The following is a 143,408-nucleotide window of genomic DNA, read 5'->3' on the forward strand; positions in this document are numbered from 1 at the left end:
AGTGGTTTAAGGGGAAACATTTAAATGGCTTGGAATGGCCCAGACCTCAATCCAATTGAGAATCTGTGGTATGACTTAAAGATTGCTGAACACCAGCGGAACCAATCCAACTTGAAGGAGCTGGAGCAGTTTTGCCTTGAAGAATGGGCAAACATCCCAGTGGCTAGATGTGCCAAGCTTATAGAGACATACCCCAAGATATTGACTTTGGGAGGGTGAATAGTTATGCATGCTCAAGTTTTCTGTTTTTTGTCTTATTTCTTGTTTGTTTCACAATAAAATATATTTTGTATCTTCAAAGTGGTAGGCATGTTGTGTAAATCAAATTATACAACCCCCCCTCCCAAAAAATGTTTTAATCCAGGTTGTAAGGCAACAAAATAGGAAAAATGGCAAGGGGACACACTTATCAAGTGTCATCTTTTTTTCAATATATACAATTTAGGTAATCTATGCTGGCCTATTAAGTCCCTTGGGAAACCCAACTACTGAACCATCCAATTATGTGATTTATAAATCAATTATCTGGCTCCCGAAAGGACTGATCTCTTTAATACACTGCTCAAAAAAATAAAGGGAACACTGAAACAACACAATGTAACTCCAAGTCAATCACACTTTTCTGTGAAATCAAACTGTCCACTTAGGAAACAACACTGATTGACAATAAATTTCACATGCTGTTGTGCAAATGGAATAGACAGCAGGTGGAAATTATAGGCAATTAGCAAGACACCCACAATAAAGGAGTGGTTCTGCAGGTGATAACCACAGACCACTTCTCAGTTCCTATGCTTCCTGGCTGATATTTTGGTCACTTTTGAATGCTGGCGGTGCTTTCACTCGAGTGGTAGCATGAGACGGAGTCTACAACCCACACAAGTGGCCCAGGTAGTGCAGCTCATCCAGGATGGCACATCAATGCGAGCTGTGGCAAGAAGGTTTGCTGTGTCTGTCAGCGTAGTGTCCAGAGCATGGAGACGCTACCAGGAGAGAGGCCAGTACATCAGGAGACGTGGAGGAGGCCGTAGGAGGGCAACAACCCAGCAGCAGGACCGCTACCTCTGCCTTTGTGCAAGGAGGAGCAGGAGGAGCACTGCCAGAGCCCTGCAAAATAACCTCCAGCAGGCCACAAATGTGCATGTGTCTGCTCAAACGGTCAGAAACAGACTCCATGAGGGTGGTATGAGGGCTCGACGTCCACAGGTGGGGGTTGTGCTTACAGCCCAACACCGTGCAGGACGTTTGGCATTTGCCAGAGAACACCAAGATTGGCAAATTCGCCACTAGCGCCCTGTGCTCTTCACAGATGAAAGCAGGTTCACACTGAGCACATGTGACAGACGTGACAGTGTGGAGACGCCGTGGAGAACATTCTGCTGCCTGCAACATCCTCCAGCATGACCGGTTTGGCGGTGGGTCAGTCATGGTGTGGGGTGGCATTTCTTTGGGGGGCCGCACAGCCCTCCATGTGCTCGCTAGAGGTAGCCTGACTGCCATTAGGTACCGAGATGAGATCGTCAGACCACTTGTGAGACCATATGCTGGTGCGGTTGGCCCTGGGTTCATCCTAATGCAAGACAATGCTAGACCTCATGTGGCTGGAGTGTGTCAGCAGTTCCTGCAAGAGGAAGGCATTGATGCTATGGACTGGCCCGCCCGTTCCCCAGACCTGAATCCAATTGAGCACATCTGGGACATCATGTCTCGCTCCATCCACCAACGCCACGTTGCACCACAGACTGTCCAGGAGTTGGCGGATGCTTTAGTCCAGGTCTGGGAAGAGATCCCTCAGGAGACCATCCGCCACCTCATCAGGAGCATGCCCAGGCGTTGTAGGGAGGTCACACAGGCACGTGGAGGCCACACACACTGCTGAGCCTCATTCTGACTTGTTTTAAGGACATTACATCAAAGTTGGATCAGACTGTAGTGTGGTTTTCCACTTTCATTTTGAGTGTGACTCCAAATCCAGACCTCCATGGGTTGATCAATTTGATTTCCATTGATAATTTTTGTGTGATTTTGTTGTCAGCACATTCAACTATGTAAAGAAAAAAGTATTTAATAAGAATATTTCATTAATTCAGATCTAGGATGTGTTATTTTAGTGTTCCCTTTTTTTGAGCAGTGTATATAAAAAACTTTTCGAAAGCTCATATTCTGAGTTAGCCATTAAAAAAGTATGGTCAACAGATCAAAGTATGGGCAAATATGACCTTGGCATCCCGTAATCCAAACCATCAACTTATACATTTGAAGTTTGTTCACTGACTGTATTTAACACCAAGGAAACGTTCTGCAATGAGATTGGCCCCAACTCCCAACTGTTCGCTGTCTCCCCTAGGCACATTCCCTCACATGATGCGAGAGTGCCCTGCAGTTAAATGCTTCTGGGACAAAGTTATACAATTCATTTATAATTGCATGAATATAAATATGCAATGCTTTGCATCTATTATGTTACTTAACAATGATACAGTGCTTTCAGAAAGTATTCACACCCCTTGATTTATTCCACATTTTGTTGTGTTACAACCTGAATTCATAATTGATGAACTTTTTCTCACCCATCTAAACACAATAACCCATAATGACAAAGTAAAAACATGTTTTTAGACATTTTTGCAACATTAATGAAAATTTAAAACAGAAATATCTAATTTACATAAGTTCTCACACCCCTGTGTCAATACTTTGTAGAAACACTTTTGGCAGCGATTGCCACTGTGAGTCTTTCTGTATAAGTCTCTAAGAGCTTTCCACACCTGGATTGTGCAACGTTTGCCCATTACTGTTTTCAAAACTCTTCAAGCTCTGTTAAATTGGTTATTGATCATTGCTAGACAACCATTTTCAGGTCTTGACATAGATTTTCAAGTAGATTTAATTCAAAGCTGTTGTTCGGCCACTCAGGAACATTCACTGTCTTTGTAAGCAACTCCAGTGTAAATTTGGTCTTGTGTTTTAGGTTATTGTCCTTCTGAAAGGTGAATTCATCTTCCAGTGTCTGGTGGAAAGCAGACTGAACAAGGTTTTCCTCCAGGATTGTTCCTGTGCTTAGCTCCATTCCATTTATTTTTCACACCTGAAAAACTTCCCAGTCCTTAACAATTACACGCATACCCATAACATGATGCAGCCACCACTATGCTTGAAAATATGGAGAGTGGTACACAGTAATGTGTTATATTGGATTTGCCCCAAATGTAAAACTTTGTATTCAGGACAAAAACTCAATTGCTTTACCACATTTTTTGCAGTATTAATAAAAATGCATCCTGTTTGCAACAGTGCCCTGTTGCAAACATGATGAATGTTTTGTAATATTTTTATTCTGTACAGCAGGGATCATCAACTAGATTCAGCCACGGGACGATTTTGTTCTTGGGAGGATGGTCGGGGGCCGGAACATAATTACAAATCATTTTTAGACTGAAAATGTAATTGTTTGAATAATTGATAATAATTTTAAATCCTGCTTACACTTTTATACGATCACGTGTGAGAATAATTGGGAACAGATTTTTTAAATGAAAATCACTTGAAGCTGTTTTCCTGGTGTTTTTACAGTATTTTATGTCCCAAAAAAACCAAAAATAACATACATTTGAATAAAAAACAACCACGGAATGAGACCATATATCTCCCCTGTTAAGCTTCACATATTTGACCCTAATATCCCTGACCTGTGGGTGAAATGTAACACGCATTTAGGTACCTTTTATCATTGCCTGTGGGAATGTGCTGAGATACAAACGTTTTGGAGCTCAGTACTGCGCTATATTTCCGAGATTACCTTTACCCCAATACAACTAATCCCTAAACTATGCCTCCTAAATCTTTACCCAGAGAATATCTCTTTACAAGCTAGATGTTAATTTGTTCTCCACTGGAAGTATGTCAGTTCCCCCTCACTTGGTTATTGGTTAAAATAATGAATGTCAAGCCTGGCTCTTGAAAAAGAAAGCCCCAGAGTTTCATGATATTTGGGATCAGTTTTGTGAGTTTTTGCAAACTGGTGATATTGTAGAAGCATTGGAATTGTAAATCTGTATATTCTCTATATTTTAGGTGAATATTGGCTATAGTCAAAGTGTAATCTGCATTATTATACTTTTTATGTATTTTATTATTGGAAATATGAGAACTTTATTATTGTATTTTTGTGAATGTTTGGTCTCTGTGGGTGGGGAGAGGGATGTGTGAAGCAAATTATTTCTGTAATTGTTGATTATTCTATTTGCAACTAATAAAGCTGGTTGAGAGAATGCCAAGAGTGTGCAAAGCAGTCATCAAGGCAAAGGGTGGCTACTCTGAAGAATCACAAATATAAAATATATTTTGACTGTCGTTCTCTTTGCTTATTTTAGCTGTTCTTGCCACAATATGGACTTGGTCTTTTACCAAATAGGGCTATCTTCTGTATACCACCCCTACCTTGTCACAACTTAACTGACCGGCTCAAACTCATTAAGAAGGAAAGAAATTCCACAAATGAACTTTTAACAAGTCACACCTGTTAATTGAAATGCATTCGAGGTGACTACCTTATGAAGCTGGTTGAGAGAATGCCAAGAGTGTGCAAAGCTGTCATCAAGGCAAAGGGTGGCTACTTTGAAGAATCTCAAATATAAAATATATTTTGATTTGTTGAACACTTTTTTTGGTTAATTCATGATTCCATATGTGTTATGTTGTTGTTTTCCCTATTATTCTACAATGTAGTAAATAGTAAAAATAAAGGAAAACCCCTGAAATGAATAGACTGGAACCATATGTTCTCAGAACGTTAGTCGACCTGCAGGCCGCCAGTTGGGGAACCCTGCAGTACAGGCTTCCTTCTTTTCAGTTTGTCAATTAGGTTAGTATTGTGGAGTAACTACAATGTTGTTTATCCATCCTCAGTGTTCTACTATCACAGCCATTAAACTCTGTAACTGTTTTAAAGTCCCCATAGGCCTCATGGTAAACTCCCTGAGTGTTATGCCGTGGGCATGTATGGCTGCCGATGGAACTGGTTCCCTTGTATTTATTGATGAATTCTGAAGTGTTTAGGGCTATAATGTCGTCTCAGATTCAGCCAAATGCTTCAAAACATTGTGAAGCGCATTGGACTGCGCTTCATAGTGCAAATGAACCCGGAGCATACTGCGAAAGCAACCCAATACTTTTTTTAAGGCAAAGAAGTGGAATGTTCTGCAATGGCCGAGTCAATCACCTGACCTGAATCCAATTGAGCATGCATTTCACTTGCTGAAGGCAAAACTGAAAGCAAAACGCCCCAAGAACAAGCAGGAATTGAAGACAGCTGTAAAGGCCTAGCAGTGTCATGTATTGTCATGTTGTGTCTTGTTTCTGTCCTTTCTCTTCACCCTGTCTCCCTCTACTGGTCGTTTTAGGTTACCTTTTCTCCCCCTCTTTCCCCCAGCTGTTCCTTGTCTCCTCCTAACTACCTCGTCACCCCTTTTCCCACCTGTTCCCTTTTTCCCTCTGATTAGTCCTCTATATCTCTCTCTGTTTTTGTTTCTGTCTTTGTCGGATTCTTGTTTGTGTTTTTCATGCCTGAACCAGACTATCGTCATGTTTGCTGCAACCTTGTCCTGTCCTGTCGGAATCTGCCGGTCCATCTGAGCCTACCTATGTTTTGTTATTAAAGAAGTTCTGTTTACGTTAATTCGCTTTTGGGTCCTCATTCACGCACCGTAACAGAAGAATCCGACCAAGAATGGACCCAGCGACTTCGGATCCTCTCCACTCAGCCGTCGAGATCCAGGGAGCGATGCTAGGCAGACACGAGCAGGAATTGTCTGCTGCTCGACATGCCGTTGAGACCCTGGCCACCCAAGTCTCCAACCTCACAGAACAGGTTCACCATCTCCGCCTCGATCCACCGGCCACTTCCAGGGCTTTCGAATCTCCGGAGCCCAGAATCAATAACCCGCCGTGTTACTCTGGGGAGCCCACTGAATGCCGCTCGTTCCTCACCCAGTGTGATATTGTGTTTTCTCTCCAGCCCAACACTTACTCCAGGAGCACTGCTCGTGTCGCCTACGTCATATCTCTCCTTACTGGACGGGCTCGTGAGTGGGGCACGGCAATCTGGGAGGCAAGGGCTGAGTGTACTAACCAGTATCAGGACTTTAAGGAGGAGATGATACGGGTTTTTGATCGATCTGTTTTTGGGGAGGAGGCTTCCAGGGCCCTGTCTTCCCTATGTCAAGGTAATCGATCCATAACAGACTACTCTATTGAGTTTCGCACTCTTGCTGCCTCCAGTGGCTGGAACGAGCCGGCTTTGCTCGCTCGTTTTCTGGAGGGTCTCCGCGCAGAGGTAAAGGATGAGATTCTCTCCCGGGAGGTTCCTTCCAGCGTGGATTCCTTGATTGAACTCGCTATTCGCATTGAGCGACGGGTTGATCTTCGTCACCGAGCTCGTGGAAAGGAGCTCGCGTTCTCCGTTGCCCCCCTCTCCGCATCACTACCATCTTCCTCTGCCGGCTCGGGTGCTGAGCCTATGCAGCTGGGAGGTATCCGCATCTCGACTAAGGAGAGGGAACGGAGAATCACCAACCGCCTCTGTCTCTATTGCGGTTCTGCTGGTCATTTTGTCACTTCATGTCCAGTAAAAGCCAGAGCTCATCAGTAAGCGGAGGGCTACTGGTGAGCGCTACTACTCCTGTCTCTCCTTCAAGATCCTGCACTACCTTGTCGGTCCATCTACGCTGGACCGGTTCGTCAGCTTCCTGCAGTGCCTTAATAGACTCTGGGGCGGAGGGCTGTTTTATGGACGAGACCTGGGCTCGGGAACATGACATTCCTCTCAGACAGTTAAGGGAGTCCACGGCCTTGTTCGCCCTGGATGGTAGTCCTCTCCCCAGGATTCAGCGTGAGACGCTACCTTTAACCCTCACTGTTTCTGGTAATCATAGCGAAACCATTTCTTTTTTAATTTTTCGTTCACCTTTTACACCTGTTGTTTTGGGCCATCCCTGGCTAGTTTGTCATAATCCTTCCATTAATTGGTCTAGTAATTCTATCCTCTCCTGGAACGTCTCTTGTCATGTGAAATGTTTAATGTCTGCTATCCCTCCTGTTTCCTCTGTCTCTTCTTCACAGGAGGAGCCTGGTGATTTGACAGGGGTGCCGGAGGAATATCACGATCTGCGCACGGTGTTCAGTCGGTCCAGGGCCACCTCTCTTCCCCCACACCGGTCGTATGATTGTAGTATTGATCTCCTTCCGGGAACCACTCCCCCCCGGGGTAGACTATACTCTCTGTCGGCTCCCGAACGTAAGGCTCTCAAAGATTATTTGTCTGTAGCTCTTGCCGCCGGTACCATAGTCCCCTCCTCCTCTCCCGCCGGAGCGGGGTTTTTTTTTGTTAAGAAGAAGGACGGGTCCCTGCGCCCCTGCATAGATTATCGAGGGCTGAATGACATAACAGTGAAGAATCGTTATCCGCTTCCTCTTATGTCTTCAGCCTTCGAGATCCTGCAGGGAGCCAGGTTTTTCACTAAGTTGGACCTTCGTAACGCTTACCATCTCGTGCGCATCAGGGAGGGGGACGAGTGGAAGACGGCGTTTAACACTCCGTTAGGGCACTTTGAATACCGGGTTCTTCCTTTCGGCCTCGCTAACGCTCCAGCTGTCTTTCAGGCATTAGTCAATGATGTCCTGAGAGACATGCTGAACATCTTTGTTTTCGTTTACCTTGACGATATCCTGATTTTTTCACCGTCACTCCAGATTCATGTTCAGCACGTTCGACGTGTCCTCCAGCGCCTTTTAGAGAATTGTCTTTTTGTGAAGGCTGAGAAGTGCTCTTTTCATGCCTCCTCCGTCACATTTCTCGGTTCTGTTATTTCCGCTGAAGGCATTAAGATGGATCCCGCTAAGGTCCAAGCTGTCATTGATTGGCCCGTCCCTAAGTCACGCGTCGAGCTGCAGCGCTTTCTCGGCTTCGGGAACTTCTATCGTCGTTTCATCCGTAATTTCGGTCAGGTGGCAGCTCCTCTCACAGCCCTTACTTCTGTCAAGACGTGCTTTAAGTGGTCCGTTTCCGCCCAGGGAGCTTTTGATCTCCTCAAGAATCGTTTTACATCCGCACCTATCCTTGTTACACCTGACGTCACTAGACAGTTCGTTGTCGAGGTTGACGCGTCAGAGGTGGGCGTGGGAGCCATTCTTTCTCAGCGCTCCCTCTCTGACGACAAGGTCCACCCTTGCGCGTATTTTTCTCATCGCCTGTCGCCGTCGGAACGTAACTATGATGTGGGAAACCGCGAACTGCTCGCCATCCGCTTAGCCCTAGGCGAATGGCGACAGTGGTTGGAGGGGGCGACCGTTCCTTTTGTCGTTTGGACTGACCATAGGAACCTTGAGTACATCCGTTCTGCCAAACGACTTAATGCGCGTCAGGCGCGCTGGGCGCTGTTTTTCGCTCGTTTCGAGTTCGTGATTTCTTATCGTCCGGGCTCTAAGAACACCAAGCCTGATGCTTTATCTCGTCTCTTCAGTTCTTCAGTAGCCTCCACTGACCCCGAGGGGATTCTCCCTGAGGGGCGTGTTGTCGGGTTGACTGTCTGGGGAATTGAGAGGCAGGTAAAGCAAGCACTCACTCAAACTCCGTCGCCGCGCGCTTGTCCTAGGAACCTTCTTTTCGTTCCCGTTCCTACTCGTCTGGCCGTTCTTCAGTGGGCTCACTCTGCCAAGTTAGCCGGCCATCCTGGCGTTCGGGGTACGCTTGCTTCCATTCGCCAGCGTTTTTGGTGGCCCACCCGGGAGCATGACACGCGTCGCTTCGTGGCTGCTTGTTCGGTCTGCGCGCAGACTAAGTCCGGTAACTCCCCTCCTGCCGGCCGTCTCAGGCCGCTTCCCATTCCCTCTCGACCGTGGTCTCACATCGCCTTAGATTTTGTCACCGGACTGCCTTCGTCAGCGGGGAAGACTGTTATTCTTACGGTTGTCGACAGGTTCTCTAAGGCGGCTCATTTTATTCCCCTTGCTAAGCTTCCTTCTGCTAAAGAGACGGCACAAATCATCATCGAGAATGTTTTCAGAATTCATGGCCTTCCGTCAGACGTCGTTTCGGACAGAGGTCCGCAATTCACGTCTCAATTTTGGAGGGAGTTTTGCCGTTTGATTGGGGCTTCCGTCAGTCTCTCTTCCGGCTTTCACCCCCAGTCTAACGGTCAAGCAGAACGGGCCAATCAGACTATTGGTCGCATCTTACGCAGTCTTTCTTTTCGCAACCCTGCGTCTTGGTCAGAACAGCTCCCCTGGGCAGAATACGCCCACAACTCGCTTCCTTCGTCTGCGACCGGGCTATCTCCTTTTCAGAGTAGCCTCGGGTACCAGCCTCCGCTGTTCTCATCTCAGTTCGCCGAGTCCAGCGTCCCCTCCGCTCAGGCTTTTGTCCAACGTTGCGAGCGCACCTGGAAGAGGGTCAGGTCTGCACTTTGCCGTTATAGGGCGCAGACTGTGAGAGCTGCTAATAAGCGTAGAACTAAGAGTCCTAGATATTGTCGCGGTCAGAGAGTTTGGCTCTCCACTCAGAACCTTCCCCTTAAGACCGCTTCTCGCAAGTTGACCCCGCGGTTCATTGGTCCGTTCCGTATTTCTCGGATCATTAATCCTGTCGCAGTGCGACTTCTTCTTCCGCGATATCTTCGTCGCGTCCACCCGGTCTTCCATGTCTCCTGTGTCAAGCCCGTTCTTCGCGCCCCCGCTCGTCTTCCCCCCCCCCCCATCCTTGTCGAGGGCGCACCCATCTACAGGGTCCGTAGGATTTTGGACATGCGTCCTCGGGGCCGTGGTCATCAGTACCTAGTAGATTGGGAGGGGTACGGTCCTGAGGAGAGGAGTTGGGTTCCCTCTCGGGACGTGCTGGACCGTGCGCTGATCGATGATTTCCTCCGTTGCCGCCAGGTTTCCTCCTCGAGTGCGCCAGGAGGCGCTCGGTGAGTGGGGGGGTACTGTCATGTATTGTCATGTTGTGTCTTGTTTCTGTCCTTTCTCTTCACCCTGTCTCCCTCTGCTGGTCGTTTTAGGTTACCTTTTCTCCCCCTCTTTCCCCCAGCTGTTCCTTGTCTCCTCCTAACTACCTCGTCACCCCTTTTCCCACCTGTTCCCTTTTTCCCTCTGATTAGTCCTCTATATCTCTCTCTGTTTTTGTTTCTGTCTTTGTCGGATTCTTGTTTGTGTTTTTCATGCCTGAACCAGACTATCGTCATGTTTGCTGCAACCTTGTCCTGTCCTGTCGGAATCTGCCGGTCCATCTGAGCCTACCTATGTTTTGTTATTAAAGAAGTTCTGTTTACGTTAATTCGCTTTTGGGTCCTCATTCACGCACCGTAACAAGCAGAGCATCACCAGGGAAGAAACCCAGCATCTGGTGATGTCCATATGGGTTCCGGACTTCAGGCAGTCATTGACTGCAAAGGATTTGCAACCAAGTATTAAAACTCACAAAATAATTTATGATTATGTTACTTTTGAGCCCCTAAAATTGAGGGGGCTATGTATAAAAATGTTTGTAATTCCTACACGGTTCATACAATAACTTTGACAAAACCCTTAAATTAAAGATGAAAGTCTACACATCTTGATTATTTCCTTTCCAATCCATTGTGGCGGCGTACAGAGCTAAAATGACGCAAATTGTGTCATTGTCCAAATACTTATGGACCTGACTGCATATAGACAGTGTACAAAACATTATGAACACCTGCTCTTTCCATGACAGACTGACCAGGTGAATCCAGGTGAAAGCTAGGGTCCCTTATTGATGTCACTTGTTAAATCCACTTCAATCCGTGTAGATGAAGGGGAGGAGACAGGTTAAAGGATTTTTAAGCCTTGAGACATGGATTGTGTATGTGTGCCTGACCGAAGATTTAAGTGCCTTTGAATGGGGCATGGTAGTAGGTGCCAGGTGCACCGCTTTGTGACTGAGTAGCAACCCTAGTTGCTAGTGGGGGGTGAGAAGGGGGAGAATTGAATGGAGACATGTTGACTTGGTGGGGTTGCGGTAATGCAATGGGAGGTTGGGGGTGGAGGTCCACGTCTTTGTCTTTTCCTGTTTATGCTGAATTTATTATAAAATCTGTATGTATTTCTTAGTTTTAATTATTTTGAAGAAACTACAAGTCCCAAAAAACTGATAGTCTACAGGTACAGGTTTTGAAATGGATAATGTACCTGTAACCCCCCCCAACAATAAGAAACAGGCACAGCAGTAAGGTTTATGTGAAGCTGGAGTATAAGGTTTAGAAGAGGTTGCAGTGTGGTATAACCAGAGACAGGTTATTAGGTTTAGAAGAGGTTGCAGTGTGGTATAACCGGAGACAGGTTATTAGGTTTAGAAGAGGTTGCAGTGTGGTATAACCGGAGACAGGTTATTAGGTTTAGAAGAGGTTGCAGTGTGGTATAACCGGAGACAGGTTATTAGGTTTAGAAGAGGTTGCAGTGTGGTATAACCGGAGACAGGTTATTAGGTTTAGAAGAGGTTGCAGTGTGGTATAACCGGAGACAGGTTATTAGGTTTAGAAGAGGTTGCAGTGTGGTATAACCGGAGACAGGTTATTAGGTTTAGAAGAGGTTGCAGTGTGGTATAACCGGAGACAGGTTATTAGGTTTAGAAGAGGTTGCAGTGTGGTATAACTGGAGACAGGTTATTAGGTTTAGAAGAGGTTGCAGTGTGGTATAATTGGAGACTGGTTATTAGGTTTAGAAGAGGTTGCAATGTGGTATAATCGGAGACAGGTTATTAGGTTTAGAAGAGGTTGCAGTGTGGTATAACCGGAGACAGGTTTTTAGGTTTAGAAGAGGTTGCAGTGTGGTATAACCGGAGACAGGTTATTAGGTTTAGAAGAGGTTGCAGTGTGGTATAATCGGAGACAGGTTATTAGGTTTAGAAGAGGTTGCAGTGTGGTATAACCGGAGACAGGTTATTAGGTTTAGAAGAGGTTGCAGTGTGGTATAACCGGAGACAGGTTATTAGGTTTAGAAGAGGTTGCAGTGTGGTATAATCGGAGACAGGTTATTAGGTTTAGAAGAGGTTGCAGTGTGGTATAACCGGAGACTGGTTATTAGGTTTAGAAGAGGTTGCAGTGTGAGTGAAATATATTCATCAGAGTATTGCACAAATTATCTCAACACTGTTTCAGAAAAACAATGATCAAACACATCCTAGTCTACATGATCAACATTATAAGACAGCAGATATCACATTGAAAAATATTTATTGCAAGCTTCTGATGACAATGAATGAATACAAAAACACCGAACATATATAAGCTTAAAGGCACGTATAGTGAAGAGCCTTCCATTCCCTGCCAGTGTTGTAAGTTTCACGCCAGTATCAATCTCATTGTCAGGTCCAAAATACATGCTGAGCATCCTTGGAAGACAGCAGCTGTGGTCACATCACGGTCTTGCTTGCTGGGAGGCGGAGAGTGAATGAACATGTTCAGGATCGTCATACTAATAACGCCATCCTATCTCAACCTTGATTCTGACATTTAAAGATGAAGATGGATATGAGTGCCCTCTGAAGCAGTACAGGTGAAAATTAACTTAATTATTGATTGAATCCCACCCCGGTGCTGAGGTTTTCTGCCTGAGCATTCTCCTCCCAGTGGTCCTGAGAGCTCCTTTCCTTACCTGCATCTTACTGTAGACCCAGGGCAGCAGGCGGCTGACACGACTATAGACCCCCGGTCTGTTTCTCTTGCCACAGCTATCCCCCCAGCTGGTCACCCCCGCCAGGTACCAGAGCTGGTCTGAGTCTTTACACACCAGGGGACCACCACTGTCCCCCTAGAGGAGGGAGGGAGTGGTAGGGGGAGGGGGAGAAGAAACAGCAGAGAAGGGAAGGAGGGAAGAGAGAGATACAGGGTAAGATTTGTGGATTTGTGGAAAATATGTGGAAGTAGCTACTGCCTTATTGGTCTTAGTGTCCCACTCACCTGGCAGGAGTCCTTGCCTCCTTCCATGTCTCCAGCACAGAACATGTTCTGAGAGACCTTACCATTGTACACTGTGTTACTGTTACACACGTTGGAGTCAATGATGTCAACAGACACCCCCATAAGATTCGTGGAGCCACGAGCTGAACAGCAAACAAATTACATGCAACAATTTAGAATATCACACCAGATAGCATCATGTTTTCTATCATATGTCTCTTTCCACCTGCTTGTTCATCCCAATACCAATCACCAGAGGTGTGGACTCCAGTCACAAATATGATGACTTGCAACTCGACTTTGACTTTAACACCAATGACTCGTGACTTGACTTGGACTTGAGCCTTATGACTCGACCTGACTTGATACCATCCCGAAGCCCAAATATTAAAAATTATGCTATTAAAAAAAGTGTGGAGTGCATCAACTCTTCATTTAACGGATTACAGTTTGGGGTCTTTCTCATGGTTACCCATGTATTTCCATGTTTCAACGTTTATTTGGAAAGTAATGAATATATAGATATTTTTAAAAGCATTCATGATTTGTGTAAATGTAAAATACTAACTACTACTCTTGTTAAAAATATGAAATGGTATTACATTTGGTGAATAGCACATTATGACTTGTTTAGGACTCAAAACTCAAAGTTTAGGACTTGAGACTTGACTTGAGACTTGACTTGTTTCTTGACTTGAGACTTGACTCAGACTTGCCTGTCTTGACTTGGGTCTTGACTTGGGACTTGAGTGCTACGACTTGAGACTTACTTGTGACTTGTAAAACAATGACTTGGTCCCACATCTGCCAAACAGTCCCCGAACTGTCATACCATGTGTCACTCACCTGCCCCCGCTTCTGTTGTCCCAAATCCAGAGGTCCAACATCTTGTTCCAGGAGAGAAGATCTTGTCATAGGCAGGCAGACACACAGGCTGGATGTTGTCTGAAATAACAAACATAGACATGTTATGATGGTAATAGTGGTATAAACAATCATATAATATATTGTTAGGTTAAAGGTGAACTCACTGGAGTAGTCTACATGCTGTGTGAGTTTGAGAAGGGTGATGTCATAGTTGTTGGTTTTGTCGTCATAGCTCTCATGGACAATGATCTTCTCCACCATATAAGGATGAGGCAGCACCATCTGAGAAACCATGCCCACATACACATGCCAGTTATTGGGCACCAGGTACGATGAGACCTTCCTAGAGAGAGTAGAGTTGTTAGGTCACTGTCTTCACTGATCACTGTTCAGCCTAAGCACTGTGCAGTCTTAGCTAGCTCCCTTCAGTTAGCTTTATTCAGTTCCAGCTCTGTAAAGTCCTTGTTATATCCCAGTTCCTTTTTGTCTTAGCATTGTTAGGTTTCAAGAGTTTTCTATATGTTCTGTTTCGTATTGTCATTACTGTTCTGTTGTACATTGTTTCAGTACAGTTCCTTGTCCATTGTCTGCGGTGTTGTCTGTTGTACTGACCTGGGGAAGCAGTGGGCTGCTGTCACCACAAAGTCAGGAGCGATCAGCGTGCCCCCGCAGGTGTGAGAGCGCTGAAAGTGGAGGCTGACCTGCCAAGGCCAATCGCCCAGATTCGCTGCTGATCCCCCTATGATTCTGGACAACTTCTGCCTGCCACAGTCTACCATGGGGACAGAGAGAGGGAGTAAGTCGGTCCGTAGTGCTAATACAGTATGGGGATTTGGTCCTCTGTTCATCAGGAGAGCTAGATGAATATCTTTATCGAGCTTGAAAGACCAATGGTTGCCTTTGTGCATTAACTGCGAGAATGTAAAGATCGTTACTCACTGATACACTGCAGGGAGACAGTTTCATTGTTAGGGCAGGCTGAGCTACAGAACACAGAAAGAAAGTCACAGTAAATCAGGTCACCATTGAGGTCACATGTTTTCTTTGTCTTCCCCAATTACTCCATCTAATGGTCAAATACTTGGCTCTGTTTGATACTTTTGGTATCTTATCATAACATACAGTCTATGAAAAGTGACATGGTGAAATATATTTTATATTTCAGATACTTCAAATTAGCCACCCTTTGCCTTGATGACTTCTTTGCACACTCTTGGCATCCTCTCAACCAGCTTCATGAGGTAGTCACCTGGAATGCATTTCAATTAACAGGTGTGCCTTGTTAAAAGTTCATTTGTGGAATTTCTTTCCTCCCTAATGCGTTTGAGCCAATCAGTTGTGTTGTGACAAGGTAGGGGTGGTATACAGAAGATAGCTCTATTTGGTAAAAGACCAAGTCCATATTATGCAAGAACAGCTCAAGTAAGCAACAAAAAACGACAGTGCATCATTACTTTAAGACATGAAGGTCAGTCAAGACATGAAGGTCAAAACTTTGAAAGTTTCTTCAAGTGCAGTCACAAAAACCATCATCCTGCCGAGGATATGTTCATTAGAGTTACCAGCCTCAGAAATTGCAGCCCAAATAAATGCTTCACAGAGTTCAAGTAACAGACACATTTCAACATCAACTGTTCAGAAGAGACTGTGTGAATCAGGCCTTCATGGTCGAATTGCTGCAAAGATTCCACTACTGAATGACACCAATAAGAAGAAGAGACTTGCTTGGGCCAAGAAACACGAGCAATGGACATTATACCGGTGGAAATCTGTGTCTTTGTGAGACGCAGAGTAGGTTAACAGATGATCTCCGCATGTGTGGTTCCCACTGTGAAGCATGGAGGAGGAGGTGTGATGGTGCTTTGCTGGTGACACTGTCAGTGATTTATTTAGAATTCAAGGCACACTTAACAATCATGGTTACCACACTATTCTGCAGCGTGGGACTATAATTTGTTTTTCAACAGGACAATGATCCAACACATCTCTAGGCTGTGTCGACCAAGAAGGAGAGTGATGGAGTGCTGCATCAAATGACCTGACCTCCACAATCACCTGACCTCAACCCAAATGAGATAGTTTGGGATGAGTTGGACCGCAGAGTGAAGGAAAAGCAGCCAACAAGTGCTCCGCATATGTGGGAACTCCCTCAAGACTGTTGGAAAAGCATTCCAAGTGAAGCTGGTTGAGAGAATGCCAAGAGTGTGCAAAGCTGTCATCAAGGCAAATGGTGGCTACTTTGGAGAATCAAAAATCTATTTTGATTTGTTTAACACTTTTTTGGTTACTACATGTTTCCATGTGCTATATGTCATAGTTTTGATGTTGTCCCTATTATTCTACAACATAGAATGGTGTTAAAATGCCGTGTTTTTTAACACATACATTGCTATTAATTTTAGTTTATTCAAACAGACCCAATTTTTAAGGAAACTAGCTCATTAAGATTAGGTGTGGACAGTTAGTGGGCACGGCCAACACACCTGAACACACTTAACAAGATAGAGAATAAAATTAGTTTGTTGACGCTAAGAAAGGAATGCATTTTTTTAAATAACATTCTTAGAACGTTTTTTGAACAATACTAATGTTTTCTTGTGTTAATTATGGAAATTTGTCTTAATGTTCTGAGACATGACTTCAAATAGAACCATGAGGAAACCAGCAGAAGATGTTATGCTGAAGTACTGAAACTCCCACAAAAGAACGTTGTTTCTTAATGTTCCCGGAACAATTTGAGAACATTACTTTAAATAGAACCATGAGGAAACCTGTAGGAAACATTATGCTGAAGTTCTGAAATTCCGTATGGTTCTCAGACGTGGGAATTTCAGTGCTAGCTAGGTATCCTGCACCATTCCCAGAAGATTGTATGCAAAAGAACCATAGGACAACCACGCTCTCACCAAGCTCTAAAAAACATATGGTTCTCAGAACGTTATGTGCTAGCTGGGTCTCCACTCACCCACTCTCACACCCACACACATGCACCGTCATAATTGCTGTTACAATTGAATGCTATTCAATTTAAGATGCTCAACCATGTCACAATTCACTTTAGCACGTCATAGTTTATATTGTATATATTTACAACTTCTCCATTTTTTTTTACTACTTTTTTATGACTTATTTGTGAATATTGTTTTGTGTGCTGCACTGATGAGGAGAGCTGGCAAGTAAATATATCCCTGTACCCTTTACACTCTGTATCCTGAGCACGTGACCAATAAACATTGATTTGATGGTCCAAGAAGAGGCTTACTTTTAGTGTGTGATATAATATACACTGAGTATACCAAAAATTAGGAACACCTTCCTAATATCAAGTTGCACCCCCTTTTGCCCTCAGAACAGCTACAATTCGTCAGGGCATGGACTCTACAAGGTGTCGAAAGCGTTCAAGAGGGATGCAGGGCCATGTTGACTCCAATGCTTCCCACAATTGTGTCAAGTTGGCTGGATGTCCTTTGGGTGGTGGACCATTGTTGATACACACAGGAAACTGTTGAGTGTGAAAAACAGTTGCAGTTCTTGACACAAACCGGACCGCCTGGCACCTACTACCCCGTTCAATGGCACTTCAATATTTTGCCTTGCCCATTCACCCTCTAAATGGTACACACACACAATCCTGTCTCGTTTGTCTTATGGCATAAAAATCCTTATTTTACCTGTCTCCTCCCCTTCATCTATACTGATTGAAGTAGATGTAGAAGGTGACATCAATAAGCTTTCACCTGGATTTACCTGGTAAGTCTATGTCATGGAAAGAGCAGGTGTTCTTAATGTTTAAGCCTGTTCTTGGGCAATAATTTATACGGCACTTTGCATAATATGCAAAGAGCTGTTGACGAGTTTGTCCAGAAGTACTTACTTTACTGACACCTTATCCTGGATGGTGTTGGAGGTCTTCCCTGTCACAGTGAGAGTGGTAGAGGACTCATCTTTCACACTGCTAGTGTTATGACTCCTAAATAAATAGATGTAGAGAGAAGTTTATGTGCACGTCCAGACATCACAACCTAACACACTAAACCCATTGATAGGTAAGGTTGAACAGGTTTGCACAGTTCAGCCTTTCGACCACAAGAGGGCAGCAAAAGAGGGGAAGATCTTACACTCTGAAGCCTAGTTGAGCACAGGTCTGGTCAGCCAGGTCCTTGTTCCAGCCACTGTAACACACAGGGAGGAAATTACCAGCGCTGCTTGTCTTCACCTGGAGACCCCCATTCGACCTGAACCTTACTGGATGATACACAGATACATCACTCAATTAGAACATCACTCAATTAGAACATCACTCAATTAGAACATCACTGAATCACACAAATACATGACTCAGCAGTTAGAACCTCACAGGATCACACAGATACATCACACAGATACATCACACATATACATCACACAGATACATCACACAGATACATCACACAGATACATCACACAGAACATTACAAATCCATTACACATCTAGGTTCCCACTGGACACAAACTGGTTGAATCAATGTTGTTTAAACGTAATTTGTCAACTCGTTGTGACGTGGAATCTACGTGGAAAATACATAGAATTTTTTATTTTTTAATCATCAATGTAAACTGTTGTTTTAAGGGGGAAATTTCAACTTCAGGATTATGTCATCATTGTAACCATTTTTCAAAATAGACAAACCTTGAATTTGTACATTTGAAACAACATCAGTTCTTCGATATACTTTGCCTTCAGAAAGTATTCACACCCCTTGACTTTTTCCACATTTTGTTGTTACAGCCTGAATTTAAAGTTGATTAAATTGGGATGTTGTGTCACTGGCCTAGACACAATATCCCATAATGTCAGCGGAACAATATTTTGTATAATTTTTCTGAAATTAATAAAACATTCAAAGCTGAAATGTTTTGAGTCAATAAGTATTCAACCCCTTTGTTATGGTAAGCCTAAATATGTTTGAGTAAAAATGTGCTTAACAAGGTACATAATAGTTGCATTGTGCAATAATTGTGTAACGTGATTTTTGAATTACTACCTCATCTCTGTACCCCACACATACAATTATCTATAATGCACCTCAGTCAAGCAGTGAATTCCAAACACAGATTCAAGCACAAGGACCAGGAAGGTTTTCTAATACCTCACAAAGAAGGGCACCTATTAGTATTTGTGTAAAACAAAAATATATTGAATATGGTGAAGGTATCAATACACAGAGTCACTACAAAGATACAGGCATCCTTCCTAACTCAGTTGCCAGAGGGGAAGGAAACCGCTCAGGGATTTCACCATGATGCTGATGGTGATTTTAAAACAGTTACAGAGTTTAATGGCTGTGATAGGAGAAAACTAAGGATGGATCAGTAACATTATAGTTTGGGGCAAATCCAACACAACCCATCACTGAGTACCGCTCTTCATATTTTCAAGCAATGTGGTGGCAACATCATGTTATGGGTATGCTTGTCATCGGCAAGGACCAAAAATAAATGGAATGGAGCTAAGCACAGGCAAAATCCTAGAGGTAAACCTGTTTCAGTCTGCTTTCCAACAGACACTGGGAGACAAATTCACCTATCAGCAGGACAATGACCTAAAACATAAGGCCAAATATACACTGGAGTTGCTTACCAAGATGACATTGAATGTTCCTGAGGTGCCTAGTTACAAATTTGACTTAAAAAGACTTGAAAATGGCTGTCTAGCAATAATCAACAACCAACTTGACAGAGCTCGAAGAATTAAAAAAATAATAATATGCAAGCTGTTAACGCTGCCAAAGGTGATTCTAACGTATCAAGCGGGGGTGTAAAATACTTATGTAAATTAGATATTTCTGTATTTCAGCGTACAAATACATTCCCAAAACGTATTAAAAACATGTTTTTACTTTGTCAATATGGGGTATTGTGAGTAGATAGGTGAGAACAAAATCTATTTAATCCATTTTTTATCGCCATCGATAAGAAACAATACTGTGCAGCCGTATTCATTGACCTGGCCAAGGCTTTCGACTCTGTCTATCACCACATCCTCATCGGCAGACTCGATAGCCTTGGTTTCTCAAATGACTGCCTCGCCTGGTTCACCAACTGCCTCGCCTGGTTCAGTGTGTCAAATCGGAGGGCCTGTTGTCCGGACCTCTGGCAGTCTCTATGGTGGTGCCACAGGGTTCAATTCTGGGGCCGTCTCCCTTCTCTGTATACATCAATGATGTCGCTCTTGCTGCTGGTGATTCTCTGATCCACCTCTACGCAGACGACACCATTCTATATACTTCTGGCCCTTCTTTGGACATTGTGTTAACTAACCTCCAGACGAGCTTCAATGCCATTACAACTCTCCTTCCATGGCCTCCAACTGCTCTTAAATGCAAGTAAAACTAAATGCATGCTCTTCAACCGATCACTGCCCGCACCCGCCCGCCCGTCCAGCATCACTACTCTGGACGGTTCTGAATTAGAATATGTGGACAACTACAAATACCTAGGTGTCTGGTTAGACTGTAAACTCTCCTTCCAGACTCACATCAAACATCTCCAATCCAAAGTGAAATCTAGAATTGGCTTCCTATTTTGCAACAAAGCATCCTTCACTCATGCTGCCAAACATACCCTCGTAAAACTGACCATCCTACCAATCCTCGACTTCGGCGATGTCATTTACAAAATAGCCTCCAATACCCTACTCAATAAATTGGATGCAGTCTATCACAGTGCCATCCGTTTTGTCACCAAAGCCCTATATACTACCCACCACTGTGACCTGTACACTCTCGTTGGCTGGCCCTCGCTTCATACTCGTCGCCAAACCCACTGGCTCCAGGTCATCTACAAGACCCTGCTAGGTAAAGTCCCCCCTTATCTCAGCTCGCTGGTCACCATAGCAGCACACACCTGTAGCACGCGCTCCAGCAGGTATATCTCTCTGGTCTCCCCCAAAACCAATTCTTCCTTTGGCCGCCTCTCCTTCCAGTTTTCTGCTGCCAATGACTGGAACGAACTACAAAAATCTCTGAAACTGGAAACACTTATCTCCCTCACTAGCTTTAAGCACCAGCTGTCAGAGCAGCTCACAGATTTCTAAACCTGTACATAGCCCATTTATAATTTGCTCCTTTGCACCCCATTATTTTTATTTCTACTTTGCACATTCTTCCACTGCAAATCTACCATTCCAGTGTTTTACTTGCTATATTGTATTTACTTTGCCACCATAGCCTTTTTTTTTTGCCTTTACCTCCCTTATCTCACCCCATTTGCTCACATCGTATATAGACTTATTTTTCTACTGTATTATTGACTGTATGTTTGTTTATCCCATGTGTAACTCTGTGTTGTTATATGTGTCGAACTGCTTTGCCTTATCTTGGCCAGGTCGCAATTGTAAATGAGAACTTGTTCTCAACTTGCCTACCTGGTTAAATAAAGGTGATTTAAAAAAATAAATAAATTAGAACAACAAAATGTGGAATAAGTCAAGGGATAGGAATACTATCTGAAGGCTGGGTAGCACTTCCTGGAAAGTTTACATACAGCTATTCAGTTGGTCTCCCCTCCAGGGTTTCAACCAAGCCCTGATACGCTTGGATATTTGGCACTGACTACTACATGTACCAATGTGTGATCGTGAGAAGGGTTTTTGAGAGACCTCTTACTAACTAAATATATTAAAGTCATTCCAAAGAGTAGATTTAACAGAGCAAATGAAATGTAACCATACTTTATAAGTCAAATATCATCAATGATACTATTTAGGCCTATATAGCATTTGCAAAGTCATCAACAGCTATTGTTTCAATTCAACCCAGGGTTCAACTATAAATAGACAACACATACTGTATAGGCCTAGGGCGTACAAGCTTTGGTTGATTTCAACTTTAATCTCCAAGTTAATCATTAATATGTTGTATTCACATCTCCAGCTCAACCAAAAATCCAAGTTAAAGAATAGGTAAAAATCAAATCAACATTTTTCTAAGTGCATTTAAAGTTTGATTAGACAATATTTAGTCCTATTCTTTAACTTGGATTTTTGGTTGAGATGGCGACGTGAATCCAACATATCAATTATTAATTTGTAGACAAACTGAATAGTGAATTGTATTTAGTTGTCAATGCAACAAAATATCAACATTTGAAGGAGATGTCCTGTATCTTCTGCTTGGATAGTTCCATCTGTGTCATTGACTTAGTCTGGCTTTAATTCCAGTTTGTCTACAGATTAATAATTGATATGTTGGATTCAAGTCTCCATCTCAAACAAAAATCTAAGTTAAAGAATAGTACTAAATCAAACTTTAAATGCACTTTAAAGGAAGCTTGATTTGATTTTGATTCTTAGTTGAGATGGAGACATAATTCGAACATATAAATTATTCATTTCTAGACATCTGGAATTTGTTGACAACTTAACACAATTCAATATCACTTTTGCAATATAGTAAATAGCCTATTAACTTGTTAACAAATTATTTGTTTTAAAGTAAAGAACAGGATTAAGCCAGAGGTTCAGATGAAACTATCCAAGCATTAGATATCCATTAAATGTTGATATTTGGTTGGGTTGTCAACCAAACACAATTTAATTTAAGACTATAAAGTGAAGACTATAAAGTTAAGTTTAAAGTTAAGACTATCATACAAATCAATGTAACAGCATTTATTCAGCCTTAAAATGAGCAACACATCTATGGCCACATTTTGAGGTTAGCCTACTGTAACTATAAATGTATTTTTATGTGATAATAGAACGTGTGGATGTTCAAGCTAACATGCAAAGGTTGCAGCTCTGTGGAGATCTTCACAATTGCTGTTACAATCTATGCAGAATCTTGAACAGCATTGATCAACTGCAACCCAGGTCATGTGGTTGTGCTATTAGATGAAGTACAATGATACACGTTCATCTGTTGTAATAAATACAACATATCTGACATGCATTCCCATTTTAACTTTGTTGTGCTTTTAAATTGTTGAAAGTGCAGTGATAACACATTTAGTTGACAACTTAACCAGAAATCTGACTAAACCAAACTTTTCCATTGGAATTTGGTTGTGCTTTTAGATGGTTGAAAGCATAGTCATATAACATTGGGAATTCAACAAACTTCTTCCGGTCTTTTTGAGTGGGTGAATAAAGGTTGAAATCTCATCGATCAACGCCTCAACCAAAGATGACCCACATTTCCACATAGAAGTGACGTGGTGTGCCCAGTGTTTTGCTTCTATTTTTGTTACTGACAACAAAAACTAGGTGTGGCGACAAGGGTACTGACCACAATTGGTCTCATCACTGCCCAGTTTGCAGTCCCGTCGGCCGTCACACTCCACGGTGTTGGAGGGGCAACTGTCTTTCTCCATCTCGCTCAGGGAGCCAGACACCAGGGATGGCCCATAACGCACTGGACAGAGGTCATAGGTCAAAGAGAACAAGTAAAAGGATATACAGAGCCGTGGAAGCCCCCATGGTAATGCTTAATACATACCAACACAATATCATATATATTGCATTCACACGATACCCTAAATATGGAATTTATGATTGTCATACATTTACACATATTTAATTGTTACATTATGTCCATGTTAGATTATGCTGTATTGTATTACATTATGTCCATATAGTTTAATGTTGTACTGTATGAGTTCTCTGTAAGTTACTAGTTGGGTTACCTCCCAGCCAGATAGCGATAGCGAGGAGGAGCAGCAGTAGGGTGGTCCCTCCTGATCCTCCGTAACAGCAGGAACTGTTCCCACATGATAAGCACTTTTTACGACGTTGGGCTGCAAGAGGAGACCAGGGACATTTTTCAGTTTACAGTTTGATAAAGTTGGGAGGCAAAAAAGCTTAGGATTAAGAAAGAGAAACGTTTCGGATATAGAAAGAGAGATTTGCATTACAGAGATAGAGTGATGGCACCCTCTCATATAAATAGTTAGGGGCAGGAATGTACTGTCTATCAAGGATTGAAGAAATAGAAGGGAACACCAGGAACTTACGGGCGCCCTGGGAAACATGGACAACATTTACATGTGCCATAGGCTGGGGGATGTAGTAAGGCTGAGAAGAGGGGTCAGACATCCCTCTGGCCCCCACCACCTCTCCATACTCAGGAGGGGGCTGGGTGGGCACTGCTACCGAGTAGTATGGGGGTGGGCAGTCACTGTTCTGAGGGGAGAAGGAAGAGGAGAGTCAGGTGGGTTCTCATTGGCATTAGTAGGCTATGTACCTGATCAACTTCTAAAGACAGGCAGGTATATATTATGTATATCTGAAGCTTAGCTCTAGCCTGAATCCTACACCACCCTAACACACACCGACAACAGATCGAACCTATAAAAACAGGGCATATTGTACAGTGGACAAAAAAGGAGCATCCATTACAGAACCATACTAGACTGGATGGTCCTGTGGACCTCCAGTGTCTCCTCAGTGAGGTTCCTTTGTGTTGTTTTTGTTGCTATTCACATGCCTGATGGACACTTAGGCAATCACAAACAGACAGTTATGCACCATGACCCAACATGTGATTATAGATCTGGACACATCAACAGCTAAACACCAGGAAGGATAACAGGTTCCCCAAGGATGCACTTGTTCTTATCTCTAAAAATAGATGAATGTTTCTTAGAATTGTTACTATGACACCGGTTTCATTGTATCACTAATAGTTCCAATTTCTCAAATTACTTGATGTCTTATAAATCAATCTGTTATTAATAGAAAGTGTCATTTTATAGTTTCAGTTCTAATTAACCATTGTCTGAAGCCAGTAACCAGAAATGTTTACCTAAAATCGTTCCCTCTTCTTGATAAGGAAGAAACCTACTATTTTGTTCCCCATCAGGAGACTGAAAAGATTTGGCATGGGCCCTCAGATCCTCAAAAGGTTCAACAGCTGCACCATCAAGAGCATCACTTACTGGCATGGCAACTGCTCAGCTTCATACCTCAAGGCATGACAGAGGGAAGTGCGTACGGCCCAGTACATCACTGGGGTCAAGCTTCCTGCCATCCAGGATCTCTATACCAAGCCGTGTCAGAGAATGGCCCTAAAAATGGTCAAGGACTCCAGCCACTCTAGTTATAGACTGTTCTCTCTGCTACCGCACAGCAAGTGGTACCGGAGCGCCAAGTCTAGCCCAAGAGGCTTTTCAACAGCTTCTACCCCCAAACCATAACACTCCTGAACATCTAGTCAAATGGCTACCCAGACTATTTGCTACTCTCTGTTATTATCTATGCATAGTCACTTTAATAACTCTACCTACATGTACATATTACCTCAATTACCTCGATTAACCGGTGCCACTACACACATTGACTCTGTACCGGTTCCCCCTGTTTATAGTCTCGCTATTGTTATTTTACTGCTGCTCTTTAACTACTTCTAACTTTTATTTCTTATTCTTATTTGTATTTTTTAAACTGCATTGCTGGTTAGGGGCTTGTAAGTAAGCATTTCACTGTAAGGTATTGTATTCAGCGCATGTGACTAAAAAAATTGTATTTGATTTTGATAAAATGTTTATCTGATGTTGCTGATTAAGTTCTGCTTGTTCAAACAGCACAACTGATTAACAAAGACTGTAGGCTACAGGTGTGGTATATGACAAACATTGATATGGGAGGTGTGTTTTTAAGTGCATGAGATGATCTTAACAATATTCTAACACACACACCCATCAGTGTCACGTGTTCACGAAAACATGGCTCACTCGGGATACGTTATCAGAGTCGATACAGCCACCTGGTTTCTTCACGCATTGCGCCGACAGAAACAAACATCTCTCTGGTAAAAGAAGAAGGGGGTGTATGCCTTATGATTAACTAGTCGTGGTGTGATCATAACAACAAACAGGAACTCAAGTCCTTTTGTTCACCTGACCTAGAATTCCTTACAATCAAATGCCGACCCCATTATCAACCAAAATAATTCTCTTGGATTATAATCACAGTCGTGTACATCCCCACCCAAGCAGACACCTCAACGGCCCTGAAAGAACTTCATTGGACTCTATGTAAACTGGAAACCACATATACTGAGGCTGCATTTATTGTAGCTGGGGATTTTATCAAGGCTAATCTGAAAACAAGGCTCCCTAAATTTTATCAGCATATCGAATGCGCGACCCGGGCTGGGAAAATTCTGGATCATTGTTACTCTAACTTCTGCAATGCATACAAAGCCCTCCCTCTCCCTCCTTTCGGCAAATTTGACCACGACTCCATTTTGTTTATCCCAGCATATAGACAGAAACTTAAACAGGAAACGCCCGTGCTCAGGTCTGTTCAACGCTGGTCCAACAAATCTGATTCCACGCTTCAAGATTGCTTCGATCACGTGGACCGGGATATGTTCCGGATAGCGTAGAACAACAGCATTGATGTATATGCTGATTCGGTGAGCGAGTTTATTAGCAAGTACATCGGTGATGTCTTGCTCCCAGACAAACTAAACAACTTCTTAGCTCGCTTTGAGGACAATACAGTGCCACCGACACGGCCCGCTACCAAAACTCTCCAAGACTCTCCTTCACCGCAGCCAACGTGAGTAAAACATTTAAACGTGTTATCCCTCGCAAGGCTGCCGGCCCAGACGCAAGGCTCTCCAGAGTGAGTAGTTTGGTCTGCACAACGCATCACTGGGGGCAAACTACCTGCCCTCCAAGACACATACACCACCCGATGTCACAGGAAGGCCAAAAATATCATCAAGGACAACAACCACCTGAGCCACTGCCTGTTCACCCCACAATCATCCAGAAAGCGAGCTCAGTACAGGTGCATCAAAGTTTGGACCGAGAGACTGAAAAACAGCTTCTATCTCAAGGCCATCAGACTGTTAAACAGACATCACTAACAATGAGTGGCTGCTGCGAACATACTGACTCAAATCTCTAGCCACTTTAATAATTAAAAATTGGATGTAATAAATCTATCAATAGTCACTTTAAACAATGCCACTTTATATAATGTTAACTTACCCTACATTACTCATCTTGTCACGTCCTGACCTTAGTTCCTTTGTTATGTTTCTTGTTTAGGTTGGTCAGGGCGTGAGTTGGGGTGAGCATTCTATGTGTTGTTCTAGTTTTGGTTTTCTACGTATGTGTTTGGCCTGGCATGGTTCTCAATCAGAGGCAGTTGTCAATCGGTGTCTCTGATTGAGAACCATACTTAGGTAGCCTGTTTTCTGTTAAGTGTGTCTGCACCAGACAGAACTGTTTCGGTAAAATTTTTTCATTCTCTTGTTGTTTTTTTGTCATTAAGTGTTCCGTTCTATTAAATATCATGAACACTTACCACGCTGCGTATTGGTCCGATCTCTCATACTCCTCGTCAGAGGAAGACGAAGAGGACAGCCATTACACATCTCATATGTATGTACTGTACTCTATACCATCTACTGCATCCTGCCTATGCCTTTTGGCCATCGCTCATCCATATATTTATATGTACATATTCTTATTCATCCCTTTACACTTGTGTGTATAAGGTAGTTGTTGTGAAATGGTTAGATTACTTGTTAGATATTACTGCATGGTCGGAACTAGAAGCACAAGCATTTCGCTACACTCGCATTAACATCTGCTAACCATGTGTATGTGACCAATAAAATTGGTTTTGATTTGATTTGCTCTGAGTAATGTGGGAAATGCTGAGAAGTGATTGCACCAATACATTGACCCTAGTGAGAGAAAATCTACTCAGTGGACACTAACCAGAACGGCAAATTACTGATCAATGAAACACAATTGAATTTACTAGCAACAATTGAAATACAGGATCCAATTCCATGAAATACAAATGGAAATGCCTCAATCTTCCACTAACCTCACATTTAAATAATGTCCACTACATGACACAAAGTATGTGGACACCTGCTCGTCAAACATCTTATTCCAAAATCATGGGCATTAATACGGTGTTGGTCCTCGCTTTGCTGCTTTAACAGCCTCCACTCACAGGCTTTCCACTAGATGTTGGAACATAGCTGCGTACATAGCTGCGTGGACTTGCTTCTATTCAGCCACAAGAGCATTAGTGAGATCAGGCACTGATCTCAGTCGATTAGACCTGACTCACAGTCGGCGTTCCATTTCGGCCCAAAGGTGTTCGATGGAGTTGAGGTCAGGTGCAATGGCAGCGAGCTTAACAACACACCAGCCGACGCTTGACATTGCACATGGAGATCTTAGGCTTGTGAGCCGCTGCTCAGCCATGGAAACCCATTTCATTAAGCTCCCAATGAACAGTTATTGTGCTGACGTTGCTTCCAGAGGCAGTTTGGAACTCGGTAGTGAGTGTTGCAACCGAGGACAGATGATTTTTACATGCTACACACTTCAGCACTCGGCGGTCGCGTTCTGTGAGCTTGTGTGGCCTACCACTTCGCGGCTGAGCCGTTGTTGCTCCTAGATGTTTCCACTTTACAGTAACAGCACTTGCAGTTGACTGGATTTGATGAACTGACTTGTCGGAAAGGTGGTATCCTATGACGGTGCCTTGTTGAAAGTCACTGAGCTCTTCAGTACGGGCCATTCTACTGCCAATGTTTGTGTATGGAGATTGCATGGCTGTGCACTCGATTTTATACATCTGTCACCAACGGTGTGGTTGAAATAGCCGAATCCACTAATTTGAAGGGGTGTCCACATACACTACATGGCCAAAAGTATCTCAAACATGCAGGGACATCAGGTAAAAACTAAACCGGACAATGTTTTGTATCAAACCTAAGAGTTTTTCCTATGAAGTTAGGTCACTGTTGCCAATTGGACATGTCTGAAGAGTTATAAAATAGAGTAAATCCACCTACCTGGTCATGTTCCATCTGTGTGTTTGGAAGCCTACAGTCACTGTGGCCCTCTGGGGACACGTGGCCTCACTGGGATCTGGGTCAATTCTACAGGAGAGATTCTATAGCTTGGTAAGTCTCTCTCCAGTCTCTGTCCGTTCGCTGTGCTTTAGTGTCACCGCCTGAATCTGAACTCCATTCACACTACAGGCACTGGTATCCAATCCTCTGTCCCTCCCTCCACCTTTTCTCTTCAATGCTGGCCAAACTGGTTCCATCATGGAAAGTAGGTGACATGATTTGTGATACATGCACAGCCAGCAGAAACACGCTAATTAAGCTTTTTTTTCTGTTGTCTTCTAAAGAGATCATTTCAATGACTAAAAACAATTACAATATCTTAGGTTATCTATGAAGATTAAACAAAATTCACTGTAGGATAAAAAAAAAAAAATGTTTTATTTAAAGTTTATTTGGGTAAGAACAAGTACAAATTGACACATTGAACAAACAATCATCCTAAGCACAATAGTGTTTCTAGGCTACTATAGACATACAGTATCTATTGTGGTACATAATGTTAATGTGTTCAGAAATACACAATGTCTGCCAAACTAAATAGTACAAAGTGATACAACTGAAATACTGCTACCAGAAGAAAGCTTGAAGGGATTCTCAGACTGGAGTATAAGGTTGTAATGACAGAGATCAGGCTGACTGAATAGAGCAATACGTATAGGTTTGGAAATGTTCCTACCTCCATACAGGACACACAAACCATTTTTACCTTTACCAATGACGCCACAACTAAAAATCTGTTTTGAGTACGTTGATTGAACCAGTATGTGCCCGGTGGGAAAGGTGCTATAGGAGGGTGACTTGTACACACAATGACTGAACTACATTCCTTTTGGTTACATAAATACAACCAGAAATGTCCCAACTGTGGATGTTTTTGAGAGTAGAACGATTACTATCACTTAACTACTTTACTATCACTTCTTAATCGAAAACATTAATGCAAATACACCTCTCCTGGTGAGAATAACAAACAAACTATGTTTAGCTTTCAGTGGATATATATATTTTTTAATCAAACAAATAACTCCACTGCTGTTTTCCTTATCCTTATGACAACAAAGGAGTGGCATTCTTGCTCAATGGAATTACAAGGCAGGAGCAGGTTTAGCTGGTGCCTTGCCAGAGACTATTTCTGCGGACAGAAAGAAAGAAGGAGGATATGACTGTATGACTATGAATGGGGTGTGTGTGTGTGTGTACCAGATTGTCCACTGTGTTTGGATAGCTCTGACAAATATATTGTTTTTACGTATGTACATACAAAAGCTTGTACACACCTACTCATTCAAGCATTTTTCTTTATTTTTACTATTTTCTACGTTGTAGAAATAAGTGAAGACATCGTGTAGTAACTAAAAAAGTGTTAAACAAAATATATTTTATATTCTTCAAAATAGCCACACTCATGGCATTCTCTCAACCAGTTTCATGAGGTGGAACACGTGTGCCTTGTTAAAAGTTCATTTGTGGAATTTCTTTGATGAGTTTGAGCCAATCAGTGGTGTTGTGACGAGTTAGGGGTGGTATACAGAAGACAGCCCTATTTGGAAAAAGGCCAAGTCCATATTATGGCAAGAACAGCTCAATTAAGCAAAGAGAAATGACAGTCCATCATTACTTTAAGACATGAAGGTCAGCCAAGACATGAAGGTGAGAACTTTGAAAGTTTCTTAATGTGCAGCTGCAAAAAGCATCCAGCGCTATGATGAAACTGACTCTCATGAGGACCGTCACAGAAAAGGAAGACCCAGAGTTACCTCTGCTGCAGAGGATAAGATCATTAGAATTACACAGAGTTGCTTCACATATTTCAAGTAACAGACACATCTCAACATCAACTGTTAGTGTTGAAGAGACTGTGTGAATTAGGCCTTCATGGTTGAATTGCTGCAAAGAAACCACCACTAAAGAACACCAGTAAGAAGAAGAGACTTGCTTGGGCCAAGAAACACGAGCAATGGACTTTAGACTGGTGGAAATCTGTCCGTTGGTCCAACCGCTGTGAGTTCCGCTGTGGGTGTTTGGTTCTAACCGCTTTGTCTTTTTGAGATGCAGAGTAGGTGAACAGATGATCTCTGCATGTGTGGTTCCCACCGTGAAGCATGGAGGAGGACGTGTGATGGTGCAATGCTAGTGATTTATTTAGAATTCCAGACACACTTAACCAGCATGGCTACCACAGCATTCTGCAGCGATACGCCATCCCAACTCGCTCTCTCTCGCTCTCTCTCGCTCGCTCTCTCTCGCTCTCTCTCTCTCGGTGCTGACCTGTTGCACCCTCTATAACCACTGTGACTATTATTTGACCCTGCTGATCATCTATGAACGTTTGAACATGTTAATGGCCATCTACTCTTATAATCTCCACCCGGCACAACCAGACGAGGACTGGCCACCCCTCATAGCCTGGTTCCTCTCTAGGTTTCTTCCTTGGTTCATGCCTTTCTAGGGAGTTTTTCCTAGCCACTGTGCTTCTGCATTGCTTGCTCTTTGGGGTTTTAGACTGAGCTTCTGTATAAGCACTTTGTGACATCTGCTGATGTAAAAAGGGCTTTATAGATTAATTTGAATGATTGATTGATTTCTCTCAGAGAAAGAACAGCTTATTGGAAAGGGGGGAGGAAAATGGCAGTTACAGTGCCTTCGGGAAAGTATTCAGACCACTTGACTTTTTCCACCTTTTGTTACGTTACAGCCTTATTGTAAAATAGATTCAATGAAAACATTTCCTCAGCAATCTACTCACAATAGCCCATTATGACAAAGAGAAAACAGGTTACATATATATATTTTATAACCTTAATTTAACTAGGCAAGTCCGTTAAGAACTAATTCTTATTTACAATGACGGCCTACACCGCCCAACCCAGACGACACTGGGCCAACTATGTGCCGCCCTATGGGACTCACAATCACTCCCGGTTGTGATACAGCCTGGATTTGAACCAGGGTCTGTAGTGATGCCTCAAGCACTGAGATGCAGTGCCTTAGACTGCTGCACCATAAGTATTCAGACCCTTTGCTATGAGACTCGAAATTGAGCTCAGGTGCATCCTGTTTCCATTGATCATCCTTGATATGTTTCTTCAACTTCATCGGAGTCCACCTGTGGTAAATTCGACTGATTGAACATGATTTTGAAAAGGCACACACCTGTCTATATAAGGTCCCACAGTTGACAGTGCACGTCAGAGCAAAAACCAAGCCATGAGGTTGAAGGAATTGTCCGTAGAGCTCCGAGACAGGATTGTTTCGAGCCACAGATCTGGGGAAGGGTACCAAAACATTTCTGCAGCATTGAAGGTCCCCAAGAACACAGTGGCCTCCATCATTTTTAAATGGAAGAAGTTTGGAACCATCAAGACACTTCCTAGAGCTGACCACACGGCCAAACTGAGCAATCGGGGGAGAAGGGCCTTGGTCAGGGAGGTGACTAAGAACCTGATGGTCACTCTGACAGAGCTCCAGAGTTCCTCTGTGGAGATGGGAGAACCTTTCCTGAAGGACAACCATCACTTCACCAATCAGGCCTTTATGGTAGAGTGGCCAGACGGAAGCCACTCCTCAGCAAAAGGCAAAAGGCACATGACAGCCAGCTTGGAGTTTGGTCTGATGAAACCAAGATTGAGCGTCACGTTTGGAGGAAACCTGGCACCATCCCTACGGTGAAGCATGGTGGTGGCAGCATCATGCTGTGGGGATGTTTTTCAGCAGCAGGATCTCAAATCAAATCAAATCCAATTTTATTTGTCACATACACATGGTTAGCAGATGTTAATGCGAGTGTAGCGAAATGCTTGTGCTTCTAGTTCCGACAATGCAGTAATAACCAATGAGTAATCTAGCTAACAATTCCAAAACTACTACCGAATACACACAAGTGTAAAGGAATAAAGAATATGTACATAAAGATATATGAATGAGTGATGGTACAGAGCGGCATAGGCAAGATGCAGTAGATGGTATCGAGTACAGTATATACATATGAGATGAGTATGTAAACAAAGTGGCATAGTTTAAAGTGGCTAGTGATACATGTATTACATAAAGATGCAGTAGATGATATAGAGTACAGTATACATATGAGATAAATAATGTAGGGTATGTAAACATTATATTAAGTAGCATTGTTTAAAGTGGCTAGTGATATATTTTACATCAATTCCCATCAATTCCCATTATTAAAGTGGCTGGAGTTGAGTCCGTATGTTGGCAGCAGCCACTCAATGTTAGTGGTGGCTGTTTAACAGTCTGATGACCTTGAGATAGAAGCTGTTTTTCAGTCTCTCGGTCCCAGCTTTGATGCACCTGTACTGACCTCGCCTTCTGGATGATAGCGGGGTGAACAGGCAGTGGCTCGGGTGGTTGTTGTCCTTGATGATCTTTATGGCCTTCCTGTGACATCGGGTGGTGTAGCTGTCCTGGAGGGCAGGTAGTTTGCCCCCGGTGATGCGTTGTGCAGACCTCACTACCCGCTGGAGAGCCTTACGGTTGTGGGCGGAGCAGTTGCCGTACCAGGCGGTGATACAGCCCGCCAGGATGCTCTCGATTGTGCATCTGTAGAGGTTTGTGAGTGCTTTTGGTGACAAGCCGAATTTCTTCAGCCTCCTGAGGTTGAAGAGGCGCTGCTGCGCCTTCTTCACGATGCTGTCTGTGTGGGTGGACCAATTCAGTTTGTCTGTGATGTGTACGCCGAGGAACTTAAAACTTACTACCCTCTCCACTACTGTTCCATCAATGTGGATAGGGGGGTGTTCCCTCTGCTGTTTCCTGAAGTCCACAATCATCTCCTTAGTTTTGTAGGTTATTTTCCTGACACCACACTCCGAGGGCCCTCACCTCCTCCCTGTAGGCCGTCTCGTCGTTGTTGGTAATCAAGCCTACCACTGTTGTGTCGTCCGCAACCTTGATGATTGAGTTGGAGGCGTAGTCGTGGGTGAACAGGAGAGGGCTCAGAACGCACCCTTGTGGGGCCCCAGTGCTGAGGATCAGCGGGGTGGAGATGTTGTTACCTACCCTCACCACCTGGGGGCGGCCCGTCAGGAAGTCCAGTACCCAGTTGCACAGGGCGGGGTCGAGACCCAGGGTCTCGAGCTTGATGACGAGTTTGGAGGGTACTATGGTGTTAATTGCTGAGCTGTAGTCGATGAACTGCATTCTCACATAGGTATTCCTCTTGTCCAGGTGGGTTAGGGCCGTGTGCAGTGTGGTTGAGATTGCATCGTCTGTGGACCTATTTGGGCGGTAAGCAAATTGGAGTGGGTCTAGGGTGTCAGGTAGGGTGGAGGTGATATGGTCCTTGACTAGTCTCTCAAAGCACTTCATGATGACGGAAGTGAGTGCTACGGGGCGGTAGTTGTTTAGCTCAGTTACCATAGCTTTCTTGGGAACAGGAACAATGGTGGCCCTCTTGAAGCATGTGGGAACAGCAGACTGGGATAGGGATTGATTGAATATGCCCGTAACACACCAGCCAGCTGGTCTGTGCATGCTCTGAGGGCGCGGCTGGGGATGCCGTCTGGGCCGGCAGCCTTGCGAGGGTTAACACATTTAAATGTTTTACTTACCTCGGCTGCAGTGAAGGAGAGTCCGCATGTTTTGGTTGCAGGCCGTGTCAGTGCCACTGTATTGTCCTCAAAGCGGGCAAAAAAGTTATTTAGTCTGCCTGGGAGCAAGGCATCCTGGTCCGTGACTGGGCTGATTTTCTTTTTGTAGTCCGTGATTGACTGTAGACCCTGCCACATACCTCTTGTGTCTGAGCCGTTGAATTGCGATTCTACTTTGTCTCTATACTGACGCTTAGCTTGTTTGATTGCCTTGTGGAGGGAATAGCTACACTGTTTGTATTCGGTCATGTTTCCGGTCACCTTGCCATGATTAAAAGCTGTAGTTCGTGCTTTCAGTTTCACGCGAATCCTGCCATCAATCCACGGTTTCTGATTTGGGAATGTTTTAATTGTTGCTATGGGAACGACATCTTCAACGCACGTTCTAATGAACTCGCTCACCGAATCAGCGTATTCGTCAATGTTGTTGTTTGACGCAATACGAAACATATCCCAGTCCACGTGATGGAATCAGATTGGTCGGACCAGCGTTGAACAGACCTCAGCGTGGGAGCTTCTTGTTTTAGCTTCTGTCTGTAGGCAGGGAGCAACAAAATGGAGTCGTGGTCAGCTTTTCCGAAAGGAGGGCGGGGGAGGGCCTTATATGCATCACGGAAGTTAGAATAGCAATGATCCAAGGTTTTACCAGCCCTGGTTGCGCAATCGATATGCTGATGGGAGACTAGTCAGGATCGAGGTGAAGATGAACGGAGCAAAGTACAGAGAGATACTTGATGAAAACCTGCTCCAGAAGGTTCACCTTCCAACAGGAAAATGACCCTAAGCACACAGCCAAGACAACGCAGGAGTGGCTTCGGGACAAGTCTCCTTGAACCCGATTGAACATCTCTGGAGAGACCTGAAAATACCTGTGCAGCAACGCTCCCCATCCAACCTGACAGTGCTTGAGAGGATCTGCAGAGAAGAATGGGAGAAACTCCCCAAATACAGGTGTGCCACGCTTATAGGATCATACCCAAGAAGACTCAAGGCTGTAATCACTGAAAAAGGTGCTTCAACAAAGTACTTGTCACGCCCTGACCTTAGAGACACTCATTATTCTCTATGTTGGGTTTGGTCAGGGTGTGACTCGGGTGGGAAAGTCTACGTTTTCTATTTCTTTGTTTTTGGCAGTGTGGTTCCCAATCAGAGGCAGCTGTCTATCGTTGTCTCTGATTGGGGATATATAGGTTCTCATTTTCCTTTTGGGTTTTGTGGGATCTTGTTTTCTGTTTAGTGTCAGTACTTGACAGAACTGTGCGCTTTCAGTTTCACTTTGGTTATTTTGCGGTGTTTTTTGAAAATAAAAATCATGAACACGCTGCACTTTGGTCCACTCCTTCTACCAATGAGAGCCGTTACAGTACTGAGTTTTTGCGTTGTCATTGTGCTGTATTGTGTGTAGATTGATGAGGGGGGGAAATGAGACTGTAATGTAACAAAATGTGGAAAAAGTCCAGGTGTCTGAATACGTTCCCGTCACTGTAAATACAAGAGGTGGGTCTACAGTTCTCATTCAACCCTTGAGGGGAGAAGGAGCAGAACCAGATACAGGTTCTCCTGTGTCTCTACAGGATTTATGTAACATAGCGTAGAAAGATGCTTGAGCGAAGTCACTACTTCTGTTTTCAGGGTAAACGGATGTTAGGTTGAAAATATTGCAACCCTGAAAACCAGAAACATCCACTTTTTGCCAACACCGCTAAGGGTGCTACAGGAGCTGCTACCTACACAGGCCTTCAGAGGGGTTGGGGCTACAGTGGAGCGTAGGAAGGATGTTGATGAGTAAGCTATTGTACAGTACGTTTATGAGCACATACAAGGTTATCTTTTTTTGTCATTGGGCTGCTGTCTGATATATCTATGTTGACAGGTGAATTACAGCCTTTTGACAACCCTGTCAGAGCATAAATCAAGTAAGTAAATATAAAGAGAAATACTCTAAAATGAACAAATAATTAAGACAATGATGTTATATACTGAGTAATATATAGTAAACACATTTACAGTAAGCACATGAACCAGAGAAGGCTGGTGGGAGGAGCTATAGGGGGATAGGCTCATTATAATGGCTGGAGTGGAATCAATGGAAAAATGAAGGTAGTTTATATCATTTTAAAAACATTACAATACATTTAGAGATTTCACAACACACGTTGTGCCCTCAGGCCCCTACTCCACCATCACCACATATCTACAGTACAAAATCCACGTGTGTGTATAGTGCGTATATTATCGTGTGTGTGTGTATGCATGTGTCTGTGCCTATGTTTGTGTTGCTTCACAGTCCCCTCTGTTCCATAATGTGTTTTTTAATCTGTTTTTTAAATCAAATTTTACTGCTTGCATCAGTTACTTGATGTGGAATAGAGTTCCATGTAGTTATGGCTCTATATAGTAATGTGTGCCTCCCATAGTCTGTTCTGGACTTGGGGACTGTGAAGAGACCTCTTGTGGCATGTCTTGTGGGGTATGCATGGGTGTCTGAGCTGTGCGCCAGTGCATCCAACATGTCAATACCTCTCATAAATACAAGTGGTGATGAAGTCAATCTCTCCTCCACTTTGATGTGTCAATCTCTCCGACATTATTAATGTTAGCTCTCTGTGTACATCCAAGCGCCAGTCGTGCTGCCCTGTTCGGAGCCAATTGCAATTTTCCTAAGTCTCTTTGTGGCACTTGACCACACGACTGAACGGTAGTCCAGGTGTGACAAAACTAGGGCCTGTAGGACCTGTCTTGTTGATAGTGTTGTTAAGAAGGCAGAATAACACTTTATTATGGACCGACTTCTACACCTACTGTTGTATTAATATGTTTTGACCATGACCTCAACTTGCTCAATGTCCACATTATTCATTACAATATTTAGTTAAGGTTTAGGGTTTAGTGAATGATTTATCCCAAATACAATGCTTTTAGTTTCAGGAATATTTAGGACTAACTTATTCCTTGACACCCACTCTGAAACTAACTGCAGCTCTTTGTTAAGTATCGCAGTAATTTCAGTCGCTGTAGTAGCTGATGTGTACAGTAAGTGCTGTGCTTGTTCAATGTCATTCCCTATAAGCATGCTGAAAGTTTGTGGTCAGTTTGTTTACTGTAAAATAGCATTGTATCAAACACAATTTTTTCCAAAAGTTTACTAAGGGTTGGTAACAGGCTGATTGGTCGGCTATTTGAGCCAGTAGTGGACTGACTTTTGCATATAGAGACCACATGTTCGACTCCGTTCCATTCCCGCCATTACAATGAGCCCGCCCTCCTATAGCTCCTCCCACCAGCCTCCTCTGACATACCCCTGTTCCACCACATCCCCTCATTATGTACAGTCGTGGCCAAAAGTTTTGAGAATGACACAAATATTAATTTTCACAAAGTCTGCTGCCTCAGGTTGTATGATGGCAATTTGCATATACTCCAGAATGTTATGATCAGATGAATTGCAAAGTCCCTCTTTGCCATGTAAATGAACTGAATCACCAAAAAAACGTTTCCACTGCATTTCAGCCCTGCCACAAAAGGACCAGTTGACATCATGTCAGTGATTCTCTCGTTAACACAAGTGTGAGGGTTGACGAGGACAAGGCTGGAGATCACTCTGTCATGCTGATTGAGTTCGAATAACAGACTAGAAGCTACAAAGGAGGGTGGTGCTTGGAATCATTGTTCTTCCTCTGTCAACCATGGTTACCTGCAAGGAAACACGTGCCGTCATCATTGCTTTGCACAAAAAGGGCTTCACAGGCAAGGATATTGCTGCCAGTAAGATTGCACCTAAATCAACCGTTTATCGGATCATCAAGAACTTCAAGGAGAGTGGTTACATTGTTGTAAAGAAGGCTTCAGGGCGCCCAAGAAAGACCAGCAAGCGCCAGGACCGTCTCCTAAAGTTGATTCAGCTGCGGGACCGGGGCACCACCAGTACAGAGCTTGCTCAGGAATGGCAGCAGGCAGGTGTGAGTGCATCTGCAACCACAGTGAGGCAAAGACTTTTGGAGGATGGCCTGGTGTCAAGAAGGGCAGCATAGAAGCCACTTCTCTCCAGGAAAAACATCAGGGACAGACTAATATTATGCAAAAGGTACAGGGATTGAACTGCTGAGGACTGGGGTAAAGTCATTTTCTCTGATGAATCCCCTTTCTAATTGTTTGGGGCATCCGGAAAAAAGCTTGCCCGGAGAAGACAAGGTGAGCGCTACCATCAGTCCTGTGTCATGCCAACAGTAAAGCATCCTGAGACCATTCATCTGTGGTCTTGCTTCTCAGCCAAGGGAGTGGGCTCACTCACAATTTTGCCTAAGAACACAGCCATGAATAAAGAATGGTACCAACACATCCAGGAACTTCTCCCAACCATCCAGGAACAGCTTGGTGATGAACAATGCCTTTTCCAGCATGATGGAGCACATTGCCATGAGGCAAAAGTGATAACTAAGTGGCTCGGGGAACAAAACATTGATATTTTGGGTCCATGGCCAGGAAACTCCCCAGACCTTAATCCCATTAAGAACTTGTGGTCAATCCTCATGAGAAGGTGGACAAACAAAAACGCACAAATTCTGACAAACTCCAAGCATTGATTATGCAAGAATGGGCTGCCATCAGGATCAGGATGTGACCCAGAAGTTAATTGACAGCATGCCAAGGCGGATTGCAGAGGTCTTGAAAAAGAAGGGTCAACACTGCAAATATTGACTCTTCACATCAACTTCATGTAATTGTCAATAAAATACTTTTACAGTTATGAAATGCTTGTAATTATACTTCAGTATTCCATAGTAACATCTGACAAAATTATATACTGAAGCAGAAAACTTTGGAAATTAATATTTGTGTCATTCTCAAAACTTTTGGCCACGACTGTACTGTCTGTTTGTCAGAATCCAGATAATTTCAAGCTGGTGATGCACTCACATAGATCAGTCAATAAAATGTACAGTAGCTTACTCATATGGGATATCTAGAATCATGACAGTAGAGATCAATAATGTGTTTTGACAACCATAGATGTCAAAAGTGATAGATAGACAGACAGTGCTGGGCCTGTAGTATCATCAAAGATGGTGGACAAGGGAAAAGTCTAATGCTTGGGATGTCCCACCTCTGATGTCACCCTATTCAAGTTGACATTGAAAATGGTTCATGTAAGGGTTAAGGTTAGAGCAGGGGTTAAGTTTAGAGTAGGGACTTCCCAAGGATCACAGAAAGCACTGAGCATAAATGAAGGCTGTTGACCATAGACAAAAACGGTCACAGTTCCAGTCTGCTTAATTAAGGGGTGGCTCTCCCATAGGCACCAATGATTTAGCAGCTGGGTCTGGTCTTCTTAGTAGTTCATTGACTGTATGTGAACCAGAAAAAAGGAGCGAGTGAGACATCTCTAGCTTCCTCTTCCGTCTCTGGTATTATCCCAGCCAGGGCCAAAAACTGCCTGATTCCACTAATCACATCATCTCCTCACACCAAACCAATTAGCTTAATTAGCAAAGATCCTGCCCCACCTGCTGATTGGTCATTATGGCACAGGAAGTGCTTGTGAGAATTCTGGCATTGTGGCATCTGTCTGTTTGATGGCTGTTTCTAGAGCTTGGCAGAAGCCTTACCTGACTTTTCTGGAGAGCAGCTGATAGACAGGACAGCCTGGTGGGCACACTGGTAAGATATGAGACAGTGACAAACTAACTATACCTTTCGCTCTACAAGTGTATATCATGATACATTTTGATTTGCACAAATGTTTAAGGTTCAGATGCTGTTCCTTTAGTTGATTAATATATATATATATATATATATATATATATATATCTATCCCTCCTCCCTTTAGATTCACACACACTGCTGTTTGGAGCACCAAGCACAAGCCCACACATCTAGACCTGTCTCAAGGTGAGTTAAAACGGAGTTCTGTATATCACCTAGAGAACCACATCATACGTAGCCTTTATTATTACTGCCAAAATGGGAGAGGAACATGTTTTTTAACACAACTCACATCTGCCTACCTTACCTGTTCTCACCTCTCACACCAACAGCTCTGATCATGCCTCAACGCCAGAAGAGGCAGGTTACGGTGGCCCGGAGGGACCAGGGGGCTACGAAAAAGATGACCCTGATCACTGTGTCTTGTGTACTGGTCACACTTGGGATATTGGCAGTGGGTGCTTACTTCAGTATGTCCCTCCATCTCATGTCTCAACTTCAACTACCACTTAAAGTCTGGAGTTTCTCTAAATCATATTCCTGTTGTAATGTATGTAGCCTGTATCATAGAGTTGCACCACTGTCAACCTTCGGATTGTCTTTTCCTCCTTCATCCTCTGTACCCCTCTCCATCCTATATCCTCCACTCTCGTCTTCCCCAGTCTGGTGTCTTGTCGACAGCAAGTACTTCTTCTGCTCCCAGTCATTGAAGTTCATCCCTGTGGCGATGGTGTGTGATGGGAAAGCAGACTGTGCTGGTGGAAAGGACGAGCTCACATGTGTGTCCAGCAAGCCGTCCAACGCCACTTTCCCAGGCAAGACCACCAGCACCACCCTCCATCTGTTTTCCCTTCCCTCTACCATCATCGTCTCATCTCACCATACCACTCTCTGATTCTTTCTCTTAAAGGGGAAATATGCAGTTGCTACATACATTTTTTGGGATGTAAAAATGTATGATTTGTACCCGTTGATTGTTGAAGAATATAAATGATCAATGCCTCGTGCTTAGTTTAACTGTTGAGGGGTAAGTTGGGCCATTTTATGTAGCATATTATAGTAAATACTACAGTATTATTCACAAACACTGTAGTAAATACTACAGTAATGTCTGCAAAAATACTTCTCCCATGTCTCAGTTTGTGCCACAAGTTTGTGCCATAAGTGAGAACCCTGCACGTTAAGTACAGACCATATTGTGTTCCATACAGATTATAGGAAAAAGCAGAAGCTCTGAACTATCCATTCAGTCCCTAGTTCTAACTACAGTACCTACAGGTTATGGAAAATGTGCTCTTATAGTATTCTCCAATAGGTTTCCTCATTGAGAAAGCCTTCACTTATATGTCAAAGGTGGTAAAACAAATTAACAGTAAACTTGTAAATACTACAAGTCTGCAAAAACACTAGAGGGGCGGGGAAACCACTTTTCTTTTACTGCCGCTTGCCCATTTGACTCCTCCATCCTTGTCTCTAGTGCGGTTGGTGGGTGAGAGCATGGTGCTACAGGTGTTCAGGGTGAAGGCTGGGTGGAGCACTGTGTGTGCAGACGACTGGGGATTGAGCGACACCCGCAGTGCCTGTCAGCATCTGGGATACACACTGTAAGATGACCGCTCCACTCTTCTATTCAGTTACATACATACAGTCTGATGCATCTCCTGTATATATCTGGCTACTGTTTGCCATCTACACCAGGAACCCTAAAAGCGAGAGACTGGATATCACCAGCCTACACCACTCACTGGGAGAGTCCTTCAGTGCAGTAAGAGCAAGAACTAAGGGTCCCCTTCACACTGCACTCATCAGCAGGTAGATGTTCTACTGGATGCTGTTCAGCCATCTGACTGTTTAGGTGTGAGGAACTGACAATCCTCTCTGTTTCTTAGACAAACCTGCAACTCAGGCTCTGTGATAGCTCTATCCTGCTCAGGTAAATATTTAAAATGATCACCACCCATCTACACACTTTTGCCACTACCCTATATATACTTCATGGTGCCCTGTGAAATAAATGTTTGGACTTTTGTAAGTTGGAAGTGCTTACCATATTGTGTGTCTCTCCAGACTGTGGGGATGCGGTGGGTCAAGACCGGGTGGTGGGAGGTTCTGACACCACCATAGAGGAGTGGCCGTGGCAGGCCAGCCTGCAGAAAGACAAGCAGCACGTCTGTGGAGGATCCCTGGTCTCCCTCACCTGGCTTATCACCGCTGCACACTGTTTCAGCCGGTCAGCACACACACTCAGTTGTGTTTTGCTTTATTACACTCTTTGCTGTCGTAACATTTTGTTTAATTTTGCATATGCAAAACAAATGCTGACTTTTTTTCTTCTTTCACACACACACCCAGTGATGGGAAGGATCTGAACCTCTGGCAAGTGGTGCTGGGTAGCACCCACCTGACGTCTACTGGGGGGATTTCTGTAGCAGCCATCATAATCAATAAAGATTACAATGGTTTCACTCACGACTATGACATTGCCATGCTGAAGCTCACCAGGCCTGTCACTACCGGAGGTACTGGACACCTCTCCAGCAGTTACTCAACCGTTCCAAAGTCCTTTACAGTAGCCTATAACCTTCATTGCTCAGCATGATGGATGGGAACATGTACACACACAGGGGGTCAACTTCCCATACTGTTCTCTAGTGTTATGAAGTTGAACTGCCAGGACTGTATTTCTGTCATTGAAGAATATAGAATATATTGGTGACAAATGTTTTGCCATACTTGTGATATACCACAGCTTTCAGACAATCAGCATTCAGGGCTCAAACCACCTAGTTTTATAATTAAAAAAATGTCTTGACTCTCCAGACACCCTCCGCCCAGTGTGCCTGCCTCCCCACAGCCTGCCTCTGAAGGCAGGGGACCCCTTGGTGGTGACTGGCTGGGGCTACCAGCAGGAGAAAGGTGAGACTGGACAGGGCTATCTGTACAGAGCAGAAGGCAGGTCTATAACCAAGCTTAATCATGCATCCAATCTATGTAAAGCCAATATATATTTTAAAATGTTAGTCATTTAACAGACTCTTATCCAGAGCGACTTACAGGAAGAACTAGTATTGCTCGAGGGCACATCGACAGCTTGGAGATTTTATCCAGCAACCTTTCGATTACTGGCCCAACTCTCTTAACCACTAGGCTACCTACCACCGTACTGTAGACCAAAGACAATGGCAGAGTGTATACAAGTGCACACTTCCATGTCCGGCCATTGTCTCTGTTCAGCTTTCTTGTGTTCTTAGTGTAAGAGGCTACCTGTATCTCCTGAGGCAGTTAGCCTAGCGGTTGGGACAGTAACCGAAAGGTTTCTTGTTTGAATCCCTGAGCCGGCAAGGCAGTTAACTGGTCCCCGGACCTCTGATTCAGAGGGGTTGGGTTAAATGTGGAAGAGACATTTTGGTTGAATGCATTGTTGTACAACTGACTAGGTTTTCCTCTTGCCCAGGTAAAATCTCCTCAATTCTGCAGAGTGCCACTGTGTCTCTGATTGACAGGAAGGTGTGCTCCCGCCCCTCCATCTACGGCCCCTCACTCACTCCCCGAATGCTGTGTGCAGGGAACATGGAGGGCAAAGTGGATGCGTGCCAGGTAGAGCTCCTCCACCAACACACACGCCTACAAAATGGCTGCTTTTAGTTTGTTAGACTATCACACTGCCAATGCAGTCATACTTTGCATTTGTCTTCTAATGTCATTTATTTTGCTCTCTCTTTCTCTCCCAGGGTGACAGTGGGGGTCCACTGGTGTTCCTATCCAAGTGTTGGCAGCTGGTGGGGGTGGTGAGCTGGGGGGTGGGCTGTGCCCGCCCAGGGAATCCTGGGGTCTACTGCAGCGTAGAGCAGCAACTCAACTGGATCTACTCCATCATGGAGGTGGGAGTCTGGCCACTATCACAGACCTCTGTAGGGCTCAAAAGGGGGAGGGCAGGGCCAGATAATGTGATGGAAAACTAATACCTCATTTTGATGCATTCCTACTTGTTATTAGGTGCCTTTAAAATTCCTTACCTGATGTGATTTGGTTGTCCTATTTTTCAGATGTACTCCTAAAAATCCAGTTTCTCTCCGAGAACTCAACTGACTGGCGTTCTCTCTCTCTCTCAATGAGCGCTGAGTGAGTCTGGCAAACATTCACTCAAAGGACAAACACATTCCACTGACCTGTGACTGAATACTGAGCTGTGCCTGTTCACGTTTTTATTATTTTATACTCCCTTTGAGAGATGTAAGTACTGTGTGAGATTTTTGTATGTTTTAATAAATTAGATTTTTTTAAAGGGTTGTGATTTGATAATATTGTCAAAAAAAAATTGACAGCCAAGAAATGACAACATGGTTTTATTTAAACGTTTATTGGATTCTGGTGGCTTTTATAATAAAGAATACAGCTGATCTGCATGGTGGAGAGATTACATGGGAGGGGGAAATCATTTGAGAGGGAGTAAAGAGAAATGACTGTACATTTGCGTTAGTTGGGATAGCAATGTGGGACCAAGGTGTCAGTACTGTCTGGCGACATTATAGATTCACAAACATTCTGTTGTCAAAAGTGCAATAATGGATGACAGAGGTCACTGTCAGCAACTCTGCTACTACAATGTGGTACAACAATGTTCTCAATTTCCAAACTACAAAGATTGAACATTCATATTGCTTCATCCATCCAGTTCTTTTCAGTACAGTTGTCAGCGTACAGGGAAGACGGTGGGTACTGCTACAGTACTGTGTAAGGGCATTTCAAAAGGACATGCGAGTCACTCTCATAGTTATGCTTTAAGTACGTTAGAGGTTATACATGTAAAATGCCCACTTGCAACTCGTGCCCAATGTGAATTACATGCCAGTAGTACCAACGGAATAGAAATTCACAATAAAACCTACTTATTAGAATTCTACGTGAAGCTGCAAATTAGTTTTGTACAACTTCCTGTATCACGATTGGTTCTCGTCTGTGAGGTTGACAATAGCAAAAACATTAGCAATACAAAACGCATTCACGTCCTTGCAACAATCTTTTTCGGCTTGTGATAAGCTGTACTAAGCCATTTTTAAGCGGTTGTAAGCAGTCTCCTTATAAAACCACAACGAAATGTAATTTATGGCTAAAATCTCATGTTGCTCCTTTAAATTACATACTCTATATTGCATATCTCCACAGGTTCTTCTTTTCAAGGATTTCTCACACTGCAGTCCATCCCACAGACCCTTCTGCTGAATAGAAGATGAGCCATGGAAATCCATGCACTATAAACCCGTTCCTCATCTTCCATAGATCAGCTCATCAGAACTCCATTTCCCATAACCTACTTTGATTACTGTTGCTCCTGTCATTTTTATTGCTCACATTATCATCACAGTAAAAACTCAATGGCGTATTGGAATCCTGCAGTAGCTATAGTCATGTTGCTGTAATGCCTGGGCAGTGTTGTGAAAGCAGATCCCATTGGGAGAACTGGAGCAGTCTGTCCTACAGTACATGCATGTCTTCCGCTCAGTAGTGGTGTTTGCATAGTATCACTGTTCTCTTAGGAGTGCGAGTCAGTCAGGGAGCTCAAATCCGTGTCCTACCAGAGATAGTAGTAAATGTACTATCTATGATCTAACCGTGCCATCTATCTGTTCTCATCTAAGACACTTGAGGTCATTCAACTTTACCCTCATGTTAAATGTACAGCTATTTAGGTTGATTCACTCACCGCTCCACTGGTACAAGACATCTCTGTGCTTTACATGTCTAGCACATCTTTAAGGTAAAGTTCCCAAAAGACCTTCCTGCTATTGCAACAAGCCAGTGCATGTATTTGAAGGGCTATGCTATGGGAACAGCAATACTGGGGCTTGTCCATATCAGAAACTGCTTCAGTGATTGAGGGAGGTATATTTGTTATGTTTATACAATGACAGATGCAGCAAGGTCCTAGACAATGGACATAGACATGAAGTTCTCCCCTGAACACGCATGTTTTCACACACACTGGAGGTATTTTGAAAACAAGACATTCAGCATCTTAAACGTGCCACCATTGGATATATGCCATAGCAGTTCAATAGCGATTGATTTCAATAGTAACTTAGGAAACCCGTGAAAGGAGTCCATTCCTGATCAGATGTGGGTTTCTCAGGGTTATCCCAGTTTGGCACAATAAATGGGCTGAATATGGGATATTAGTTGTGTGTCTATTCTACACTGTCCAGTAAAGATCTGTCCCCGTCTATCGCTCTACCTGCAACCGAACTGCTGCTCCGTGCATCTCTTTATGGTGTGGTTAGTGGAGGTGTCCGTAATGACTATAGATGAGAGACATCTGGTTTTCCGTACATGCTGAATTTGTGTTGAATCAGGAGCCATGAATGAACCATCATAAACTCCGCTGTGCTGCAGCACGTCAGTACTTATTGCAGTGTGTCGACACATCGGTCTGGGTAAATGTGTTCAGAACAACAAAGAGACAGCTATTTGTAAGTGGACATACAATAGGAATTTGTGGGGTGTGTTTCTGTCTGATACAAGTTCATGTTCAAGCCAGTGAACCCACTACCTAATAGTTTCCAGTGCCTTGCCAACCACAGGATGTGGTGAGGGTCGGCATGATATGAGCAGATTTGGAACCAGCTTCAAAGCAGAACTAAACACATTACACGTGGTTAAATTCCAGGAAAGAACACGAGAGGGTACATTTCTATTGTCAGGCATTGTGCCTCTACATCAGCCTTGGGGTTTCACATGCTTATAAACGCATTAAGGTTATTTGTCTTAAAAGCAGCATTATTAGAGGTTTATTCCTTTTTCCAGGGGGTTGGTTAAGGGATTGTCTATCATTTCATTCATCAGCTTGTAGTATTATTCCTTTTTCTAGGGGGTTGGTTAAGGGATTGTCTATCATTTCATTCATCAGCTTGTAGTATTATTCCTTTTTCTAGGGGGTTGGTTAAGGGATTGTCTATCATTTCATTCATCAGCTTGTAGTATTATTCCTTTGCGTTTTGCTGCGTTTGGTAAATGGTTTTGCAGTATTTAGTCTTCCTACCAGCAGAGGAAGATAGAAGCGCTAACAGGCACCAGTGTTTTATATCAAGCAAAGAAAATGTATAATGTTCTGAACTGGATCCTTTCTCACTCCTCACCGCAGCAAAACCCTTTAGAGACCCTAGTTTCTAAATATGATACAACAGGGTTAATTAATTACTTTTGGAATAGCAGAGTTAATATTGTATTCTAAACAGCACTAAACTAAACTTGATACGAATCAGTGGTATTGTGCAATAGGACTAAAGCTGGATCTGAAGTGGCATAATGTCACTGGAGATTGAATTAAACTGTGAATAATATCCCATACATTTTCTTCATTTTGAAGTTTGATTTTGTAGACAGTTTCAGTTGAACCCAGGGCAGTGGGGTTGGTTGGTGGAGAGAGGAGTAGGATCCAACACAGTTTAAACAGCATTATTACATAGCATTATTCCCCGTCTTAAGCATATATTTTATGTGTAATATAATATGAAAAACAGTCCTAGGTTCAGGTCTGAATTTTAAAAAAAATTAAATATCAACTAGAACGTATGGGAGCGGTTTCTTGGACACAGCCTAAGCTTATTGGACTAACAAACACTTTCAATGAAGTCTCTCCATCAGACGTGCTTCTCAGTCCAAAAAACCTGCCCAAGAAGCCTGCCCATGGAGTCACATGTCAATACACATGTTTATGCATAAAAATACAGTATATGCATAGATATAACTGTATGTTTATATATGGATGTACATACATGCAAGTACTCTCATTTCTTCTTTGGTGTCAGTGGTTTTGAAGTTTTGGATCCTGAGACATTGTTTGTTTCATCAGCTGAGGAAGATTGTACAAGGCACTCGATCTTTCTGTGAACGGGAGGAGCAGAGGAGAGAGGAGGGTTAGAAGAGACACCTGTTTTTCCCACGTAATTTTATCATTGTAGCCCGCCTGTATTGATGCTTTACTACAGTTTGGGGTCACTGAGATGAGCTAAAGGTGTTTCTCTGTGTGGATGGCCCGTTGGTCTCCATGGCCCTATCTGTCTTACTCACTTCCTCTCCTCGATTTTGAAGAGAACGAAAAGGATGAAGTTCTTCACCAGCATGAAAGTCATCAGCAGGGCGATGGCTCCGCCCACTGCAGAAGCAATTATGATGGTGAGAGTGTTGTCCACCACTCGTACTGCAGAGAAGGAACCAGGGAGGGGAGAAGGTAGACGCTGATCAGACAGACATTAGCCAACTACAGTGCATCGTCTACACAGCACAACACATCTAGACGTTGTTGCTTATGGTACCCGACTACCCGCCCAGCATTTCCAAGTTTAGCACCAGAACACCTGTACTGCCTGCCTGGAGTAAAGCAAAGAGAACACTAGTTAATACTCACACTCGTCCACCACGACAAGGGTAAAGATAGCGCTGTGGTTCTTGCCCTTCTCTTTGGGGTTGCGTCCGAAGCAGGTGTACTGGCCCTCGTCCTCAAAGGTGATGTTCCAAAGCAGGATGGAGATGTTGTTGTGATCACTGGTGCCGATAAACTCCACCCGCTCCCGGTAGATACTCACTGGATGAGGATCCATCCCGTCTGACGGAATCACTGACTCACAAACCTGAGAGGACCAGGCAGCCATCAATCACACGTGTGTGTGTGTGTGTGTGTGTGTGTGTGTGTGTGTGTGTGTGTGTGTGTGCATGTGTGTGTGTGAAAGTGAGTGAGAAAGTGAGTGAGGGTATGTGTGTGTGTGTGTGTGTGTGTGTGTGTGTGAAAGTGAGTGAGAAAGTGAGTGAGGGTATGTGTGTGTGTGTGTGTGTGTGTGTGTGTGAAAGTGAGTGAGAAAGTGAGTGAGGGTATGTGTGTGTGTGTGAAAGTGAGTGAGAAAGTGAGTGAGGGTATGTGTGTGCGTGTGTGTGTGTGAAAGTGAGTGAGAAAGTGAGTGAGGGTATGTGTGCTAAGGTGCGGCGAGTCCAGTTCAAGTGTTCAGCAGACTGATTTTCTTGTAGATAGAAACTGTCTCTGAGCCTGCTGGTAACAGACCTCATGCTCCGATACCGGCGGCCCGACAGTAAGGGAGTGAACAGCTCATGGCTGGAGTGTGTGGGGTCCTTGTTAATGCTGCAGGGCTTCCTCAGGCACCGTTTCAAGTAGATGTTCTGGATGGGTGGGAGCACAGTTCCAGGCTGTCTTCATCACCCGCTGGAGGGCCTTGCGGTTGCTTCCTGAAGTCAACTCCTTTGTTTTGCTGACGTTGAGGGAGAGGTTTTTGTCCTGTCACCACAATGCCAGTTCACTTACTTCCCCTCTATAGACTGACTCCTCGTTGTTTATCAGGCCTCCAATCGTGGTGTCGTTAGCAAACTTGATGATGGAGTTGCAAAGCCACACGTTCATGGGTGAAGAGGAAGTACAGCAGAGGGCTGAGGACACACCCCCTGGGAAGCCCCTGTGTTAAGAGTCAGTGTGGAGGAGGTGTGGTTTCCAGTCCTCACAGCCTGTGGTCTGCCCATCAGGAAGTCCAGGACCCAGTTGCAGAGGGTGGTGTCCAGACCCAGGGCTCTGAGCTTGGTGTCGAGCTTGGATGGAACAATAGTGTTGAATGCTAAACTCTAGCCAATGAACAGCATTTTCACAGCATTCTCACATAGGTGTTCCTCTTTTCCAGATGTGTTACGGCCATGTGAATAGCGATGGAAATGGTGTGTTCCGTGTATCTACTGGAGCGGTAAGGAAATTGGAGTGGGTCCAGTGTGCCTGGTATGCTGGCCTTGATGTGGGCCATGACCTGCCTCTGGAAGCATTTCATGATGACCGAGGTGAGTGCGACGAGGCATGTCACCTTGTTTTTCTTGGGCTCTGGGACGATGGTGGTCTCCTTGAAGCAGGTGGGGACAATGGCCTGGGAGAGCGAAAGCACCTTGTCGTCCAGAGTAGCATGAGTCTCCCTGGATGACTCTGTATTGTCTGCCTCGAAGCGAACATAGAATGTGTTAAGTTCTGTTAGGAGGGAGGCTTTGGTGGTCACCACAGAGACGGATTTGCCTTTGTAGTCTTGATGGTTTGTTGTCCTTGCCACATGCGTCATGAGTCTGAGTTGTGAAATATAATTTCAAGTTGGAGCCTGTATTGTCTTTTTTCTTTCATAATAGATTTGCAGAGCTCGTACCTGCTTGCCTTGTATGTGTCACCCGCCACCGAGTCATCGGAGTTCATTCTGCTGACATTGAATGCTGCATTACAGGCTCTCAGCATGGTACGGATATCTCCGTTCGTCCAGGGTTTTTGGTTGGTGTATGTCAGGATTGTTATTGTGGGTGGGTGTGTGTACCTGTGTAAATGTTCAGTATTTATGCTTTATAGTTTTTAATTTTTTTTTACAGTATAGCACCTGGCAGCACTCATTTTTATTGACTGTACCTGGGCTCTCTTGGGTATGTGAGACAGTTGGTAGAGAGTGTGTGCGTTTGCGTGTGCATGCGTGTGCGTGTGTAACTCAGGGGGTAGAAAGCTACTTACTCACACACACACACGCACGCGCGCACACACACACAAACACTTCCTGGGTTGGCTGCTCTGACGGAGACAGCCGCTAATGGGTTAATTTAATTCCAGCAGGCAGGGCACTCCGTCTTGTTGGGAACAATTAGCGGGGAATGGAGTGGTGAATATTTCATGAAGAGCAAGGTAGAAAAAGAAAACAGAGGATGAAAGAAAAAAAAGCTTATTCCACTTAGCAGAGCGCAATGAGGAACCAACCTCACCCACGCTGCTGTCTTCCCCTGCCTCACTCACTCTCTCCACAGCTCTCTCTGCCTTTCTATAGTCCCTTACCAAACCTGCCCCTTCCCTCTGTCGTTCAGAACAAGCAATGTACTGCATATTTTTTTATTTACTTTTACCTTTATTTAACTAGGCAAGTCAGTTAAGAACAAATTCTTATTTTCAGTAATGGCCTAGGAACAGTGGGTTAACTGCCTGTTCAGGGGCAGAACGACAGGTTTTTACCTTGTCAGCTCAGGGATTCAATCTTGCAAACTTTCGGTTACTAGTCCAACACTATAACCGCATGGCTACCTGCTGCCATATGTGTGTATGTACTCTACACCCTTGTGCCTTTGTGGTGTCTACGTACTTGTGTGTGCTATGCACATACGTTGTGTGTTAACCTTACATCCCTCACCCACTGAGACTCACTCAGAGCTCACACAGAGAGATAATATAATAGATATATAATAGATAGACTATACAGTGCTTGTTGATTGACAGGTGCTGTTGGTCAGTAGAGGCTCAGTATAGCCTGTGGCCTGAGCTGACTGACTATAATACAATACACTACACTTACTAGCTTCTATCTGTCAGTCAAGCTGTCCTCCCAGACCCCAGAGAGGAGAAAAACAAACACAACTCGTTAATTGATTTATTGATCGTTACCAGCCAATCAAATGGTTGAATTATTAATCAAATAATTAAGGATACTGTATGTAGATAACCCAAAAAAGTTATGTAGTGTAATGGCATTGATTGGGGACACCCAACACTTATATGTTGTCATGGCAATAATGGGAGCGTTAGTCATACTATGGAGGAGGATATTGATTGGCTGTCTGACAGCTTTAGTGTTCAGCCCATAATCTTCTCCTGCTGGTCTGGACTAGTCAGGGAAGGGCTTTGCAGGGGTTAACTCATGAGTGTCACTGTGTAGCAGATTGTTTTGGGGCAGTTGTTATGCTTGGTTGTCCATACACAGCAAGAAGCAATGACCTTAGTGTAGCACCTTGGATGAATTTGGTATTTGAGGTCAATGTTGTCTGAGGTAGGTAGGAAGTGTGATGTCTGTAAAATCTTTGAATCCATAACACAGGGTTAGTAATCTAGTGCTCTCTAAGAATGCTCCTTTACCCTATTCTCCTGTGTATTCTCCCTTTTGCAGACTCTATATGATCCATACATCAGCAGACCATCTCACAGCCAGGTGCATTAATGCCTTTTGTTCATATCAGCAGTTCAGAGACCATTAAGAAGAGAGAAGAGCATTGATAGAACTGTGAAGCCTGTTGGATCAGACAGTAACTGATGACAAGCTGCTCCTATAGCAGAAGTCTCTACAGAACTACAAAACATCCAATAACGTACAGATGTAATTTAAGACAGTTTGCTACAACAGGAACATAATCCTGCAGCAACTGGAAATGTGAATTATTATGTGTATTATAATTCATATACATTTTTTTGTATGGGTTGATACACTCTTTGTTGGGGCAAATCAAATTAAGATCATACATATTTATTGATTCAACAAATCCTAACAATGAAATGAGTTATTCGAATAGCGGTAAAACTCAGATTATTGTGATATGATTTCACAAGAGCAAATCTTTTGAAACAAAAAAGTGTTGAAAGTGTTATTATACTCACAGTGCAGGTTAACAATGTTATTTGATAAATATTTTAAACTGACACGCACACACACACGCGCACACGCGCACGCACACGCGCACACACACACACACACACACACACACACACACACACACAGAGTGGCTGTATGTTTACAGACAGACAGGGGAGCAGGATGAATAAGGGATAGCACTGATGTATAATGGATGCTCTTTGTTCCTTACACATTCTCACAATCAAGAGGCCATTCCACAGGCCAAGAGGCCTGGATGCTGATAAGGGTGGATTCATTGTAGACCTGCTGTGTGTCTCTCTGTCCAAACCTTTCGGAGTTGATAAAGGTATAATTGTCACAGCATGTGGGATTGAAAACCCCTGTACAATTGTCAGACAAAGGTACAGTCAAAACCAGCGCTGTTTAGCAATATGTTTAGCCTGACAGCATGGAGTCATTCACCCCAGCAATACCAGCAAGATGCAGATTATCAGTGATGTTTATGCTCCCAGACACACAGAGGGAATGCAAAATATGTCATGAATGAAAGAGGGATCCAGTGAAAGAGAGACGGGAGAGGGGAATAAAACATCCCCTTAGGGATGAAACAAGGGAGAAAGGGGGAGGGAAGGTGATGATGACTATCTCTGGTTTTATAGGTGTGCTCATATAACTCCTCCTCTCCTCTTCCTCCCGCCCCCACAGTTGACCGTCCCCACAGCCCTGGCCCTATCTGTGTGACATCTGAGCTGACATGAATGCAATTGTGTGGCTGCTGTGTTTTAATGGGCCAGGCCAGTTTTGACCCACCTTCTGCATAGTGCCGTTGTCATTGTACTGCCAGTTGAAGTAAAGGTTTTTGATGCCGATACAGCTGGCGTAGGTGCAGGGTAGCAGCACAGTACTGCCGTTCAGCGCCTCCATGAATGGGACCTTCCCTGTGGACATCTCCAGGCCCTGAGCAGACCACACACCTGGGAGGGAGGGAGGGAGGGGGGGGAGGGAGGGAGGGAGGCAGAATCAATAAGGTAGTACACAATACTCCTTCAGAAATCCAGAGAGGGAAAATACAACACACACCTGAGTTAGAAAGGAAAGTACACTGTCTACTCATATGGTTTCCACATTTTAATGGATACTGTTTCCAGAATTAAATTGTTCCCAAAATACTGTCCCTTTTACTTAACAAGTGAACAACAAGCCAGCTCCTCTATTTTACAATCATGTAAAATGTTGCTGCACTCTGTGAAAGAGGGGAGGGAGGAGAGAGAGAGATGTATCCCTGGTCCATTCCCAGGTTACTATAGCTCATCCATTGACATAGAGCTTGTCAAAAACAATTGAGTGATAATCCCCTACCCCTCTAACCTGTCCCTCCTTAACTGACCCTGCAAACTATCAGGCGCTGGAAGATTATGTCTGAACTGAACAGAGGGTCAATATAATTTCTGCTTCTGACGTTTCCCTTTAACCTAACCCCAGATCGTTACTAACAGAAAGATAGGAACAGCAAAACCCATTTTACCACTGAAACATACACTTAAGTTGAACTATTGTACAGTGCATATTGTGCATATTGCAGTAAGATATGACAAATATATACACTTCCATACATGCATTTGCATACACCCCCGCCACAAACACACACGCACGCACGCACACACACACGTACAAACACTGTCTACCCAATTCACAGGACACACACACTCTGCAGTAATGTTATGGCACAAACCCACAGACCTGACACAGTAAGATATAGGGTGAAGGAGAACAAGGGAAAGAGGGGGAATAAAATAGGAAGCGTGAGATAGATAGACTGTCTGTCTGTCTGTCTGTCTGTCTGTCTGTCTAAGTTGGTAAAAAGTATAAAATAAAGTTTCCATTACTGTTTGTATGTGCATGCTCACACTGTTTGTGATTGATTGTACAATTATGTAGGAGTTTATATTTATATCAGGCATGTTATGTACAGTTACAAGCGTGTGTGTGTGTGGTATTTTATTACAGTGTTTGGGATGTTGTGAGGCCATTTAACTTAATGCAGGCTCATTAAACTCAGTAATTATCAAATGAGTTCAGGCTCATCTCCCTCTTTAAAGGAATCAAAATAACGCAGGTCCCACCACCTCTTTAACACAATCCAGATAATGCCGACACCAACACTTCTCAAGTGGACCTAAAGATGATGGATGGTTAGTCTGGTTACATACACTCTCTGGGACTCTACAGTAATGCTGCTCCCACACTTTCTCCCTCTGCCCAGTCTGTCCTCTCCTACAATTCCCTGAACAATAGTATTACCTGTCCTGTCCCTTCTGTCACATTTTCTCTTGCTCTATTTGTCCCTCTGCAGCCCCCATTCCTCAAAATTCCTCCTCCCTCTGTTTTTACATCACCCCTCAGCTGTGTGACATCATCAATAACCGACTCAAGGTCAGGTTAGGACAAGCCCCTCCCCCTGCAGTTTGGGACAATATAAGGATGTAGTGTGGGCTGCACAGTGAGGGAGAACATGTGTATGAATGCATAATTCCTTCGAAATGACTCACACATACTCTCTCTCTCTCTCTGCCCCAATGCAGCACAGTGATTCTGCAGAAACTCACTCAGGGCAGATGCACCTCTCTTTCTCACTCTCTCTTTTGTCCATCACTCTCCATTTCTTTCACTGTCATTTTGGTTCTCTCTCCTTTTTCATATTCTTTCTCTGATACTCTGCATTGCGATTCTGCATCTCTCTGTCTGTATATATTTATCTGCTGTTTGGTGACCATTAACATACTGTATAGTGGTAACTGAAGTTCCACAGAATATGGCTCAAAGGGGCAAGTTAACATTGAGAGAGGAAAAAGAAAGTAAGACACAGATGCAGGAAGGAGGACTCAACCCCATGCCATTCTCCATTCAGAGCTAAAGCTGGACATCTTACATGGTGAGTCCCAGAAAAAGACCCTCCTAGACTCCCCTATGGATTGTGTCAGCAGCAGTCTCCATTGAGTTTCTGATCTAATGGCTTTGTTTCCAAACAGTCATTTGTGAGGTTCTCTCATACCCTCTACTTCCTAACCTACATGTGTCTCTTTCAAGAACACATCAAGCATGACACTTCATACAGGTCTATACAATCCATAGAACCATAACATTTTAGACCAACCTTTTACTTATTCAGCAAATCCTCAAAACTATCAGCCTTCATGTCCTACATGATCCAGCAATCGTGTGCATATGAAATAGTTGATTTGCAGCCAATTTGGCTAAGATAGTGAATTGGGCTTCAGGGGGGCGGAGGGAGGAGCGGGGTGTAATGCTGGACTGATCCTGCGGTCCTGTTGGCTCAGAGCGTGAGAACATCAGAGCTGAGCCTGGCAGACAGCTCCTGATCTGTTCAGCTGTCTGTTAGGAACAGGGTAATATCACCCTGATATTATTACCCTGATAATTCACATAACAGATGCTGCTACCATGACGCCCTCCCTTCATCTCAGAGCAGTTCCCATTTCCCCACTGCATTATTACTCTATTCACCTGGGTCTGGGTAACACTGACGTTGTTACCCGGAAACAACCTGACTCCTCTCATCACACTGACGTTGTTACCCGGAAACAACCTGACTCCTCTCATCACACTGACGTTGTTACCCGGAAACAACCTGACTCCTCTCATCACACTGACGTTGTTACCCGGAAACAACCTGACTCCTCTCATCACACTGACGTTGTTACCCGGAAACAACCTGACTCCTCTCATCACACTGACGTTGTTACCCGGAAACAACCTGACTCCTCTCATCACACTGACGTTGTTACCCGGAAACAACCTGACTCCTCTCATCATACTGACGACGTTGTTACCCGGAAACAACCTGACTCCTCTCATCACACTGACGTTGTTACCCGGAAACAACCTGACTCCTCTCATCACACTGACGTTGTTACCCGGAAACAACCTGACTCCTCTCATCACACTGACGTTGTTACCCGGAAACAACCTGACTCCTCTCATCACACTGACGTTGTTACCCGGAAACAACCTGACTCCTCTCATCACACTGACGTTGTTACCCGGAAACAACCTGACTCCTCTCATCACACTGACGTTGTTACCCGGAAACAACCTGACTCCTTTCATTCGATGTTCTTTACCATTCGGCCATCAGATCAGACCAATGCTCCTCATAGGACACATCACTGTACTTCGTATACCCGTCGCAAGACCCACTGGTTGATGCTTATTTATAAAACCCTCTTAGGCCTCACTCCCCCCTATCTGAGATATCTACTGCAGCCCTCATCCTCCACATACAACACCCGTTCTGCCAGTCACATTCTGTTAAAGGTCCCCAAAGCACAAACATCCCTGGGTCGCTCCTCTTTTCAGTTCGCTGCAGCTAGCGACTGGAACGAGCTGCAACAAACACTCAAACTGGACAGTTTTATCTCCATCTCTTCATTCAAAGACTCAATCATGGACACTCTTACTGACAGTTGTGGCTGCTTTGCGTGATGTATTGTTGTCTCTACCTTCTTGCCCTTTGTGCTTTTGTCTGTGCCCAATAATGTTTGTACCATGTTTTGTGCTGCTACCATGTTGTGCTGCTGCCATGTTGTGTTACTACCATGTTGTTGTCATGTGGTGTTGCTACCATGTTGTGTTGTCATGCTGTTAGGTCTCTCTTTATGTAGTGTTGTTTTTATTTTCTTGTTTTATATATTTTTATTTAATTTATTTGTAATCCCCCGTCCCTGCAGGAGGCCTTTTGCCTTTTGGTAGGCTGTCATTGTAAATAAGAATTTGTACTTAACTGACTTGCCTAGTTAAATAAAGGTTAAATAAAAATAAAAACAATAAAAAATGACTTGACTCCTTTCATCACACTGATATTGCTACCTGGAAACAACTTGACTCCGAGGTAAAAGCTAAAGAAAAATCTATGCAGTAACTCCATGTTGTACAAAGCTCTTAGTTTTGTGTTTACAGTAAAGGCAAAGTCAAATGATGTGTTAAATGTCTCACATCAATAAAGTCCTGTATTCATTTTAGCCCGTTTAATTCTTATGAATACCACTGCTATGATAGACTGCTATGAATACCACTGTTATGATAGACTGCTATGAATACCACTGCTATGATAGACTGCTATGAATACCACTGCTATGATAGACTGCTATGAATACCACTGCTATGATAGACTGCTTGTGGCCCTACATCATAATACTGTGGATGACATATCTAGTGACATACCTCTGAAGAGACACTAGGCCACTGCTGCAGCTTTCATGTTGTTATGTACAATGAGATTGTAAAATCACTATTCAATATGTTAATCTGTGGTTACGTATGCCCAGTTATCCATCAAACATACTTCAGCAAGCAAACTGACAGCGTTTTCGAGGACACCACACAAATACAAATCTGATACCAAGGTTCACCAATCAATCCACACAGTGAAAAGCCAGCTGCCAGTACTGCAAATCACTCTGCACTGAGAGCAAGGTTGAGTTCACTCTATGGAACAACAAAATGACATCACACAGCAAAGACAGTACATGTTTCATAGTACACAATAGGGCAGTTGTGCTTGCAGAATTGGGAAAATTGCTCCATACTTTACTTAAGAGAGAGAGAGGGAATGGATGAAAAATAAGCACTAGGAAGATATATGACTGAGACAGAGAGGTCTTACTGAGCAGCAGAGTGATGATCAGGCTGGAGAACAGACACCTGGACCTGGGCTGCTCAGCCCCACTCCCCTGGACTTCCATGGCAGTCTGAACCCGTCCAAAACACCCCCTGTTGTGGGATCCAGCCCGGGGTCTGTTGGGCTGGAGTTATCCCGTCAAAAACTCCTCTGGTGGTCAGGTGGATGTAACCCAGAGTCCCACTGGTCTGGTTGTGTGTTGTGCCTGGGTGTCTGATCTGATCCCAACCGAGGTACCACGTCCCACTGTGTTGTTAGCCAGTCCTGGTTGTGGTGCGTCTGCCTGCCAGCCCCACAACACTCCTGTCAGAAGGACTGTCTGTTAGACAGAGGGCATGCAGAAAGAGAGGAAGAGTGAGAATGGGGAGGGAGGGGGAGGGTGGGGTGTCAGGGAACGGGATGCAGACTTAAAAACAAACTCAAGACAAACTAAGTCAATCAGCTATGATCCTTCAGAGAGCACTCCTAAACTGAGAGAGATACAGAGAGAGAGAGAGGAGCAGAAATAGTGAGAATTTAAGAGAGAGAGAGAGAGAGACGAGAGAGATGAGAGAAAGGAGAGAGAGAGAGAGATGAGAGAAAAGAGAGAGAGAGAGAAGGAAGAGGGAGAGACAAGAGAAAAGGGAGAGAGAAGGAAGAGAGAGAGAGAGAGAGAAAGAGACGAGAGAAAAGAGAGAGAGAGAAGGAAGAGAGAGAGAGAGAGAGAAAGAGACGAGAGAAAAGAGAGAGAGAGAAGGAAGAGAGAGAGAGAGAGAGAGAGAGAGAGAGAGAAGGAAGAGAGAGAGGGGGGAGAGAGAGTAAAGTGGATGTTAAACAGTGTGTGCGCAGTGTGAGACAGTACTGCACCATACCTCTTCCTGTGGCTGTGTTCCCGAGAGGCTGGACCAGCAGGCTGACTACAGAGCACAGCTGAGTCAGTGAGGACAAACGCACGGCAGAGCAGGGGAGAATCACTGCGCACAACCAGTCAGTCAGGGTGCATTCAAGTAGATTCCACCAGCCAGCGCTTCCTCTGCAGAGAAAGGCAGGCTGCAGCCCCAGTTAGAGAGAGAGAGAAAGAGAGAGAGAGAGAGAGAAAGAGAGAGAGAGAGAGAGAGAGAGAGAGAGAGAGAGAGAGGATGGACAGGAGGAGTGCTGATGCAGTAGCCCCGGGACTTATGGCTGCTGGATCGGACGGTCCTGTCTCTTCTTCCTGGATAGCAGAGCCCCAGTTTCTTTTTCCCTTTGCCTGCTAGCCTACCCCTCTGGCTTTCTCTCAACTTGTCCCTGCTCTCTCTCTCTTGGCTCAGTGCCTTCCTGCCCTTCTCTCCCCCCCTTCCTTCTCCTCCTCTTAACCCCCCTCCCTCCTTCCCTGTCTCCCTCTGTCTCCCCCTGTCTCCCCCTCCCCTCTCTTGACTCAGGGTGTGAATGCAGACGCAGGCAATTTTGTCAGAGTGCTTATGGAGATCAGAGAGTTCTGCAGGTTGGAGGGGGTGCTGTGATACAGACCAGGGACGCACTACCTTGTATTTAGAAACACCCTGGATGTAGAAATAGACATAACAGGATCCAACATTGATATCTGGGTAACTGCCAAAATAAAGGAAACACTTGAGTAAATGAGGGCTACAAAGTATATTGAAAGCAGGTGCTTCCAAACAGGTGTGGTTTCTGAGTTAATGAAGCAATTAACATCCCATCATGCTTAGTGTGAGCAGTGATTATTTTGGCTACCATGGTTAGAAGAGATCTCAGTGACTTTGAAAGAGGGGTCTCAAATGAGCATAGGGGGTTTATAGGGTCTCAAAGGAGCATAGGGGGTTTACATGATGTGTGTATGTGTGTGTCAGTCACCAGATTTCAACCCAGTTCAACACTTATGGGAGAGTCTGGAGCTGCGTTTTCCACCACCATTAACAAAACACCAAATGATGGAATTTCTCATGGAAGAATGGTGTCTGATCCCTCCTATAGAGTTCCAGAGACTTGTAGAATCTATGCCAAGGCACATTGAAGCTGTTCTCGTGGCTCGTGGTGGCCCAACGCCCTATTAAGACACTTTACAGTGTATGCTGGTGTTTCCTTTATTTTGGCAGTTACCTGTTTGACAAAGTCCCAATCATAAAAATTATAAAAATTATTAATTCATCAATCACTCCCTTGAGTTACACTGTAACATGTGAACATATTTTACTCCTGTTATATCTGGTCTGTACCTGAATAAATGAGGGTGTGTTTACCTTTAATGTGAATGTCACTTTGGGAGCTCTCCCTCTCTCCTCCAGTGGAGGCTGCTGAGGGGAGGATGGCTCATAATAATGGCTGGAATGGTGCAGATGGAATGGCATCAACCACACAGATAATTGTATGTGTGGGGTTCAGAGATGAGGTAGTCACACAGATAATTGTATGTGTGGGGTTCAGAGATGAGGTAGTCACACAGATAATTGTATGTGTGGGGTTCAGAGATGAGGTAGTCACACAGATAATTGTATGTGTGGGGTTCAGAGATGAGGTAGTCACACAGATAATTGTACGTGTGGGGTTCAGAGATGAGGTAGTCACACAGATATTTGTATGTGTGGGGTTCAGAGATGAGGTAGTCACACAGATAATTGTACGTGTGGGGTTCAGAGATGAGGTAGTCACACAGATAATTGTACGTGTGGGGTTCAGAGATGAGGTAGTCACACAGATATTTGTATGTGTGGGGTTCAGAGATGAGATAGTCACACAGATAATTGTATGTGTGGGGTTCAGAGATGAGGTAGTCACACAGATATTTGTATGTGTGGGGTTCAGAGATGAGATAGTCACACAGATAATTGTATGTGTGGGGTTCAGAGATGAGGTAGTCACACAGATAATTGTATGTGTGGGGTTCAGAGATGAGGTAGTCACACAGATAATTGTACGTGTGGGGTTCAGAGATGAGGTAGTCACACAGATATTTGTATGTGTGGGGTTCAGAGATGAGATAGTCACACAGATAATTGTATGTGTGGGGTTCAGAGATGATGTAGTCATTCAGAAATCATGTTTAAACAATATTTCAACCAGTGAGTCAATGCAACTTATTACATGAGTAGTTATATTTCTACTCCTGAACTCAATTAGCCTTGCCATAACAAAAGGGATGAGGAAACCCTGATCCCATTCCACTGACTCCGCTCCAACCATTACCACGAGCCCATCCTCCCAAAATAAGGTGCCACCAACCTCCTGTGCGCTCCTCACTCCCTCTCTCTGTACTCATCCTCCCCCTATGATAGATTGACAGAGTTGACTGCATTTCCCTCGCCCCCTCCCCAGGTTTTCACATGATGATATTGATACGGTGGAGGTGGGGGTCTGGATTAGTGGCTGTCCCCAGCCCTGCACGGCCAGACCAGATCTAACGACAGTGTTATATTCCCCTACATCAGGATAATTAGCATCTACAGCCACCATACCCTCTGGTAAACAAGGAGCCAGGGAATGTGTGTGAGGGACGGGATGTGTGTTTGTGTGTGTGTGTGCATGTGCGTGTGAGTGAGAGTGCATGCCTGTGCAACGGTCCCTGTCCCTGTAAACACTCAGAAGGTCAAACCGGCGAACATAGCATAACGTTCTCATAACTCTGCACTGACACTAAGGTAATGTGGCTGGCAGTGCATTAAGATATGAGATGGGGATATCATCCCCTCTCTCTCTTTTACACACACCCTTACTCATTATTTTCTATCTCACTCCTTTGCCTCTCCCCCTCTCATGTTCCCATACTTTTTGGATTGCATTGTGGAGAGAATCAGTACAAGTCTGGACCTCCCAGTTCCTGTCAGGAGTGGACCTACAGGATTCTACTACAGCTGCTAGGCACAATTTGACCTTTATCAGTGTCATTATTAACTAACCGGATGGGTATCTGACTAACCTGCAGAGGACTTGTACTTTGAAAACTGTGACTGGACTTTCAGAAGTGGTCAGCTGGAGGTAACTGCCAGTAAAGCATGGTTCTGCTTCTGTCGTAAGTTAATTGCATTGTGATCTGTTATTCATAAGGAAGGTTATTTCCTGTGTTTTGGAACTATTTATTTATAGTCTTTATAAGGGGGCGTGGAGAACATTTCACGAGCCGTCTACACATTTCTCTTTCAAACTGATTTAAATCAGATACATGAAGTATGTTGTTTTGCCTTTCATCTGTCAGTTAAGTACTTCTCTCTGCTTTTGGTCTGATGTTTCTGCTAATTGTATGTTCTGAAAATCTGTTAAAACAGGGAAGTTTCTAAGAAGTATTAGAAGTATAGTTTTTCTGTAAATGGTATGTAGATGCAGTGTGTTGGGACACGGACAGGGAGAGGGAGGGCAGGTAGAGGTTGTTTATGCCAGGGTTTCTCTGACTCGGTCCTGGGGATTTCGTTTTTTTACCCTAGCATTACACAACTAATTCAAATAAACAAAGCTTGATGATGAGTTGGTTATTTGAATCAGTTATGTAATGCTAGGGCAAAAACCAAAAGGTGCACCCAGGGGGGACCCCAGGACCGAGTTTGGGAAACACTGGTCTAAGCTAACGTGACGTGGACAGAGATGAGAGAGGGCTACTGAGAGATGGTGCCAGACACTTTAACTTCACCCCAGTTAAAAATCATGATCAATCAATGCAATAGGAAGTGGAGTGTATTAAAGTGTCTGCGTCCATCCGTAGCGTCAATACGTAAATATGAGATTGTGTCTAGTCAGCACATGGCTGCAGGACATTACGGCAACAGAGCTGGCACCAGGCAAGAGGACAGCAAACACACACGACTGGTAAATTATAGAATAGGATAGAACTACAAAATAAGTGCAAGATTATCTAGAATTCTGAAAAAATAGTTTGCAGTTGTGTGTGTGTCTGTCGGTCTGTCTGTCTGTCTGTCTGTCTGTGTGTGTCTGTCTGTCTGTCTGTCTGTCTGTCTGTCTGTGTGTGTGTGTGTCTGTGTCTGTGTGTGTGTGTGTGTGTCTGTCTTTCTGTCTGTGTGTGTCTGTCTCTGTGTGTGTGTCTGTGTAACAGTACAAATTTAAACCGTCCCTCGCCCATACCCGGGCGCGAACCAGGGACCTTCTGCACACATCAACAGTCACCCTCGAAGCATCGTTACCCATCGCTCCACAAAAGCCGCGGCCCTTGCAGAGCAAGGGGAACTACTACTTCAAGGTCTCAGAGCAAGTGACGTCACTGATTGAAACGCTATTTAGCGCCCACGCTAACTAAGCTAGCCGTTTCACATCTGTTACACTCACCCCCCTTTTGACCTTCCTCCTTTTCCGCAGCAACCAGTAATCCGGGTCAACAGCATCAATGTAACAGTACAAATTTAGACCGTCCCCTCGCCCATACCCGGGCGCGAACCAGGAACCTTCTGCACACATCAACAGTCACCCTCGAAGCATCGTTACCCATCGCTCCACAAAAGCCGCGGCCCTTGCAGAGCAAGGGGAACTACTACTTCAAGGTCTCAGAGCAAGTGACGTCACTGATTGAAACGCTATTTAGCGCCCACGCTAACTAAGCTAGCCGTTTCACATCCGTTACACTCACCCCCCTTTTGACCTTCCTCCTTTTTCCGCAGCAACCAGTAATCCGGGTCAACAGCATCAATGTAACAGTACAAATTTAAACCGTCCCTCGCCCATACCCGGGCGCGAACCAGGGACCTTCTGCACACATCAACAGTCACCCTCGAAGCATCGTTACCCATCGCTCCACAAAAGCCGCGGCCCTTGCAGAGCAAGGGGAACTACTACTTCAAGGTCTCAGAGCAAGTGACGTCACTGATTGAAACGCTATTTAGCGCCCACGCTAACTAAGCTAGCCGTTTCACATCTGTTACTCTCACCCCCCTTTTGACCTTCCTCCTTTTCCGCAGCAACCAGTAATCCGGGTCACGGCACCAATGTAACAGTACAAATTTAAACCGTCCCTCGCCCATACCCGGGCGCGAACCAGGGACCTTCTGCACACATCAACAGTCACCCTCGAAGCATCGTTACCCATCGCTCCACAAAAGCCGCGGACCTTGCAGAGCAAGGGGAACTACTACTTCAAGGTCTCAGAGCAAGTGACGTCACTGATTGAAACGCTATTTAGCGCCCACGCTAACTAAGCTAGCCGTTTCACATCTGTTACATCTGTCTCTGTGTGTGTCTGTCTTTCTGTGTGTGTGTCTGTCTGTGTGTGTCTGTTTGTCTGTCTGTCTGTCTGTGGGGAAGGCCCATATGGGAGGTGCTGTGACTAGGTACATTGCTCTTCCACCTGAGAATAATTGCATCAGAGTTGGGAACGCTTCCAGAACTGAGAGAAGAAAACCAGAAAGAGAAGGGTGCTGCAGACCTGTGCAGTGGTCCCAGAATTACACTCATCAGATGTACACACACTCAGAAGCACCACCTTCATCACTCATACAATATACATTCAACGTACTAATATTCACAACCATACATCCACAAGAGACACCCTCATTCTAAAACCCTCATTTCTGCAGTCACTGCAGCACAGTGTCTGCTCCAGGAGGAGGAGATGGGCACAAACTGATTTACTGCAGCACATGAGCACACACACGTATACACACACACCCCCTCATGTATACAAACACACTATCACACACACTATTATAAGCACATTCTAGATACCTACTTACACATACTAAGTTTATCACTTTGTGCTTAGGACAGCAATCCAGGCATTCCATCTTGAGGACACACAGGTACACCGCTGCACACATGTGAACACACATAGACTCAAGCATAAGTACCACTAAAAGTACCTGCCGCGTTAACATTAAAGTAAGGAACAACCATTAACAGACAAGGCTAAACAAAACTCTCGCAAAGTGAATGCATGACCTAAATTGTTGCAACATATTGCGGATTCCCTCCTTTCCCTCTCTTTCCTGCTCTCTCTTCCTCTCTTTTCCCTTTGTTCAAGGTCAAGGTCACCGACTAAGATAAATATTCAAATAATTTTGTCTCATGTACTTTTACTCTATAAATGATCTAGTTCTCAAACACAAACACAATGACCTAACCACAAACTGTAACTCAGAATATCAGGGAAAACCTATTTCACAGTAAATCCAACAAATGATACTGTATCTTTCGAGATATCTCCATGTCTTTCTGTATGACGTGTATATAATTGTGTATACTTATGTAATATGTGTATAATTATGTAATATGTGTTTAATGTGCATACTCTTTCTGGGTGTGTACTGTATGTAAAGGTGAATCAAGGTTTTGAGTTGTGTGAATAAAGAGTATTCTGTTCCACCCCCAGTGTATCTGTCTGAACATACTATCGTCCTTAGTCAGAGTTAGTTAGATTATCAAGGAGGCAGCTTTTATTTCAGCCCAACAAAGCCCTGCAAAATACACATCCAGTGGCAGGTCCTCACATGTCACTGGGCTGGTCCAAGACTCTCTAAACCAGGGTTTTCCAAACTCCGTCCTGGGCTCGCCTCAGAGGGTGCACGTTTTGGTTTTCGCCCTAGCATCACACAGCTGGTTCAAATAACCAACTAATCATCAAGCTTTGACTATTTGAATCAGCTGTGTTGTGCTGGGGCAAAAACCAAAACGTGCACCCAGGAGGAGCTCTAGGACCGAGTTTGGGAAACTCTGCTTTAAACCACACAACACCTGCCTGCTCACACAGGCACTACCCAGCCTGGCCTGACCCCGGCCGTGTTGGTGTGGCTGTCTCTACAGCAGGAAGGCTACACACTTGAAAGCTTATATTAATGTGCACAGTAAACAGTAAAGATTATACTTCTGGTGAAGTGTTTTAAAATGGGACACAACATGGAACAAGGTGGCACCCTCTTTCACAAAACTGGTCCAATGATAGGACCCTGCCATTGTGATAGGCAGCCAATGTTAGGACCCTGCCACTGTGATTGGTAGCCAATGACAGGCAGCCACCTCTCTGTTTTCTCTTTCATGCCCCCATTTCAGTACGGTATCTATCTTGCTATAAAACCTTTCTAGTCTTATAGGTAAGGCAGATTTACAACCTATATCTTATGTCATGAAAACCATCTTTCGAGTTAAAACCATCAAAACAAGCATTCCTTTATTGAAAAACACACAATAATATAAATCTCTCAACCTTATAAAACGTGTGATAAAATATACAGTTTTGATCTTTACAAACGCATACATGAAATAAATCAATAGAATCATTCATGGAATTCTTTACCAGGAGAATACTGTTTCCAGTCCCATGGGAGGGTAATGGGGCTGGGTGGCGGCAGGTATTGATCAGGTGGGACATAACACATCAGATTGGATAACTGCACAAGCAGGTGAACAGAACCAGCACCTTGTAGAGTATCCTGCTAGAATGGACTGGCAATGTCCTCATGATTGGGTCAGTGACATCTTCATGTTTCTCCTAAACGGAAAGTCATACTCATGTACACTGTAGGAGTGAGCGGCAGACTGGGGTGTTGGCAGTGTCTTGGATAGACTCCTCTGTTCATTTGGCTCATGGGCAGCTTTGTAATACAACAGGAGAGGCAGAATATGAGAGAGGGAGAAACCTTTGAGACCACAACACCCATGATCCTCAGTGTGGACACAGATGGAGAAAGATGGAGCTGCTTCCTATAATGGACACATGGTGGCAACATCAGTTCACAAAAATGACAGAACCCATGGAAAACAGGCTTCTTCATGGTAAACAGGCTTCTTCATGGTAAACAGGCTTCTTCATGGTAAACAGGCTTCTTCATGGAATGGTGGGGTTCTTCATCTACATTCAAAGATGTATCACAGTTCCTTTTATATCCAGAAGTAATAGGCAGTCATTTAAGTTGTCATTTTTGCAGGAAGCAGGAGAGCGTTGGCCAGAAAAACTAAATGGCAGATAGTCACAGAAAACTCCTGGCCCAGGAAAGCTTCCAAAAGCCTTACTGCCCAATGCCCTTAGCCTTAACATTAGCCACTGCCAGATACAGGGCTTCCACCAGCCCTTGTCCTTACCTTAGCAACCCCCAGATACCACAGGTTTAACAAAAGTGTTTCACTGACTTAACTCACCATGGGACCTTGACCATAACCACAAAACTCACTCACAAATTTGCTGTCAAAAACATTCATTTTGGAATGATGTCCATATGAGCCATTAGCTCAACTGTAGAGGAATGTTGATTATTCAAGTGGTAAAATAATTCTGTAAACAAATTTGGATCAAATGGCTACCATCCCAAATGTGATGAAGAAGAAGATGCATACTGGAGCAAAGAGTTGCTGAACCAGTCTGCTAGTTGAGTTGGATGCCACCACATCAAGAGACTGCAGCTGGTGCCAATTCAGCCATATCTAACAAGAGTTAATGGAGAGAAGCACAGACAGACAGACATAACAGGCCAGGCCAGGCAGCTGGGCCAGCAGTCCCAGTGTGAGTTGATGTTAGTGAAAAAGTTCCAAAGAACAGCAATTTTGGTTAAAAAAAATTCCTCCAACATACTGGTATCTCTTGGACTATTACTCAGTAAAATTATTGACTCAAATAGACTACCAGTAGTCATAATACTACATAGTTAAAATACAATAACATAGCTGTTTGTTAAAAAACATGAAATGATGCCTAAAAAAGTGGTGGAATGTAAAGGGATCACTAATACTGGGTTAAGTTCAACTACAGTAGCAAGTTGAGTCTGAATGGCGACTCATGTGAGCAGACGGTAGAAGAAAGCAGGACCCCCCCCCCCCCCCCAGAAATTAATCAGTCCTCCCAAACAGAGTGGACCTGGAATGGCCAGCCCCTCTAGTCAGAGACCAGTCCATCCAAACAGGACACCTCGCCCACACCAGCAGAGGTAGGGAGGGGATTTGGCCCTGACCCCTGGACCCCCCTAGACCCCTCAACACACTGTAGGGTCCTTCCACTCCTTCTTCTCCCTGGCATTTAGCTCTCTCTCCTCTAGGACACTGGCATTTAACTCGCTCTCCTCTAGGACCCTGGCATTTAGCTCTCTCTCCTCTAGGACCCTGGCATTTAGCTCTCTCTCTTCTAGGACCCTGGCATTTAGCTCTCTCTCCTCTAGGACCCTGGCATTTAGCTCTCTTTCCTCTAGGACCCTGGCATTTAACTCTCTCTCCTGCAGTTCCCTCCCCTGCAGCTCCAGGTCTGTGTTGGCGTGGCGGTTGAGTTTGCGGTACTTGAACACCACAAAGATGCCCAGCACCACCAGGACTATGGCGATGGCTGCCCCGATGGCTACAGCCAGCATGCCTATCTCAGAGACGGAGGCTGGAGGGAGCAGCACAACACAACACAAACACACACACAGCAATACATTAGCACTGACTGGCATTCCTCAATAACCCTTTACAAGTGTCTGGTAGACTTACAGTATATAGTACATTTTAACATAGAGTAGTTATTTGTGAACTTACATTAATTGTCAGGCTGACTGACTGGCTGACTGACCTTTGTGGACGACCCTGAGGGTGACCTCTCTGTTGATGCCGTGGACGTCAGGCAGGTTGCGAACCTGGCAGGTGTAGGTACCGTTGAAGGTGAAGGGAACGTCCTGGAGGCTGATGGAGGCGTCCTGTCTCAGGATGTCCCCTGACCACACCACATGGCCCTTAAACCGCCCCTCTGTAGGGGGGTATGCCGTATCCTGGTAGTAAAACACCTGACACACACACACGTTTCAAAGAGTACATACATGAATAAACATGACACACATTCACAGTGGTTCAAGAAATATAAAGTGATGACTCACTCACTAGATTTTGATTTCACTCATTTAAGAACATGTACTACAAAGGTGTGTTCCCATCTCTAACCCCGTTTTCCCCCTAATTCAGACACATTCACTGCATGTCTAACCCGGTTTTCCCCCTAACTCAGACACATTCACTGCATGTCTAACCCCGTTTTCCCCCTAACTCAGACACATTCACTGCATGTCTAACCCCGTTTTCCCCCTAACTCAGACACATTCACTGCATGTCTAACCCCGTTTTCCCCCTAATTCAGACACATTCACTGCATGTCTAACCCCGTTTTCCCCCTAACTCAGACACATTCACTGCATGTCTAACCCCGTTTTCCCCCTAACTCAGACACATTCACTGCATGTCTAACCCCGTTTTCCCCCTAATTCAGACACATTCACTGCATGTCTAACCCCGTTTTCCCCCTAATTCAGACACATTCACTGCATGTCTAACCCCCTTTTCCCCCTAATTCAGACACATTCACTGCATGTCTAACCCCATTTTCCCCCTAACTCAGACACATTCACTGCATGTCTAACCCCCTTTTCCCCCTAATTCAGACACATTCACTGCATGTCTAACCCCATTTTCCCCCTAACTCAGACACATTCACTGCATGTCTAACCCCGTTTTCCCCCTAATCAGACACATTCACTGCATGTCTAACCCTGTTTTCCACCTAACTCAGACACATTCACTGCATGTCTAACCCCGTTTTCCCCCTAATTCAGACACATTCATTGCATGTCTAACCCCGTCTTCCCCCTAATTCAGACACATTCGCTGCATGTCTAACCCCGTCTTCCCCCTAATTCAGACACATTCACTGCGTGTATAACCCCGTTTTCGCCCTAATTCAGACACATTCACTGCATGTATAACCCCGTTTTCCCCCTAACTCAGACACATTCACTGCATGTCTAACCCCGTTTTCCCCCTAATTCAGACACATTCACTGCATGTCTAACCCCGTTTTCCCCCTAATTCAGACACATTCACTGCATGTCTAACCCCCTTTTCCCCCTAATTCAGACACATTCACTGCATGTCTAACCCCATTTTCCCCCTAACTCAGACACATTCACTGCATGTCTAACCCCGTTTTCCCCCTAATCAGACACATTCACTGCATGTCTAACCCCGTTTTCCACCTAACTCAGACACATTCACTGCATGTCTAACCCCGTTTTCCCCCTAATTCAGACACATTCACTGCATGTCTAACCCCGTTTTCCCCCTAATTCAGACACATTCACTGCATGTCTAACCCCGTTTTCCCCCTAATTCAGACACATTCACTGCATGTCTAACCCCCTTTTCCCCCTAATTCAGACACATTCACTGCATGTCTAACCCCGTTTTCCCCCTAATTCAGACACATTCATTGCATGTCTAACCCCGTCTTCCCCCTAATTCAGACACATTCGCTGCATGTCTAACCCCGTCTTCCCCCTAATTCAGACACATTCACTGCGTGTATAACCCCGTTTTCCCCCTAATTCAGACACATTCACAGCATGTCTAACCCAGTTTCCCCCTAATTCAGACACATTCACTGCATGTCTAACCCCGTTTTCCCCCTAATTCAGACACATTCACTGCATGTATAACCCCGTTTTCCCCCTAATTCAGACACATTCACTGCATGTCTAACCCAGTTTCCCCCTAATTCAGACACATTCACTGCATGTCTAACCCCGTCTTCCCCCTAATTCAGACACATTCGCTGCATGTGTAACCCAGTTTCCCCCTAATTCAGACACATTCACTGCATGTGTAACCCTGTTTTCCCCCTAATTCAGACACATTCACTGCATGTGTAACTCCGTTTTCCCCCTAATTCAGACACATTCACTGCATGTCTAACCCCGTTTTCCCCCTAATTCAGACACATTCACTGCATGTCTAACCCCGTCTTCCCCCTAATTCAGACACATTCGCTGCATGTCTAACCCCGTCTTCCCCCTAATTCAGACACATTCACTGCATGTATAACCCCGTTTTCCCCCTAATTCAGACACATTCACTGCATGTCTAACCCAGTTTCCCCCTAATTCAGACACATTCACTGCATGTATAACCCCGTTTTCCCCCTAATTCAGACACATTCACTGCATGTTTAACCCCGTTTTCCCCCTAATTCAGACACATTCACTGCATGTCTAACCCCGTTTTCCCCCTAATTCAGACACATTCACTGCATGTATAACCCCGTTTTCCCCCTAATTCAGACACATTCACTGCATGTCTAACCCAGTTTCCCCCTAATTCAGACACATTCACTGCATGTCTAACCCCGTCTTCCCCCTAATTCAGACACATTCACTGCATGTCTAACCCAGTTTCCCCCTAATTCAGACACATTCACTGCATGTCTAACCCCGTCTTCCCCCTAATTCAGACACATTCACTGCATGTCTAACCCCGTCTTCCCCCTAATTCAGACACATTCACTGCATGTCTAACCCCGTCTTCCCCCTAATTCGGACACATTCGCTGCATGTCTACTGTTAATCCGGCTTCCAGTGTGGAAAGGTCACCCACCGACTCCTCGTCTCCCGGGCCCAAGGGACGGAAGTTCCAGGAGACAGACACAGAGGAGAGGGACACGGGGTGTTTGGACTTAAAGGTGCACTTCAGTCTCACTTCTGTCCCGTTCACTGCCTCCACCTCATTGGACATAAAAACCTCCATCCCACCGACTCGCAGCACACCTGAAACAAAGAATGGACCCAATGAGACACGCAGGCACAGATATACAGTGCAGTATACACTATATAGAATAAATGCATTTAAATAACCCTGCGAACAGCATTGGCAAGCACCTTATCAAAGTCCTCACAGAACGTTCAGAGTACACTACTAAACACAGAAATCTTTATTTCACAGCTTCGAGGATGCATATGACCATGAGAAGGTTGATAGTGGTTTTTAAAACAAAATGTCTGTTTACATATCTTCCGTTTAAACGTAGCTCACTTGCTTCAGTATACACAGTACTATACCGTGTATCTTCAGTAAACATGGCCTTGACTTCCAAGAACCAATTGGTTCACTGACTACACTCCTCAAATCACTGGAGTTGTAATGTAGCTCACAAATGATGCATTTTGTACACAGTCACACTCTTCAAGCGTGTCTCCTCTCCTACAGTACTTTATGTAGTCCAGTGTGGACTAATCACGACAATAAGCTGAGCTAGAGTTCTAATTCACACTTAAATCAAACACAAAGAAAACTGAAAGAGCAAATAAACTATATATCCAGGATGTATCACATCCGGCTGTGATTGGGAGTCCCATAGGGCGGCGCACAATTGGCCCAGTGTTGTCCAAGTTTGGCTGGGGTAGGCCATCATTGTAAATAAGAATATGTTCTTAAATGACTTGCCTAGTTAAATAAAGGTTAAATAAATAAAATAATAATAATAATAAAATTAGAAAGCAGGTGGAATGGCCCTGTAATGATTCACTCAGCATTCCACTGCTGTGCCAGGCCCTCACTGTGTTATATTGTGTGTGTGTGTGTGGTTAATGATTGTAGGTGTTCAGTCCAGAGGTCCACCTGTGGGAGACTGAACCAGCCAGGGACTATTAAAGGATTCTGATAAAGCTGTTCTGGCAAACATTCAATCTTACATCTGTATCCATTGGTACGGACAAATAATTAATGGTATTCAGGGATTTTGGTGGGAATTCAGGTAGCCTATTCAATTTATTATCAAATTTAACTATTTGTTTCTTAGAATACACTGATATAGCCTATGCATATTCTAATTGTATCAGGTACAGTATTTAAAAAATATATTTTGTGTTAAAATAAAGACAATTATATGCCTCATTTGCATAAATACAACAGGTGTATTTGCATACATGAAACATTAACATAAATAGGAAGAGGGCTGCAACCACCAAAACCATTGTCTACTGAGCCACCAAAATCCTTGCTCTGTCACTCTAGGCCTACCTGTACTCACCTGCGCTGTCTAGACTGCCTCATAAATTACTGTTGTTGTTACGTTCTGTTGCATAATTCAACAAGTGTGTCAACAGCAGTATTTTTTCTCCATGATGCTGATGACTATTTTTGTCCACTTATACAGGAGTAATAAAGACCCCAAGGCTATGGTGGTGAGTAGTTGACTCAAAAAGAGAGAAAGACAATAGTTGAACAGTGTTGCACGAATTAATTTCTTCAAAAATGAAGGAGAAGCAGCAAAGAGAGACATTGTATTTTTTTCCCTCCAGTTTCAGTTTTACTTATACAAGCTAATGCAGCCTACTCAAGGACCTGACTCTAACGGACAGGAATTATATTTTTGTTAGCTAGCTGGCTAAGGCTATCCAATACGCCAACTCTTTCAATTCAAGGCAAGCTTTTGATTTTAACAATTTATCGTCACCGGGTCCAGGCGGTGTAACTGCTAGCTGTACACTACTGCGTGATTCTACACATCGATTGGATTGTGGGTTTACTAACGCTTTAGTTCTAGTAGCTACACTATGTATACAAAAGTATGTGTTCACCCCTTCAAATGAGTGGATTTGGCTATTTCAGCCACACTGACAGGCAGGGGGCGCAACTTTTGTTTTAGAAGTGGGGGGGGGCATAATATTTAATACTGTCGGATAAACACTCCAAACTGTCGGATAAACACTCCTACCCGACTGCTCGGAGGTGTCCGCATGGTCCTAAAGCACACCGTTGCTTCGTTTTGTATCACATTCCAATTATAAAACTGGGGGGGGGGGGGGGGGGGGGGGGCACATGTGAAAGTTGCACTCTGCTGACAGGTGTATAAAATTGAACACACAGCCATGCAATCCCCATAGACAAACATTGGCAGTGGAATGGCCTTACTGACTTTCGAAATTGGCACCTTAATTGGATGGCACCTTTCCAACAAGTCAGTTTGTCAAATTTCTGCCCTGCTAGAGCTGGCCCGGTCAACTGTAAGTGCTGTTATTGTGAAGTGGAAAAGTCTAGGAGCAACAACGGCTCAGCGGCGAAGTGGTAGGCCACACAAGAATGGGAACGCCAAGTGCCGAAGCCTAAGATCACCATGCGCAATGCCAAGGTTCGGCTGGAGTGGTGTAAAGCTCGCCACCATTGGACTCTGGAGCAGTTGAAACTCGTTCTCTGGAGTGATGAATCACGCTTCGCCATCTGGCAGGCGGACGGATTAATCTGGGTTTGGCAGATGCCAGGAGAACGCTACCTGCCCCAATGCATAGTGCCAACTGTAAAGTTTGGTGGAGGAGGAATAATGGTCTGGGGCTGTTTTTAATGCGTCGGGCTGGGTCCCTAGTCCCAGTGAAGGGAAATCTTAACGCTACAGCATACAATGACATTCTAGACGATTCTGTGCTTTCAACTTTGTGGCAACAGTTTGGGAAGGCCCTTTCCTGTTTCAGCTTGACAATGCCCCCGTGCACAAAGCAAGGTTCATACAGAAATGGTTTGTCAAGATCGGTGTGGAAGAACTTGACTGGCCTGCACAGAGCCCTGACCTCAACGAACACCTTTGGGGTGAATTGGAACACAGACTGCGAGCCAGGCCTAAATTGCCCAACATCAGTGCCCGACTTCACTAATGCTCTTGTGGCTGAATGGAAGTCCCCGCAACAATGTTCCATCTAGTGGAAAGCCTTCCCAGAAAAGTGTTATAGCATGCAAAGGTGGGACCAACTCCATATTAATGCCCATGATTTTGGAAAGAGATATTCGATGAGCAGGTGTCCAAATACTTTTGGTAATGTATATGATGTTAGCTAATATGGTGACACCGATGTAGGCTGTGTGTTGTAGTTATGGTATGAAGGTTTGGCTTGGAGAGGTTTTTTCGCCTGATCACAGACAGCTGTTGTGTTGCACTGAACTCCACAAGCGAAGGGAAAATGTGCGAGGGGGAGAGAGCATAGATGTGATGCTGCGGGTGATCAGGGGTGTATTCATTCCGCCAATTCTGTTGCAAAACGTTTCTTAATATTTGACTGCAGTGGGCTAAATCAGGGTCACACAGAATTTCTTGGTAGTCTTAAATAAAATAAATTCTTAAAAAGAAGACACCTGTACAATGTCAGATATAGAGTTTAAATGTATTACATTTTGAGTTTGCATCCCAATATTACACATTATATGCATCACAGAAAAATAACAGAACTGTTTGACATAGAAACACTCGATTTCCTGCTATTTAAAAGAAATAATGTTATTAATAAAATATTAATAACATTCCACCCATGAGGCCACTAGGTAATTTGACTGCAGAAAAGGGCTACAAGGAAGAACGAAACTGGGATGGACCTACCTGAATTCTTAGTTTTTATACACTGAACAAAAATCTAATCACCATATGTAAAGTGTTGGTCCCATGTTTCATGAGCTGAAATAAAAAATCCTAGACGTTTTCCATAATATTTATATTATGCACAAAAGCTTGTTTCTCTCAAATTTTGTGCACAAATGTGTTTACAGCCCTGTTAGTGAGCATTTCTCCTTTGCCAAGATAATCAATCCACCTGACAGGTGTGGCATATCAAGAAGCTGATTAAACAGAATGATAATTACACAGGTGCACCTTGTGCTGGGGACAATAACAGGCCACTCTAAAATGTGCAGTTTTGTCACGCAATACAATGCCACAGATGTCTCAAGTTGAGGGAGCGTGCAGTTGGCTTGCTGACTGCAGGAATGTCCACCACAGCTGATGAAACTGTGGGTTTGCAGTGCCGAAAAATGTCTGCATAAACTGTCAGAAACAGTCTCAGGGAAGCTCATCTGCATGCTCGTCGTCCTTACCAGGATCTTGACCTGACTGCAGTTCGGCGTCGTAACCAACTTCAGTGGGCAAATGCTCACCTTCGATGGCCACTGGCACGCTGGAGGAGTGTACTCTTCATGGATGAGTCCCGGTTTTAACTGTACCGGGCGTTGTGTGGGTGAGCGTTTTGCTGACGTCAACGTTGTCAACAGAGTACCCCATGTTGGCGGTGGGGTTATGGTATGGGCAGGCATAAGCTACAGACAATGAACACAATTGCATTTTATCAATGGCAATTTGAACGCACCGCGATACCGTGATAGATCCTAAGGCCCATTGTCGTGCTATCCATCCGTCGCCATTACCTCATGTTTCAGCATGATAATGCACGGCCCCATGTCGCAAGGATCTGTACAAAATTCCTAGAAGCTGAAAATGTCCCAGTTCTTCCATGGCCTGAATACTCACCAGACATGTCACCTATTGAGCATGTTTGGGATGCTCTGGATTGACGTGTACGACAGCGTGATCCAGTTCTTGCCAATATCCGCCAACTTCACACAGCCATTGAAGAGGAGTGCGACAACATTCCACAGGCCACAATCAACTCTATGTGAAGGAGATGTGTCACACTGCATGAGGCAAATGGTGGTCATAGACTGACTGTTTTTCTGATCAACGCCCCTAAAAATGTTTTAATGGTATCTGTGAGCAACAGATGCATATCTGTATTACCAGTCATGTGAAATCCATAAATTAGGGCATAATGAATGTATTTAAATGGACTGATTTCCTTATATGAACTGTAACTCAGGAAATTGAAATTGTGGCACTTTGCATTTATATTTTTGTTCAGTGTAGATGGGTGCGAGAGGGGGTGCTGTGGGATTATTTAAAATACTCTAATAATTATCCGAGATCTTTGGCCTGGTCTACCTGAAAAACATGTCAATGTCGAAGCTATTCTATAATGATAAAGTATACAGAATCAAGAGTTGGTTACTCATTATCATTATGATGGAAATTAGATAGGGGCTCTGTAGCCATTTGAGCCCTACAGTTGCTGGAATCAATGTTTTCACAGAATAATACTAGGCCCAAGTGTTCATGTATAACTCCAAATGGTGACTAATTGGACTGAAATCAGAAATTAAGGAAGTAACTTCGAACTCACCTGGCACTGCAAATCCACCCAGAAGCGCGAGGAACTGTAGCCATGTCCGATACATCGGATTGGCAGTTTGCTCAGGCCTTAAAGACTGACAAAATGTCAAACAGTTACTAGAAACCTCCAAAATTGAAAGTTCTAAGGGTCATGCAAGGATTACCTCAACAGGTTTTTGATAAAGTAATTTAGCGCTATGGACTCGGGAGTCTGAAAGCACAGGCGATGTGCGCACTAGGACTGTAGGCGGCGTCATAAATAGGCAGCATCACACACTTTTTGCCTTTGCCAGTCTGGAGGGCGGGTGATGTACACTCTTGTCAAACCTGTTTGACCAAAACTATGTGTAAAGTATTCCTACTGCTGCTGCAGGCCTACTTTTACCCGCAGGCAAAATCTGTTTTTCTTCCGGTAATTTCCATCTAATTGTGCATGCATGTGCAGGCAGTAGCAATGCACATACTAGTTAGGCATTTGATGTCCCTGGGATAATATAAAGGTATTATGCCCCAAGCGCCAGAACCAATATTAAGGTACGATCTCCCACGCTGGGACAACATTTACGTATAATGTTCCAAATGAGGTCTCTGGGACAACATATTGTTTATTTTCAAAACAACTAAAGTAAAGGTTTTGTTACTTTATTGGGTGCACTATGCAGCCAGCGACTGCTGCCACCCGGTGGACATTTCTGTGTATTACACTAAAACCTGAAAATCATCTTCAAGCTATAATTTACATTCCAACCCACTAAATAAAGATACTGATATAATAATGATCGGAAATCATGTCAATAGATAATGCTTTTAAATGTGATACCTACCTAGTATTAAATGAAAGCCAAGAGGCGGAACATGCTTCAATGGGAGATACGACTCATCTCAAACCCTCAGAGGTAGTAATCAAACTTGTGGGGAGAGGGGCATTCTTCTTACCAAACCACGTGACCTTTGTTTTGGAGGTGTTCAGAACAAGGTTAAGGGTAGAGAAAGCTTGTTGGACACTAAGAAAGCTTTGCTGTAGAGCATTTAACACTGACTATTGTCGCCAGGAAATGTCCCGCCATCACAGGATCCTTGTAGGGACCTGATTTAAAACAGAAAAGCAGGCTGATTTAGTATAATTAACATTTTGTTGCTGATAGTATGGATTGTTTAATTTAAATATATATATATTATTATTATTTTTAAAATGGTATCCTTATTATCCACCTGTACAGTAGGTGGTGGAATGCACATGTAATTGTTGCAAACGCCATTACACCAAAGAAGAAGACTTCTGTCGCTGGGCAATTCCAAAGCGGAAGTGGACCATTGAGACTGGAGAGAGAAAAGGAGGGAGGGTAGAGGAAACGTTGCATGCTGAAGAGCGGGAGGTTGGGTTGACTCGACCAATACATTTCACATTTATTTTGCAGATGGTTGTTAGAGTTAGAACAACATATAAGCTATATCGTAGTTTATTGACTGAAAACAAGGAGTTGATTGTGTCCGGGTGAGTTGCTAGCCAGCTAGTAGCTAACTAGCGCCCGCCCCGACCGCAGCATCCGCACCGAAGCACTACGTTAGCAAGCCATCATTGATCGCACACGCACATCGGAGCCGTGCAGCCTCCGTGCGCGAGGGAATATTCTGGTTATATTGGCAACAATTAACCATCATCAGAGACCTCCAGGTAAGTGTGTAGGGTACTGGCGGTTTCACGGATTGACTGACCCTTGTCCGATGGGCGTGCCTTGTGTGTTGCTCGGGAGAGAGAACAGCGACAGTCCGCAGTGATTACTGGTGCTTACTTGGTCGTCTGGCTTGGGCCGTGAAAATGAAGCGCATATGCCACGATTTCATAATTCAAACTCAATTTAAGCTTTCTGAATTGCTAGCACTTAGCAACAACCCATGATTGTAAAGTTAGTATCAGTAGTCGATTCATATTGTTGTGCTCAATTCCAGCCCTTTGGCTTCATATAAGGTGTTGTCATTAGATACTCGCATCCTGGCCTGCCTGTCTATGTGGGGCCTCCCTAGTGAGCAGGCGCTGTTATCTCCACCTCCATCAGCACTCGCTCTGTGCACAGCAGGGGGACTGAAAGCCAGTCGCTAGCCTCATCAACTGTCTGACAATAACCTACCAGATGACATTATTCTTCAGGGCATATTAAAGGACATGGCTATTATTTTAATTGTGTGTGTGTGATTTAACTCCTCTGTGTCTCTGATAGGATGAGTGGTGATGAGATTAACCCCGCAGCGGTGGCCCAGGCAGTAGAGGACGTACAGGGAGACGACCGATGGATGTCCCAGGTTAGTCTACCTTACTGCTAGCCTTGGATTTTGATTCTTAGTTCTATTACACATAAGAGTTATTGGACGAAGGTCTCTTCTGTACGGGGGAGTTTTTTAGAGAGCCCTACGCTTGGTCTGAACATTAACACATCGCTTGCGGTATGGTTTTGGAAAAATAAGGACCGTATCTTTCATATCCCCAAGAAATAATTTTCAAAAAACACAAGGTTAAATTGATACACACCTTTTTATAGGGTTATTGTTCCCACATGGCCATATTTCCATGTTGCTGTGCTAGATTACGGAAGACTGAGTGGACTATTGTGCTAATTTTCTATCTGCGTCTCGAACACCTGTGTGTAAACCAGAAGACGGACGCCGCAAACATAATGCTGGGGAATATGGCCATAATGCTGGGGAATATGGCCATAATGCTGGGGGATATGGCCATAATGCTGGGGAATATGGCCATAATGCTGGGGGATATGGCCATAATGCTGGGGGATATGGCCATAATGCTGGGGGATATTAAAACTTTAAAAAAAAAAAAATATATATATATATATATATACATACACACACACACACACACACACACATATGGCTGATTCATGAGATGCAGTATCTCGTTTTTTTCTAATAAACTTTGTTGCACAGTTAATTTCAAACAGTCAGGAATAATCTAATGAATTCTGTGCTTGTAAAATTATATATAGGCTAAATATAAGCCTTACACAACAATAAGACTCGCTAATGATGTAATAATTTGTTTAACCAGGCTTTCAAGTCTATACATTTTTTTTCATTTTTTTACACATTTAACCAGAGCTTAGCACATCCACTAACAATGGCCAACTTCTGGTAGCAGGCATTCTAGAACATTAACACAGGTCTCATAAATCTCTTAGCACAACCCCGCGTGAGTAGCAAGCTAATCTTATATACTTAACAAAAATATAAATGCAACAATTTCAGAGATTTTACTGAGTTACAGTTCATATAAGGAAATCAGTCAAAAACAGTCAATAAATTCATTAGGCCCTAATGTACAGATTTCACATAACTGGGAATAATGATATGCATCTGTTGGACACAGATAGAATACCTTAAAAGGTAGAGGTGTGGATCAGAACCAGTCAGTATCTGGTGTGACCACCATTAGCCTCATGCAGTGAGACACATCTCACAGAGTTGATCAGGCTGATGATTGTGGCCTGTGGAATGTTGTCCCACTCCTCTTCAATGGCTGTGCGAAGTTGCTGAATATTGGCGGGACACGCTGTCGTATACGTCCATCCCGAGAATCCCAAACATGTTCGATGTGTGGCATGTCTGGTGAGTATGCAGGCCATTGAAGAATTGCTACATTTTCAGCCTCCAGAATTTTTTTAACAGATCCTTGTGACATGGGGCCATGCATTATCATGCTGAAACATGAGGTGATGGCGGCAGATGAATGGCACGACAATGGGCCTCAGGATCTCATCACAGTATCTCTGTGCATTCAATTTGCCATTGATAAAATGCTATTGTGTTCATTGTTCATAGCTTATGCCTGCCCATACCATAACCCCACCGCCACCATGTGGCACTCAGTTCACAACGTGTACATCGGCAAACCATTTGTGATCTGCAGTTGTGAGGCTGGTTGAAGGTACTGCCATATTTTTGGGCTCTTTTTTTATTTCAGCTCATGAAACATGGGACCAACACTACATGTTGTGTTTTATATTTTTGTTCAGTGTATTTAAAGTCTAGCCAACTTGGATCTATTTGCTTGCTAACGAGGCAAAACAGTTGAATGTATGCACCTTCCTGTCCGTCTCCAACTGAACAGCATGCTAGCCTGTCCACAGATGTTGAAGTCAAATGGCCTACCCGGATAAGAAGATGCCCAGTTCTCAGAATGAGAACGAGTTGCCAATTCCTGATATAAATGAGTCTTTATGCTCATTGCACACAGTTCTAAAACACAGACTAGACAGCTAGCACTTAAGTCTAAAATTGTGCTAGTGGTACCGCAATGCCACGTGCAACAGAAACCGAGCATTCATTTTCCACAATCATGTTAATTGATACTCATTTTGGTAGGGTCTGCTGTGTTCTGTATTTTGAGTATCGTTAGAACGGTTTAGCTCTCCTTTATTACAGTAAAATAATGTCTAAGCGTTTCGGTGTCCATATGACCCATTCTGTTGGACCAATCCTCAAATGCAAATATTGAGTTTAAACTGCTTATTGTCAGAGAAGAGTAAGTTATCTTTCATTGTTGTGAGTGGGAGGGGCTTGGTGTCTGTGTGAGATGGAAGGTACACAGTGGGAGGGGCTTGGTGTCTGTGTGAGATGGAAGGTATGCAGTGGGAGGGGCTTGGTGTCTGTGTGAGATGGAAGGTATGCAGTGGGAGGGGCTTGGTGTCTGTGAGATGGAAGGTATGCAGTGGGAGGGGCTTGGTGTCTGTGTGAGATGGAAGGTATGCAGTGGGAGGGGCTTGGTGTCTGTGTGAGATAGAAGGTATGCAGTGGGAGGGGCTTGGTGTCTGTGTGAGATGGAAGGTACGCAGTGGGAGGGGCTTGGTGTCTGTGTGAGATGGAAGGTATGCAGTGGGAGGGGCTTGGTGTCTGTGATGGAAGGTATGCAGTGGGAGGGGCTTGGTGTCTGTGTGAGATGGAAGGTACGCAGTGGGAGGGGCTTGGTGTCTGTGTGAGATGGAAGGTACGCGGTGGGAGGGGTTTGGTGTCTGTGTGATGGAAGGTACACAGTGGGAGGGGCTTGGTGTCTGTGTGAGATGGAAGGTACACAGTGGGAGGGGCTTGGTGTCTGTGTGAGATGGAAGGTACACAGTGGGAGGGGCTTGGTGTCTGTGTGAGATGGAAGGTATGCAGTGGGAGGGGCTTGGTGTCTGTGTGAGATGGAAGGTATGCAGTGGGAGGGGCTTGGTGTCTGTGAGATGGAAGGTATGCAGTGGGAGGGGCTTGGTGTCTGTGTGAGATGGAAGGTATGCAGTGGGAGGGGCTTGGTGTCTGTGTGAGATAGAAGGTATGCAGTGGGAGGGGCTTGGTGTCTGTGTGAGATGGAAGGTACGCAGTGGGAGGGGCTTGGTGTCTGTGTGAGATGGAAGGTATGCAGTGGGAGGGGCTTGGTGTCTGTGATGGAAGGTATGCAGTGGGAGGGGATTGGTGTCTGTGTGAGATGGAAGGTACGCAGTGGGAGGGGCTTGGTGTCTGTGTGAGATGGAAGGTACGCGGTGGGAGGGGTTTGGTGTCTGTGTGAGATGGAAGGTACACGGTGGGAGGGGCTTGGTGTCTGTGTGAGATGGAAGGTACGCGGTGGGAGGGGTTTGGTGTCTGTGTGAGATGGAAGGTACACAGTGGGAGGGGCTTGGTGTCTGTGTGAGATGGAAGGTACACAGTGGGAGGGGCTTGGTGTCTGTGTGAGATGGAAGGTATGCAGTGGGAGGGGCTTGGTGTCTGTGTGAGATGGAAGGTATGCAGTGGGAGGGGCTTGGTGTCTGTGATGGAAGGTATGCAGTGGGAGGGGCTTGGTGTCTGTGTGAGATGGAAGGTACGCAGTGGGAGGGGCTTGGTGTCTGTGTGAGATGGAAGGTACGCGGTGGGAGGGGTTTGGTGTCTGTGTGAGATGGAAGGTACACAGTGGGAGGGGCTTGGTGTCTGTGTGAGATGGAAGGTACACAGTGGGAGGGGCTTGGTGTCTGTGTGAGATGGAAGGTACACAGTGGGAGGGGCTTGGTGTCTGTGTGAGATGGAAGGTATGCAGTGGGAGGGGCTTGGTGTCTGTGTGAGATGGAAGGTATGCAGTGGGAGGGGCTTGGTGTCTGTGAGATGGAAGGTATGCAGTGGGAGGGGCTTGGTGTCTGTGTGAGATGGAAGGTATGCAGTGGGAGGGGCTTGGTGTCTGTGTGAGATAGAAGGTATGCAGTGGGAGGGGCTTGGTGTCTGTGTGAGATGGAAGGTACGCAGTGGGAGGGGCTTGGTGTCTGTGTGAGATGGAAGGTATGCAGTGGGAGGGGCTTGGTGTCTGTGATGGAAGGTATGCAGTGGGAGGGGCTTGGTGTCTGTGTGAGATGGAAGGTACGCAGTGGGAGGGGCTTGGTGTCTGTGTGAGATGGAAGGTACGCAGTGGGAGGGGCTTGGTGTCTGTGTGAGATGGAAGGTACGCGGTGGGAGGGGTTTGGTGTCTGTGTGAGATGGAAGGTACACAGTGGGAGGGGCTTGGTGTCTGTGTGAGATGGAAGGTACGTGGTGGGAGGGGCTTGGTGTCTGTGAGATGGAAGGTACACAGTGGGAGGGGCTTGGTGTCTGTGTGAGATGGAAGGTACACAGTGGGAGGGGCTTGGTGTCTGTGTGAGATGGAAGGTATGCAGTGGGAGGGGCTTGGTGTCTGTGTGAGATGGAAGGTATGCAGTGGGAGGGGCTTGGTGTCTGTGTGAGATGGAAGGTACACGGTGGGAGGGGCTTGGTGTCTGTGTGAGATGGAAGGTACACGGTGGGAGGGGCTTGGTGTCTGTGAGATGGAAGGTATGTGGTGGGAGGGGCTTGGTGTCTCTGTGATGGAAGGTACGCGGTGGGAGTGGCTTGGTGTCTGTGTGAGATGGAAGGTACGCAGTGGGAGGGGCTTGGTGTCTGTGAGATGGAAGGTACGCAGTGGGAGGGGCTTGGTGTCTGTGAGATGGAAGGTACGCAGTGGGAGGGGCTTGGTGTCTGTGAGATGGAAGGTGCGCGGTGGGGGGGCTTGGTGTCTGTGTGAGATGGAAGGTACGCGGTGGGGGGGGCTTGGTGTCTGTGTGAGATGGAAGGTACGCAGTGGGAGGGGCTTGGTGTCTGTGTGAGATGGAAGGTACGCCGTGGGAGGGCCTTGGTGTCTGTGTGAGATGGAAGGTACGCAGTGGGAGGGGCTTGGTGTCTGTGTGAGATGGAAGGTACGCAGTGGGAGGGGCTTGGTGTCTGTGTGAGATGGAAGGTACGCAGTGGGAGGGGCTTGGTGTCTGTGTGAGATGGAAGGTACGCAGTGGGAGGGGCTTGGTGTCTGTGTGAGATGGAAGGTATGCAGTGGGAGGGGCTTGGTGTCTGTGTGAGATGGAAGGTACGCAGTGGGAGGGGCTTGGTGTCTGTGTGAGATGGAAGGTACGCAGTGGGAGGGGCTTGGTGTCTGTGTGAGATGGAAGGTACGCAGTGGGAGGGGCTTGGTGTCTGTGTGAGATGGAAGGTACGCAGTGCAGAAGGAGCGAAGGCGAGACCAAAAATACTATTTAAAAAAAAAAAAAAAAAACATTAATTTGATATATCGCCCAGGCCTACACAAACGTGTTGTCACTGAAAAATACTGTCTGCTGCAACTGTTAAGACAGTGTACAGTAAGTGTGAATTTAGTATTTGTGAAATTATTTTGATTTGATATGAAACTGTCTCCAGAATTACCGCAATTGAGAATTGTTTCACGTTTTGTTTGAGTTTTTGGCTATCAGAGAACGATTGTCAATGAGAATGAATTCCATTATCTTGGCTTTAATGGATTACGCCTTTGAATTGCCTCGCTGAAATTGTCTTACTCTTTCAAATGACTGCTCAATGTTGGCATTTTTAGCTAATATCAGCCCATTCCGATATGTTCACCAATTTATATTGTGCTTCCCTAATTTGTATTATTATTGTTGGGCATAAGACTGTAAAAATACCGGGCAAATCAACTCCAAGAGATAAACATTTTGTAAATCTGTTCCAAAGTAATATAGATACTGTATGTGATCATATACAAAAATGGAATGAATGTTTTAATTCCGATATTATATCTGTTTGGGCCTCTTGCAGTCGGTCCGGCCCCTGACCATCCCCTCAAAATAATGTTTTTCCCCACAGCTGAATCTACTTGAGGATCCCTAGCATAGAGGAAACCTAACATGGCTGAATCTACTTGATGATCCCTAGCATAGAGGAAACCTAACATGGCTGAATCTACTTGATGATCCCTAGCATAGAGGAAACCTAACATGGCTGAATCTACTTGATGATCCCTAGCATAGAGGAAACCTAACATGGCTGAATCTACTTGATGATCCCTAGCATAGAGGAAACCTAACATGGCTGAATCTACTTGATGATCCCTAGCATAGAGGAAACCTAACATGGCTGAATCTACTTGATGATCCCTAGCATAGAGGAAACCTAACATGGCTGAATCTACTTGATGATCCCTAGCATAGAGGAAACCTAACATGGCTGGGTGAATCTACTTGATGATCCCTAGCATAGAGGAAACCTAACATGGCTGGGTGAATCTACTTGATGATCCCTAGCATAGAGGAAACCTAACATGGCTGGGTGAATCTACTTGATGATCCCTAGCATAGAGGAAACCTAACATGGCTGGGTGAATCTACTTGATGATCCCTACCATAGAGGAAACCTAACATGGCTGGGTGAATCTACTTGATGATCCCTAGCATAGAGGAAACCTAACATGGCTGGGTGAATCTACTTGATGATCCCTAGCATAGAGGAAACCTAACATGGCTGGGTGAATCTACTTGATGATCCCTAGCATAGAGGAAACCTAACATGGCTGAATCTACTTGATGATCCCTAGCATAGAGGAAACCTAACATGGCTGAAACAGTCATGACCCTCCTATGTTCATCTCTATCTTCACCATTGTGTAACATTATCTTGTTGTGTAGTAGTGTCTGCCTGGTGATGATGACATGTGTTTGTGCAGCACACAAGATTTGTTCAAGAGTGTAAGGACGCGGAGCCGGAGGTGCTGTTTATAGGAGACTCCATGGTGCAGCTAATGCAGCAGTACGAGGTGAGGGAGGACAGCTGCCTCTGTATACATACTGTGTTATGTCACTTAGAATCCTGTGTGTGTTGACCTCAGTGCATGTGTTCGTTTTTCTTTGTGCTATGACCCTGGTGTTTTTCATAACAACAACTAAGTCCAAACATTGTTAAAATAAAATAAACAAAAACAGTACCAGTCAAAGTTTGGACACCTACTCATTCAAGGGTTTTTAATAGAATAATAGTGAAGACATAAAATCTATGAAATAACACATGGAATCATGTAGTAACCAAAAAAGTGTTAAACAAATCAAAATATATTTTAGATTTTTCAAATTAGCCACCCTTTGCCTTGATGAGAGCTTTGCACACTCTTGGTATTCTCTCAACCAGCTTCATTAGGTAGTCACCTGGAATGCATTTAAATTAACTGGTGTGCCTTGTTAAAAGTTAATTTGTGGAATTTCTTTCCTTAATGCATTTGAGCCAATCAGTTGTGTTGTGACAAGTTAGCCCTATTCGGTAAAAGACCAAGTCCATATTATGGCGATAATCTGGAAAATTTCAAGATTCTTCAAGTGCAGTCACAAAAGCCATCAAGCGATATAATGAAACTGGCTTTCATGAGGACCGCCACAGGAAAGGAACACCCAAAGTTACCTCTGCTGCAGAGGATAAGTTCATTAGAGTTAACTGCACCTCGGATTGCAGCCCAAATAAATGCTTCAGAGTTGAAGTAACAGACACATCTCAACATCAACTATTCAAAGGAGACTGCATGAATCAGGCCTTGATGGTCGGATTGCTGCAAAGAAATCACAACTAAAGGACACCAATAATAAGAAGATACTTTCTTGGGTCAATAAACACGAGCAATGGACATTAGACCGGTGGAAAACTGTCCTTTGGTCTGTTGAGTCCAAATTTGACCTTTTTAGTTCCAACTGCCGTGTCTTTGTGATGCAGAGTAGGTGAACGGATGATCTCCACATGTGTGGTTCCCATCGTGAAGCATGGAAGAGGAGGTCTGATGGTGCTCTACTGGTGACACTAGTGATTTATTTAGAATTCAAGACAAACTTAACCAGCATGGCTACAACCACATTCTGCAGCGATACGCCATCCCATCTGGTTTTCACTTACTGGGACTATCATTTGTTTTCCCACAGGAGAATGACCCAATACACCTCTAGGCTGTGTACGGGCTATTTGACCAAGACGGAACATGATGGAGGGCAGCATCAGATGACCTGACCATAACCCAATTGAGATGGTTTGGAATAAGTTGAAACGCAGAGTGAAGGAAAGCAGCCAACAAGTGCTGAGTATACTCCGACTGTTGGAAAAGCATTCCATGTGAAGCTGGTTGAGAGAATGCCAGGAGTGTGCAAAGCTGTCATAAAGGCAAAGGGTGGCTACTTTGAAGAATCTAAAATATATTTGTATTTGTTCAACATTTTAAAGTTGTTTTTTTTATTACAACATAATTCCATGTGTTATTTCATAGTTTTGATGTCTTCACTATTATTCTACAATGTAGAAAATAGTCAAAATAAAATAAAGAAAAACCCTTGAATCAGGCGTCAACCCCCGCCACAAAGATGTACTTTTCCATGACCCAGGATTTCTCCATGCTCCTCTGTGCATATCACAGGACTTCGCATCAGTTGAACATTCCCAAAATATTGAATTTAGCAGTATTGATTTTATGTTTTAGCAAAAAGAACACCATAGACATATCAAAACTGCAACATTTTGGGGCCTCCAGAGTGGTGCAGTGGTCGAGTCGTGCATCGCAGTGCTAGTTGTGCCACTAGAGATCCTGGTTCAAGGCCAGGCTCTGTCGCAGCCGGCCACGACCGGGAGACCCATGGGGCGGCTCACAATTGTCCCAGGGTCGTCCGGGTTAGGGGAGGGTTTGGCCGGCAGGGATGTCCTTGTCCCATCGCGCTCTAGCGACTCCTGTGACGGGCCGGGCGCATGCACGCTGACACGGTTGCCAGGTGTACAGTGTTTCCTCTGACACATTGGTGTGACTGGCTTCCGGGTTAAGCGGGCATTGTGTCAAGAAGCAGTGCGGCTTGGTTGAGTCGTGTTTCAGAGGAAGCACGGCTCTCGACTTTCACCTTTCCTGAGTCCGTTCAGGAGTTGCTGCAATGAGACAAGACTAAATACCAATTTGGATGCCATGCCATAAGGTCAAAAGTGAGCTCTATGGCAAAATGTGTAGAATTGCGAGATTCACTTTTAAAACTGCAAACATTTCTCCTACACTGCCAGGATGGGGGCTTCTAAAATGTTCTCTAAAATTCAGACTGGCTGACCAAACCTATAGCCACACCCACCACCTAAGCCCCTTTTTTGTTCCAGAAAAAAAACCTGTGTGTGTCCACAGATCTGGCGGGAGCTTTTCTCTCCACTGCACGCGCTCAACTTTGGAATCGGGGGAGACACCACCTGTAATGTGCTGTGGAGGCTGCAGAATGGAGAACTGGACAACATCAGGCCCAAGGTGAGATTCAACTGGGCCAGCACAGGCCCTGAGAGGGAAAAGGGCACAGCACAGGGGGACAGTTTTGGGCCTGCAATGCTTTTCATCCAGATCAGAACACCTAATCAATACCTCAATGGTCCCCTCCAGGTGACTGTGGTGTGGGTCGGAACCAACAATCATGAGCACTCAGCTGAGCAAGTTGCAGGGGGAATCCTTGCAATTGCACAGCTGCTCACCTCCCGTCTTCCAAAGACTAAGGTTGTTGTTCTGGTAAGTGAATTTTTTTTGTTTTTTTTGTCTACAGTGTATCTGGAGTATAACATTTCAATCTCATGCAGTGTTTGCATTCAGAAAGTTTGCATTATCACCTCAGTGTCAATACTATGAGCATGTGCAGTGGGGAGAACAAGTATTTGATAACCTGCAAAATCGGCAGTGTTTCCTACTTACAAAGCATGTAGAGGTCTGGCATTTTTATCATAGGTACACTTCAACTGTGAGAGACGGAATCTAAAACGAAAATCACATTGTAGGATTTGTAAGTAATTAATTTGCATTTTATTGCATGACATAAGTATTTGATGCATCAGAAAAGCAGAACTTAATATTTGGTACAGAAACCTTTGTTTGCAATTACAGAGATCATACGTTTCCTGTAGTTCTTGACCAGGTTTGCACAGACTGCAGCAGGGATTTTGGCCCACTCCTCCATACAGACCTTCTCCAGATCCTTCAGGTTTCGGGGCTGTCGCTGGACAATATGGACTTTCAGCTCCCTCCAAAGATTTTCTATTAGGTTCAGGTCTGGAGACTGGCTAGGCCACTCCAGGACCTTGAGATGCTTCTTACGGAGCCACTCCTTAGTTGCCCTGGCTGTGTGTTTCGGGTCGTTGTCATGCTGGACGACCCAGCCACGACCCATCTTCAATGCTCTTACTGAGGGAAGGAGGTTGTTGGCCAAGATATCGTGATACATGGCCCCATCCATCCTCCCCTCAATACGGTGCAGTCGTCCTGTCCCCTTTGCAGAAAAGCATCCCCAAAGAATGATGTTTCCACCTCCATGTTTCACGGCTGGGATGGTGTTCTTGGGGTTGTACTCATCCTTCTTCCTCCAAACACGGCAAGTGGAGTTTAGACCAAAAAGCAATATTTTTGTCTCATCAGACCACATGACCTTCTCCCATTCCTCCTCTGGATCAACCAGATGGTCATTGGCAAACTTGAGACGGGCCTGGACATGCGCTGGCTTGAGCAGGGGGACCTTGCGTGCGCTGCAGGATTTTAATCCATGACGGCGTAGTGTGTTACTAATGGTTCTCTTTGAGACTGTGGTCCCAGCTCTCTTCAAGTCATTGACCAGGTTCTGCCGTGTAGTTCTGGGCTGATCCCTCACCTTCCTCATGATCATTGATGCCCCACGAGGTGAGATCTTGCATGGAGCCCCAGACTGAGGGTGATTGACCATCATCTTGAACTTCTTCCATTTTCTAATAATTGCGCCAACAGTTGTTGCCTTCTCACCAAGCTGCTTGCCTATTGTCCTGTAGCCCATCCCAGCCTTGTGCAGGTCTACAATTTTATCCCTGATGTCCTTACACAGCGCTCTGGTCTTGGCCATTGTGGAGAGGTTGGAGTCTGTTTGATTGAGTGTGTGGACAGGTGTCTTTTATACAGGTAACGAGTTCAAACAGGTGCAGTTAATACAGGTAATGAGTGGAGAACAGGAGGGCTTCTTAAAGAAAAACTAACAGGTCTGTGAGAGACGGAATTCTTACTGGTTGGTAGGTGATCATATACTTATGTCATGCAATAAAATGCAAATGAATTACTTAAAAATCATACAATGTGATTTTATGGATTTTTGTTTTAGATTTCGTCTCTCACAGTTGAAGTTGTACCTATGATAAAAATTCCAGACCTCTACATGCTTTGTAAGTAGGAAAACCTGCAAAAATCGGCAGTGTATCAAATACTTGTTCGCCCCACTGTATATTAGAATCAGGCTTGGGCTCAATTCAGAATTGAATTGAGGATGCTTCATATATTTTAAATGTTTATTAGAGTTGAATCAAAGCAGGAAACAGGATACAGATATGCAATTGAGTTTGAATTTAAGGAAATAACATCAAACACGTTATATAAATGCATATAAAATATTGTTGAAACAGTAGATTTTCAGGACAAACTCTTAAAATGAATGATCAAGGAAAACAAAATAAATACACCACCGTTCAAAAGTTTGGTGTCACTTAGAAATGTCCTTGTTTTTGCAGGAAAAGCACAACAAAATGGACATTAAAATATCATATTGATCAGAAATACAGTGTAGACATTGTTTATGTTGTAAAGATTTGTAATGGAATATCTACATAGATGTACAGAGGCCCATTATCAGCAACCATCACTCCTGTGTTCCAATGTCAAGTTGTGTTAGCTAATCCAAGTTTATCATTTTAAAAGGCTAATTGATCATTAGAAAACCTTTTTGCAAGTATGTTAGCACAGCTGAAAACTGTTGTCCTGATTTTAAAGAAGCAATAAAATTGGCCTTCTTTAGACTAGTTGAGTATCTGGGGTATCAGCATTTGTGGGTTCGATTACAGGCTCAAAATAGCCAAAAACAAAGAACTTTCTTCTGCTACTCGTCAGTCTATTCTTCTTCTGAGAAATTAAGGCTATTCCATGCGAAAAATTGCCAAGAAACTGAAAATCTCGTACAACGCTGTTGTACTATTCCCTTCACAGAATAGTGCAAACTGATTCTGAATTGTGCCCAACCCTGATTTTAGGATTATGCATTTACAGATGTTTGTCCTTTTAGTAACTAACCTCTTCTGTCTGTAAATCTCAGGGTCTGTTGGCACGGGGTGACGGGCCCAACCCGCTGCGGGAGAAAAACGCAGCGGTGAATGGCTTCCTGCGCTCCTGGCTGCCGCGGCTGGGCCAGGCCCAGTTCCTGGACGTGGGGGCGGGCTTTGTGCACTCTGACGGGACCATCTCCACACGGGACATGTTTGATTTCCTGCACCTGACGGCGGCGGGCTACCGGGCCATCGCCAAGCCCCTCAGTGACCTACTGCTGCAGATACTGGATGAGACGCCTGAGGAGAAGAGGGCCTCGCTGGTCTGAGGCCCACACCCCAGGGGCCACACATGCTTCACTGACTCCCTCCTTCTGTTGGGGAGTAGCTGGAAGTTTCCCCAAACCACTATTCCAGGGTCTGGTCCTAGATCTGTGGTTAGGGGCGACTTCTACCTGGAGTCTCTACTGGGAACAGGGGAGGGGGGATAGTCAGGGGTGAGGCATGCTCCTGTCTGGGGAAGGGGTCAGATCAAGATATGTCACTCACATGAGGGGGCTGGGCCAAGCAGAGAGAATGGGCACTCTCATGTGAGTGGAACTGAAACTGCAGGAGGGAGAGTGCATGGGATCATGTGCATGTGTGCGGGGTGACTGTGTGGAGAGAGTCAACAACTTCCAGAGAGATATACATACATGCTGTAGCAGCAACAGTAGCACTTGCGGTCAGAGAGATCTGATAGTGGGAGGATAGAGAGAGAGATGGGACATTTCTGAAGTACACCTGCACAAGCATTATAGAGAGGCCAATGGCACACATGGCCCCCCCCCCCCAAAAAAAAACACTGTAAAATGTCAGTTTTGCCATATGTAATGTAAAGTAGCTTCCTATTCGGTCACAGTTTAGCTGCACAGTAATAAGCACTCCGATGCGTTCTCTCTCAGAAATCAGTTTGAGTTGGCTCCATTTGCCCCAACAGACTTTTTAAAAGCTCTAAATTACCATCTGAGGACCAACTGCGAAATATTCTCTCCTCCCCCTCTCTCTGCTTTGACACACACACACAGCAGTGAAGTCAAAGCTATCTTCCCGTAATGGCCTTCTGCCATACACACACTGTCAGACACTGCCTCTCTTACACACAGAAAAAACTAACTAAAATCCCTGCACTTTCTCTCTCCTGCTCACTCTCGCCGCTCTTCATTTTTGTCCTTATTTTGTCTTGTTGTGTAGTATACAGAACCCCCACCCAGCCCTGGCCACACTACCACCTGCCTCCTAACACATGACATTGTCGCAGGACGACTTAAACAGTAGCATCATGATAAAGCTATTGACACACAACATTGATTGAATTACTAGTCTACTACACTAAAAACCAACCACAGGTCACATAGAGAATGTCATGTGTTTGACCTTTCAACCCTGTTTTGTTTCCTGGTGCAGTTGAACTGAAGTGGTTAGAGGTCCTCTTGCTGAGCATCGACTGCTCTCATGTTATAACCGTCTACACGTATTCTTCTTGCGCTATGTTGATCTACATTCTGTATACGCGTGTGTGAGTAAACCTTAAACATAGCTGGAGGTGAGAAATGAGAAGTGTGTATGTCACTTATGTTTGAGTCTGTGCATTGGTTGTATGACTGTTTAGAAATGGCCCATTTGTATATAATACATATATATGTGTGTGTGTGAAGCTTGGATAGATGGCCTTGTGTTGCGAATGTGGTAGTGTTTGTAAGAGAATGACCATTAGTGAGCATCTGTATTTGGTGCAAACTGTGCACTATATCTGGCTTATTGTCACATGCTGAGAAGACGGCGCAATCCAATAAAGGACCATGGATGTATATCATTTGTGGTGTTGCTTCATTTCGGTTGTATTTAAGGTGTAAATGTGGGGGAAAGGTATTATATCATCAAGGTTTGTGATTAACAGATTAGTATCTGTGATTGTCACTGCATAATTAACTTGCAGGAGTCCCATTTAACCTCTAGAGGGAGACCTTTTATGTGGGACAGACCTCTTACTGTCAATGGGACAGACACTGATGGCAAGCAAACGCTTGCACAATTTATGGTAACTGTTACGCAGATAAATCTGGTAATTATCAGTGATATTGTGAGGGAGAGAGGATGGTTGTCTTGCTGTTTTAAGAATTCTTGAATAAACCCCCTCCTTTATCCCTGGCTGACAATTACGAGTTACCTGTTGGATATCTCTGCTGCAATGGTGTGGTGGTGGTTTGCACAATTTTATGATGGAACCTTTACTAAGGCTCACAACAGAAATGGTAAAAATGAGAGGATAAAGGTAGTCAAATTGAAGAAATAAATGAAATAGCTTGTTGCCAAAACTATTATATTGGTGACCATTAATGCACATCAGCAATAGAACGAGGATTCACTTTGACTAGAAGTTAATAGTACCATTCAGATTACTGCACCAATAGGAAGACACCATTTCTGTTTTACTGTAACGGATAAATTGCTATGGCTAACCTGGTACGTGGAAGTCAGTCTTATCACTCCTCTGTCCCCTCACCACTGAAAGAGGAGGGGAGGAAGGTTAATGAGATGCGGTTCATGGAGCATTATACAGTAGTCTGAGGTAAGACTAGGTTGTTGGTCAATTTCTTCAACATGATCAGGTCTATATTATCAAACATACATTAGTAAAGGAAAGGAAACAGGCTCTTTGTTGAAGTATTAAGATACTCCTTTTAGTAATACAATTGTAGGCTATAGAGTACAGTTTAACAGTATATGATAGTTCTCCCCAAGTTCTGCAAAATGTCTTAAGACATCCTGTAACTCATACAGCCTCCCCAATCCCCCTTACGTAGCCTCCCCAATCCCCCTTACGTAGCCTCCCCAATCCCCCTTATGTAGCCTCCCCAATCCCCCTTACGTAGCCTTCCCTGGCAACAACATTTTAATAAATCTGACCTCCCCCTGACAGCAGGAACCATCTTATCAGCAAGTAAAAACTCAGTACTGGGTTTGACCGAAACTTGACCTTTCATCACAAGTATAGAATCATAACGATGTGAACGAGTGTAAGCATCTTCTGACAAGGGACTGGTTTCATCAGGTCTGTGGCAGCTTTGTGTCCTCGGGAAACCAGATAACCACGGTGGGATCCAGACAGGAGGAGTCTGAATGTTGGACGTCTTCTGATAGTGTCTGAAGGCCACAACACTCAAAACAGGTTTTAACACACACAGAGGTCTCCTGTATTTACCCTTTAAAAGGCATAAGGACTTGGTTTAACCTTATTCAAGGCCTATGACACAGCAGTGATACCATGAAAACATATCCATGTTTCCACCTCATCACCAGGTTTCCATGTGCAGTGCAACACAACTCCGAGGGTACAGGGGGTATTGAGAGGTGGTGAGGGGAAACGAGAGGCAGGTCAAGATGAGAAGAAGACAGAGGAAGCATCCATTCACCAAGGATGAGAGTAGTGTTTCAGATCTAGTCAGTGGTCCCTGAGGAGTACCATATTACATTAATGGTCCCTATTCAGCCAACCAATACTGTGTGTCAGACAGACTATGACCGTGACAAAGCACAGTGGTGCAGACTCAGGGTTTTAAGCAAAGTTTACATCTATGTTGCATGGTACAGTACACACAGGTGGGATAGGCCAATCACACAGGACAGATTAAATAGAAAAGGATCCAGCATACCCAGTGGGGTCCAGAATGATTGGATCCCTTGATAAAGATGAGCAAAAAAGACAGTAAAATAATGAATACAAATACTGAGTGTACAAAACATTATGAACACCTGCTCTTTCCATGACATAGACTGACCAGGTAAATCCAGGTGAAAGATATGATCCCTTACTAATGTCACCTGTGAAATTCACCTCAATCAGTGTAGATGAAGGGGAGGAGACAGGTTAAAGAAGGGAGTTTTAAGCCTTGAGACAACTGAGACATGGATTGTTTGTGTGCCATTCAGAGTGTGAATGGGCAAGACAAAATATGTGTGTGCCTTTGAACGGGGTATGGTAGTAGGTGCCAGGCACACCGATTTGTGTCAAGAACTACAACGCTGCAGGGTTTTTCACACAACAGTTTCCTGTGTGTATCAAGAATGGTCCACCACCCAAAGGACATCCAGCCAACTTCATTTTGGGAAGCATTTGAGTCAACATGGGCCAGCATCCCTGTGGAACGCTTTCAACACCTTGTAGAGTCCATGCCCCACGTATTGAGGCTGTTCTGAGGGCAAAAGGGGTGGGGGGGGGGGGGGGGTACAACTCAATATTAGGAAGGTGTTCCTAATGATTAGTATGCTAAAAAAATTGAACAATGATATTCTTAATACAAATACAATTGCTCAGAGAATGAGATTTTGTTTAAGTCATTTAAAAAAAAATCTAAACAATCTATCAGTCAAAAGGATTGGAACCCCTGTTTTCAATACTCCAGCACCCTCACCTTGCGAGGATTACGACACTGAGCCTTTTTCTAAAATGCTAACCAAAATCTCTTTATCTGGGCAATTGTACTAAAATAAAATAAACATTTCCATTTATTTTATAGAATACAATATAGCTCAGTATTTGAAATATTAATTTAATACGGTCTTTTTGGTTTATCTTTATCAAGAGATTCAATAATTCCAGACCCGACTGTATGAACTTCTCAGCAGTGGCCCCTGGAAATAAATATTGTGTGCACACTGGCCAGCTATTCGATTAGGCTGTCAAGAGAGACTACCATGAACTGAAATGGCAAAGAATGAATGTGCCAACTGAATGTATGCCGGTATTCATCAACCCACCAGAAAGAAAACCCATTGACCCAAAAGGAAAGATTCTGTTTATGGGACAGGAGGGACAAGGTTTGTAACATGTTGCTATGTGTGATAAGGGATGCACTGTCCCAGAGAGGTTATGGGGATGTATAGCTAGCTGTATGTCCTGTGCCAGCGCAGCAATATCTTATCTGCTACAGTAGAACTGTATTATCACACACTCCTAGTCTATGACTTCACACACACACGCATTGTCTGAGGCATCAATGACTGGACATGTGCGCACGCACGCACGCACGCACACACACACACACACACACACACAGTCCACATGGTGTAGTGGCCAATAGGTTTATACAATTAATAGGGTTGGGTTACCCTCGGCAAGGCCGGACACATCCGGATGCTCTCATTTTTTTTGTGACACAACTTCTGCTTTTGGGCGTTAACGTATCCCTCACTGTTAACAAGGCGACAGTCCATCTCCTCCTCCACATTTACTGGATTGGTTGAACAGTGCCGAAGAGAATCTCACCCAAAAAGTTTTCTCTTGTCAGGAACAGAAAGAAGAAACGCAGCTCAGGCATTTATTTTACGCCTTAGGGTTTTAGAGGCAATGATCTAATGGCCCTATGATGGCTTTATGGGTCACACATAGTAGCCAGAAAGATTAAAAGGCCACAGTGGACAGATAGCCACAAGTGGCTACTTCTGGTCTCATTGTCAATAGGATGATGCAAATATCAAATTATATGACAAGTTTCCTATCCAGTCGGATTGCATAACCATTTACATGTACTTACTAAACATGTTGTATATGGATCTAACAAATATTATTTATGATGACTGGTGATGTTCAACATTGGGGCATATAGGGATATTGAATATATCCAGTTATATATGTAAAGTATGTCATTATTAATGTTTACAATTGATGTACTTACATTGCATGTGCCAGAAACACATTGTTGAATCTTTCCAGAAAAAGACTTTGACATTCAGATGACTGATAGTAACCCCAGTTCCTGCACCGTATGGTGGTAACATTAGGTAAACCCAGTAACCCACTCATGTACATGTAGGTGTTTGTCTGTTTGCTCATAAAAATTTACTTTGTAATAAAACATCTCCCCCTCCTCTTCCCTCTTAGTTTTCTGACCCTTGGACATGCCCCTACAGTTGTACTGAGGGGCTGAGGTCCATGTCCAAGACAGCACACACATCTGATCAGGGACCATACCCCCCAGGTAAGAGAAAACTAGCCTCGCTGGGACACTCATAGGGAGGTATGGGGCTTATGGGAAGCATGGGAGACAGACAACATAGGAGAAAAGGAATAAAATATGAGGAATTGAAGGACCAATATTAGACAGATGAAAGTTGCTGAAAGACATCAGATATTATTTTTGAATTTCGGTTCTTGGAAAGAAATGTGTTAGATTTTGAAATATGGATCAAATGCATAAAAAGCTACTTGCTTTTTGTACTCTGAGTTTGACTTTGAATGTTTGGTAGAGTTCAATTGTTTTTGGTTGTGTGAAACATTGAATGTTAAGTTGTTGCTTCTCACATGTTTTATCTGCCCCTCCCCTTCTCTCTCTCGTTCTCAGCCCTTCACCATGAAGTTCGTCGCTCTTGTTGGCAGTAGGTCAATATGAGCTCTAATGTTATATAACATAGTACAGTCTTGGGTGGAGGCCTGAGCACTATAGCTAAAGCCTGGGTCTGTCATGTGGTTGTTCGCCCACCAGACTCCCAGGCCTTGCAGAATGATGCCCCCTCCCAGATGGAGCACATCAAGGCAGCCATCATAGAGTACCTCACTCAGCTGAAGGAGACCGCCCGGAAGACCCTGGACCACCTGGATGGACTGAATACACTGAGTACAAGTAAAAGAAACACATTGCTCCACTTGGTAACTTTCACCAGATTGTTCTGCCTTAATATTCCCTTTCCAACAACCCCTCATCCTTCTTTCCATCATATCAATGTATTGCACTGGTCTCTCCCTCATTTTACACCCCCTCTCCTCATCTCCCCCCAGGATGAAGCTGTCCGAGAGCTTCGACAAGCTGCACGAGTATACCCAGACTGCTTCCACTTCCAAACAGTTGTGTGAAAAGGTGATGGCTGGTGTTGAGAACCTCTGCACCAAGCTGAAGCCCAAGAGTGAGGAGCTGCAGCAGGTCCTCCAGAAGCATGTTGAGGTGTACCGCGAGAAGCTAAAGCCCATCTTCAAGAACTGTGAGGAGCTGGTCAATTAGATGCGCGCCAAGGTTGAGGTGACCAAGTCAAAGCTGTTCCCCATGGTTGAGATAGTCCGCACCAAGTTGACCAATCGTCTGGAGGAGCGGAGAAATCTGCCCCCCCCCCTACGCTGAGGAGTACAGGGATCAGCTTGTGAAGTCTGTCGGTGAGGGAGGTGTCCCCACACACCGCTGACCTCCAGAGCAAGCTGGAGCCCTACTTCGAGGACCTGAAGAGCAGGTTCATGACCTTCTATGATACCGCCTCCACGGCCATGAAGGCATAAAAACCTCAGATCCTGGTCAGATAGGATTTCCCCTCCCCTCAACTGTGTAACACACACACTCCTCACAACAAGAAGTGCTGAGACTCGCACACACCATCTGTAGATTGTCTCCACGTAGTGGCCACCTTCAGTGTGATTCCATCCACATGAACATGGCCAGTGTCAGTGTCATGCTTGGTGAAAGAAACATGGTGTACCTGATAAAATATTGTCCTTGGATCTCTACTCCAGACATCTTGTCAATGAAATACAAAGGGTCTCCAAAATACTGGTGTAATGGTTTTATTTTATCGTTCTCTTTCATCACATATGTTAATTAAACAAGTCCAAATAGTTATTGCCATTTCCCTTCCACTGAAGTATTTCCTGCTCATTCAAACAAGTTAATTCAATGAGTCATAATTCATGTGACTTTTAGTAAGGCACTTATTAACATAACACTTTAGTGTATTTTTAGACATAGAAAAAAACATTTTACACAGAATCGTGGAAGTTAGAAACATTATAAACATAGAAAATGCTTGGTAGTTAGAAATAACGTGCATGTAACAGTTGATATAATTATGTCAGCGGGTATCAGAGGTATATTTGACAAGAAACACACTGCTTGTTCAAAAGGGCATACACAACAAACATGATATCCCTATGGGTTAAATCAGGAACGTTTTAAAAAGAGAAAATAAAGTTCTGGTCAGTGCCAGATTATCACTGCAGTTGTTTTAACAAGATGTACTAAATGATTTACATAAAGTCAAGTCTAGATATAGGGATGAATAATATGAACGACTTGTGTTTATTGTGTCACATAGGTGAATAGTAATAAGTCACCATGACTGCTCTGTGTAGGTGAGAATCATATTCCACCATCTCCCACTTCAGTTGTGTGAAGCTGACCAGAACGATATCAGTGTTCCTCTTTCCCGTCATGTCTTCTGTTGTATTCTCCGTTCGGTCTGATCGGCTACTCCTCTCACTTTGCTGGACAGAAGGGACAGGCATTGTACTTGCTCGACTGCAGCCATACACTGATGCACTGAAACACAGACAGAGGCAAATCATCAGCTTTCCATCAGCTAAAAGTGCCTCAGTAGCTTAAGAGTCAGGGTTATAGCAATGTAAAAAGGAAGCATCATCTTATTGTGCCTAGTATTGTGTAGAATATGAGGAAGTCTTAGGGTAGGCCTCACCTCATCGACACTGTAGTTTGCAGTAATATAAGTGTTTTTTTTAGTGTAGGACTTACATCCTTATGTACAGTGTGTGCGCAGCTCATGGGGTGCTGGCTGTCTGCTTCCAAGTGTTTCTGGCACATCAAGCACAGCTTACGATTACTGACAGCCACAGGCTGGCGAGAGACAAGCAGTACATCAATAGCCAAACACACAAGGGTTATGTACATCTCGTCAGCCAAGTCTAAAATTCTCTAACTATGGTTGTTAGTGCCCTCTGCAGGTTGGTAGTGGTTTGTACCTGTGGGGGCCTGGTCTGGAAGACCTGGGCCACTGCAGGTCTCTGGATGGGTCCTAGAGGGCGCTGGATTGGGTCTGGGTAGCCAGGAACGCCCCTGTCTGCAGAGGGAGGCCTGATAGGCCCTGGTGCCTTTGGAGGATAAGGGTTAGGTTTAGACCGGGGATCATCAACTGGATTCAGCCGCGGGCCAATTTTTTTCTTGTGCGGGTGGGTAGGGGGGCCGGACCATAATTGTAAATCATTTGTGACTGCAGATTGACTGCAAGAAGCCCAAATAGATTTAATATTTGAATTAAAACATTAATTTCAAACCTTGCTTACATTTGTATATGATCACATAAGCAAAATGCACCCCCCCCCAAAAAAACAGTATTGTGTGGAGGCCTGTTGGGGAACCCTGGTTTAGACTGTGTTGGTGTGTGCACGAACGTGTGTGCTCCCTAAGTGTGTATGTCTCAGTGTTAATGACTGTCCTACCGGTTTCTCATTTTGTGCCAGTCTCTGTGCCACCTGCTTTGTGACGTCATCAATAGACATGCCAGCCATGGTGCCCCGAGAATTCTTAATCTGCTGCAGAACTGACATAAGCTGGGTTCTGGAGGGAGAGAGGGAGAGAGAGGGAGGTAAACTGAAAGAATGAGACCGTGGCTGCCAATAACGAGTTTTCGCCTACTCCCGGAAAACTTTGTCAAAGGTAAGGATCACGTTCTGCGCACGTGTTATAGGAATTAGTCCTACTTAGTCCTACTAAATGTCCTACTGGTGATATATGTAATGGGGAATTGATATACACTAACAATCAAATGCAAACAATTGATACAATAAAGTTATGAAACAATGAATGTGCACAAATTGGTGGGAGAGAGTGCATTCTGGAGAGAGAAGTGCATTGTGCATGGATTAGTTCACAGAGATGGGCGCGAATAAGACAGGTGTCTCGTGTGCCATAAAATATAATATGCTACTGGTCAACTAAAAAAATCTTGGTCGACGAACAGCCTATCGATCAAACAATCGACCCGTCAAATAATTGAGGTCAGCCCTAGTCCCTACACATTGCAATGGAGCAAAAACAATCAGCGTTGTGTGATAATGTAGGAACATTTTATAGTTGCTGTCATTTCGTAGCCCCTAGCCAGAGTTCCTGAAAAAACAATGTGACTCCCCATTTGAGTTGATGATCTGCGTTGTAACCACAGTCCCTACTAACTGCTGCTTCTCAACGATCATGCCTCAAATCAAATGTATTTATAAAGCCCTTCTTACATCAGCTGATATCTCAAAGTGCTGTACAGAAACCCAGCTTAAAACCCCAAACAGCAAGCAATGCAGGTGTAGAAGCACGTACCCATCGGTTCCACCTCTGGGCCGCCGAACGTTCTAGGCAACCCAAGCATGTGTATCCGGACCTGGAAACCAGTCTGACAATGGGTTCGCTTAGCGTCGCCCAAAACACATTTATTCTTAACTACCGCTTTAGACTGCCTACGATGTCTGATGAATATCTTCATAGTTATGCTGCCTTATCGTAGCGAGAGTTGCTGAAAAAAGAACTAGCCAGTGTTTGCAATGATAATGAGAAAATAATCACTATTTTTTACTGCCTGTATGTCTTGCTTTTGTTTGATATGCTTGCCTAAATATACAACAGACAAAAAAGTTTGTACGAACATGTCGCTCATGTATTCTGCGTACAACATGATAGCTGCATGTAGCCTAACACACCTCCTGAAAAAATAACCTGAAATCGAGCAGAGGCAGAGTGTGCATCAGCTACGTAATCTCTGTATCAATAGCCACGGCAAGTCAGGTTATAGCCACGGCAAGCCAGGTTATAGCCACGGCAAGCCAGGTTATAGCCACGGCAAGTCAGGTTATAGCCACGGCAAGTCAGGTTATAGCCACGGCAAGTCAGGTTATAGCCACGGCAAGTCAGGTTATAGCCACGGCAAGTCAGGTTCCGGAAAAACTGGAACCGCAGCCACTCCGTATTGATTATAGTCTGCAAGATCTTTTACTGACCAGCACATTCAGAGTAAGTGACAGACTTTGATCTCACCTGTTGCACTGTGGAAATCTGTCTCCCAGTCTCTTCAGCAGATTGTCCAGTTTGCCAGCAGCGGGGGGGTTATTGGAGGGCAGGGACTGGGCGGAGGCCATGGTAGTGGTGGACTGGGAGACAGGTGGGGCGGCTGGGTGTTGGGCTAGAGCAGAGGCAGGGGGAGTGGAGGAGGGGGCAGGTGGGGGGGTTACTCTGGCTGGGGCTGTGAAAGCAGCACGGTGGTGCGGCTGGGATGTGAAGGTCATCCCCATGGCTTTAGGAGGGCCCATCTGGAAATGTTGAAAAGGGGGGCGGGGTGCATATCATCAGACTCATCAACAAGTCCACCTGGCATTGACTGTCTTCGTCAGAATCAATTGCACACACACCATGGGGACCTGGGGTAAGGGTGGTAATGTGATTCCAGGGAGGCTTTCCATTGGTTGGCCCTGTTGCAGCAAGTGAAGGTAATCCTTGAACTGATTCTGGGAGAGAGAAAGAGTAGATGAGAGGGGACAGTCAATAAAGTCCCCTAGTTGTCTAGGGGCAGTTCAACCCCCTAGTCGAGTTCTTAACGCAGTCTAGCCGCTCTTTTGTCCCTCACCTGTAGTCCCGCCAAACTGCTGTGAACCACAGCCACATTATTCTCCCACTCCAGCCTGTGGTGCATGTGCTGCTGTTGGGAGGAGTCTAACCTGCAGACAGAGGGAACACAACCAATCACTGAAGCACAGCCTTTATGGGAGAAGTTACAATATACAGACGATATCCAGCTTTGGTCATAAGGTCATGCTCAGTACAGTACCCAAGTGTGTTTATGTATTGGTCAGCCTCTTTCAGCCAGTCGTCCACCTCAGACATGGTCACATCTCTCTGCATTTCCAGAGCTGCAATCTGTTGAACATAAATCAGAATACAAATCAGCGTTAATCGATGATTGTCTTTAAATCCAACTCCATGGAGACAAGTGTGAATAGGTGAATGAGAGTGAACGTTCAGGGTCATAGGGTTGTGATGGTTGACTTATTGAGTTAATAAATATGTACAGACTGACCTCCTCCTGTAGAGCTCTCTGTGTGGTCTCCTCTGACTCCTCCTGTAGACGCTCCATCTCAGTGTTCAGGTCTGCTAGCTCCCGCTCCCACATCAGCCTGGAGATGATCACAGTAGGTGTATTGTATAGCGAAATAACGTGGACTAGTATGTGGTGTCTATAGTTATGTTATAAGTGTAGGGGTAGGACTGTGGCTTAGTGTCTTACTTCTCCTGGTTCTGCTCCTCTATCAGCAAAGCCAGCTTCCTGGTGGTCTCCTCCAGCTCCTGAGACAGTCTGGTAAAGGGACAAACAGAGGAACATGGCAGACAGCACATAATGTCACAGTTCTGTCTTTTTCCACCTTCTCACTTTCTCTCCTTTACCTGTTCCTCTCCTCCTCCATTTTGCTTTTCTCCATGCTGAGCTCCTGCTTCTTGACCGCAAAGTTCTTGCGGGTGGTCTTGCAGCAGTTCAGCTGAAGCTTCACATGCAGGGACTCAATTTTGTCCAGCAGCGCCTAAAAATATTAATGTTGTCACTCACAGGTTATAAACCCAAAGACGTAATGACACAATTAGGCTTATACAGTGCTTCCGGAAAGTGTTCAGACTGCTTTACTTTTTCCACATTTTCTTACGTTACAGCCTTATTCTAAAATGGATTCAATTGTTTTATCCCCTAATCAATCTACACACAATACCCCATAATGACAAAGCAAAAACAGTTTAAATGTTTGTACATTTATATAAAAAAACTGAAATATCACATTTACACAAGTATTCAGACCCTTTACTCAGTACTTTGTTGAAGCACCATTGGCAGCGATTACAGCCTCTAGTCTTCTTGGGTATGCCGCTACAAGCTTGGCATACCTGTATTTAGGGAGTTTCTCCCATTCTTCTCTGCAGATCCTCTCAAGCTCTGTCAGGTTGGATGGGGAGCATCGTTGCACAGCTATTTTCAGGTCTCTCCAGAGCTGTTCAATCGGGGTTCAAGTCTGGGCTCTGGCTGGGACACTCAAGGACATTGAGACTTGTCCCGAAGCCACTCCTGTGTTGTCTTGTTGGAGGGTGAACCTTCACCCCAGTCTGAGGTCCTGAGCGCTTTACATCAAGGATCTCCATGTACTTTGCTCCGTTCATCTTTTCCTCAATCCTAACTAGCCTCCCAGTCCCTGAAAAACATCCCCACAGCATGACGCTGCCACCACCATGCTTCACCTTAGGGATGGTGCCAGGTTTCCTCCAGACGTGACACTTGGCATTCAGGGCAAAAAGTTAAATCTTGGTTTCATCAGACCAGAGCATCTTGTCTCTTATGATCTGAGATTCTTTAGGTGCCTTTTGGCAAACTCCAAGTGGGCTGTCATGTACCTTTTACTGAGGTGGCTTTCGTCTAGCCACTCTACCGTAAAGCCCGATTGGTGGAGACCTGCAGAGATGGTTGTCCTTCTGGAAGGTTCTCCCATCTCCACAGAGAAACTCTGGAGCTCTGTAGAGTGACCATCGGGTCACGATTTCTCATTTTTTGCTGGACGGCCAGCTCTAGGAAGAGTCTTGGTAGTTCCAAACTTCTTCCATTTAAGAATGATGGAGGCCACTGTGTTCTTGGGGACCTTCAATGCTGCAGACCTTTTTTGGTACCATTCCCCAGATCTGTGCCTCGACATAATCCTGTCTCGGAGCTCAACAGATAATTCCTTCGACCTCATGGCTTGGTTTTTGCTCTGACATGCACTGTCAACTGTGGGACTTTATATAGACAGGTGTATGCCTTTCCAAATCATGTCCAATCAATTTAATTTACCACAGGTGGACTCCAATCAAGTTGTAGAAACATCTCAATGATGATCAATGGAAACAGAATGCAGCTGTGCTAAATTTTGAGTGTCATAGCAAATGGTCTGAATATTTATGTAAATAACGTATCTGTTTTGAAAAATGTTAATACATTTGCAAACATTTCTGAAAACCTGTTATCGCTTTGTCATTATGGGGTACTGTGTGTAAATCGATCATTTGTATTTATTTAATACATTTTAGAATAAGGCTGTAACACAAAATGTGGAAAAAGTCAAGGGGTCTGAATACTTTCCGAATGCACCGTATGTAGCCTACAGTACAGAGACGTGTGAACAGACCTGCTGCTGGTGGACCCCCTCATCCTTCTTCTGCACCAGACTGTCTACTTGGCTGCCATGATCAGCCTCATCCTCCTCCTGGTGCTTCATCAGCTCCTCATACTGCATGGCCAGGTGGGTGCTGTACTCATCCACTGACCGCTGCACAGAGAGAGCGCGAGAGAGAGAGAGAGTTGAGAAAAATAGGAAGGGAGAAAAGATAGGAAAAAGAGAGTGAGGGAGGGTGGAAAGAGGAGAAAGAGAGAGGAGAAATGTAAGGAGAGAGAGTAAAAATGAAAAAGGTTATCAACATCTGTGACACACATATAGAAGTTGTGTGTGTTACCACAATAATTGCCCCAGGTATGCACCCAGAGTGAATACATTACCATCAGTGACTCCCAATCCAGATCGGTGTTAACATCTTTGTCTGCTGTCCAGGCGTCTGTCTGCAAGATACCAAACACTTAGGATTACTTGCTGTCACATATGCTCACGATTCACTTTCGTAAATTACTGCTGTCCTATACCAACGTATACTACCTGAACGCCTTGCCCCTCCTGCTTCTTCTTGTGAGTGACATGCTGTCCATCTCCCGAGGCCAGCTTGTCCAGCTCCCCTACAGATTCCGAGGTGTAGCCAGGCTCGGACCAGGGGTTGGACTGGTTGGACCAGGGGTTGTATTGCTGCTCAGGGTTTCCCATGGCGGAGGTTTCGCTGGGAGACAGAGCTAGGGTAAATATTTGGTGAGGTACTCTGCTCTTGATATACCAGCATGTCATCACCCACTCCTCATAAGCAACTACCCCTACGATAACAGTCACCGCACTTACCGCGCCATGTCCTCCTCCAGCGCCAATCCCCAGTCGATGTCGTCCATCGTTTGCTAGCTAGCTAGCTAGTTAGTTAGTTTCTTCGACTACAAATGAAAATGAAACAGCGGTAAGCTTGTTAGGAAACTGAAACTTAAATGACAACGTACATCTTAGTAGTCATCAAAAACGGCCAATTCATATTTTGAATTGTCTGTTTCCTCATCCCACGTTGGAAAATTATAAACATTGCACGTTTGATGACGTGCACTTCCGGGTAAACACACGCAGATCATTGCTACGCTTGCGCAAGCGCCGTCCAAATGAGTTTATTCATAATGTTTGACATTCTTGTGATTCATGTTGTCCAGAGAGAGGTGAGTTTGTTCTGAATGTATGCAAACATGGTATGATTGGTAGACAAATAATGTAGCTTCAAATTATGTAAATTGTAATTCCTACATGACCACTACAGAAGTGTCATAGTAAAAAGTGTTAGGCCTACATGTGAAAATGTCATGGGATGCATTTACTGTATTTATTGGTAGTTGGTAGACCACTGATGGAATCCATATCCTGGGCCCTGTTTCAGAAAGCAGGTTTAACAAACTCTGAGTTGTAAACCTGAACTCTGGGTTGACTAACTCTGAGCTGTCAAACTCAAGCGTTTTCATTTTCAGAACAGGTGATAACTCAGAGTTGATTGAACTAATTGTTAAGTTAACCCTGAGTGAAGCATGTGCATGAGGAGATAAAAAGCCCTCATGAATGGAACACCGATAACATGATTCATCATAGCAACAGGAGAAAAAAGGGCTTGAACCTCCTACTTCTCCCCAGCGGAGTTAGAAATATTAATGAATGCGTATGCAGAATATGAGTTTATATTTATTTTAAAAAGCAATACAGTAGCAGCAGCAAAAGAGCGTGAGCTGGCGTGGCAGAAAATTGCTGACCGAGTCAATGCGTGAGTATTAATTGAATAAAAAAGAAACGTTTTTATCTCGGGTGTTCTACTTATTCAACATTTTATATATTTTGTGTGTGTGTATATATATGTGTGTTTTAATATTTATGCAGGTGCAACCCAACAGGCACAAAACGTACTTGGCAGCAACTGAAGATGAAATGTAAAAATATACTTCCAACTGGTAAGGTATAATTTCATTACAAGGACTTGTGATGTTGTTTAGCCTACCCTACCCAATTAAACAGCATTCAGTGGCTACATTCAACATGTGATATATTTAAGTAGTTAGTGAAATTGCCTAAGCAAAAAAAGTACATTTGTCAGCCATCCCAACATTGTCAGTATTTCATATTGTCTATTGGAAATTAACACCTAAATGCCTTTTTACATGTCTCCAAATTTGTGCTTACTGGACATGTTCAAATTTGACCTCCATTATAGCCAATAGAAAAAGTCTGAGGAATGAAATACAGGTGAGGGTTCACCACCACGGAGGCTGAGTAGATGGCCCTCAGTCAAAACAGTGGGTGACCTATTGCTGAAGGCATCTCTGAACTGGAAGTACTCGTAATACTCCACAGATTTGTCATAATGGGTTAGAGTAGAACCAAAATGGTTCATTTTCATTACAGGATAATGATGGAGACACCTTGTCAGCTGCCACAGAGAGGGAAGATACAGAGAGGTCTATTGAGGTTTACACCTTAACAATAACATCGAACAGTTGATGATAGTGTTGTACCATAATAAAACTTGGTACCTTATTTTTCTCTAACAGCAATGCTGGAATTTACAATGAGGAAGAGGGGGGGTCCATCCACTTCCACAGCACAACTTACCTCCTCCGTAAGATGTTGTTCAGCATTGGCCCATTACTTAGAATGAAACTAAGTAGACCTGGCACTGTGAAATTCAATGTCATTTTGTATTCCTGTGAAACAGCTGTACAGGGTGTACTTAGAGAAACAAATTGACAAATGTCATCTAGAAATTGTCCACAAGGCTGCAGATGCAAAAGATACAAATAGAAATACAACTGCTAGAACATCAGTTTAAGGTGGATGGTGGATGATTTTACTTGTTTGAACAACATAAAACAATACAAACTACTGTACTGCATTTGTACTTGCAGGAAATAAAGAAGACTTCATAAAAAGAAAGGCATATTGTCTTAATTTGACACTGGAGAGGTGATGGGTCAATCAGAAATGATGGTAGCATATTGTGTCTCTGACTGTCTCTCGTGTGTCAGCGGGGTGGCCTGGATCGTTATCAGGATCGTTCACTGGTTGAGTAGGACATTGTTCTCCTCTAATTGTGGTAATATTGTGGAGAATCACACATAAGGTCACATGCCCTTTCTGGGGTGACCCTGAGCCTACGAAGGCACTGGAACCGGGCCTTGAGCATCCCAATGGTCATGTCTATCCTGGCTCGTGTCTTGCAGTGAGCCAAGTTATAACGTTGCTGTGGGCCGTGCTCAGGATCAGGGTAAGGGCTCAGCAAATAGGGCTGGCAGGTGTACCCTCTGTCACCGAGCAGGTAACCATCGAACTCTCCTATGATAATACGAGGATACATTTCATTTTTAATTGCAATCGAAAGAAACAAAATATTGATACAATAGGATATAGCTATATATAACTCACCACGGGCAAATCTAACTCCGTGTACACTCATGAACAATTTGCGAGTCATGCACAGACCGAGGCCACTTTGCTTCCACGATGCTGATGATGTGGGCTGCATCACATATGATCTTCACATTGCAGAACAGTAATTAGCTGTATTGTGAAGTATCTTTCATTTGGAATGCTAAAGGCTACTATTTAGGCCTACTTGCACATTAATGCTGTGGAAAGACTTCCTATTCACATAATCTCCTTCGTTTACTGAAGGAGCTGTGATAGGAATATGAGCGCTATCTATGCAGCCAATCATACCTGGAAACCCTCAAATATATCAAATGAACTGATTAGTACTTCATGTCTCAAAGCTTCATACTAAGTAAATTAATTATTGCTTAGACTGATACCTGCAATTATGTGGAATTCTTCTTTGTTGATTCTTGTGGGTCTGTGACTTGTGAACACCACAGAAGTGTACAGGAAATGTTTCAGTGCAAGTCACATGACAGCCTGACAGATGGTTGCCTTGGAAATATGCTCAGCGTCACCGACATCATATAGAAAACTCCCGTCGTCAAAAGAAAAAAGTGCAACACAAAGAATTTGTTCAGAACTGAGAGCATGTCCACGATGTGTCAAATTAACTACATGAGGGCTGAGAATATTGTTCAGATGATTGATCGATTGTACAGAAACACTCAAACAGATAATCATCAGGGAATGATAAAACATCCAAACATGGTCTGATTACCCTCTCCCTATGGAGATTTCTGCAGAGTGCTTGTGCTTCAATATCAACTAGCTCTTCAAGAAAAGGACACACCATGTCTGACACCTCCTGCAAGCTTTAGCTAAAGAGGAGGAGAAACTCAGGGTTAGTTGAAAACCTTCCAGGGAGCAGGTTAGCTTCAGAGAGTATGTTGCCATAGTAACTGACTCAGAGTTGAGCTGAACTGGCTTTGTGAAACAGAAAACCCTGAGTTTCCTTCAACTCTGAGTCAACTCACTCTGAGTTTTCACTAAACACACTTTCTGAAACAGGGCCCTGGATGACTACAACACTAAGTCTAGTATCTAATTCCGCGTTCAAGTGCTAGTCAGAACAAGGAAACTCAGAAATGTTCGACTTGCTAACTAGTTGTCATTATAGTTGTCACGTTCAACGAGTCAGCAAGTCGGAAATTTCAGCGTCTCATAGGTTCAACCTGCACGTGAACATGGTATATCTACAGCTAACCTAACCAAATATTGTCTATTGACAAGATAGTCAAGTGACCACATTAACAATGGAAATACATGTCCTCAAAGATGGAAGGCAGGCAGGAGGAGGATAAATCAGGTGGGACCATTCTAGCCAATGAGAGGGCAGATACACGTGTGAACAACAAGCCATAGAGATACATACAACTTTGTATCTGTGCCATTATACTATAGCGTCTGTGACAGCACAGGCAGCGCCATTGAGGCCCTCTCAATTTTCAAGTAATACATTTTCTTTTTCATTGGCTGATTGCTCCCAACTCATAAGAATACCCACCAAGTAGACTACTTAATAATTGTGGAAGCTCTCAATGGCAATGTCAAATCAAATCAAATCAAAATCAAATGTATTTATATAGCCCTTCGTACATCAGCTGATATCTCAAAGTGCTGTACAGAAACCCAGCCTAAAACCCCAAACAGCAAGCAATGCAGGTGTAGAAGCACGGTGGCTAGAAAAAACTCCCTAGAGAGGCCAAAACCTAGGAAGAAACCTAGAGAGGAACCAGGCTATGTGGGGTGGCCAGTCCTCTTCTGGCTGTGCCGGATGGAGATTATAACAGAACATGGCCAAGATGTTCAAATGTTCATAAATGACCAGCATGGTCAAATAATAATAATCACAGGCAGAACAGTTGAAACTGGAGCAGCAGCACGGCCAGGTGGACTGGGGACAGCAAGGAGTCATCATGTCAGGTAGTCCTGAGGCATGGTCTTAGGGCTCAGGTCCTCCGAGAGAGAGAAAGAAAGAGAGAATTAGAGAGAGCATACTTAAATTCACACAGGACACCGAATAGGACAGGAGAAGTACTCCAGATATAACAAACTGACCCTAGCCCCCCGACACAAACTACTGCAGCATAAATAGTGGAGGCTGAGACAGGAGGGGTCAGGAGACACTGTGGCCCCATCCGAGGACACCCCCGGACAGGGCCAAACAGGAAGGATATAACCCCACCCACTTTGCCAAAGCAAAGACCCCACACCACTAGAGGGATATCTTCAACCACCAACCTACCATCCTGAGACAAGGCCGAGTATAGCCCATAAAGATCTCCGCCACGGCACAACCCAAGCGGGGGTGCCAATGTCCATACTAAAGCGGTTTATATCCAGTATGAGCCCTCTATCTTCTCTATGACAACAATACCGTTGCTAAAATGCCACGTGCGTCCACTTATATCAGTGCATTCATAACAACCAAACCATTACGAAACTTGTCTTTAATCAAATAGGCCCCACGTAGGAAATTAGCAAGTATTTTTTTTATTGTTGACCACATTCGACACTCATTGCAACTCCATACAAAAAAATCCTCACTTCATGGGCTTATTTTCGTGGACAGATTTTGGGCTGAGTAAAACGTCTCGCTTCCCTTTCTGACCTAACGTAGCAGGTGTAAAAGAAACTAGCAAACCTCACAGCCACTAGAGGGCATAACCTATTGTCAATAATTTTCTCTGACTTCTGCTTAAAATGAATGAACCATAGTGAACACACACTGCTGTCCCTGAACAAGTGATTGACAGACAGCCAGGCACTCTTTACACCACCTGACTCCAGTGCTAATCTCTTGTCCTGACCTAGACTATGAAAATCATAATCTCTACAAATATATTTTTTGTTGACCAAATTCAACACTGTCATTGAACTACATACAAATATGTTCATGGACAGATTTTGGGCAGAGTAAAACTTCTTGCGTCCTCTCTGGCTAGTTTCATGTTACTTCACATTCCCCGATTCTAATACTTCTGGGTAAAATGTGTCTTAACTAATTATTTGGAAAAACAGCCTACTGTCTGTGGGTAGATAGGCCTACAGTATATGCTTATGATATAGGCGTACAATGATTGACATGGAATATAGATCTTTTGACCACAAATCAGATGTAAATTATTGACATACTGTAGGTAGACTCCATAATGGGTGTATACAATGGTTTTCAGAAGAAATAAAAACAATTGGGGGGGAAGGTTCTGCTGTGACAGGCTAAAATAAATGCTGATAGTGATCTCCAGAGAGGGGAAGGAAGAGGTGAGGAGATGTAGAGGAGGAGCTGACAATGACTGCTTTGCTTACTGTTTGCTGTTTCCCTGGTGACCAAGTAATATGTGATGGTCATGATAAAGATAGCACCTCTACAGACGGTATCTACACTGAACAAAAATAGAAACACAACATATAAAGTGTTGGTCCAATGTTTCTTGAGCTCATTTCTCTCAAATGTTGTGAACAAATGTGTTTCCATCACCTGATAGTGAGAATTTCTCCTTTGCCAAGATAATCCATCTAGGGGGTGCTGAGGAGTATTTCTGTAATAAAGCCCTTTTGTGGGGGGGGGGAAAGTGGGTGGGCCTATGTCCTCCCAGGCCCACCTATAGCTCCACCCCTGCCCAGCCATGTGAAATCCATAGATTAGGGCCTAATGAATTTATTTAAATCGACTGATTTCCTTATATGAACTGTATCTCAGTAAAATCTTTTTAATTGTTGCATGTTGCGTTTTATATTTTTGTTCAGCATAACTAAGCATTCACATTCTCTCAAGATGCTGAAATAAATAAATCATATTTCTCCACTCCTATTTCAGAGTACATTTGTCCTACATTTGGTGTATGCTTTTATGGCTAGAAATGCTTAAGGCTATGTGAGACGTTATAGACCTACAGTCATTGTCAATATTTCAGTTTCCATTTAACCCATCTGAAAGTAGGCTGCTACAGTTCCCTTGAACTTCCCTATTTGATGTCCCGTCTTGCGACTTGAATTTGTATAGTACCTCACAATCATCCTCTTTTACCACTTCACCAAATCTTTCCAAAACATATTAGCCTACTTTTCTGGACATTTCTTCTCTTTATTTTTAACTCTCCATTTCACAGCTTTTCTCGTATTGAATTAAACTCTGACATTGTCCTTTTTGCTTCTGTGGATTGACGTTAACTTTTTCTGCCTGTTCCCAAAAGTGATTGGCGTGTAGGCTAACCTGGTTCGTGCACTTATTTTTTTACTTATTTTGTACATAACGTTGCTGCTACCGTCTCTTATGACCGAAAATAACTTCTAGACATCATGACTACGATTACTCACCACGGACTAGCAGAATCCTTTTTTTCCTTTCACGACTCCTTTCACGAAGGATATACTGCTTCCTCGGGAACAGGCCCCGATCCCCATGATCTGCGTGAAGAGGAGGTGGAGAAAGAGGGGCCTTCTGAGAATTTGTAGGCATTTGAATAAACCCCCACTTCCCCCCATTCTGCTAGCAAACGTGCAATCCTTGGAGAATAAAATCGACGAGTTACGAGGAAGATTAAACTACCAACAGGACATAAAAAAACGGTAACATCTTATACTTCACAGAGTCGTGGCTGAACGACGACAATATCAACATACAGCTGGCTGGTTATACGATGTACCGGCAGGATAGAACAGCGGCGTCTGGTAAGACAAGGGGAGGTGGACTATGTATTTTTGTAAATAACAGCTGGTGCACGATATCTAAGGAAGTCTCGAGCTATTGCTCGCCTGAGGTAGAGTATCTCATTAAAAGCTGTAGACCACACTACCTACCGAGTGAGTTTTCATCTGTATTCTTCGTAGCGGTTGACATGCCACCACAATCAGAGGCTGGCACTAAGACGGCATTGAATGAGCTGTATTCCGCCATAAGCAAACAAGAAAACGCTCACCCAGAGGCGGTGCTCCTAGTAGCCGGGGACTTTAATGCAGGGAAATATAAATCCGTTTTACAAAATTTCTATCAGCCTGTTAAATGTGCAACCAGAAGAAAAATAACTCTGGACCACCTATACTCCACACACAGAAACGCATACAAAGCTCTCCCTCGCCCTCCATTTGGCAAATCTGACCATAATTCTATCCTCCTGATTCCTGCTTACAACTAAAAGTTAAAGCAGGAAGCACCAATGACTAGATCAATAAAAAAGTGGTCAGATGAAGCAGATGCTAAGCTACAGGACTGGTTTGCTAGCACAGACTGGAATATGTTCCGGGATTCCTCAGATGGCATTGAGGAGGACACCACATCAGTCATTGGCTTCATCCATAAGTGCATCGATGGCGTCGTCCCCACAGTGTCCGTACGTACATACCCCAACCAGAAGCCATGGATTACAGGCAGCATCCGCACTGAGCTAGAGCTGCCGCTTTCAAAGAGCGGGACTCTAACTTGGAAGCTTATAAGAAATCCCGCTATGCCCTCCGGCGCACCAGGCCAAGCTTCAATACAGGACTAATATTGAATCGTACTACACCGGCTCTGATGCTCATCAGATGTGGAAGGGCTTGCAAACCTTGGTGTCCACATCAACAACAAACTAGAATGGTCCAAACACACCAAGACAGTCATGAAGAGGGCACGACAAAGCCTATTTCCCCTCAGGAAACTAAAAAGATTTGGCATGGGTCCTGAGATCCTCAAAAGGTTCTACAGCTACAACACCGAGAGCATCACTGCCTGGTACGGCAATTGCTCGGCCTACGACCACAAGGCACTACAGGGGGTAGTTGGTACGGCCCAGTACATAACTGGGGCTAAGCTTCCTGGACCTCTACACCAGGCGGTGTCAGAGGAAGGCCCTAAAAATTGTCAAAGACCCCAGCCACCCCAGTCATAGACTGTTCTCGCTACTACCGCATGGCAAGCATTACCGGAGTGCCAAGTCTAGGACAAAAAGGCTTCTCAACAGTTTTTACCCCCAAGCCATAAGACTCCTGAACAGGTAATCAAATGACTACCCAAACTATTTGCATTGTGTTCCCCCCCAACCCCTCTTTTACACTGCTGCTACGAACACTGAAACATGCACGAGAGCACCAGCACCAGTCTTCACTGACATTTTCAACCTTTCCCTTCCCGTCTGTAATATCAACATGTTTTAAGCAGACCACCATAGTGCCCGTGCACAAGAACACTAAAATGAAACTAAAGTGAAATGCTTACAAACAAGCCCCTAACCAACAATGCAGTTTAAAAAAATACAGATAAGAATAAGAGATAAAAGTAACAAGTAATTAAAGAGCAGCAGTAAAAAAGCAATAGCGAGACTATATACAGGGGGTACCAGTACAGAGTCAATGTGGAGACTATATACAGGGGGGTACAAGTACAGAGTCAATGTGGAGACTATATACAGGGGGGTACCAGTACAGAGTCAATGTGGAGACTATATTCAGGGGGGTACCAGTACAGAGTCAATGTGGAGACTATATACAGGGGGGGGGGGGGGGGGGGGTACCGATACAGAGTCAATGTGGAGACTATATACAGGGGGGTACCAATACAGAGTCAATGTGGAGACTATATACAGGGGGGTACCAGTACAGAGTCAATGTGGAGACTATATACAGGGGGGTACCAGTACAGAGTCAATGTGGAGACTATATTCAGGGGGGTACCAGTACAGAGTCAATGTGGAGACTATATACAAGGGGGGTACCAGTACAGAGTCAATGTGGAGACTATATACAGGGGGGTACCGATACAGAGTCAATGTGCGAGGGCACCGGTTAGTTGAGGTAGTATGTACATGTAGGTAGAGTTATTAAAGTGACCATGCATAGATGACAACAGAGAGTAGCAGTGGTGTAAAGAGGAGGGGGGGGGGCAATGCAAATAGTCTGGGTAGCCATTTGACTAGATGTTCAGGAGTCTTATGGCTTGGGGGTAGAAGCTGTTTAGAAGCCTCTTAGGCCTAGACTTGATGCTCCGGTATCGCATGCCGTGCGGCAGTAGAGACAACAGTCTATGACTAGGGTGGCTGGAGTCTTTGACAATTGTTAGGGCCTTCCGCTGACACCGCCTCGTATAGAGGTCCTGTATGGCAGGAAGCTTGATGTACTGGGCCGTACGCACTACCCTCTGTAGTGCCTTGCAGTCGGAGGCCGAGCAGTTGCCATACCAGGCAGTGATGCAACCAGTCAAGATGCTCTTGATGGTGCAGCTGCGTAACTTTGACCCCTGCCACATCTTTTCAGTCTCTTGAGGGCGAATAGGCTTTGTCATGCCCTCTTCACGACTGTCCTGGTGTGTTTGGACCATGATGGTTTGTTGGTGATGTGGACACCAAGGAACTTGAAACTCTCAACCTGCTCCACTACAGCCCCGTCGATGAGAATGGGGGCATGCTCGGTCCTCTTTTTCCTGTAGTCCACAATCATCTCCTTTGTCTTGATCACATTGAGGGAGAGATTGTTGTCCTGGCACTACATAGCCAGGTCTCTGACATCCTCTCTATAGGCTGTCTTGTTGTTGTCGGTGATCAGGCCTACCACTGTTGTGTCATCTGTAAACTTAATGATGGTGTTGGAGTCGTGCTTGGCCATGTAGTCATGAGTGAACAGGGAGTCCCGAAGGGGACTGAGCACGCACACCTGCGGGGCCACCGTGTTGAGGATCAGCATAGCGGATGTGTTGTTACCTAACCTTACCACCTGGGGGCGGCCCGTCAGGATGTCCAGGATTCAGTTGCAGAGGGAGGTGTTTAGTCCCAGGGTCCATAGCTTAGTGATGAGCTTTGAGGGCACTATGGTGTTGAACACTGAGCTGTAGTCAATGAATAGCATTCTCACAAAGGTGTTCCTTTTGTCCAGATGGGAAAGGGCAGTGTGGAGTGCAATAGAGATTGCATCATCTGTGGATCTGCAAATTGGGATTGGTCTAGGGTTTCTGGGATAATGGTGTTGATGTCAATCAATTAATCACATTTATTTGTAAAGCCCTTTCTACATCAGCCAATGTCACAAAGTGCTATACAGAAACCCAGCCTAAAATCCCAAACAGCAAGCAATGCAGATGTAGAAGCACGGTGGCTAGGAAAAACTCCCTAGAATGGGTGGAACCTAGGAAGAAAACTAGAGAGGAAAAAGGCTCTGAGGGGTAGCCAGTCCTCTTCTGGCTTTGCCGGTTGGAGATTATACGAGTACATGACCAAGATGTTCAAACATTCATAGATGTCCAGCAGAGTCAAATAATAATAATCACAGTGGTTGTAGAGGGTGCAACAGGTCGGCACCCTATTTAGGGGGCTGAGTTACTGGCTTACTGATGCTCTTCCATGCCGTCCCAAGGAGGGGCGTCAACCCGGACAGGAAGATCACGTCAGTGACTCAACCCACTCAAGTGACGCACCCCTCCTTGGGACGGCATGGAAGAGCACCAGTAAGCCAGTGACTCAGCCCCCTTAATAGGGTTAGAGGCAGAGAATCCCAGTGGAGAGAGGGGAACCGGCCAGGCAGAGACAGCAAGGGTGGTTCATCGCTCCAGAGCCTTTCCGTTCACCTTCACACTCCTGGGCCAGACTACACTCAATCATAGGACCTACTGAAGACATGAGTCTCAAATAAAGACTTAAAGGTCAAGACTGAGTCTGCATCTCTCACATGGATAGACAGACCATTCCATAAAAATGGAGCTCTATAGGAGAAAGCCCTGCCTACAGCTGTTTGCTTAGAAATTCTAGGGACAATAAGGAGGCCTGCATCTTGTGACCGTAGCGTACGTGTAGGTATGTACGGCAGGACCAAATCGGAAAGAATGGTAGGAGCAAGCCCATGTAAGGCTTTGTAGGTTAGCAGTAAAATCTTGAAATCAGCCCTAGCCTTAACAGGAAGTCAGTGTAGAGAGGCTAGTACTTGAGTAATATGATAAAAAATGGTGGTTCTAGTCAAGATTCTAGTATACGTGTTTAGCACTAACTGAAGTTTATTTAGTGCTTTATCCGGGTAACCAGAAAGTAGAGCATTGCAGTAGTCTAATCTAGAAGTGACAAAAGCATGGATTAATTTTCTGCATAATTTTGGACAGAAAGTTTCAGATTTTTGCAATGTTACGTAGATGGGAAAAAGGCTGCCCTTGAAACAGTCTTGGTATGTTTGTCAAAAGAGAGAGTAATGCCAAAGTCCTTCACAGTTTTATTTGTGACAACAGTACAGTACAACCATCAAGATTACTTGTCAGATCCAACAGAAGATCTCTTTGTTTCTTGGAACCTAGAACAAGCATATCTGTTTTGTCCGAGTTTAAAAGTAAAACATTTGCCGCCGTCCACTTCCTTATGTCTGAAACCCAGGCTTCAAGGGAGGGCAATTTTGGGGCTTCACCGTGTTTCATCGAAATATACAGCTGTGTACCGTCCACATAGCAGTGAAAGTTAACATTATGTTTCTGAATGACATCATCAAGAGGTAAAATAATAGTGAAAACAATAGCGGTCCTAAAACGGAACCTTGAGGAACACCGAAATGTACAGTTGATTTGTCAGAGGACAAACACCCCACAGAGACAAACTGATATCTTTCCGACAGATACCAGGCCAGAACTTGTCCATGTAGACCAATTTGGGTTTCCAATCTCTCCAAAAGAATGTGGTGATCGATGGTATCAAAAGCAACACTAAGGTCTAGAAGCATGAGGACAGATGCAGAGTTTGGTTTGACGCCATTAAAAGGTAATTTACCACCTTCATGAGTGCAGTCTCAGTGCTATGATGGGGTCTAAAACGAGACTGAAGTGTTTTGTATATGTTGTTTGTCTACAGGAAGGCAATGAGGAAGGCATTCCCCTCAACTTTTTCAAAAAATGTGAGATTCGAGGTAAGCCAATAGGTTTTTATATTTTCTGAATCAAGGTTTGGCTTTTTCAAGAGAGGCTTTATTACTGCAACTTTTGGTGAGTATGGTACACATCCGGTGGATAGGGAGGCGTTTATTATGTTCAACATATGAGGGTCAAGCACAAAAAGTAGCTCTTTCAGTAGTTTAGTTGGAATAGGGTCCAGTACGCAGCTTGAAGGGTTCGAGGCCATGACTATTTTCATCAATGTGTCAAGAGATTTAGTATTAAAAAACTTGAGTGTTTCCTTTGATCTTAGGTCCTGGCAGTTTTGTGCAGACTCAGGACAACTGAGCTTTGGACAAATACACAGGTTTAAAGAGGAGTCTGTAATTCGCTTTCTAATGAAGTTCATGAATTTATTACTGCTGAAGTGAAAGCCATCCTCTCTTGGGGAATGCTGCTTTTTAGTTAGCTTTGCGACAGTATCAAAAATACATTCTTATTCTCTTCGATTAAGTTGGAAAAATGGGATGATTGAGTAGCAGTGAGGGCTCTTTGATACTGCACGGTACTGTCTTTCCAAGCTAATCGGAAGACTTCCGGTTTTGTGTAGCTCCATTTCCGTTCCAACTTTCTGGAAGCTTGCTTCAGGGCTCTGGTATTTTCTTTATACCAGGGAGCTAGTTTCTTATGATATATGTTTTTTGTTTTTAGGGGTGTGACTGCATCTAGAGTATTACGCAAGGTTAAATTTAGTTCCTCAGTTAGGTGGTTAACTGTTTTTTGTACTCTGACGTCCTTGGGTAGGTGGAGGGAGTCTGGAAGGGCATCTAGGAATCTTTGGGGTGTCTGAGAAATTATAGCACGGCTTTTGAAGATCCTTGGATGGGGTCTGAGCAGATTATTTGTTGTGATTGCAAACGTAATGAAATGGTGGTCCGATAGTCCAGGATTATGGGGAAAAACATTAAGAACCACAATATTTATTCCACAGGACAAAACTAGGTCCAGAGTATGACTGTGGCAGTGAGTAGGTCCGGAGACATGTTGGACAAAATCCACTGAGTCGATGATGGCTCCGGAAGCCTTTTGGAGTGGGTCTGTGGACTTTTCCATGTGAAAATTAGTCATCCAAAATTATAATATTATCTGCCATGAACATAAGGTCCGATAGGAATTCAGAGAACTCAGTAAGGAACGCTGTATATGGCTCAGGTTCCCGCTTCTTGAAAGCAGCAGCTCACCCTTTAGCTCACAGTGCGGATATTGCCTGCAATCCTTGGCTTCCGGTTGTGGTATGTACGTACAGTCACTGTGGAGACGACTTCATCGATGGACTAATTGATGAAGCCAGTGACTGATGTGATGTACCCCTAAATGCCATCGGAAGAATCCCGGAACACATTCCAGTCTGTGCAAGCAAAACAGTCCTGTAGCTTAGCATCTGCCTCATCTGACCACTTTTGAATTGAGCGAGTCATTGGTGCTTCCAGCTTTAGTTTTTGCTGCTAAACAGGATTTAGGATGATAGAATTATGGTCAGATTTACTAAATGGAGGGTGAGGCAGAGCTTTGTACGCATCTCTGTGTGTGGAGTAAAGGTTGATTTAGAGTTTTTTTCCCGCTCTGGTTGCACATTTAACATGCTGGTAGAAATGAGGTAAAATGGATTTAAGTTTCCCTGCATTAAAGTCCCCGGCCACTAGGGGTGTCTTCTCTGGATGAGAGTTTTCCTGTTTGCTTATACAGCTCATTGAGAGCGGTCTTAGTGCCAGCATCGATTTGTGGTGGTAAATAGACAGCTACGTCATTCAGCCACGACTCGGTGAAACATATATTACAGTTTTTAATGTCCCGTTGGTAGGATATACGTGCTCGTAGTTTGTCTATTTTATTATCCAATGATTGTACGTTGGCTAATAGGACTGATGGTAAAGGCAAATTACCCACTCGCCGTTGGATCCTTACAAGGCACCCAGACCTACATCCCCATTATCCCCGTCTCTTTCTCCTGCGAATGACGGGAATGAGGGCCTTGTCGGGCATCTGAAGTAAATCCTTCGTATCCGACTCGTTAATGAAAAAATCTTCGTCCAGTACGAGGTGAGCAATCGCTGTCCTGATATCTAGAAGCTCTTTTTGGTCATACGAGATGGTGGCAGAAACATGTACTGGTACTGTATATTTGCCAAAAAAAAAAAAATGGTGTTGTTTAGAAGGAGTGCAAGGGCAAATTGCATATTTTCATTAGGGAAGGCATACTCTGTGAAGTGTGCATGTGCAATAACTACATGCACACTTCACAGAGTATGTGTTCCCTAATGAAAATATGCAAATAAATGCTAGAACACGCAAATAGGATCTCACTAGCTCGTACTTGGCTCTGCCCACCTCCTTGCTTGTTCTGACCACTATGATTAATTTGCTCCCATTGAAAACGACAGGCTCTGGTCTATATTGAGTTAGTTATAAATATTTTTGGTTAGGCCCTAAAGCTTAAGTTTAAGCACAAGCACTAATGCCAGACAGCCTAAAATAATGAAAGAAAAACCTCAATGTGGCTTACAGATATAAATTGCACAAGAATTATACATTTATTGATTTTTAAGGTATTGTTTTCTCTGTATTCAACTCTCCCGCCACCTACCCGCCCTTCATCCACACAATATTTAATGACCCTAAAGCCGCCCACCCCACGGGTAATATATGTGTTCTGCTGTGATAGGCTAAAAACAAATGCTGATAGTCATCACCAGAGAAAGGAAGGAAGGAGGGAAGGAAGGAAGAGATGACTGCTTTGCTTACTGTTGTTTGCTGTTTCCCTGGTGATCAAACCATGTCTGATGATGTCATGGGCTGCGAGGGTGTGTGAGAGTGACACTGATATCGTGGACACTGTCTTTGGCTGGGTCATAATATAAACTTTGTACACTCCACCCAGACCCCTCCCTCTTCAATTACAGTCTTATCCACATACACTTTCAGTCTTCCCACCTTTTTAAAATCCTAATAATACCTCATTACAGCTGTACAGGACCCCCGCCTCCATCCCACCTCTACTAATGTCTTCCCAGGCTCTACACTGCACTGCCCTCCCACTGTGAGGCGGGAGAGTTGAGGTCAGTATAATGATGACATCACAGAGAGAACCAGGAAAACCGACACAATCTTCAAAACGTTGCCACCATTCCGCAGTCAGAGAAAGAGTCAGGACATGTATATAGCTGTATACAGCCCCACTATTGTTATTTTACTGCTGCTGTTTAATTATTTGTTACTTTTATTTCTTATTTTTTACTTAACACGTATTTTTCTTAAAACTGCATTGTTGGTTAAGGGTTTGTAAGTCAGCATTTCCTGGTAAGGAAATACACCTGTTGTATTTGGTGCATGTGACAAATAAAATAGATTTTGATTTGATTTGACATGATTGGTGTGTTTCTCAATCAGACAGAAAACCGAAACATCTCATATATCCTTTCTGTCACCTCACCTCACTTCACCAGTTAGTTCACACCTACTGTTACTTTCTACCGCAGCTAGAGGGAATAGGTCACACCTACTGTTACTTTCTACCGCAGCTAGAGGGAATAGGTCACACCTACTGTTACTTTCTACCGCAGCTAGAGGGAATAGGTCACACCTACTGTTACTTTCTACCGCAGCTAGAGGGAATAGGTCACACCTACTGTTACTTTCTACCGCAGCTAGAGGGAATAGGTCACACCTACTGTTACTTTCTACCGCAGCTAGAGGGAATAGGTCACACCGCTATATGCCTCACTTTGTTTCTATGGTAAACACGTCAAAACATATTTATGTTCGAGAAAGTGTGTGTACTTTGGCGGAAAAATAGACCTCTTCGTCTACTACTAGGGCATAGCATCATATGCTATTCAGAGGTTATTGGTTTTACAGTGGATCACACTGTGTCCTTTACTGCTATTGTATTAATGGATTATTAGCAGATGTGGTTGACGCCACTGTTTGGCACACAGCTCTGGGACACATACACCTCCTTTCAGGGGAGGCTGCTGAGGGGAGGACGGCTCATAATAATATCTGGAACGGAGCAAATGGAATGGTATCAAACCATGTGATACCACTCTACTTATTCCACTCCAGCCATTACCACGAGCCCATCCTCCCCAAGTAAAGTGCCAGCAACCTCCTGTGCCTCCCTTTCTACATTGTACCTCATCTCACCTTCTATATTCCCTCCTCTTTTCTAGAACCTCTGAGAACACTGTGAACCTTTCATTTAGATTGGCTGGAGAATAGGGGCAGTAGGAAAATGTCCTTTCTTTTTGAACTGAGAGTTGATCCAGTTGGTGTGTGTGTGCCTCCAGCCAGGTCAGAGTTGATATGAGGTTAGCTGATATTGTTTAGCTGGTCAGAGGTGGTAAGACTGTATTCCCCACACTGTGTTACTGTGTGTATACATGCCATCTCTAAGAAATGGAACGAAAGAATGAGAGGTGGTACCTGGTACCCTGCTGTGATCAGTCCTTTTTAGGAAATGTTCTCTGATTCCAGACACTGTACCCCAATGTAGAGAGAGCTATCACTCTTATACATCTCCAATCACTCTCCCGATCTGACACCATGTAGAGAGAGCTATCACTCTTATACCTCTCTATTCACTCTCCCTATCTGACACCATGTAGAGAGAGCTATCACTCTTATACATCTCTATTCACTCTCCCTATCTGACACCATGTAGAGAGCTATCACTCTTATACATCTCTATTCACTCTCCCTATCTGACACCATGTAGAGAGCTATCACCCGTATACATCTCCATTCACTCTCCCTATCTGACACCATGTAGAGAGAGCTATCACTCTTATACATCTCCATTCACTCACCCTATCTGACACCATGTAGAGAGCTATCACCCATATACATCTTTATTCACTTTCCCTATCTGACACCATGTAGAGAGCTATCACTCTTATACATCTCTATTCACTCTCCCTATCTGACACCATGTAGAGAGCTATCACCCGTATACATCTCCATTCACTCTCCCTATCTGACACCATGTAGAGAGAGCTATCACTCTTATACATCTCCATTCACTCACCCTATCTGACACCATGTAGAGAGCTATCACTCTTATACATCTCCGTTCACTCTCCCTATCTGACATCATGTAGAGAGAGCTATCACTCTTATACATCTCTATTCACTTTCCCTATCTGACACCATGTAGAGAGCTATCACTCTTATATATCTCCATTCACTCTCCCTATCTGACACCATGTAGAGAGCTATCACTCTTATACATCTCCGTTCACTCTCCCTATCTGACACCATGTAGAGAGCTATCACTCTTATACATCTCCGTTCACTCTCCCTATCTGACACCATGTAGAGAGAGCTATCACTCTTATACATCTCTATTCACTCTCCCTATCTGACACCATGTAGAGAGAGCTATCACTCTTATACATCTCCATTCACTCACCCTATCTGACACCATGTAGAGAGCTATCACTCTTATACATCTCTATTCACTCTCCCTATCTGACACCATCTAGAGAGCTATCACCCGTATACATCTCCATTCACTCTCCCTATCTGACACCATGTAGAGAGAGCTATCACTCTTATACATCTCCATTCACTCACCCTATCTGACACCATGTAGAGAGCTATCACTCTTATACATCTCTATTCACTCTCCCTATCTGACACCATGTAGAGAGCTATCACTCTTATACATCTCTATTCACTCTCCCTATCTGACACCATGTAGAGAGCTATCACCCGTATACATCTCCATTCACTCTCCCTATCTGACACCATGTAGAGAGAGCTATCACTCTTATACATCTCCATTCACTCACCCTATCTGACACCATGTAGAGAGCTATCACCCGTATACATCTCTATTCACTCTCCCTATCTGACACCATGTAGAGAGCTATCACTCTTATACATCTCTATTCACTCTCCCTATCTGACACCATGTAGAGAGCTATCACTCTTATACATCTCTATTCACTCTCCCTATCTGACACCATGTAGAGAGCTATCACCCGTATACATCTCCATTCACTCTCCCTATCTGACACCATGTAGAGAGAGCTATCAGTCTTATACATCTCCATTCACTCACCCTATCTGACACCATGTAGAGAGCTATCACTCTTATACATCTCCGTTCACTCTCCCTATCTGACATCATGTAGAGAGAGCTATCACTCTTATACATCTCTATTCACTTTCCCTATCTGACACCATGTAGAGAGCTATCACTCTTATATATCTCCATTCACTCTCCCTATCTGACACCATGTAGAGAGCTATCACTCTTATACATCTCCGTTCACTCTCCCTATCTGACACCATGTAGAGAGCTATCACTCTTATACATCTCCGTTCACTCTCCCTATCTGACACCATGTAGAGAGAGCTATCACTCTTATACATCTCTATTCACTCTCCATCTCTGACACCATCTAGAGAGCTATCACTCTTATACATCTCCATTCACTCTCTCTATCTGACACCATGTAGAGAGCTATCACTCTTATATATCTCCGTTCACTCTCCCTATCTGACATCATGTAGAGAGAGCTATCACTCTTATACATCTCTATTCACTTTCCCTATCTGACACCATGTAGAGAGCTATCACTCTTATACATATCCATTCACTCTCCCATATCTGACACCATGTATGCTCTAAGTATCCTCATGTTCACTCTCTTCACCATCTCTTCCATCTCCCTTTCTTTCTCTCCCGGTCTTATCCCACCTAACCTTTCCTGTTCCCAACCTCCTTTTCTCTGTCCCTGGCCTTTCCTCCTAACATCATGCTGAACAGCTTAGTCGGCACTCAGGCTGAACACAGTATAAACAAATCCTTGGCAGGAGAGGGAAGGGTAATGCTCCTCCACTGAATCCCTCCCCTCACTCCTGTTGTCCCTCTTCCTCTCTCCCTGCCTCACTGTCAGTTAGAAAATAATCTGTGTGCTGGCAGTCAGGGTTAGTGTGCCCTGTCAGAAAGACTTAGTATCAGCAGTTAAAGAATCCAGCCAGCCAATACCTCTCCCTCCCTCCCACCATACTCGTCTGATTTTCATTTTTTTGTAATAGTCTTTCCCTATCACATACCTATATCTCCAGGAGTGTGGAGAAAGGGCCCCGCCAAAGATCCTAGAGTTCTCCTGTAATGACCAACCGGCTGCAGCAGGGTTAGATGGCAAAGAGAGTTGGATTTCATTTAAACTAGGCCTTATCCAATCAAATTGTTTTAGTCACCTGCGCCGAATAGACCTTACAGTGAAATGCTTACTTACGAGCCCCTTAGTGCAGTTTCAAAAAATATGGATAAGAGAAAAGTATGTTACTATGCTGCATACAGTGCCTTGCGAAAGTATTCGGCCCCCTTGAACTTTGCGACCTTTTGCCACATTTCAGGCTTCAAACATAAAGATATAAAACTGTATTTTTTTGTGAAGAATCAACAAGTGGGACACAATCATGAAGGGCAGAGGCCCAGCCAATCAGAATGAGTTTTTCCCCACAAAAGGGCATTATTACAGACAGAAATACTCCTGTCCAGGTGGCTTGTTGCAGACAATCCCACAGGTAAAACCAGATGAGGTCCTGGGCTGGCATGGTTACACGTGGTCTGACTGCCAAATTCTTTAAAAATAGCATTGGAGGCAGCTTATGGTATAGAAATTATTAAATTCTGGCAACAACGCTGCTGGACAGCATGACAGTTGCACACTCCCTCAAAACTGTCATCGTGTTGTGACAAAACTGCACATTTTAAAGTGCCATGTCTCCAGCACAAGGTGCACCTGTGTAATGATCATTGTTTAATAGGCTTCTTTATATGCCACACCTGTCAGGTGGATGTATTATCTTGGCAATGTAGGAATGCTAACAGTGCTATAAACATTTGTACACAAAATGAGAAATAAGCTTTGAAAATGTAAAATTTCTGGAAGACTTTATTTCAGCTCATGAAATATTGGACCAAAACTTTACAATGTTGAGTTTATATTTCATTATAGTCATCATACAGTGTAGATCTTTGGTATCAAGGCGTTGTAAAGAATGAGAAGCATTTTTCAAATTAAACTTAACTTTATTTCAGAATCAACATACAAGAACTACAGAGCTCTTGAAAGGTGGCCTAACATCTTTATTATTGACAGCATCTTTCCCAGTACAAACCCAACATTTAGACTTACTACCATCAGAGTGCCGTTTTAAAAGCAGAATCTAAATGAAACGTCTGTTTCTTTCTTATGTAGCCATGTCTAGTCGACATATTCAATAAAACATGATTTTACAGACTTTGGTCACTAGGTTTGTGTGTAGGAGTATGTTTTATAGTCCCTGTTTTGGTCCAGTTTGGTCTTACATTTATTTATTTTTGGAGTCTCTCCTGTTTGAGTTAGAGAGCTTCTGTCTTCAGTGACTGGCCCAGAGAGGGAGGAATGTACTGAGGTGTGGGGTGACAGGGCATTGTCATGGTTTTAAGGGTTGTTGTTTAGGATCTGCCTGGGTCGCCCATACCCTGTCATGCCAGCCTGAGACGCCCCCTTATTGGTGCCCATCTGCAGGCCGATGACGCTCTTGCCTTCATTCAGCTGGTCCTCTGAGAAATCACGTCTGTTCTCCATCGATTTCCTGCAGACAGAAACCGTCATGTACACCACACTACATTTATAGTCACTGTTCAAGTAAGCAAACGTTTCCCTTTGAGATCAGTTTAATGACAGGACAAGGAGGTTCTGACTCACTTATGGAACCAGTTGGGGTCGCCACGGTAAGTCCCATCGTCCCTGGTGACAGCCAGGTTTCCCAGGGCCATCAGGGTCCTCTGGACAGCAGCCAGGTCTTTCCCTGCAGACATGAATACACAGTAGACATTAATACACTTTAGTAAGATGGAAATGCAACTACTGTGCAGAATATTCTATGAAACAATGAATGTAGCTCCTTTAGACATGGTGAATAAGCAGCAATAGTATTTTAAATGCTCTGTAGAGCAGCTAGTTGAACTGGGGATAGAAGTGATGTGTATTTGGTGTAATGTGGGAGGGTACAGCTGACGGCAGCTGGCTGGATGTACATACCCTCCCAGAGGTCGACTGTCTGGAACATGTCGGTCTTGGTGATGCCGTACTTCTCAGCCGCGTTGAGGAACTGGGAGATCTGCTCCATCTGTTTGAAGGCCATGCCTGAGCTCTGTATCTTCCTGATGGGCTTGTTCCCACTGGACAGGCTGTTTATCAGCTCACACAGCACCTGGAGAGGGGGAGACAGGGAGAGGGTATTCACTACCTGTGCAAGACTGGCAGACAAATTCAAGCAGACAGCTACCTCCACCCCCCCCCCCCCCCTCCCACATCCACAAGGTATGAGAAAGAGGCACTCACACATCCGTCCTTGAGCCAGTTCTGCCAACCAGTCTTGCCTGCCTCGGGTTGGCCCACTCCGGCTCCACACTGGGCGATGATCCACTCGGTCAGCCTCTCCTCCAGATCCTGGTCATACTTCTTATCGATCTTACTCTGCACCTCACGGCTCAGACCGTAGGAGGGACCTTTGTTTGCCATGACTGTTCCTGCAAGGAGAGAGATTGTTTCAGATAGGGCAGGCAAACATTGGTGCGTTCTCTTTGTTGTAGGTAGTATTGACAATTCCATACACTTGAATTCCATAGAAGCTAACATAAAAGGTAAAGACGAAGTATCTAAGACTATAAAAGAATTGGCCTTACTCTAACCCATAGTGGTAAGATTTATTAGGATCCCCATTAGCTGCTGCTTACTTCCTGGGGTCCAAACAATCACAACAGAACAGCCTACATATACATCATACAAGATATTACTCCTTAAACAGCTTTAAAGATTGAACAACTGTTCAAAGGTATCATATTCCAACACAATAAGAATGTTCTTAACTGACTTGCCTAGTTAAAGAAAGGTAAAATATATTTTTTTAAACCATTAACCATGCTTTCCAGAATGAGGTAAACCCCTAATGCATCGGCAGCTTAAAACCATGGCTCACCTGGGTTACAATACAACCGACTGAAAACAATTTGGGCACACCTATTTAAATGGCAGGTGACCTAATTACCAGGGATGAAATCAGCTGTGTCAGTTAGCCACATCATTACTGCTTAGCCATTATAAATAAAGAAATGATCAAACACATGACCACAATTTGCTGTAGAGGTTTGATATGGTGGACAAGTAAACGTAGAACTGTGGAAGTGACTGACTGAATAAATACATACACAAAACACAACTTGATCTTAAATAAATAACTTGAAGAAATATATATACTTTGCGTAAATATGATAAACCAGAAATGTCTGTAGGTGAGGAGCAACTTCCTCACATAGAGAATTCCATGAATACTGTGATAGGTTGTCTATATGTGTAACAGTAGCAGTGTAACTATTTTTGGTTTTGTCTTGGCTCAACAGGGACACTTAATAGATGGAACAGGACTCACATTCATGTCCCTGGCCTGCCGACACCCTCAAAACTGGCCCTGAGCCAACACAAATAGGTCCGTAATCAGAGTCTGATGATCTCTTTCTCTGTCTGTGTGTGTGTATGTGTGCAGATATATTTGTCAGGCCCTCTGATCTGATCTGGAGTTCAGAACTTATAACAGAGACCCTAAATGCCTACCAACTTGAAGACTACTATGCTAGGGGGGCACATAGTAGTGGGGTCTCCAGAGTGGCGCAGCGGTCTAAGGCACTGCATCTCAGTGCTAGAGGCGTCACCACAGACTCTGGTTCGATCCTGGGCTGTCTCTCAACCGGACGTGATCGGGAGTCCTATAGAGCGGCACACAATTGGCCCAGCGTCGTCTGAGTTAGGGTAGGGTTTGGCTGGGTTAGGCCGTCATTGTGAATAAGGATTTGTTCTTAACTGATTTTACCTGGTTAAATTTAAAAAATAAACATGGCCATAGTACAGACCACAAGATGGAGACTTCAAATCTATACCTAATTCTTGGACTGTAGAATCGAAAAGTCTCAGCTCCTGTGATGGTATCTTGAATCATTACTATCACTGAACAGCTCAGAGCTGAGGGTCAAAGGTTAATGTCATCTCTCTGTGAGCCTGCTGCTCTCATAGGCTCCTAGCTGCTTCCTGTCCTCCCCAGCCACACCCTGCTGTCTACATCCTGTTTGGCTTAGTCCTCCCAGCTGGTTCTCCTCTGTCACTTCCTTCCTTTCTCACTGGGGTAGTTTTTACAGTTAACCTTCATAGACATACTCACTCTGATATGTGTATTGATTATTCTGCGTATTAGTGCCCAACAAAGGACACTGTGGCAAACGGCAAACCCTATTCCCCAGTCAATACTATGCAACGTCTGTAAATGCACAGAGTATAATGCTAGCTAGATGAGATTGTTAGGTTAAATGTCTACATCCGCAATTACCTTATGATCTTACTGCATGTCTCAAAGTGAGGCATACTGAATATCCCCTCTGAACAGGACATTGTTCAAAGGATGACTCATGTTGCTGCATGGTGTGTAAAACATATGAGATATTAGTAAGAGATATTATCACGAGCAGCTAGAATTAACAGCAACATCCTCCCCTCTCCTCTTCACTTGCCTCTAAAGTAAACATTCAGGTATCAGTTATCAAACCACATTGATTCATGCTATCACAATAGTATTCAATCAGGTCTTGTGGCTGTATAGCAGTGGAGGCTGCTAAGAGGGGGACGGTTCATTAGAATGACTAGAATGGATCAAATGGAATTGGCGAACACATACAATATAAACCACGTGTTTGATACCATTCCACTCATTCCGCTCCAGCCATTACCACAAGCACGTCCTCCCCAATTAAGGTGCCACCAACCTCCTGTGCTGTATAGGGGTATCAACATGCAAAAGAAAAGGACAAGCAATTTAATAATGGCTTAAAACTGTGTTTGGAAAGGAGGTGGAGGCACTGCTTGAGTGCATATGTCAATGTCAGTGTGTGTGTGTAGGAGCATAGTTGTATTTGAAGACAGGCCCAATATGACACTGTAGCATGCAGGTACACGTCTGTTCGTTCACAGAGCTTGTAAGTGATGTTTGAAATGGCACTGGCAAACCAGACTACAGTGAAACTGGAGAGCACATTCTCTTCCTTAAGCACCTCAATGCTCTGCTTCCTGTTTTTGTGCAGAGTGAGAGAAACATCTGTGAGAGATCCTCTATGATCTCTCTGGCCTTAGCAACGACAGACACACACACACACACACAAAGATTGATTGTGTCTAAAATAGAATCCAAGACAGAATTTCAGATTGGCCATGCTTGCATTTTATTTGTGCAATCCATTGTGTTAATGATTCTGTTTTGGCCGGGCCACAACTATCTTGATTCTTTCACAAGAGGTTTGTAAGTGTTTCTCAATATGAGTGGTTGCATGCACTGCCGTACTGTTTGTGACAGTTGTTAGCATTTATTGATGTTGGTCAGCTCTAACACAGAGAAAGCATTACTTCCTAATCCTAATTCACTAGCTGTCATCCAGTAGCTAATGACTCCCAGACCAGAGCTATAAGAGCTAATAGCTAATAGTTCCATGTCAGTGTCTCTCCGCACCCAGAGAAAAGCAGAGCAGTGTAGGGATATTACTACATATGTTATATGGGATGCAGAGGAAGGTCCTGTTGTTCTCTTATCTGTCCGACTAGTTATGTCACAACCAGAGTTTGTAACAGGATGTGACACTCAAATTAGTATGATATGTTACGTTTGGTCTGGTTACATAAGACGAAAGGTTACTTAAAGCTGTAATATGTAACTTTTGGGGCGATATGAGTTATAGATCTGTCATTCTCATTGAAAACAAGTCTAAGAAGCGGTAGATTGGTTCTATGTGCTCTATTTCTATGCTTCCCGTTTTCTAGTTTATTTTTGCGTCTTTTACTTTTGGTTTTGTACACGAGCTTCAAACAGCTGAAAATACAATATTTTCGGTTAAGGAAAATATATTTCACAGCTGTTTAGATGGTACAATGATTCTCTACACTATACTTGCTTGTTTAGTCACATATACTGACATTAGGCTAACTATTATAATTTTAGCAACCAGGAATTGGAGGAGCGATTTCTGCATAGTACATCTTGAAGGCAAAAACAAGAGTAGGGTGGTTGGTCAGGGTCTATATTTTTTACAAATTAAGGCATATATATTGTATATATGTACATTTTTCTAAATGTAAACATTTGGAATAAGCAAAGGCTTTGAATTCTGGTCAAACAGATGGAAAAGTGATCTTAGAAAACATTTAGTATAGTTTTTTTAAGGTATTAGAAATACATCTAAGCACAATAATGTTGATGTAAAGACTCCTGAAAACTAATACCAACAATTATATTTAGTTTTGCTGAATTTTTTGCCCTTCTGTAAGTTTCAGAAATATTGCCTAATGTCTTGTCATTCTTTTACCAAAAACCCAGATATATTTAAAATGTTTTCTAATTTCTCTCCCTCGTGATGGGGGACGGTAATGAAATTAAACAGAATTAACAAGTATAGGTAGACCTACTAAATCATTAGTGTTCTGACTGATAACATTTGGTTTAGGATTTATTAAGTGATTAAAACACATCATTCGGTTACCAAATCAAACATCAGTAACAGAATGACTGCAACTTCAATGGCTACAAGGGAAGTTCATTACTGTCCTCCCTTCCACTGGCATACTGTTACGTTCAGCTCATAACTGTTTTCTGTCTCTTTCTGTCGTCTGGTGGTCAAAGCAAGAGTGTGAAAACAGTCTGGACAACCGCTCCCTCTTTCCTTTTCTGCAGTTAACATCACCTCTCCTGGCTCTTACTGACACCTACCCATGAGCCCCCTCTCTTTCCATTTACTGTAGTCAGCCCTCACTGTAATCACCCTCTCAGCACCGACCGACACCAGGTGTCCTTGGAAGTTGGAAAGTAGTGCTAGTTAAAATTTGGTCAGTCCAAATCTGAACCAATCTGTTTCACAAGTTTGGACAGTACAGTACAGTAGAGCACACTAGAGTAGAGTGCAGTATAATTGACTGTGTTGTAGTGTACTGTACTATGCTTTGCTGTGCTGTACTGTACTCTACTGTGCTGCACTGTGATGTCCAAACTTGTGAAACATAGATGTCTATGATTGGTCCAGGTTGGGTCTTGCTTGGGGGCGGAGCTCATTAGTATAATAGGCAGTGTGTAGAATAATACCCAAACATGCAACGGATTATTTGACATGTTTCTACCTTTGTGTACTTATTCAGCCACCTAAGCCATACTGTTCACGCTGCTACCGTCTAGCAAACAGTACAGGAGCATCGGCTTTCAGATCAACAGAGATAGCTTCTAACCCAAGCCATAAGAATGATAAATACAGAGCCTTCAGAAAGTATTCATACCCCTTGACCTTTTCCACATTCTAGTGTTACAGCCCCATTTCATAATAGATGAAATATTTGGTTATATTTACCTGATGTAAACCAAATGTATTGAACATGAAATTCAGAAATATCTCATTTACATAAATATTCACACACCTGAGTCAATACTTTGAAGAGGCACTTTTGGCAGCTGTGAGTCTTTCTGGGTAAGTCTCTAAGAGCTTTCTACATCTGTATCTTAGGGACTGGGTGTATTGATACACCATCCAAAGTGTCATTAATAACTTCACCATGCTTAAAAGGATATTCAATGTCTGTTTTTTTTATCCATCTACCAATAGGTGCCCTTCTTTGCAAGGCATTGGAAAACCTCCCTGGTCTTTGTGGTTGAATCTGTGTTTGAAATTCACTGCTCGACTGAGGCACCTTACATATAATTGTATGTGTGGGGTACAGAGAGGAGGTAGTCATTCAACAATCATGTTAAACACCATTATTGCACATAGAGTCCATGCAACTTATTCTGTGACTTGTTAAGCAAATGTATACTCCTGAGCTTATTTAGACATGCCATAACAAAGGGGTTGAATATTTATTGACTCGAGACCTTTCATCTTTTCCTTTTTAATGAATTTAAAACCATTTTCTAAAAACATAATTAAAAACATAAAAACACAATACTTTAACATTATTGCATGTGGGCCAGTGACAAAAACATCTCAATGTAATCTATTTTAAATTCATGCTGTGACACAACAAAATGTGGAAAAAGTCAAGGATTGTGAATACTTTAGGAAGGCACTGTAGTTAATTAAATGGTGACCCACTCACAAGACTGCACACTCACAAGACTATATATACACCCTATACAGTATACACACTCACTCACACACAAATACCACACACATTCACATACTGTACACTACATACGGACAGACACGAATACCGACACATGCTAACACACACACATACACACTTTTACACTCATCATATGCTGCTGCTGATCTGTTCTTTATTCTTACTCGTATTATTATCTATCCTGATGCCTAGTCACTTTACCCTGCCTTTATGTACATTATCTACTTCAAATACCCTATTCTTATCTATTTATTTTTTTATTTTTTATTTTACCTTTATTTAACCAGGTAGGCAAGTTGAGAACAAGTTCTCATTTACAATTGCGACCTGGCCAAGATAAAGCAAAGCAGTTCGACAGATACAACAACACAGAGTTACACATGGAGTAAAACAAACATACAGTCAATAATAAAGTATAAACAAGTCTATATACAATGTGAGCAAATGAGGTGAGAAGGGAGGTAAAGGCAAAAAAAGGCCTTGGTGGCAAGGTAAATACAATATAGCAAGTAAAACACTGGAATGGTAGTTTTGCAATAATCTATCCTGATGCCTAGTCACTTTACCCTGCCTTTATGTACATTATCTACTTCAAATACCCTATTCTTATCTATCCTGATGCCTAGTCACTTTACCCTGCCTTCATATACATATCTACCTCAAATACCTTATTCTTATCTATCCTGATGCCTAGTCACTTTACCCTGACTTTATGTACATATCTACCTCAAATACCTTATTCTTATCTATCCTGATGCCTAGTCACTTTATCCTGACTTTATGTACATATCTACCTCAAATACCTTATTCTTATCTATCCTGATGCCTAGTCACTTTATCCTGACTTTATGTACATATCTACCTCAAATACCTTATCATTATCTATCCTGATGCCTAGTCACTTTACCCTGCCTTCATATACATATCTACCTCAAATACCTTATTCTTATCTATCCTGATGCCTAGTCACTTTATCCTGACTTTATGTACATATCTACCTCAAATACCTTATTCTTATCTATCCTGATGCCTAGTCACTTTATCCTGACTTTATGTACATTATCTACTTCAAATACCTTATTCTTATCTATCCTGATGCCTAGTCACTTTATCCTGACTTTATGTACATATCTACCTCAAATACCTTATTCTTATCTATCCTGATGCCTAGTCACTTTATCCTGACTTTATGTACATTATCTACTTCAAATACCTTATCATTATCTATCCTGATGCCTAGTCACTTTACCCTGCCTTCATATACATATCTACCTCAAATACCTTATTCTTATCTATCCTGATGCCTAGTCACTTTACCTTGACTTTATGTACATATCTAGCTCAAATACCTCGTACCCCTGCACATCGATCTGGTACTGGTACTCCCTGTATATAGCTTCAATCTGTGTATTGTATTCCTCTTATTTATTTATTTTTTACTCTGCATCGTTGGGAAGGGCTCGTCATCAAGCATTTCTCAAATTCAAGGTGTCGTATCATAGCTGACACCCAATTCTGTCTGCAGACATCTTTGAATCTTAATTCAGAGTAGATATTTAACAGAGTTTTGGGAAAATGTGATCACATAAAAAACTGAGGGAGAGTTTGCCGTCACTCTGTTACCAAACTGTACATCCGCACTGTTCTTCGAGTAGATGTGTTTTTGTAAGATTTTCTGTGGAAATTGTTAAAAGTAGTCATTTTGCATAGAGTTGTATGGTTTGTTTAACTTTGCAATCAATGGTTTTTGTTTGGCATACATTTAAAGGGAAAAGTCTCCACGTCATTCTCTTACCATGGAATTGCCCGACAACAACTCTTGTAAATATCATCATAAATACCCGATTCTGCTCTAACCAATCTGAAGGGCTGTTTCTCAATCTGATGATCTGCCTCAGAGCACTGTTGTAGCATGCCCAGAGAGGATCCGCCTTCAGCTCAGTACAGAGTAGTGATGGACATTCTGAGTATTTTCAGTGAGCCGGCTCATTTGTCTCCGTTCAAAAAGAGACGTTAATTTGCCTCCTAACCGGGTTTCGTTCAGTAGCACTTAAACGTGTACCTGAAACCATTAAAAAACTGCAAATGTAAAGCCTACATAGATGCCTGCCATTATGTCAGGTCGTGACGTGAGTTCATATACATTTTTACCTGACCAAATCATTAGATGGCCTGCCATTTCTTTTTACACACTCCAAAAATGTGTTTGGATAAAAATGTGTTATCTGCAGATAATCGTTATCTGGACCTCAAAAAGCTGTAGTAACAGAATGCAAATCAGGGAACCGACGTTCAAAAATAACCGTTTGTTTGCGATTGACGCATCACTAGTACAGGCACACATCACTGGCTGGATCAGGCCTTCTCAACATGGAGGCTCTTGATTGGCTGATGAGGACCGTTATGGGTTAATGGCAGGGGCAGTTAGATTACTACAGATACCCCTAACCCTCCCAAACCTCACTCAAACCTTATAGAAAGTTTCTAACAGGTTCTATAAACTGTGTGAAAAGCCTTGGGTTAAACCTGTGTTCTGCGTCAAAGAACCGGAATACATCCATGTGTGATTGAGAGTTGATAAATCTGTTTACTGCACTTTTCCCCAGGAAGGGAAAAGAGGAAGGAGAGGAGGGCTGCTAGCATAGTCTGCTATTGTATATGCTTGGAGTGGGAGGAGGGGGGCAGGATAGAGCTGTTGGCTCCTGACAAGGCCCTCTGCTACAGGCTCAGGCCAGGCTTCTCAAAACAACAGTCTGCCCTTACTCAGCCTGTAAAGCCATTTGTACCTCCTATTACCCAATATGTGCTCTGTGTCCTCATTCAAACATGGCTCAATCATTGCTGTTACAGGTGACTTTATTACAGGGATGTGAAACAGAGTGTGAAAGCTACTCGGGTCACTGCACAAAAGATCCATCATTCAATGTTTCCAAAGCAACTTGTAAATGTCATGTCACAGTGTTTTCAGGGAATACACTTAAACATCCCTCACATATAAGGTTTGACTCCCACACCACAGCTACACTAATCTAGTCTGGTACCGGCAGATAGACAGGGAATGAAGAGGAACCATGTATTACACAACACTCTCTGACCGCATGTTGAGATAGATAGCCATTTCTCCATCTCAAAGATACAGTACATACATCATGAGAAAGAAAGCCCCTATATCATTCCATTTGTCTTGCATGGAGCTGCCCGTTTTAAAAAGGGGTGTAGCTAGTGTGACTCCCGTGATACAAGTCAGTATTCGACGTTGGGAGATGACGTGGAAACCGGCCACTCGGGGCAACAGTGAGCGTTGTTACCTTCAAGTAGATTTTGGTTTAGCTAGGGTGTTGTGGAAGGGGATGGTGGATGGGTGTCAGCATCTGCTTCTGATTCCAAAGGTTGGAAGTTTGAATCCGGCGTTTTGAGAATTTTGTTCTAAGCCTATCCCAAACCTTAACGCTTACCTTAACCATTCGGAGTTAATGCCTAACCTTAAGATTTCTGAGTTAATGCCTAAACTTAACCTTAAACACTTCGAAAACACTTCGGAACCTTAAACACTTCGAGCTAGTTGAATGTGTGTGAGAGTGCTGAGAGCAGGACTTGATAAGAAGCAGGATCTGATGATGCAGGATCTGATAGTGAACAGGATCCATCTGATAGAGCCTCTCTGGGCAGAGTGAAGAGAGACTTTTGTACGCATGAACTGAGGACAATTCCATGGTAACAAATTGATGCTTACACTCACATTTTTCACTGTAAAATGTATGCCAAACAAAAACCAATGCTTGCAAAGTTAAACAAAACATACAGCTGTATGCACAAAGGCCTCTTTTAACAATTTCCACTGAAAATTTTACAAAAACACATTTACTTGTAGAACAGATGCAAAGTTTGGTAACAGAATGACGGCACAAACAGCACAAACCTTCATTATTTTACCAATCTTTGCAGTAAGTACTAAAAGTGAAAAAAAAGTGAAGAATCTGAGTCACCGCAACATTCTGTTATTATGGAATTAATTAATTAATTAGATACATGCCATGCAGAGACGGCATGAGAGAGGGCAGGATGTGTGTGAGTCAGGGAAGACCATCTTCCTCAGTGAATTTCATAAAAATAATAATATTGAAACATTTAAAAGTTATAATTTTTAGATAAAACTATGCTAAATATATTCACACCACCAGATAATCGATTAAAACAGCACTCTGTAGGGTAGCACCGTGGTGTAGCCGGAGGACAGCTAGCTTCCGTCCTCCTCTGGGTACATTGACTTCAATACAAAACCTAGGAGGCTCATGGTTCTCACCCCTTCCATAGACTTACACAGAAATTATCAAGGGGACGTCCTCAAGGGGACGTCCTCCAACCTATCAGAGCTCTTGCAGCATGAACTGACATGTTGTCCACCCGATCAAAGGATCAGCGAATGAATCTAGTACTGAAAGCATAAGCTACAGCTAGCTAGCACTGCAGTGCATAACATGTGGTGAGTAGTTGACTCAAAGAGAGAGAAAGACAATGGTTGAACAGTTTTGAACAACTTAATGTCTTCAAAAATGAAGGAGAAGCAGAAAAAAATGAAGGAGACTTTCACTTACTTAGCTGGCATATGCAGCTAGCTAGTTTATCCTACTCAAACACCCGGCTCAAACAGAGGGATGCTATGTTAGCTAAAAGGCTATGACTGTAGCAGTTATGAGATGGTTTGTCTTGGAAAGGTTTTTTCACCTGGTCACATTCATTGAAGTCCACAGGTGAAGGGGAAAAGGTGAGAGGAGGAGCGCGCATAGATTTGAGAAGGAATACAACGTGGCTGCCATGAAAGTGATCTGTGCTTACATGTGATAAGGGGTGTATTCATTCCGCTGATCCTGTTGAAAAAAAATTCTAAATGGAAGCAAACGGAAAAAAACAAGGATAAACATACCTGAATTTGTCCAATAGAAACTCTTGTTTGCAACTGTTGGAATAATGGCTAGATGCAGGCCAGAGTGTACAAGGCAGTATTGAATGTGTCAATGTCTGTCACCTCAAATTTTTCTCTCGACCTGTTGTATGTTGGTAACTTTAATTCATAAGCTAGGTTGTAGCAACCTCGTGATGGAATTAGGGAAAAGTTTAGTATCATGTAGTACCCTAAAAGAATCAATGGTACATTGAGCTGGGTGAATGGAATATGAATGACAGTCATCCAATATGCTGTAATAGAAATAAGGCCATACTCATTATTATTTTGAGTACGGCACCGACCGCCACTGGTGTGTGTGTGTGTGTGTGTTTAGAGGCTGAATATAAAAAGATGAAGGTGTACCCCATGTGAGTATGTCTACAGCCTTTTCGCCCTCTCTCTCATCCATGTAATCCTAAAATAGACTGTCCAAAACTATAGAACGCTGTCAGTAGCAACTTATCAAGCATGCTAGAGAAAGTACTAGTCACCATTTTGACAATGTCTGATACACCAGGAAATGTAACAGTATGAATAAGAGACAAATGTGTTAAGAAGGAGCCAGGTATGTACTTACAGTGTTTAGTTGGGAGCAGCTTTAGTTGTTCAGATGCGTGCAAGTGGCTTTGGGCCTGTGTTTCTGTGAGCTGGTGTAAAATAGTTCCTCTCGTCTCCTTTACAACAGAGTACAGAGTCTGCTCTCAGGGAGTGCCGGCTTAAAAAGAACAAACACGTTTGTCTTAAATGACTTCACCACATTCAAGAGAAAAAGCGAGTGAGAGAGAAAGAGGGGAGGAGGGGACAGAAGGGGAGGAGGAAACCACAGCCTTAAAAGGATATGGACTTTTTTTCTCTAGATTTTTCTATGAGCTTCTAGTCCTCTTATTTCATTCTATGACACATCTTTTTATTTTCTCTCTCTTTTCACCCCTGTAAGTGTACCTCCTTATTTGGGAGAAGGACGGGGAGTGAGAGGGCCGCTGCCAAAGGGGTTGGTTTGGTCAGCTTGAGGAATTCTCCAAATATCTCCATCTACCACTTTGTCTAGAGAACAGACGGAGGGAGGGAGAGAGGGAAGGAGGGATGAATGGGGAATAAAGTAGAGAGTACGGTGGTTTAGGGAGACCAGGGGGAGGGAGATGCTTTCACTAATTAGAGAGTGTAAGGAAGGAGGCACTTCTAGGGGGAAGTTGACTTTATTGCCTCTATATTAATATTGTGTTATTTGTGGTTTATGAAGTCTTTCATAAAAGGTAAAAGAAAATGTCTGGTAGCCATGGAATGTACTTTTGTTCCATGAGAGAAGTACAGTACGATAAGTACCTAAGTGAGGGCTTGAGCAAATGAGAGGAACCATAATGTCAGTCAAAGTGCAAATACTGCTGATTTGATTTGCTTTGTTGGGTGTTTAGTTAAATTCCTTATCCTTCTTTTGAACGTTTCCCTGGTTCTAAAGAACATAAACCCCAATCACATATAAACACACCCATGCCAGTGGTATATGACAGCATTACAGACACACTCTAATTACTGACAGCATTACAGACACACTCTAATTACTGACAGCATCAAAGCTGGGACCGAGAGACTGAAAAACAGCCTCTATCTCAAGGCCTATAGACTGTTTAACAGCCGTCACTAACAATGAGTGGCTGCTGCGAACATACTGACTCAAATCTCTAGCCACTTTAATAATGAATAATTGGATGTAATAAATGTATCAATAGTCACTTTAAACAATGCCACTTTATATAATGTTAACTTACCCTACATTACTCATCTCATATATGTATGCTGTATTCTATACCATCTACTGCATCCTGCCTATGCCATTCGGCCATCGCTCATCCATATATTTATATGTATATATTCTTATTATTCCCTTTACATTTGTGGGTATAAGGTAGTTGTTGCGAATTTGTTAGATTACTTATTAGATATTACTGTACTGTCGGAACTAGAAGCACAAGAATTTCCCTACACTCGCATTAACATCTGCTAACCATGTGTATGTGACCAATAAAATTTGATTTGACACACACAATCACACAATCACACCCTCAACAGCCTTGGTGGGGCATTCTATAGCTTGAGAAGCCATTGAGGTTAAACATTGACATCACAGAGTGGGAAGAGTCAGCTTTAGTATGAAGTAACTGTCTGACCTCAAAGGTCATTCCAAGGAAAGTTATTGGGTAATGTTGTATCAGAGGCTACTCTGTGTAGAGGTGCCATGTGTGATTTGTCTATATTGCCTATTGTTCTCCATTCAAAGGCACCAGACTGAAAAATATCACTTTAGGCACCAGGCCTTGGGCAACTGAGCTAGTAAAACTACAACATTGTTTAATGGAAGTCCTTACCCCATCCTAAACTGAATTGGTCCACTGAAGACCCTAATTATTCTGATTAGATATTCCAGCTTTCCTGGGTTGGCTCAGGGCATAGTCTTGATCTATTTACAGTGTATTTGTGACTGTAGCTTATTGCGTTGGCAAAACAAAGGTTACTGATGGGCGTTTGTATGCACCTGTTACACCCTCTACAACCACTGTGATCATTATTTGACCCTGCTGGTCATCTATGAATGTTTGAACATCTTAAAGAACAATCTGTTCTTAAATGGCCAAGTATAATGTTATAATCTCCACCCGGCACAGCCAGAATAGGAACGGCCACCCCTCAGAGCATGGTTCCTCTTTAGGTTTCTTCCTAGCATCCTGCCTTCCGAGATATTTTTTCCTAGCCACCCTGCTTCTACATCTGCATTGCTTTCTGTTTGGGGTTTTAGGCTGGGTTTCTGTACAGCACTTTGTGACATCTGCTGGTGTAAAAAGGGCTTTATAAATACATTTGATTGATTGATTGAAATTATCCTATATAAGGCAGAGGATGACAGACAGACAGATTGAGGGGAAGGGGGAAAATGATGGACAGACAGATTGAGGGGAAGGGGGAAAATGCAAAGGTAGAGGAAAGATAAGCAAACAGTGTGTGTGAACATGGCCAGCCAACCTGTGAATGGTCCCAGTGCACACCGATGAGAAATACCACGTGTGTATGAGACCTGAGTCCTTGAGCTGGTGGTAGAAGAGTTCTTCTGCTGTTTTAGCATTTATTCATGACCTTCGATAATGTTTAGCAACCAGCAGCACTGGAGCTAAAGTTAATGACTACGTTTAATGATTTCCGTTTTACACTGTACATCATGCTAAATCACAGAAACCTTGTAGCAGTTGCTTTGGTGATGTGAAATTAAACAAAATTAACAGCTGGGTTTTTAAGAATTTTTATTTTATTTTTCTGAATAATACATAGAAAGCGTTTTTTTAAGGAGGATGATCAGTCAACTGCAATTTACGTGTTGGTATTGACTGTGAAGTACTGTTGTATGTGGGAGTGTGCACTACATGACCAAAAGTATGTGGACCCCTGCTCGTTGAACATCATTCCAAAATCATGGGCACTAATATGGAGTTGCCCCCCCCCCCCCCCCCCCCCCTTTCTACTTTAACAGCCTCCACTCTTCTGGGAAGGCTTTCCACTAGATGTTGGAATATTGCTGAGGGGACACAAGAGCATTAATGAGGTCAGGCACTGATGTTTGGTGATTAGGCCTGGCTCGCAGTCTGCGTTCCAATTCATTCCAAAGGTGTTCGATGGAGTTGAGGTCAGGGCTCTGTGCAGGCCAGTCAAGTTCTTCCACACCGATCCCGACAAACCATATCTGTATGGACCACGCTTTGTGCATGAGGGATTTGTCATGCTGAAACAGGAAAGGGCCTTCCCCAAACTGTTGCCACAAAGTTGGAAGCACAGAATTGTCTAGAATGTCACTGTATGCTGTAGTGTTAAGATTTTCCACTGGAACTAAGGGGCCTAGTCTGAACCATGAAAAACAGCCCCAGACCATTATTCTTCTTCCACCAAACTTAACAGTTGGCACTATATATTGGGGCAGGTAGCTTTTCCTGGCATCCACCAAACCCAGATTTGTCTGTTGGTCTGCCAGATGGTGACGCATGATTCATCACTCCAGAGAATGCATTTCAACGGCCCCAGAGTCCAATGGCGGCGAGCTTTACACCACTCCAGCCGACCTTTGGCATTGTACATGGTGATCTTAAGCTTGTGTGTGGCTGCTTGGCCATGGAAACTTATCACATGAAGCTCCCGACGAACAGTTCTTGTGCAGAAGTTACTTCCAGAGGCAGTTTGGAACTCGATAGTGAGTGTTGCAACCAAGGACAGGCGATTTTTACATGTTATACACTTCAGCACTCGGTGGTCCCGTTCTGTGAGCTTTTGTGGCTTACCACTTCACGGCTGAGCCGTCGTTGCTCCTAGACGTTTCCACTGCACTTATAGAGCGCCTTCGGAAATTATTCAGACCCCTTGACTTTTTCCACATTTTGTTACGTTACAGCCTTATTGTAAAATGTATTAAATAAATAAAACATTTACACACAATACTTCATAATGACAAAGCGAAAACAGAAACACCTTATTTACATAAGTATTCAGACCCTTTGCTATGATACTTGAAATTGAGCTCAGGTGCATCCTGTTTGCATTGATCTTCCTTGAGATGTTTCAACAACTTAATTGGAGTCCACCTGTGGTAAATAAAATTTATTGGACATGATTTGGAAAGGCTGTCTATATAAAGTCCCACAGTTAACAGTGCATGTCAGAGCAAAAACCAAGCCATGAGGTCAAAGGAATTGTCCGTAGAGCTCCAAGACAGGATTGTGTCGAGGCACAGATCTGGAGAAGGGTACCAACAAATATCTGCAGCATTGAAGGTCCCCAAG

At 43.8% G+C, this 143,408-nt stretch overlaps 7 protein-coding genes and 2 pseudogenes across 15 annotated transcripts; 4 read left to right on the plus strand and 5 right to left on the minus strand.

The window, feature by feature from the left end:
* Positions 1-12,228: 12,228 nt before the first annotated feature.
* Positions 12,229-29,526, minus strand: tmprss13b (transmembrane serine protease 13b). 2 transcript variants are annotated; one of them, XR_016483687.1, is made up of 13 exons: positions 28,652-29,526; positions 23,829-23,997; positions 23,502-23,612; positions 23,105-23,230; positions 17,957-18,083; positions 17,713-17,808; positions 14,778-14,821; positions 14,451-14,610; positions 14,003-14,120; positions 13,818-13,916; positions 12,972-13,114; positions 12,667-12,822; positions 12,229-12,444 (listed from the first exon to the last, which is right to left on the minus strand). XR_016483687.1 is itself a non-coding variant. In XM_021618288.3 (13 exons), the coding sequence occupies exons 1-13, from the start codon at positions 28,664-28,666 to the stop codon at positions 12,430-12,432; spliced, it is 1,440 nt and encodes a 479-aa protein (XP_021473963.1). In that variant the 5' UTR covers positions 28,667-29,526; the 3' UTR covers positions 12,229-12,429. The 2 variants fall into 2 exon arrangements, 1 of the variants encoding a protein (XP_021473963.1); XM_021618288.3 differs by having other exon boundaries at positions 14,003-14,181.
* Positions 29,527-39,876: 10,350 nt separating this feature from the next.
* Positions 39,877-44,305, plus strand: tmprss4b (transmembrane serine protease 4b). Its single transcript, XM_021618291.3, has 13 exons — positions 39,877-39,975; positions 40,145-40,206; positions 40,353-40,490; positions 40,683-40,835; positions 41,498-41,624; positions 41,719-41,832; positions 41,910-41,953; positions 42,088-42,250; positions 42,373-42,539; positions 42,841-42,936; positions 43,475-43,617; positions 43,752-43,901; positions 44,067-44,305. The coding sequence occupies exons 3-13, from the start codon at positions 40,361-40,363 to the stop codon at positions 44,076-44,078; spliced, it is 1,299 nt and encodes a 432-aa protein (XP_021473966.2). The 5' UTR covers positions 39,877-39,975; positions 40,145-40,206; positions 40,353-40,360; the 3' UTR covers positions 44,079-44,305.
* Positions 44,306-44,364: 59 nt separating this feature from the next.
* LOC118966764 (sodium channel regulatory subunit beta-4) lies at positions 44,365-59,732 on the minus strand. Of its 3 annotated transcripts, none has more exons than XM_036990188.2 (6): positions 58,974-59,732; positions 58,108-58,425; positions 53,235-53,398; positions 48,425-48,647; positions 48,088-48,217; positions 44,365-47,901 (listed from the first exon to the last, which is right to left on the minus strand). In XM_036990188.2, the coding sequence occupies exons 2-6, from the start codon at positions 58,184-58,186 to the stop codon at positions 47,805-47,807; spliced, it is 693 nt and encodes a 230-aa protein (XP_036846083.1). In that variant the 5' UTR covers positions 58,187-58,425; positions 58,974-59,732; the 3' UTR covers positions 44,365-47,804. The 3 variants fall into 3 exon arrangements, with proteins under 3 accessions (XP_036846083.1, XP_036846081.1, XP_036846082.1); XM_036990186.2 differs by having other exon boundaries at positions 58,108-58,437; positions 58,974-59,496; XM_036990187.2 differs by having other exon boundaries at positions 58,108-58,441; positions 58,974-59,427.
* Positions 59,733-66,163: 6,431 nt separating this feature from the next.
* Positions 66,164-77,282, minus strand: LOC110533101 (myelin protein zero-like protein 2). The gene is made up of 4 exons (XM_036990189.2): positions 76,797-77,282; positions 71,404-71,573; positions 68,561-68,771; positions 66,164-68,380 (listed from the first exon to the last, which is right to left on the minus strand). Exons 1-4 carry the CDS (start codon positions 76,849-76,851, stop codon positions 67,992-67,994), a joined length of 825 nt encoding a protein of 274 aa, XP_036846084.1. The 5' UTR covers positions 76,852-77,282; the 3' UTR covers positions 66,164-67,991.
* A 778-nt stretch (positions 77,283-78,060) lies between these two features.
* LOC110533779 (platelet-activating factor acetylhydrolase IB subunit alpha2) lies at positions 78,061-93,012 on the plus strand. 2 transcript variants are annotated; one of them, XM_021618293.3, is made up of 6 exons: positions 78,061-78,461; positions 79,006-79,087; positions 85,800-85,889; positions 88,260-88,376; positions 88,506-88,628; positions 91,213-93,012. In XM_021618293.3, the coding sequence occupies exons 2-6, from the start codon at positions 79,007-79,009 to the stop codon at positions 91,489-91,491; spliced, it is 690 nt and encodes a 229-aa protein (XP_021473968.3). In that variant the 5' UTR covers positions 78,061-78,461; position 79,006; the 3' UTR covers positions 91,492-93,012. The 2 variants fall into 2 exon arrangements, with proteins under 2 accessions (XP_021473968.3, XP_036846085.2); XM_036990190.2 differs by lacking the exon at positions 85,800-85,889.
* A 3,993-nt stretch (positions 93,013-97,005) lies between these two features.
* LOC110533102 (uncharacterized) lies at positions 97,006-98,650 on the plus strand (annotated as a pseudogene).
* Positions 98,651-98,734: 84 nt separating this feature from the next.
* Positions 98,735-106,244, minus strand: LOC110533780 (RING finger protein 214). Of its 4 annotated transcripts, none has more exons than XM_021618294.3 (15): positions 105,969-106,244; positions 105,678-105,852; positions 105,524-105,583; positions 105,156-105,296; positions 103,399-103,532; positions 103,241-103,309; positions 103,034-103,130; positions 102,785-102,873; positions 102,584-102,674; positions 102,369-102,464; positions 101,998-102,269; positions 100,416-100,533; positions 99,939-100,067; positions 99,712-99,813; positions 98,735-99,501 (listed from the first exon to the last, which is right to left on the minus strand). In XM_021618294.3, the coding sequence occupies exons 1-15, from the start codon at positions 106,013-106,015 to the stop codon at positions 99,439-99,441; spliced, it is 1,683 nt and encodes a 560-aa protein (XP_021473969.3). In that variant the 5' UTR covers positions 106,016-106,244; the 3' UTR covers positions 98,735-99,438. The 4 variants fall into 4 exon arrangements, with proteins under 4 accessions (XP_021473969.3, XP_036846086.2, XP_021473970.3 ...); XM_036990191.2 differs by having other exon boundaries at positions 105,678-105,865; positions 105,969-106,226; XM_021618295.3 differs by lacking the exon at positions 99,712-99,813.
* Positions 106,245-106,606: 362 nt separating this feature from the next.
* Positions 106,607-108,062, plus strand: LOC110533781 (uncharacterized; annotated as a pseudogene). Its single transcript, XR_016484025.1, has 4 exons — positions 106,607-106,914; positions 107,028-107,103; positions 107,413-107,484; positions 107,845-108,062. The product of XR_016484025.1 is annotated as an uncharacterized LOC110533781 (transcript).
* Positions 108,063-126,341: 18,279 nt separating this feature from the next.
* LOC110533103 (transgelin-2) lies at positions 126,342-139,284 on the minus strand. The gene is made up of 5 exons (XM_036990192.2): positions 139,172-139,284; positions 127,797-127,984; positions 127,494-127,665; positions 127,158-127,260; positions 126,342-127,044 (listed from the first exon to the last, which is right to left on the minus strand). The coding sequence occupies exons 2-5, from the start codon at positions 127,974-127,976 to the stop codon at positions 126,891-126,893; spliced, it is 609 nt and encodes a 202-aa protein (XP_036846087.1). The 5' UTR covers positions 127,977-127,984; positions 139,172-139,284; the 3' UTR covers positions 126,342-126,890.
* Between the last annotated feature and the right edge of the window lie 4,124 nt (positions 139,285-143,408).

Source organism: Oncorhynchus mykiss, chromosome 10 (genome assembly GCF_057628025.1).
Source record: "Oncorhynchus mykiss isolate SJ-2025 chromosome 10, ASM5762802v1, whole genome shotgun sequence".
In the NCBI taxonomy this organism is placed as follows: domain Eukaryota; kingdom Metazoa; phylum Chordata; class Actinopteri; order Salmoniformes; family Salmonidae; genus Oncorhynchus; species Oncorhynchus mykiss.

Bases quoted from the DNA above. Each gene is read 5' to 3' on its own strand.
- tmprss13b (XM_021618288.3), bottom strand. The intron at 13,917-14,002 runs GTGAGTTCACCT...TTGTTATTTCAG, and splicing joins ACAGCATGTAGACTACTCCA to ACAACATCCAGCCTGTGTGT. The intron at 13,115-13,817 runs GTGAGTGACACA...TTTGCTGTTCAG, and splicing joins GACAACAGAAGCGGGGGCAG to CTCGTGGCTCCACGAATCTT.
- LOC110533101 (XM_036990189.2), bottom strand. From the start codon at position 76,851: ATGTATCGGACATGGCTACAGTTCCTCGCGCTTCTGGGTGGATTTGCA. The intron at 71,574-76,796 runs GTGAGTTCGAAG...TCTTTGTTTCAG, and splicing joins GGGTGGATTTGCAGTGCCAG to GTGTGCTGCGAGTCGGTGGG. The intron at 68,381-68,560 runs GTCAGTCAGCCA...TGCTCCCTCCAG, and splicing joins CCTCAGGGTCGTCCACAAAG to CCTCCGTCTCTGAGATAGGC.
- tmprss4b (XM_021618291.3), top strand. From the start codon at position 40,361: ATGCCTCAACGCCAGAAGAGGCAGGTTACGGTGGCCCGGAGGGACCAG. The intron at 40,491-40,682 runs GTATGTCCCTCC...CGTCTTCCCCAG, and splicing joins GGCAGTGGGTGCTTACTTCA to TCTGGTGTCTTGTCGACAGC. The intron at 42,251-42,372 runs GTCAGCACACAC...ACACACACCCAG, and splicing joins GCTGCACACTGTTTCAGCCG to TGATGGGAAGGATCTGAACC.
- LOC110533103 (XM_036990192.2), bottom strand. From the start codon at position 127,976: ATGGCAAACAAAGGTCCCTCCTACGGTCTGAGCCGTGAGGTGCAGAGT. The intron at 127,261-127,493 runs GTATGTACATCC...TCATGTCTGCAG, and splicing joins GACAGTCGACCTCTGGGAGG to GGAAAGACCTGGCTGCTGTC. The intron at 127,045-127,157 runs GTGAGTCAGAAC...TTCTGTCTGCAG, and splicing joins GACCCCAACTGGTTCCATAA to GAAATCGATGGAGAACAGAC.
- LOC118966764 (XM_036990188.2), bottom strand. From the start codon at position 58,186: ATGGAAGTCCAGGGGAGTGGGGCTGAGCAGCCCAGGTCCAGGTGTCTG. The intron at 48,648-53,234 runs GTGGGTCAAAAC...TGGTCCTCTCAG, and splicing joins ACAACGGCACTATGCAGAAG to GTTTGTGAGTCAGTGATTCC. The intron at 48,218-48,424 runs GTGAGTATTAAC...CCTTCTCTGCAG, and splicing joins CCTTGTCGTGGTGGACGAGT to TACGAGTGGTGGACAACACT.
- LOC110533779 (XM_021618293.3), top strand. From the start codon at position 79,007: ATGAGTGGTGATGAGATTAACCCCGCAGCGGTGGCCCAGGCAGTAGAG. The intron at 79,088-85,799 runs GTTAGTCTACCT...GTGTTTGTGCAG, and splicing joins ACGACCGATGGATGTCCCAG to CACACAAGATTTGTTCAAGA. The intron at 88,377-88,505 runs GTGAGATTCAAC...GGTCCCCTCCAG, and splicing joins TGGACAACATCAGGCCCAAG to GTGACTGTGGTGTGGGTCGG.
- LOC110533780 (XM_021618294.3), bottom strand. From the start codon at position 106,015: ATGGACGACATCGACTGGGGATTGGCGCTGGAGGAGGACATGGCGCG. The intron at 105,297-105,523 runs GTAATGTATTCA...CTCTCTGTGCAG, and splicing joins TGGATTGGGAGTCACTGATG to CGGTCAGTGGATGAGTACAG. The intron at 102,270-102,368 runs GTGTGTGTGCAA...CAACATTTCCAG, and splicing joins CCTTACCCCAGGTCCCCATG to ATGGGCCCTCCTAAAGCCAT.